Below are 144,179 nucleotides of genomic sequence, written 5' to 3' on the forward strand. Positions count from 1 at the left end.
CCCACCTATGAGTGAGAACATGCGGTGTTTGGTTTTTTGTCCTTGCTATAGTTTACTGAGAATGATGATTTCCAATTTCATCCATGTCCCTATAAAGGACATGAACTCATACTTTTTTATGGCTGCATAGTATTCCGTGGTGTATATGTGGCACGTTTTCTTAAACCAGTCTATCATTGTTGGACATTTGGGTTGGTTCCAAGTCTTCGCTATTGTGAATAGTGCCTCAATAAACATACGTGTGCATGTGTCTTTATAGCAGCATGATTTATAGCCCTTTGGGTATATACCCAGTAATGGGATGGCTGGGTCAAATGGTATTTCTAGTTCTAGATCCCTGAGGAATCTCCAAAATGACTTCCACAATGGTTGAACTAGTTGACAGTCCCACCAACAGTGTAAAAGTGTTCCTATTTCTCCACATCCTCTCCAGCACCTGTTGTTTCCTGACTTTTTAATGATTGCCATTCTAACTGGTGTGAGATGCTATCTCATTGTGGTTTTCATTTGCATTTCTCTGATGGCCAGTGATGGTGAGCATTTTTTCATGTGTTTTTTGGCTGCATAAATGTCTTCTTTTGAGAAGTGTCTGTTCATGTCCTTTGCCCACTTTTTGATGGGGTTTTTGTTTTTTTCTTGTAAATTTGTTTGAGTTCATTGTAGATTCTGGATATTAGCCCTTTGTCAGATGAGTAGGTTGCGAAAATTTTCTCCCATTTTGTAGGTTGCCTGTTCACTCTCATGGTAGTTTCTTTTGCTGTGCAGAAGCTCTTTAGTTTAATTAGATCCTATTTGACAATTTTGGCTTTTGTTGCCATTGCTTTTGGTGTTATAGACATGAAGTCCTTGCCCATGCCTATATCCTGAATGGTAATGCCTAGGTTTTCTTCTAGGGTTTTTATGGTTTTAGGTCTAATGTTTAAGTCTTTAATCCATCTTGAATTAATTTTTGTATAAGGTGTAAGGAAGGGATCCAGTTTCAGCTTTCTACATATGGCTAGCCAGTTTTCCCAGCACCATTTATTAAATAGGGGATCCTTTCCCCGTTGCTTGTTTTTCTCAGGTTTGTCAAAGATCAGATAGTTTTAGATATGCGGCATTATTTCTGAGGCTCTGTTCTGTTCCATTGATCTATATCTCTGTTTTGGTACCAGTACCATGCTGTTTTGGTTACTGTAGGCTTGTAGTATAGTTTGAAGTCAGGTAGTGTGATGCCTCCAACTTTGTTCTTTTGGCTTAGGATTGACTTGGCGATGTGGGCTCTTTTTTGGTTCCTTATGAACTTTAAAGTAGTTTTTTCCAATTCTGTGAAGAAAGTCATTGGTAACTTGATGGGGATGGCATTGAATCTATAAATTACCTTGGGCAGTATGGCCATTTTCACGATATTGATTCTTCCTACCCATGAGCATGGAATGTTCTTCCATTTCTTTGTATCCTCTTTTATTTCCTTGAGCAGTGTTTTGTAGTTCTCCTTGAAGAGGTCCTTCACGTCCCTTGTAAGTTGGATTCCTAGGTATTTTATTCTCTTTGAAGCAATTGTGAATGGGAGTTCACTCATGATTTGGCTCTCTGTTTGTCTGTTATTGGTGTATAAGAATGCTTGTGATTTTTGTACATTTATTTTGTATCCTGAGACTTTGCTGAAGTTGCTTATCAACATAAGGAGATTTTGGGCTGAGACACTGGGGTTTTCTAGATATAAAATCATGTCATCTGCAAACAGGGACAATTTGACTTCCTCTTTTCCTAATTGAATACCCTTTATTTCCTTCTCCTGCCTGATTGATTGCTCTGGCCAGAACTTCCAACACTCTGTTAAATCGGAGTGGTGAGAGAGGGCATCTTGTAATCCAGCATATAAACAGAACCAAAGACAAGAACCACATGATTATCTCAATAGATGCAGAAAAGGCCTTTGACAAAATTCAACAACCCTTCATGCTAAAAACTCTCAATAAATTAGGTATTGATGGGATGTATCTCAAAATAATAAGAGCTAACTATGACAAACCCACAGCCAATATCATACTGAATAGGCAAAAACTGGAAGCATTCCCTTTGAATACAATTATTCTTTTACAAAATGATTTTCTCCATAATTCCCACTAATAATGCAGTTATTAAATGTTGATTTAGAGAAGCTTAACTGTTTACAAAATGATTATTGAAGATTCCTGCCTTTAAATCTTAATAGTCACATACAACAAAATAGAGAACTACAAAAAGAAATATTCAATATGAAGTTATTAACAGCAAACCATTTTTTGTAAAAATTAATTTTGAAACTAACTTTTTTGGTATATAAAACTCTTATAAATCTTAATAATTTCTTTAATACGAATGCAAGCTTTTGAAAATATTTTAATAAATGTCTCCAATATTCTGGTCTAATGTATTTCCATAATGCTACAATTTTAATAACATTGAAAATAGAGAAAATTTAAATGTATTTGAAGGTAATATACACGTAATTCAAAAATCTGTATATTATTGTATCAGCCCATTCTCAAACTGCTAATAAAAACATACCAAAGACTGGATAATTTATAAAGGAAATAGGTTTAATGGGCTCAGAGTTCCAAGAGCTGAGTAGGCCTCACAATCATGTTGGAAGATGAAGGAAGAGCTAAGTGACCTCTTAAATGGTGGCAGGAAAGAGAACATGTTCTGGGGAACTCCCCTTTATAAAACCATCAGATTTTGTGAGACTTATTCACTATCACAAAAGCAGCACCCACCCCCATGATTCAATTTCCTCCTGCTGGGTCCCTCCCAAACACATGGGAATTATGGGAGATATAATTCAAGATAAGATTTGGATAGGGACACAGTCATACCATTCTGCCCCCATCCCCTCCCAAATGTGTTGTCCTCACATTTCAAAACCAATCATGCCTTCCCAACAGTCTCCCAAAGTCTTAACTCATTAAGCATTAACTCAAAAGACCACAGTCTAAAGTCTCATCTGAGACAAGGCAAGTCCCTTCTGCCTACGAGCTGTAAAATCAAAAGCAAGTTAGTTACTTCTTAGATACAATGGAGGTACAGGCATTGGGAAAACACACTCATTCAAAATGGGAGAATTTGTCCAAAACAAAAGGGCTACATGCCCCATGCAAATCTGAAATCTAATAGGGCAGTTATTAAAGTTCCAAAATAATCTCTTTGAACTCCGTGTCTAACATCCACATCACGCTGATGCAAGAAGTGGGCTCCCACAGCCTTAGGCAGCTCCTCCCCTGTGGCTTTGTAGCATACAGCCCCCTCCTGGCTGCTTTCATAGGTTGGCATTGAGTGTTTGTGGTTTTTCCAGAAGCACAGTATAAGCTGTCGGTGGATCTCTCATTTTGGGGTCTGGAGGATGATTGCCCTCTACTCACAGCTCCACTAGGCAGTGACCCAGTGGGAACCCCGTGTGGGGTCTCCAACCCCACTTTTTGCTTCCCCATTGCCCTACTAGAGGTTCTCCATGAGGGTCCTGCCCCTGTAGTCAATATTTGCCTGGACATCCAGGCATTTCTCTACATCTTCTGAAATCTACGCGGAGGTTTCCAAACTTCAATTCTTGACTTCTGTGCATCAACAGACTCAACACCATGTAGAAGCTGCCAAGACAGCAGCGGGGCCCTGGGCCCAGCTCACAAAACCAATTTTTCTCCTAGGCTTCTGGGCCAGCAATGGATGGGCTGCCATGAAGTTCTTTGACATGCCCTTGAGACATTTTCCCAATTGTCTTGGCAATTAACATTTGGCTCCTTGTTACTTACGCAAATTTTTGCAGCAGGCTTGAATTTCTCCCCAGAAAATGGGTTTTTCTTTCCTATCGCATCATCTGGCTTCGAATGTTCCAAACTTTTATGCTCTGTCACCTCTTAGACTCTTTGCTGCTCAGAAATTCCTTCCACCAGATACCTCAAATCATCTCTCTCAAGTTCAAAGTTCCACAGATCTCTAGGGCAGGGCCAAAATGCCACTAGTCTCTTTGCATAGCAAGAGTGACCTTTAAACAAGCTCTTCTTTGCCATCTGAGACTACCATAGCCTGGACTTTATTGTCCATATCACTATCAGCATTTTGGTCAAAGCCATTCAACAAGTCTCTAGGAAGTTCCAAGCTTTCCCAGATTTTCCTATCTTCTTCTGAGCCCTCCAACCTGTTCTAACCTCTGCCTGTTACCCAGTTCTAAAGTTGCTTCCACATTTTCGGGTATTTTTATAGTAGCACCCCACTCTACTGACACCAATAGTCTGTTCTCATGCTGCTAATAAAAAATACCCAAGACTGGGCAATTTATGTAGGAAAGAGGTTTAACGGACTCACAGTTCCACATGGCTGGGGAGGCCTCATAATCATGGCAGAAGATGAAAGAACAAAGGGATGTCTTACATGGTGTCAGGCAAGAGAGCTTGTGCAAGGGAACTGCCCTTTATCAAACCAACAGATCTCGTGAGACTTATTCACTATCACGAGAACAGCACTGAAAAGACCTGTCCCCATGATTCAATTACCTCCCACCGAGTTCCTCTGATAACACATGGAGATTTTTACAATTCAAGATAAGATTTGGGTGGGAACACAGCCAAACCATATCAACTACCGAAGCTAGCCTTTCTTAGATTAATATAGCAAAAGAGCATGTCTTTTATAGCAATTCAGAGCAAAGCTTATTTTATGATTCTGGCACTTGGCTGCCTATGTTAACTATACCTGTTAGGGCCTCAGGATCCTTGGTTGGGAAAGCGGGACAATAATACTCACCTCTGATTTGTTTTCTTTTTTGTTTAAATAAGAAATTGCAGATGATGAAGTATTTGGCCCATTTCTATTTCTACCTTTGCTTTTTGGTTACAATTCCAATTATATGTGCCCGTAGTATTTTAATATCTCACATATAGTATCTTTGCTTTTGATCTCCTTCCTTTTCTTCTAATTAATTTTGTAAACTAGTATCTAATTATTATCTCACAGACACAAGTTAGACTAAGTTACATTTTTTATCAAATATTGATGCCTGAAGGCCCTCCAAAATATATAAAACATTCTTATCCTAAGAGTTAAGGTTCTTTACAATCTAAAGTTACTTTACAGTTAGTTTCCTTTGATCACTAGAGGTGCAATAAAATTCAACAATGGTTGTTGTGAAAATGGGACAAAGACTAGTCTTCAGTCTTTGTTCGCATCATTACTTCAAATAATTTCTGCCAAGTTTTTATGTCATATTCATTAATGCTTGCTTCAAAAATGGCATATTTTGGTATAAAGCCTTCCCACTTAAAATAATTAGTGAGTAACCTATTACCTTAGAATATTTTTTGCACTCAATTACAAAATATCACTTTTTATCTTTAATCACAATTATTTATTAAGAAACCTTAACATTTATACCAGATTGAAAGACAGAAAATGCTTAATTCAATTTCATACTTTCTTCTTTTTTTATGACACAATACTATAAAAATATACTTGTCTTAAATCTTGCATGACTTTAATACCAAAACGAAAATAGTGTGTAGAAAATGTGTAAAATATAATGCACCAAAAAACCTTTTTCACGGTGGAAACTCTTTATAAATTTATTTTAGTGAAACAGTGATTTTTCAAATATAAGGTATGTGATAATACCCAAAAGCCCCTTTGACCAATAAGAATACTTTAAAGAAAATAATTTTAAATATTAAGTATTTATATTATTGGTAATCTTCCCAATAGAGGACTCAAATACTTAGCTATACCTTCACTTTCATTTTCTCTGAGAAAAAAGTTTATAATGAAATTGTTAAAAAGCCTTACCAGAGTATAAAATTTGCATGCACAAGATGTTTGGCTCTTCACTCTGAGAAGTGTACGATCAAGTACATTTTCTAACATAACTGTTCATTTGTTATCCATTCAAATTCTTAGGTCTTGTATACAGAGGAAATTACACGACATAAAGTGTCCTTGAAAATTGCTCCTTCCTTCCTGTAAGTTTCTGTATATTAGTTACTTGACTCTGGGCTTTCGTTCTAACATGCTGAGAATATCAATAGCGCCCAATAAAGATTACATTTGAAAACAAGGAGAGGAAAACTCTATATGAGAGAAATGCAAGAAGAATAAAAGAAAACTTAGAATGAGTAAAATTGCATGTCTGAGAAATGATGTTGAACTGAATTAGGATTATAAGTGTGAGTAAAAATCTGTGGTCTTAACACTCAGAAGAGCAATGGTCCAAAGCAATAATGATAACAGAAATAAACATTCTGAAATATCTGCCTGCAAATGAATGGTGACATTATTCAACACAAGTTCACAACCAAAACCCCTTTATTGGGGCTACAAACATGAGAAATAACACTCGACTATATCTGAGCTTGGGGTTCTTTACCAAAGATACATGACAGCAATAGTGGCCCACCATGGGAGACGGGAGGGTGGGAACCAATTCTGGGGCAATATTTATTCACCATAAAAAATAATGACTGAAATCTTGGAAATCCACCACGAAGTATCCCTTAAAAAATTAACTAACAATTGAGAATTACAAGTATGTGAAAAAAACCCGCACAGTGAAATACCAAAAATAAAATCATAGAATAATTTACTCATAAGTAGAGTTAATAGAGTAATATGAAAGCTATTTTACATAAGTAAATTTGACATATTCAAGGAATTGAACGAGGCTAGCAATTACAAAATAAAATTTTAAAAATTATCAAATGCAAAAATTAGAAGAAGAAAAGTAATTATATCTCAAATGGAAAAAATACATTCATTGAGATAAATATTAATAAAAGGAAAAACCATATACTAAATAGAGATGAGCTGTGAACTGAAAAATTATACAAAGAAACCTAGTGGAGAACATTTATCATATAATAGCAAATAAGCATACAATAGGAAATAATATTTTAAAATGAGTATAATAAATGAAAAGACAAATATTATTTTAATCTTCTTTTCAGAAAAATGACAAAGATGAAGTTGGATAGTCAATATTTAAAGAGCTAATATCTGAGAAAATTTCAGAACATCAGGAACAAAGTAAAAAATAAGAATGCTAAAGTGTGCCAACAAGAATAGACAGATTAAGGCGGGGCGTGGTGGTTCACGTCTGTAATCCCAGCACTTTGGGAGGCCAAGGTGGGCAGATCACGAGGTCAGGAGATCGAGACCATCCTGGCTAACACGGTGAAACCCCGTCTCTACTAAAAATACGAAAAATTAGCCGGCACGGTGGCGGGTGCCTGTAGAGGCTGAGGCAGGAGAATGGCGTTAACCCGGGAGGCGGAGCTTGCAGTGAGCCAAGATCGCGCCACTGCACTCCAGCCTGAGCAACAGAGCCAGACTCCGTCTCAAAAAAAAAAAAAAAAAAAAAAAAAAAAAAAAAAAAAAAAAAAAAAAAAAAAACAGAATACACAGATTAAACACCATGGAATGGGAATCATATTGACATTAGATTTTTGACATTATAATAGAACCTGGATTACAATGGAGTACTATCTTAAAATAATGAAACAAATAGTTTATAGCCTAGAATTCTATATTCAGCCAAACTATAATAATGAGTTTGAAATATTTTTAAGACATACAAGATATCAGAAAACTAATTTGCTGTATAACTTTGCAGCAAAAACTCCTTTAGCAAGGAAAAAATTAGGAAGGAAAAAATTTAGCAAGGAAAAAATTGGCATAAAAACTCAGACGGTATTCTGGTTTCACCAAAATGCTGAATTCATGCATGATTCTTATCCACCTTCTTCAAGATTAACCCAGAAGAACAAAGAAACAACATGCCAAGGAAAGAAAATACACCTCCCCCCACCCATACACACACACAGGAGGTAGTGAGGGATATTTTCAACTTAAATATCTGGGTAAGTGGGGTTGGCTTGAGATAAGAGGAATCTTTGGAAGATAAAGCATGCTCAGATTTCTCCTCACATTGCTTGCCTCCCCACCAGTAATAATTTGGGACTGTGTTAAAATTTCTTCATAATAAAATCTGGGCACACAGAAACCCAGTGACTATGTAAAGATTTAAGAAAAATACCTGAAGATTGTTCACTTTAAATAATTTCCCGCTCCTTCCTTTCCAATTTCAAAGAAGTGGGGAATTACCATTTACGGATTATCTTCTAATTATTTGGCTGAAACTCACTATTAAGTGTCTTGATCTCACACACATTTCTTGCATTTCCATCTATTGTCTCATGCCCTTAACCCAAGAGAAAACTAGTTGGGGGAGCCCAGGTAAAGTATATTATAAAAATTAAATTATTTAAGAAGAAAAACCAAATTTTTGATGGCAATTCTACCAGAAGCAAAATCATTATAATAGAAAAAACAATAATTAAAAACGAGGCCAATGTATGTACTAAAAAGAGAAAATATTAGAAATACGCAACAAGAAAACTCAGCAGAAATATTAAGTATGAAGAGATAATAGTTGAAGTAAAAAAACATTAGATGAAATATAAAGGTGAATAGATACATTTGAGGAAGTACATAATTGGAAGTCGATATTACACAAAACTCTGAAGGAAGAGAAAGAGAAAACATAAAAGCAAAGACACGTAGTGAAGATAAAAGTAGGGGTGCTAACAGCTATGAAATAGGAGTCAGAGAAAAATAACTGATTATGGAAATAAATATTTAAGAACAAATGAAGATAGTTTCTCAATTAAAAATTGATCAATTGTATATTGACAAATTCTGCAGTGTGAACGCCACATATAAAAAAGAAAAAAAAGTAGATACTCTACATTATAGCTTTGAACTATACTTTTAATTTTTTACCTTAATTTCCAGGATACATATGCAGAATGTGCAGATTTGTTACATAGGTATACATGTGCCATGGTGGTTTGCTGCACCTATCAACCTGTCACCTAAGTTTTAAGCCCCACATGCATTAGCTGTTTATCCTGATGCTCCTCCTCCACTCTCCCCTCCCATGACAGGCCCCAGTGTTTGTTGTTCTCCTCCCAGTGTTCATGTGAACAATATAATTTCTTTAAAATAGGAAACTACAAAACTATACATTATAGAAAAATATACAAAGCATATGCATTTAAAAAGAAACAAAGATGATATTGGGATCTAATTTTTCAATTGTAATATTGGATGTAAATCAATCAGATAATGTATTTCATCAAATAAAGAACAAGTACATATAAAATACAATCTGGTTACAGTAATTCAAATATAGAAGAATTATCAAAGTATTTTTGGCATACTAAATCTCATAATATTTCACTCTCAAAAAATCATATTTTGAAGCAGGCCTTGATCACATGTTTGAAGTGGAAGAGAGGTGACATTCAAGCTGTGACATGAGATAGAATACTTTCCCATTATCCACAGGGGATACATTCTGAGACCCCCACTGGATGTCTGAAACCATGGGTAGTAATGAACCCTATATATTATTAAGATTTTTTCCTATATATACATAAAGTTTAATTTATAAATTCTGCAGAATAAAGTTTATTAATTCAGCAGAATAAGAGATTAACAATAACAAATTAGAAAATAAAATAATAATAAGAATATACTATACTAAAAGTTATGTAAATTTGATACTTCTTTCTCTGTCTTCTAAATTATCTTTTTGTACCTATTTTTAGGTGGCTGTTGACCAAGGGTAACTGAAACAAGGAAAGTTAAACCACGAATAAGGGAAGACTGCTCTATGTAAAATAGTGATATATGATACTACAATTTTGTTGCTTATGAAACAACTAGAATAAAAGGGGAGGGAGAGAGAGAGAGAAAGAGAGACAGAGTGCAACCCCAAATTTAAAAGCAAGATATTATCATATAAGGTTTGGAGAGTGAGGGACCAAGTAATAAAAAAAGTGGACTAAAGTTATTTCCTTATTATGGAAGACAAGATGATAGCATTCAATTTTAATAACATATGAGAACAATTTTAAAAACTACTTAAAAAGTGGAACAACCTGAAAATTAGAGTAGAAATGACCAAACATACCACAAACTAAACTTAATTGGCAAAACACTGGATAAAAGATAAAATCCAAGTATGTGCTGTTTAAAATAGAAATATATAAAGTATAAGGACTCCTAAAGATTGAAAGTAAAACTAAGAGAAAAAAATTACACACAAGATAGTAACTAACAGTAGTGCAATAGCGTAGCTATATTAGTAAGGATAAAATCTATTGAAAGAAAAATATTAACATTATAAATTGTGTTATTAAATAGTATTAAATATTGAAAGTTTTAATTTGTCACAAAGATGTAGCTCTTTCAGATGTATGTGCACCAGATGAAAGTTAACAATATTAAAATATTAAATATCAGACTCATATAAATGTAGATTTTTATAAAATATAAAATCCAAAAAAAAGAAAATTAATATAACCATAGAGAAAATAGTCTATAACATAAGAATTTTCTATGTACATCTCTTGATTGTTGATAGGATAAAATTAAATATTAGCAATGCTGTGGGAGAAGTAACCAACACAATTTGCAAGTTTGCCTTTTAGATAAAAAGAGAGTTCTCACTCATGATTTAGATAAAACATGTTTTTCTAATGTACATAGAAATAATATAAAATAGTCATTAACTAGGCTAAAAAGAAAGCCTCAGCAAATTTTGACAATGTTCATCTCATATATCTGATATAAAATTAAATAAACTTAATATATATCTTGTGATTTAAAGGGAAATAATATAAATTTTTTTAAATGACTTGTTCAGAATGCTTTAAGAAAAAAATACGAAAATGTCAGAAAGGAAATACGAGATATGAAAAAGAATTAATGTATATGCAAAATTGAAAATGCAATAACCTAAATAAATATTTTCATTGAATGAACTCAATCAATAGTGGAGTAAAAACGACAGAAGAGAAAATAGATAAACTTCCCAAATTTGGTAAAAGATCTAAACTAGGTTAAATAATTCTAGCAAACCCCAAATAGGATGGAACCAAAGAAATCTACTTCAAAACACATAATTAAATTCCTGAAAACTAATGACAAAAAGAAGACTTAAAAGGTGCCCGAGAGAAATGAAGCACTATTTTCTAGGGAAAGACCAATGTGAATAATTGTGAATTTTTCATCTGAAACCATAGAAGCGGGAAGGAGCAGCATAACATTTTTGTAGTAGTTAGTGAAAGTATTTGCAAATCATGAATTTTATATCCAGCAAAAGTATTCTTCAGAAGTGAAAACCACATAAAGATAATCTCAAATGAAAGAAAGCTGAGAGAATTTGTTGTTAGCAAATTCCCTTAACAAATGGCCGGCGGGGCGCAGTGTCTCACGCCTGTAATGCCAGCACTTTGGGAGGCCGAGATGGGCGGATCACAAGGTCGGGATTTTGAGACCAAGCCAGCCCAACATGGCGAAACCCGTCTCTACTAAAAATACAAAAAATTAGTCGGGCCTGATGCCAGGCACCTGTAATCCTAGCTACTCGGGAGGCTGAAGCAGGAGAATTGCTTGAACTCGGGAGGCAGAGGTTGCAGGGAGCCGAGATCCCGCCACTGCACTCCAGCCTGGGACAAAAGAGTGAAACTCCGTCTCAAAAACAAACAAACAAAAAAAAAAACCCAAAACAGATTACTTAAAAAGTAAAAATATAATAACAGAAAAAAAATTGGACTTCACAAAGGAAAGGAGAACATAAGGATGGGAGGAAATGGAGAACATGTAACAGACTATCTTACTTTTTATGAGCATTGTATATTATATTTGACAGTTGAAACAAACATACCACCATCTGAAATGACACTCAATGTATATAGAGAAAATATTTAAGGGAATTGTATTTTAAAAGAGTAAAATAGTGTAGGCCATTATGGATTTTCATCATATAGTCAGTCATGCCAGCGTATCTCGTAAAGAGGACATTTGTCTCAATAAATTGAACTGCATTGTTAAAGATTAGCTTCTCCTATGCATGAGGATTTACTCTGGCTTCTTTACTCTATGACTTTGATCAACAAAAAAAATTATATTTACGGTATTTGATTCTGAACTGATATAAGGAAGTCTTTCATTATTGCTGTTTTCCAGTTATCTTCTTAAGTATTTTTTCTTCATTTGAACTTTAAAAATCACTGCATCCAAATTACAAAAAAAAAAAAAAAAAGTCCTCATATTAGCATGCTCATATTAGCATGGGGAGAATCAAATGTTTATTATATTGTTTATTAAATCTCCCCATCTAGAAGATTTATGCATTTCAACTCACTCAGCTCCTCTATCAAATGACTTGAAGTGGGTAATATCCATATAACCAGATCGTGCTTTTACAATATTGCGTGGAATTAGACAATTGTATGAATTGCGGTGCCATTAACTAAACTGGTAATATGGAGAGAATGGAAAATTTATCTTCAGACATAACACTTATCTAATATAATAGAAATGGCAGATGACACAAGTAGAATTGATGGCTCATTTTCCAAATAGTTTGAATCATAAAATGGAATTTTGGTAATTTAAATTATTTAACACAAGCTAATGTAAAGTCTTTGCATATAAATTAAAAACGTAATTAAATGGGATAGAGTACATTTTGTTTGACAGCAGTTTATATAAAAGATGTGGATTCTAATTGACCCCTAGTTTCTTATGAGATAGAGTTTGCTATGCTATTGTCTGCTGATGTTATCATCAGAGCATATTAATACAGAGTATCCTAGTAAAGACAGAATGAGCCTGTGAAGGGTTGGTGATATTTGGAGAATTGCTTCCAGTTATGGGAATTTTAGAGGGTCTCAGTCATATTAGAATGGAATACTTCCTTTCACAAGGGGAGAAAAGGATCAAGAGGGATGTGAAAGTCCTAGCATATAGAGGGAGTCTCAGGAAACAGAGATGTTAAATAGGAGAAGGAAAGCTACATTGGAGCAGTTGGAGTGTGAAAAACGTGAAAGTTAGTTTTATATATTTGAAAACATTATGAGACAGGAAATGTATTGACTTTTCCCATATATTTAGATTTTAAAGGGAACATTTTAGCTGAATAAAAAACAAAAAAGAAATCACCACCGTTTCCAGTCTCGGAGTAGAACTGATTATTATTTTTTAAAGAAAGCTAGTAGCAAATGCAATTTAAAACATTTCTTTTTTTTTTTTTTTTTTTTTTTTGAGATGGTGTCTTGCTCTGTCGCCCAGGCTGGAGTGCAGCGGCGCCATCTCGGCTCACTGCAAACTCTGCCTCCCAGGTTCACGTCATTCTCCTGCCTCAGCCTCCCGAGTAGCTGCGACTACAGGCGCCCGCCACCATGCCCGGCTAATTTTTTGTATTTTCAGTAGAGACAGAGTTTCACCATGAAAACATTTCTTTATTATATTGGTGGAAAACCATTAAAAGTAGTTCAATTCATTTTTCTCAGTAACAGTTCAAATACCCTTTTCTTTAATTTCCAATTACACCTAGCAGCTGCTCTGGAGAGATTCTCTTTATTCTCCCATCATTCTGTTAGGCAATGCTAGCTGTACCTTCCCCCTCTTGTCTCAGCTCTTCATTAGGTCAATGAACTTATTTACTTTCCTCTTAGTTATTCTCGAAGGAATAGGGCAGCCCACGAGTTGATCATGTGAACAAAAAACTTTCTCCATGTTTGCATTGGGAGGTTATTGCAGGAAATGGGATATGTTTAATAACATTCATACACCATTGTCCATGGTACATGAAAAATATAGCTCTTTATAAAAGATACAGGATCTTTATGATAAATTGTACCCTGTGTTATTCCACGTTTTAAGAAAAGTTCTAGAATAACATTTAGTGGCAATATTACAGAAATGACTATTTCTATGCACAGTAAATGACACATTTTCTTCAAACTTTTTCCCCTACAGGAAATAGCATAATTACCATATATATACACATACACACACCTTAAAAATTGAATGAACGCATTTTACTACATACTTCAAAACAGAGCTAGTGCCATGAAGATGTTATGTTTTTTATGGTTTTCAAAGTGTTAATAAAGGGCATCCATATTGTTCCATTTGTTTGTTTCTGAAACATTAGGATTGCATTTTGAATTTTTTTAATGGCATGGTAAACTTAGTTTCTTCTAACATACATTTCAACAGAAATATAAGATATAAATTATGATAGTGTTTATTTGGTAACTAGCATAAGCATAGCAAACAAGTTTTTGCTTTGTTTTGTTTTTACATTTTAAATAAGACATTTTGTTGCTTTATGACTTTGGTAAAGACAAGTTACAATTCTAAATTTTTCTGGATAATTCCTTTAACTGTGTGGCATATATTTGCCAGAAATCCAAGCATATATACCTGTATGCATGTATAATGAGGTATTCATTAATTCCATATTGATACTAGCAACTAAAATGGAGCATCTCATTGCCCATCTAGTTAGTTGCAACGTCTTGTCCACTGTATCTGATAGTGATAGCCTCCACCACATGGCAATTTATACAAATATTAGTCACAGTGAGTGAAATATATACATGTTCTACAATGGCAATTTTACATTTAAAGATCAGAGACTAGATTATAGATAGGAAGCAAGGAATATATTGCAGGATGTTCAAATTAATATTTAGTATATTTGATCCACATGAAATAGTTAAGATAATTTGAAATCTTAAAATATTTTACTTTATTTGGAGAGACATTTTTAAATTAAATATTTATTAATATTTCTCTTTTATTTTTCTCACTTCAGCTAATTAAGTCAGAAACTTAAAAATATATTACATATTTCAAAATACTCTTGAAATCACTTTAGGCATTTTGGAAATTGTGTTCAACAGACTATTTGAGATGTCTAGTAAAATTTAGAATTTCATTTATTTTTTTTAAATTTATAGTGTATAGCATTCCATACAGTAACTTAGATAGTAAGGTAAATCCTTTACTCATAGTTTTGAAATACTAAATATATGAAACCACATGAAGTTTTGAAATAATGTTACAATTTCTATCTTTAGGTCTTTTTAATTTAACTTACACTTTTACACAATTTTCTTAGGAAAAGCAAAAATCAAAAGCTGACATGAAGAAAATATTTCAATGTCTCACAAAAATAAAGCATAGTTGGCACTAGTGGGAGGATATATCCCTATTTATACATCTGCTACAATCATTTAACAAGGAAAATAGATGATAAGCATTGCCCGATGAAATTTTCCAAAAAGAAAATAGTTTTCCTTAGTGATTAAGCTTATTCTGTCAAATTATGATATCGATGTAATGCAATCTGCTTTAAAAATGTATATCCCATTCCTCCTACTCTTCTCTAATTTTAAGCAGGTGATTTTCCAACTTTCTAAAATAGCAGATTATTTGATGCATAGCTAATATGCACATACAACATTTCATAAGAATTTAACATGTAAATAAAAGTGATTTCTTCATCCAGAATTTACAATTTTAGAGGAAAATTCCAGCTGGTAGTTGGAGAGGAGAGGAAGCTTGTCTAATAAGAACAAACTAAATTCTGAAATATGCAGCATTGCCTTTTCTTGTTCTGTCCTCCGTAAGTGTTCTAACATAGCCACAGGCAGGACTCAGTGCCTGGCTCAGGGATCAAAGAAAAATGCAGTGACTGCCTTTCCAAAGTTGCTGCTGCTCAAATTAGTCTGCCTCATGGGGAACCTAAGTACCTTTTCCAGGGGATCTGCTTGAATTCTAAATTTTTTGGTACTTCAGGCATAACTTCAATGTAACCAGAGAGAAAAAAAGTAAAGATATTTGAGATAATTTTTATGTAATAATTTTTTGTAATAATTTTCATAATTAAAATGTACTTGTAAGATTTCTTAAAATATATAATAATCCCTACCATATTTAAAGATATTATCATTAAAGACAATAAATTGTCTATAAAACAAAGAAAGAAATATACTTCATGGGAGACATAAAATTAGAATATTAGGATTTTACACACCTCCTCTGGGGACAAATAATTTATCTTTTACTTTAAATTTCTCACCAAGCAGAGCAACTTATTGTAAGATAATAGGAAAATACATGTGTAACTATTACATACATGTATCTCAGTTATGTGCACGTGTTCAGGCTGACCCTACTGTTGTCCATAACGCAGAAACTTCTCTTATAGTATTCTTACTTAATTCAAAGAGCCAGACACCAACACAGGATACTTTAAGAAAATGTATGTGTAGGGGCTGGGCTAGTCCAAAAGCAATTCAATAGGTGACAAGAAGCAGAAGTTAAAATCATATTGTGACCTATCTCAGGGCCATGAAAGTTGAATGCTACACATCTGAGGAATATCAATGAAAGCTGTTTTTGAATGTTTATAATACTGTTCCTTCATTATTGAGATACGATCATCAATTTTGGTTTCCTGCTTCTGGTCATTCTTCCATCTTTGAAATCTTTTTCCCTTGCTGGTATTCTATACAGCTTATCCATTTCATAACATTTTCTAAATCATTGATTCTGTCATTTTACACTTTGATTTACTCATAGCCCATGACTAAACTATGTTCTCAATCTATCCATCCATTATTGGTAACTGCATGGTTTTTTTATTTTTATTTATTTTTATTTTCTAATACAGTGTTCCCAAAAGTGAGAATTAAGCCGAGTTAGGAATAGAGGTGACGCCTGGAAAGCTTATTGAATGATATTCTCACCTCAGATGTGTACCACTGGTCCAGTTACCTCTAGCTGGGCTTTAGGAGTGGGAAATTTACAGGCAAATTTGGCTTCTAGAGTTACACATCACCAGGCAATACAGTCACATACTCATTGCGAGAGACTGAAGTACGGCAGGCTCACTGGTTACCCTGTTTCTCCTTTCTGAAAGTAGAAGCTTAAAGCTTTTATTCTCTCACTGGACAAAACAAAAAGACGGTATCTGCCTTGGCTTTTTTTTTAGAAGTTGTACAATTTTGAAAATAAATTTGCCAAGAGTTAAGCCATTTGCTAAGACTTATCAAAGAAGAGTCTTGGTCCACTCTGCTAATATTAGTAGGAAGAAGTTAAAGAGAGGTTGCTGTGTTCCAAGTTAGAGAATGAGCTGCTCTGAACTATGGGGAAAAGGAGCATTGAAAATAGTGATTCTGATGATTCTGAGCAATAACAACAAAAATAAAAATGTATGCAGAGCTAGTATTGAAAACTTACCTGGCACTCGTGATTCACCTTTGTAAGATCCCAATTATTATTAAGCAGAAAAAGAAAGAATAGCTACAAAGTAGGATATTTCATTAGAGTTAGGAAACCGCCAGAAAAAAAATGTACACTTCATATTTAATAAAAAATAAACACATTATATAAGCTAATTGTGTTATTTAATGGGATTTAGCCCGATGGAAAGTTTATTAAAAAAAAAAAAAGTGGCCCGGTGCGGTGGCTCACGCCTGTAATTCCAGCACTTTGGGAGGCGGAGGCGGGCGAATCACGAGGCCAGGAGATCGAGACCATCCTGGCTAACACGGTGAAACCCGTCTCTACTAAAAATACAAAAAATTAGCCGGGCGTGGTGGCGGGCCCATGTGGTCCCAGCTACTCCGGAGGCTGACGCAGGAGAATGGCGTGAACCTGGGAGGCGGAGCTTGCAGTGAGCCGAGATCGCACCACTGCACCCCAGCCTGGGCGACAGAGCGAGACTCCGTCTCAAAAAATAATAATAATAATAAATAAATAACAATAAAAAGTAACTACAGACTTGCAGCCCACAGGGGCAGATAAACGATCAAAGAGCCCGATTCAGTTTAGTGGCGTAAGACTCCTGTGAGTGCAGAGGGAAAGTGCATTGTAAAATTCAGGGCTTCAGATTAAAGACTGCGTTCTGGACAGTAACACCTCCAGTCTCCTACCCCTGTGATTTTCAGAACTCGGGGAGCCAAACACTTACCTTCTTAGCAGGATACGAGGGAATCCTCTGAGGACATGGACTTGCTTAAAATAAAATACATACTGATAATGACATTTGTGGGACAGGTAAATCTAGTTCTATGACCCAGGCATGGAAGAATAAGAAAGGTGGTAGGAGAAAGAATTGAAGCTTGAAAATGAAAGAGCCACAACATGAAAATTAAAGATAAAGTAGAAGATTAAATGTAAGTGAAGGGAATAATGCTGCTGCTATTAACAGCAAAGTCCTGATACTACACAGGGATAAAGAGGCAAGTAGCAAATCAGAAGCAAGTTTACTAGTATTTCAGGTTCATTTTATTTGAAAATATTTTATTTGTGTACAAAATAGTCTAGGACCGCCCCAGAATCATGTTTGAAATCTTAAAATAATAGAAAATATTGTGAAGTACCTACACAGAGATTGAGAGATTAGCATTTCTATAACTGAAAATAATTTTATTTTATTTATTTTATTATTTTTTGAGACAGAGTCTCGCTCTGTCGCCCAGGCTGGAGTGCAGTGGCGCGATCTCGGCTCACTGCAAGCTACGCCTCCCGGGTTCACGCTATTCTCTTGCCTCAGCCTTTCGAGTAGCTGGGACTACAGGCGCCCGCCACCACCTTCGGCTAATTTTTTTTTTTTTTTTTTTTTTTTTTTTTTTTAGTAGAGACAGAGTTTCACCGTGTTAGCCAGGATGGTCTCGATCTCCTGACCTCGTGATCCACCTGTCTTGGCCTTCCAAAGTGCTGGGATTACAGGCGTGAGCCAGCGTCCCCAACCTGAAAATAATTTTAAAAGTCTTAATTGACCATTCTGTACTATATTTCTTTTTCTTTTACTTTAATTGAATTTTAAGTTCTCGGATACATGTGCAGGACATGCGGGTTTGTTACACAGGTAAACTTGTGCCATGGTGATTCATCACCTAGGTATTAAGCCCTTCATACATTAGCTATTTATCCTGATGCTCTCCCTCCTCCCGCACCCCCTAACAGGCCCCCGTGTGTATCGCTCCCCTCCCTGTGTCCACGTGTTCTCATTGTTCAGCTCCCAGTTATAAATGAGGACATGTGGTGTTTGGTTTTCTGTTCCTGCGTTAGTTTGCTGAGGATAATGGCTTCCAGCTCCATCCATCTCCCTGCCAAGGACATGACTTTGTTCCTTTTTATGGCTGCATAGTATTCCATGGCATATATATACCACATTTTTTATGTAGTCTATCATTGATGGGCATTTGGGTTGATTCCATGTCTTTGCTATTGTAAAAGTGCTGCAAGTGAACATATGTATATGTGCATGTTTATAATAGAATGATTTACATTCCTTTGGGTGTGTACCCAGTAATAGGCTTGCTGGGTCAAATGGTATTTCTGGTTCTAGGCATTTGAGGAATTACTACACTGTCTTCCACAATGGTTGAACTAATTTACATTCCAACCAACAGTGTAAAAGAGTCCTGTTTCTCTGCAGCCTTGATAAAATTTGTTGTTTCTTGACTTTTTAGTAACTGCCATTCTGACTTCTGTGAGATGGTATATCATTGTGGTTTTGATTTGTATTTCTCTAATGATCAGTGATGTTGAGTTTTTTTCATATGTTTGTGAGCATAAACGTCGTCTTTTGAGAAGTGTCTGTTTATGCCCTTTGACCACTTTGTAATGGAGTTGTTTTTTCTTGTAAATTTGTTTATATTCCTTATAGGTTCTGAATATTAGACCTTTGTCAGATGGACAGATTGCAAAATTTTTCTTCTATTATGTAGGTTGTCTGTTCACTCTGATGACAATTTCTTTTGCTGTGCAGAAACTTTTTAGTTTAATTAGATCCCATTTGTTTTGGGATCTAATTAGATCCCATTCTTTTGCTGTGCAGAAATTTTTTAGTTTAATTAGATCCCAATTTTTGCTTTGTTGCAATTGCTTTTTACAGTTTTATCATGAAATCTTTGCCCTTGCTATGTCCTGAATGGTATTGCGTAGATTTTCTTCTAGGCTTTTTATAGTTTTGGGTTTTACATCTATGTCTTTAATCCATCTTGAGTTAATTTTTGTATAAGGTGTAAGGAAGGGATCTAGTTTCAATTTTTGGCTTATGCTAGCCAGTTCTCCCATCAACATTTATTAAATAGGGAATCCTTTCCCTATTGCTTATTTTGTTAGGTGTGTAGAAGATCAGATGGTTGTAGATGTGAGGTCTTACTTCTGAAATTTTTGTTCTGTTCCATTGGTCTATGTGTTGGTTTTTGTACCACTTCTATGCTATGTTGGTTACTGTAGTCTTGTAGTGTAGTTTGAAGGTAGCGTGATGCTTCTAGCTTTGTTCTTTTTGCTTAGGAATGTCTTGGCTGTATGGGCTCTTTTTTGGTTCCTCTGTACTATATTTCTAAGATACCACTAAATTTATATTAATATACCTGTACTCTTGGTCCTTCTATGTTTTCTGTTCAATTAGCCCTAATAAAGAAATACAAATTTTTAATAGATATTGAGTCTATTACGTTTAATCTTGAAATCTCCTCCCCCAGCTTCCATCTATGCAGTGTAAACTGTGTTTTAAGTGTGTCAAGAACCACAACAAGTTTAAGAAGGTAGAGAGAAGGATGAGAAAGAATTTAAGTTGCAAATGCATACTTCACCTGTAAGTAATTATGTGTATCATTAATCCCTTATTATATGTCAATACATATGATCAAATATACATTAAAAGAAAATATAAAATAGGGTTTAAGACACCACTTGGTCTGGTGTCTGCTTTCAAATCCTGACTGTCTTTCTATCTTGAGTGAGATACTTGTCCTTCTAGCATGCTTTGTCTTTAAATGGTGATAATAATGGGGACTATTTCAGTGTTTTATGAGGATTAAGTAAATAATGTTTGTAATGCTCTTAGAATGATGTTTATGACAAAGCACTGTGTGTTTTTTCAAGAAATAAGTACTTTAAAATTAAACGTTATATGCAAATTAAAACATAAAATATGTATTAAAATGGACAGAATAATTTTCACATACAATACCAAGAAGCCATATGTGCATATAAATTTTCTTCTATATATAAAATATGGCCTTTCTTTGTTAATAACAATCAGATAATAAAGTTTAAATAGCCCAGATAGTTTTGCTGATTTTTATGTTCATAATTATTTGAAATTATTCTACACTAAAATGTATGATAAAAAAGGAAAGTTAATTTTTATAGTTTGTTAATATTTATTATGAGTTATAGGGTATTTACATGTACTTTGCAGTATGTCAGAAATCTATAACTTGTAGGACTTAGAAGTCAAACTTTGTGCTTTATAATTGTAAATGCTATATAATACAATAAATATACAATAACAACTTTCCTTCTTTAATTGTCATTTATGATATTTATAACTGAGACTGAAACTTAATTTGGGTCGTTACTTTTCCTAAAACTTGTATATTAGCTAAAAGTCATTATAATATTCCAATTACTTTCCCTTTATCTTGTTTTGATTTAAATAATTTTCAAATTATGTATTTTGGTGTAATTAGAGTCTCCACATACATTTTAATCATTCTAGTCATGCATAAAAATTTTAAAAATTATGTAGACTTGTAATGATCTGTGAATTCTCATATTCCAAAACTCTATCTTACATGTTCCTCATTATTATTTACGATAAACAATAATTAGGAAGAAAAATGTCTTTATTGTATATCCATAAATGCAAAGCACATATGAGACAAAATACAAAAGAATATATATTAGTAAAATTGTTACCTATCTGAATACTTTCAGATATTCATAAAAGGACATTATTTTGTGCATGGCAATAATTAAATACCTGTATTAGTATAAAACTTCCAAGAATATACATTTTTTTAATCAGGAAAGGCTATTTCACATTGTTTTTACCTCCATTTGTAAGGAGCGCATTTTGAAATCTTAAGTATAGTAATATTCACACTGTTAAATTTATATATTTAACTCATAAAAATGATTGAAATCATCCTCTGCCAAATATTTAAGGTCTCTACGCTCACTTCAATCACATAGCAGGAAAGAATATTTACTGAAAGAAATAAAGTTCAGAATATGCTCATATAGTTTTGAAAATCATTGCAGCATTCATTTCTTATCCTCCTCTCCTTTCATCATCAGGTACCGGAGGTAACTGGCAAATACAGGGCTGAATACACAACTCAAACTTAACTATGTCGCTTAATGTTAGAGTCATAATAGATTCAAACTGTCACCAAAAATCATGTTAAGTCTTCCAATCATATTATCTGTGACTCTGCCACTCTTTGGAATGCTTAGCCAGCACCCCCTCTTTATTTGGGTCAAGACTTATAGTACTCTCTCTGCTTTGCCTAAAATCAACAGAAAGTCAGCTTTCCTATCTTTGGAACTCCCAGAACGCTTGATTCAAATCTCTATTATGTGGTATTATGTACAGTCACACTCCTTATAATGATCTGTAAGTCAATAATGCATAGCGTATATGATAGGGGTCTTAGAACATTATAATGAAGCTGAAAATCTTCTTTCACTTGGTAAGATTGTAGCCATTGTAATGCTGTAAAGCAAGGCATTACTCCCTTGTTTCTGGTGACGCTGGTGTAAGCAAACCTACAGCACTGCAAGTTGTAAGAAAGTAACACACAGACGATTATATATGCTATATAGTACCAGATAATAATAATAAATGAGTATATTACTGGTAGATGTATTTACTGTGATATACTAAAAACTACCATTATTTTATGGTGCATTCCTTCTACTTTTGAGGAAAAAAATAACTGTAAAATAGCCTCAGGTAGACCCTTTAGGAGGTATTCCAGAAGAAGGCATTGTTTTCACAGAAGATGACAGTTCCATGCATGTTATTGGCCTGAAGATCTTTCACTGGGGCAAGATGTGGAGGTGTAAAACAGTGATATTGATGATGGTGACCCTGTGCAGGCCCAGGCTAACACGTAGGTTTGTCCCTTAGTTTGAAACAAAAAAGTGTAAAAAGTAAAAAGAAACAAGTTAATAGAATAGGATATAGAAAAATAAAATATTTTTGTACAGCTGTCCAATTGTTTGTGTTTTAAGCTAAGCATTATTATGAAAGAGGTAAAAAGTTTAAAAAGAAGTCTACAAGGTAAAAATGTTACAGTAAACTAAGGTTAATTTAGCAATAAAAAATTAATACATTTAGTCTAGCCAAAGGTTACAGTGTTTATAAAATCAACAATAGGGTAATGTCCTAGGTCTTCACATTCACTTGCCACTTACTGACTCACCCAGAACAACTTCCAGTCCTGAAAGTTTCTTTGGGGTAAGGGCTCCATGCAGATGTACAATTTTTCATCTTTTATACTGTAGTTTTACTGTACCTTTCTGTGTTTAGAGATGTTTAGATATATTAATACCATTGTGTTATAATTGCTTACAGTATCCAGTACAGTAACATGCTGTACAGGTTTGTATCCTAGGAGCAATAGGTTATACCACATAGCCTAAGTGTGTGGTAGGTTTTGCCATGTTTGCAAAAGGACAAAATCACCTAACCACACATTTCTCAAAATACCTTCCTATCAGTGACACATGACTGTATTTTGGCCACCTTCACTAGATTGCAAGCTCTTAGTTGAGCATAGACCCATGAATTATTTATCTTTATGGTTATAGCAGTTATCACAGCTCCTGTTATGTAACAAGTGCTTGATAATTTTAGTTAAATAAATACGCTAACCAAGACAATTTACATCAGTGCCACCTTTTACATTGACATATGTAATTGGCTATGAGACTGCTTTAATGTACACAAGGAAAATCTAAGTATTTGAGCAATGGAATCTAAATTAATTTATTTAGAAAGGTTTAATATCTATATTACAATATGAATCAAAATCTTATATGGTGACAAAGCATAAAGGAATTTTCTGTAGAAGTTGGCTTAAAGATAATGACGATTATTTTCAAGAGGGAAGCCAAAATATGCTTAATATAGTCTGTCCTAAAAGAAACCGTGTAAAAATAAACAAACAAGTATAAAGCCCCAACCACTTACAATCCCTCTTAAAATATTTACTTAAATTCTTATCAATGATTAAAAATCAACAACAAAAGGGAGATCACTGTAGTATACCTTTTGCCAATAGCATTATCCAACATAATTACATAAAAATGTGAACTATCAAAGATAACACTTTTAATTTCCTGCATAAAGTGTCTATACATGGCTAGTTACATAAATTATCTTTTGCCTTTAGGCTAAAATGATAATGGATTGTTGTGAGATAAAGTACAGTATTATTGAGATACCAGATTCATGCTTCAGGAAGATTTCTGTTATGTCATTTATAAATCTTGAATACAAAGATACCTTCACTTAATTCATCAACCTTGTTATAGGTAACCATGGCCTAAGGAGAAAGTAAGCTGTACTGTTATGAAAGAATCCTGAATCCACCATTTACTAGGTGTGTAACTTTAGGCAATACATTAAACCTCTTTGTCTCATTTTAGCTCTCCCCTTTAAAAGGAAAATGCTGATAAATACAGCGTCATTATGAAGAGCAAATGAAATAGGATAAAACTAGCACATGTGTCTCTATGGCACATTGCCCAACTAAAGTATCAGTAAACAAAATCCAAATTTAAACAATTTTGTGTTAAAATCATATCTTATTACAACCTCCACTATTTGCATCGTTGTTCATTTGCAGAGAACATAGTTATATGGGTTTATACTTGCTTGTTGAGGAGTCAGTAATGATTTGGACAATGTATTGAGGGAGTCCCAAAATGTTATTAGTCACATTCCCATCATCATGTACACCCCCAAAGCTCCCCAAATATCTTTATAATCCATATTTTTCTTTAAATATTCATCTATCTATAATGCTGTTATATCACCTTTGGAATCCTCTAGCCTACTGATGTTATGACATAGTTCCTCAAAGATGGCACTAAGCATACAATGCAACAGTTGGGACTAGAGCATTTCTAATTCCTAGGACAGTTGCTTTGTCATCTGGTCTTCTGGTATCTGTAAGAGTTTTGAAAATTTGAAACCACAACCTTTATATCAAGCCTCAAATGTTTTTCTCAGATAGTTTCTTGATGTTGAGCCTTATGCAAGTTTATTTTTAGCCTTAAAACGGGGAACAAATAAAGTTCATCTTTCTGTCACCTAAGAAAGCAACTGTTGCTATGTAAATTGATAGCATGAGCATCATTGAAAACATGTAACAAAATACATAGGATGGCATTGATTTTTATATTAAGAAAGCAAAGTACAAATTTTAATTATTTATTCATTGTTGCACATCTGATAGACTCATCTGTTATTTATTTGTCAAAACTTCCAACTATTTCTCAGGTATTTGTTTCTCGACAATAGATCACAAACTTTCTTTCCATCCCCTGCCTTCCCAAAATGGATGATTCTATGTTAATGTGTCCCATCCAACACCATGACTTTGATTTCCAAACCTCTTGCCCTCTCCACCGTTAATGAACTTTCCCAATTCATGTCTAACACTAGCCATCAGATTTATACTCTGAGATACTGTAACTGCTTAATCTCCAAAATGACTAACTCAAGAATCCCTTCTCTTATCACAGTCTTCTCTATGAAAATTTTTCTATTGGCTCTAGGAAAAGGAAGCTAATTTCATTTCAGTTTCATTTCAATAGCCTGGTAATCTGATAAATATTATGGAAACTATGTTTTGCTACTTATGGGGTTTATTTTTTAATTTATTTAAAAAACCATGCCTGACAGTATACATGCAAACCTTATACTTAATTAAATAATGGAGTTAACAAAATATTCCTAATTATAATCACAAGTTTTTCATCAAAAATAAAAGAAAACTATGCATATATAACCAAAGTTTTGAAAATGGCCACATGCCAGTAATTAATCAGTCTTTATAGTTACTTTTTGAATTTAAGATATGTTTTATGCTATAAACCATGATACTAACTTTGTGAATTATCCATCAAAAATCTTTAAATAAAAAATGTATAACCATATGGCAAAAACCAATCTAATCTTATCGTGTGAATATATAATATTTTCCCTCTGTTACATTTTCATGTATAATAAATATGCATTCTTTTATGCTATAGTGTATCTCATTCATGAGAATTTGTTTGACAAATATGATTCAATCTGCATTACGAACAATTCGATGCTTCCTTTATTATGACTGAATGTTTTAATATATGTTTCTCATAATCCTGCAATCACTTACCAAAGCTGTCCTCTATATGTACAATCTTTGGATGAATATAGTTCAAGTAATAATTCATGGGGCCCAATGTTTAAATCTGATTGGTACAATAAACAGGAATACCATCCATTACAGAGTAACAGAATTTTATCCCAATAATTTCATTTGAAATAATTTGTATTCTACGTTTACTTGTTTTGTTTTTATGTAAAATTTTGTTCTACCCCAAATCTTATTAGATTTTAGTTCACAGCTACGTAAGTTATCCTTATTTCCATAACACTCAGAAATGCATCAGTAGTGTCTTCTGCTTTTTTTGGTTTGTTTGTCTGTTGGCTTCTTTGCCTTTTAGTTTATATTTTTCAACAAAAAAGACATGCAAGTTGCCAAAACTGAATAATTTAATTTGCTTCTAGTAAAGGGGAGCAGACCTCCCCCCAACTCAATGTAAATAACCATTTTAAACTTTTTGGTAAGGAATTTCTGATGATTATATCCACTCATCTATATTTTGGTTATACCACCCATTATTTTTTTAAATTTAGCAGCTATAAACATTATCTATTAACTCTCTCTGCAAAAGGTGGTAATCAGCTATCCCTTTGAACCTCATCCTCTTCTGCCTTTCATTTTTATAAAGTTAGTATTTTATTTTATACGGAAATCTTCCTTGAAAATTTTTGAAACTTAATATGATGCTTAACAATTTATCTGTAAAGTAATCATTTATTTGGATGTTAAGGCATTGACACATTTTTCTGTAGTAATTTCTAAATATTATTTAAGGAAAATTTCAAAGGTTTTAATTTGGCCTCTGAGAGCTTCCAATTCTTAAAATAAACTCGTATAGTGATAGTAGTAAAAACATCATTAGAATTTATATTTCCTACATATTGAATGTCTATAAGCTATAGATTTGTGCTTAATTCTAATGCTATAAAACTTATAACTATAGATTTTTTAGGTTAGAATCACTTCCTAAAAGCACAATACAACATCTGATGAGCAATTGCTATTTAACATGATTCTACTTTATTGAAAATAACTTTTACATCCCAAAATATTAACTTTGTATTTGCAGTTTAGTAGTTTTTCATTTTATGTGTCAATAAAGCTATCTAAATTATAAACTAGTAAAAGTTTTATAAAGTTGTCTTGCCAAAAAATTCTCTTTACCTAGCTTACCAAATAAAATCTTATTCTCATATTCTCCAAACTTTGTACTAGCTTACCAAATAAATTATTATTCTCGTAGTTCTGAATTTTCTCTATCTTCGTCTCATCTGATTCCTTAAGTTTGGCAAACTGGTAAATGATTGTGGTGGGCGAAGCAGACAGTTTGTAATCCTGTCTTTACTAGTAAAATTCATTTGTCTAAAGTCAGTATTCAGAAATATAATTGATTGTATATCAAATATTTCATTTCTCCCTCTTTCTCTATATCCCCTCTCTGCCTCTTTCTCCCTCAGTCTCACTCTATATTTTTTCTTTGTAAATGTTCAGAATACATTTAGTACTATATATCAGCAGTGTTTTGGAGTTTTATTTGTTGGCCCTTGAACCAATAAATTTATACTTTATTCCAAACCGCTATTTGAAACATGGAAACATATTATAAATTACTTATTTACTTATCTTTGCAATAGAAATTAACTCCAAAATAATATAGCTGAAGCCCTACTAGAAGACAGGGTTTTGCCAGCAGATTTATTTTAAAAGTTAGATGGTTTTTTGTTTGGTTTTCTTTTCTTTTCTTTTACACTGCATGACCAGAGCTTTCAAATGCATTTTGCTCCTGACAATGCCAACTTTTACCCATCACTTCTGATTAAAAATCATGTGTCCCTTGTGTGTGTGTGTGTGTGTTTGTGTTTATGCACACTTTACTGGAAAAGTAGAGAAAGATGTTTCCTACTTATATTTTGTTTAATCATTTCTCTTTTCTGAATATTTTTTTCTGGAAATTCCAAGACTTTGAAACTTAGATAAATAAACTTTTCATTTATTTTATCTATTTCAGTAAATGTATTTCAGATGTGCATTATTCTTTTCTGGTTTTAATAATTAAATGAGTGCATGCTTCATAATAAATGCCTTTACTCACTAATAGCAATATGTGAATTTGTGCTTTAGAATACATTTTGTTTTATAGAAAATTATGACTTTTCTTACCATTGTACTAATGAAAAGCTAACACCCATTAAACAAGGGAAAGGTTATTCTATTGCATATTTTTTACTTTAAATTATTTCTGAATGCATTTCTAATTTTAAATATCTCCCACTGTTTGAGAACATTGCAAACCATTTTAAGCAGGAGAAATGTTAGTAAAATCAATGATATGTTATTTCATCAAACTTAAATATTTTGCTTAAACAAAATATTTAAAACCTTGGTAAATGTAATCATGGATAAACATAAATTTCAATGGAAGATGGCCCACAGGAACTAATTTTAAGGAGAAGTAAAATGTAAATCTTTAATTCCTTTATTGCAATTCAAAAGACTTTCATTCTGCTTATAATTAAGCTTCATTTTACTGTAAACACTTTTATTATCTCAGTGCTCCAGGTAGTCAACAGGGTTTAGAATCTCTGTTTACTGCCAGGCAAAATAAAAATTATAAGCTTTCAGCATTATCCATTAAAGAAACACATGAAGTTTATCTGTTGAGATGGCTGATATCACCAATTGACATTCTCTGATAAATGTCATAGTATAGAAACTAATTATTTTAATTTTTAAAATTTTTACATATGTCTCTTTAGGTGTCATTTTGGATCTGTTTGGAAAACGGAAGAGAAGAAACCTCGATTAAACACATCCTCATTTCCTGTTCACTGATTTACTATATCATCCATCAGATTTTGTCATCAAGCATCTAAAACAACATGCAAAAAAACCAAAGCATACGCTTTTTAAGTTAAAAAAATAGCAATCTATTACTATTTTTTAAAATCAGTAGCAGAAAGTTGAGTTAGGTAAGGACACATTTGATGAAGAAAGTTCTCTTAAAGCAAGCAGCACTGTTTCCATTCCCCATTACGAAGATTTGAAATGTATGTCAGACCCACTCTTTTTTGCTCTGATTTATGTGACTTACTTGATAGACAGCTCCCAGTCAAATTGAGATATATCAGTCAGAATGATTTTTGACAAATTAGTACCAATATAAAATTGATTTCTTATATATAACATAGAATTGTATAAAAGATGAATTTTTAAAACAATCATATAATTTTTATGATAATACATCAATGTTACTAGAAATGACAACGTTCATTTCACATGGTCAGTTTTGTTAAAAGAAGAAAATAGAGTATAAATTGATTTTGTCTGTTTGCAAAATCACATTCTTTAAAATGGTTAAATCTAAATTCTTTTGAGGTAAAGGACTGACAGTACTCTTAATATGGACTATTGTCTTTAGAAAATTACCCCTTACCTATCCTACTCTGAAAAATGTGGTGGAATTTACATTCAAAAATGCAAAATAAAATTTATATGATACTTTATGCTATAGATTGAATGTTTGTGACCCCCCAAATTTATATGTTGAAATTTATCCCCAATATGATAGTATTTGGAGGTAGGGTCTTGGGAGATTATTTGGTTCTCAGAATGAAGTGCTTGTGAATGCTATTAGCACCCTTACAAAAGAGACCCCAGAGAGAACCTCACCCATTCTACCATGTGAGGACACAGCAAAAAATGTGCCATTAAAAACCAGAAAGCGAGCCCTCACCAGATAACAAATCTGACAGTGCCTTGATTTCGAACTTTCCGCCTCCAGAACTGTGAGAAATAAATTTCTGCTGTTTATAAGCCACACATTCTACTGTGTTTTGGTTATAGCACCTCAGACTAGACACAGAACATGCTAAATTCACCAGAAAAAAAGCATCTCTGGGATTAATTCTTCCCCAGGCTGTTAGAAAATAGAATCCATATGTGCCAAGAAAATTGTCTCTTGATCTAAGCAAAGCTCTTCACTGTTTTTCTTCACAAGAATATTAGTCTATCAAATCTAAGATATCATCCAATAAAAATGCATGATGAATCCATATATTAAAATGTGAATGAACATGCATCTAAGGAATAATGAAATATAATAGAAAGGGAGCTAATAAAAGACTACACCCTTAGGACAAACAAACAGCAGTATTAACAACAAAAGAATTTGGTTTACTTAATGTGGTCAAATAACCACAAAAAAACAAGTCAGTGGCAGCTTGTATTCAAGCAGTGCATTTCTCATAAATAAATTGTACTCTTCCCTCAACACTTATACTGTCCACGTAACTGTGTTTTTAAAAAGGGTGTGACAGTTTTAGATGCAAAGTGAAAAATATATCTCCTGAATATCTTTTTTTTTTTTTTTTTTGAGATGGAATTTCACTCTTTTTGCACAGGCTGGAGTGCAATGGCGTGATCTCAGCTCACTGCAACCTCTGCCTCCCTGATTCAAGCGATTATCCTGCCTCAGGCTCCCAAGTAGCTGAAACTACAGGCACCTGCCACCATGCCCAGCTAATCCTTTTTTTTTTTTTTTTTTATTAAAGATGGGGTTTCACCATGTTGGTCAGGCTGGTCCTGATATCTTGACCTCAGGTGATCCACCTGCTTTGGCCTCCCAAAGTGCTGGGATTACAGGCATGAGCCACGGCGCCCAGCCTTTCCTGAATATTTTTGACAATGAAATGTTTAAAAACATATTTTAATGAGCAAACCCGTAGTATTACTATTAATAACAAACAGAACAATGTCAAAAATACACATCACATAATTCCATTTCCAAAGTAAGAAAATCCATAGAAACGAAAAGCAGATTAATGATTTCCCAGGGTTTGGTGGAGGAGAGAATGAGGAATGATTGGCTTCTTAACAGGAATGTTTCCTTTTGGAGTAATGAAGTTTTCTGGAACTAGAAAATGGTGATGGTTGAATAACAATTGCAAATGTGCTACATGATACTGATAAAAAATTATGTTATGTGTATTTTACCATTAAATGCATTAAATTAAAAAGGGGGTGGGAGGATTTTTCCTTTAAACTATTTTTTTCTCATGGTGTATGTGGGATTCAACTTACGTATTATATTTTCGTTGTTTCTTGCTAAAAGAGATTACATGATCAAATAATATTAGAATAATCTTAATTAAATAAATTGAATGAGATTTTAGCTTTAAAATAATAATGACAAAAAACTTGGGTGTGTCATCACCTTCCCATAGTTTCAGACTTACTTAATTTCCCAAAAAAAATGATTTATTGCTTGATAATAAATTGTAGCATATAAAATGTATCATAACTTTTTAGATTGCTACCAAAATGTAACTCTTTCACCTATACAAGTACTAATTTTGATTTCTATGTTATGATATTTGTGTTAAGGACTGAAAGATCAAATTATCATTAATAGACTACTTTTGGGATAACCATATGCATATGGTATACATCTTTTTGGCTGAGTCTTCTACAATACCAAAAGGAATAGAATTTTATTCTGGAATTCAATACTGGCATTATCCCTTTGAGTTATCTGCAAAATAATTGTTTAGTTTCTTTTGTTTTCTTTTTAGTTGTGTCACCAGTTCTGTGACAATCTCAACACAATCACAGGAGAAGCACAGTGGATGGCTGCCATTTATGTCAACCTTCAGCTAAACCTCGGCTTTAAGTTTTATTTAAGATTCGCAACAAAAGTTGACCCAGCATACTATGAAAACAGACTTTTCTCTCATGTTCTTCAGGGTATACTGTACACCTTCTTCCTGAAAACCCCTGCACAGATGCTCCAAAAAGCATATGTTCTGTTTCTTCTATCAATATTTTTGGATCATCCTTCAATCTTTATAAATGTATTTTAATCTTACCTCCAGTGGCATCCTTCACTTAATTTTTTCATTTTTATGGGTTAAGATATTTCTGGATTTTCAAAAACAGTTTTTACTTATGAAAATTTTATGAATACCAAAATGTATAATCTTCCTATAGTATTAGTCCCCCAGTTTTTTGCCATAATATAATTATGTTTTTTAATGTTTATAAGACTGAGATTATGTGATCATGGTCCAAAATAAAGATTGTCTTATGTAAAGGTCATTATCACACATATTACAAGAAAGAAAGTCAGTTTAGATAGAGAATTGTATATATTAAGCTGCTCTGTAGATTGTAACCAATATGATACGACTGTATCAGAGTTCTAGAAAACACCAATTAAGAAAAATTTGCCATGATTTGGCATAAATATTTTATGTGAAATCACCATCTAATCATTTATAAATAAATGACAACCTCTCTTTCCTGTTCAATTTTTATATTTTACTGTAGAAATTGCTAGAGATTTCTCAAGAGGGCCTGTATAATAGCAGTCAAGTCCCAGATGGCCTGGAGGTCTACTTAAAACAGAGTGTTTCTGAATATTTCTCAGGAGTAAATCTAACTTATTTACTGATTCTATTATTCAGTGACAAATATTTAGTATTTATTAAGAACACTTACGATACTAGCATACACATAACTGGTAGCTGGTTCTCTCTGGTCCACAATTGATAGTGCCTTAATTGTTCTGTTTTAAAGCCTCCCATTTTCTGTAGAAATTCCAGAAGGAAGATAAATGGTTGAGGAAGACTTGGTTCATCACCTGTGAAATCATTTCATAACAGACAGTTGTAATTAGGAAAATAAATGCAAACCTATAATTTCTTGTTCACATATCATTTTGAAAGTGTGGATTTAGGCCAAATCATGGCAAATTTTTCTTAATTGGTGTTTCTAGAACTCTGATACAGTCGTATCATACTGGTTACCATCTACAGAGCAGCTTAATATATACAATTATCTATCTAAACTGACTTTCTTTCTTGTAATATGTGTGATAATGACCTTTACATAAGACAATTTTTATTTTGGACCATGATCACATAATCTCAGTCTTCTAAAGTTACCATTAAAAAACATAATTATATTATAGCAAAAAACTGGGAGACTAATATTATAGGAAGAATATACATTTTTGATATTCATAAATTTTTCAAATGTAAAAACTGTTTTTGAAAATCCAGAAATATCTTAACCCATAAAAATGAAAAAATTAGGTGAAAGATGCCACTGGAGGTAAGATTAAAATACATTTATGAAGATTGAAGGATGATACAGAAATATTGATAGAAGAAACAGAACATATGATTTTTTAAGCATCTGTGGAGGGGTTTTCAGGAAGAAGGAATAAAGTATACCCTGAAGAACATGAGAGAAAAATCTGTTTACATAGTATTTTGGGGCAACTTTTGTTGCGAATCTTAAATAAAATTTAAAGCCGAGGTTTAGCTGGAGGTTGACATAAATGGCAGCCATCCATTGTGCTTCTCCTGTGGTTGTGTTCAGAGTATCACAGAACCAGTAACACAACTAAAAAGAAAACAAAAGAAACTAAACAATTATTTTGCAGATAATTTAAAGGGATAATGCCCATATTGAATTCCAGAATAAAATTCTATTCCTTTTAGTATTTGTAGAAGCCTCGCCAAAAAGACATATACATATGGTTATCCCAAAAGTAGTCTATTAATGATAAGACTTTCAAGGAAACAGCTTTCCTGTTGCTTGCCTGATATTTGAAGAAAACAATAGCATGGAAGATAAAGGCCAGTTATACAAACAGAAAAAAAAAGAAAGAACAAGCAGGCAAGCAAGCAAACAAACAAAAGCAACAACAAAACCCAACCAAACAAGCAAAATACAAGAAGAAAGAGATAACTTGAGGAACAGAGAAAACAAGAAATTTGAAGCAAAAATTACAGAAATCATTGAGGGGATAACATTTCAATTAATCAAAGAGAAGAGGCTAATTCAAATGTGAAAATTAATAGAATTAAGGAAAAGAAATTTGAAGAACATAACTGCTAGATGACAGTGATAGGTAAAATAGCAGTGCTAAAAGATGTAGTTCATAATTCCATTAGCTCTCAGACTGCACTAGACATCCAAAAAGAAAATATAGAGATAGGAAAAGAGAAAGAGAATATTTTCAGTCCAAATGGTCTACCATGGATGGAGTAGAATAAATAAAATTTTAGTGACCCTGAGCACATCATTATGAAATTTAAAAAATATATACAACATCTTTATTGAGATAAAATTAACATGCCATACAATTCACCCATTTAATTGTTTTTAGTATATTTACAGACCTAGCCAATCACCCTACAATCAATTTTAGAACGTTCTATCACCTTAAAAGGAAGCCTCATAACCATAACAGTTACTCTCTGCTTTACCCAATTCCACAGCCCTAAGCATGCACTATTCTTCCTTTCTTCTTTCTTTCCTTCCTTCTTTCTTTCTTTTTCTTTCTTTCCTTCTTTCTTTCTTTTTTCTTTCTTTCTATCTTTCCTTCCTTTTCTTTTCCATCCTTCCTTCTTTTCTTTTCTTTCCTTTCTTTCTTTCCTTCTTTCTTTCTTTTTCCTTTCTTTCTTCCCTTGCTCCCTCCATCCCCTCCCCTGCCCTTCCCTCCCCTGCCCTCCCCACTCACTCCCTTCCTTCCTTCTTTCCTTCTCTTTTCTTTTCTTTCTTTCTTTCTTTCTTTCTTTCTTTCTTTCTTTCTTTCTTTCTTTCTTTCTTTTTCTTTCTTTCTTTTCTTCTCACACCACATTTCTGTATACTCTCCTATTGTCTCTATATATTCCAAATAAAGGAAGTCATACACTGTGTGGTCTTTTGTGACTGGCTTTCTCCAGTTAACATATTTTTAAAGTTTATTCATGCGATTACATGTCGATACATGTTACTTCATTCCTTTTCTGTCTAATTAATATTACATGTATGTTTACACCACATTTTATTTATTGATTTGTCAGCTTGATGAATGTTTGTGTGATTTCCACTTTCCAACTACTATGCGTTACACAGCTATAAAGATTAATGTATAAGAGTTTGTGTGTGTGTGTGTGTGTTTTTGTGTGTGGCTGTGTGTTTTCATTTTTCTTGAATGTGTCCATGGTGTAATCGCCCAAAGGTTTCACCTTGCCAGCTTCATAGACAGAGCCGATTTATCAGGACAGGGGAATTGTAGTAGATAAAGAGTTTAAATTCACACAGAACTAACTGTACAGGAAACTGGAGTTTTATTATTACTCAAATCAGTCTCCCAAAGAATTTGGGGACTGGAGTTTTTAAAGATAATTTGGTGGGTAGGGGGCCAGTGAACTGGGAATTTTGATTGGTCAGGTTGGAGATGAATTATAGGGAGTTGAAGCTGTCCTCTTGTCCTGAGTCAGTTCCTGGGTGCAGGCCACAAGACCACATGAGCCAGTTTATAGATCGGGGTGGTACCAGCTTATCCACTGAGAGCATGGTCTATAAAATATGTCACACAGTGATCGTAGGTTTTATAGTAGTGATATTATCCCTGGGAGCAATCTGGAGAGGTTTAGAATCTTGTAGCCTCCAGCTGCATGATTCCTCAACCATAATTTCTCACTCTGTGACTAATTTGTTAGTCTTGGAAAGGCAGTCTAGTCCCCGGCAAGAAGGGGGTTTGTTTTGGGAAAGGACTGTTAAGTCTTTGCGTCAAACTATAGACTATAAACTAAGTCCCTCCTAAAGCCACTTTGGCCTGTGCACAGGAATGAACAATGACAGCTTGGAAGTTAGAAGCAACATGGAATTGGTTAGTTCAGATCTTTTTTACTGTCTCAATTAAAATTTGTACAATGATGGTTTCAATACCAATACAATTTCTGTCACTTAGTTCCTCTATGTGTACCATTTTGAGAAGCTGCTAGACTATTTTCCAAGGTGATTGCATAATGCTACATTTTGATCAAAAATGGTTCCCATTTCTCCACATCCTTATCAACATTTGATACTCAGTTTCTTTTTTTTTTGCTGTAGTTGTTATACTTTAAATTCTGTGATACATGTGCAGAACGTGCAGGTTTGTTGACATAAGTATACCCATGCCATGGTGGTTTGCTGCACCTATGAACCCATAATCTACATTAGGTATTTATCCTAATGCTATCCCCCTCCATATCCCCACCCCCTGACAGGCCCCAGTGTGTGATGTTCCCCTCCCTGTGTCCGTGTGTTCTCACTGTTCACCTCCCACTTATGAGTGAGAACATCTGGTGTTTGGTTTTCTGTTCCTGTGTTAGTTTGCTGAGAATGATAGTTTCCAGATTCATGCATGTCCCTGCAAAGGACATGAACTCAGCCTTTTTTATGGCTGCATAGTATTCCATGGTGTGTATGTGCCACATTTTCGTTTTCCAGTCTATCATTGATGGGCAAGTGGGTTAGTTCCAAGTCTTTGCTATTGTGAACTGTGCTGCAATAAACATACATGTGCATCTGTCTTTATATTAGAATGATTTATAATCATTTGAGTATATACTCAGTAATGGAATTGCTGGGTCAAATGGTATTTCTGTTTCTAGATTATTGAGGAATCACCACACTGTCTTCCACAATGGTTGAACTAGTTTACACTCCCACCAACAGTGTAAAAGTGTTCATATTTCTCCACATCCTCTCCAGCATCTGTTGTTTCGTGGCTTTTTAGTGGTCTCCATTCTAACTGGTGTGAGATGGTATCCCATCATGTTTTTGATTTGCATTTCTCTAACGACAGTGAGGATGAGCTTTTTTTCATATGTTTCTTGGCCTCATAAATGTCTTCTTTTGAGAAGTGACTGTTTATATCTTTCACCCACTTTTTGATGTGGTTGTTTGTTTGTTTGTTTTCTTGGAAATTTGTTTAAGTTCTTTGTAGATTCTGGATATTAGCCCTTTGTAAGATGGATAGATTGCAAAAATTTTCTTCCATTCTGTAGGTTGCCTGTTCACTCCGATGATAATTCTTTTGCTGTGCAGAAGCTTTTTAGTTTAATTAGATCCCATTTATCAGGTTTAGCTTTTGTTGCCATTGCTTTTGGTGTTTTAGTCATGAAGTCTTTGCCCATGCCTATGCCCTGAATTATATTGCCTAGGTTTTCTTCTAGGGTTTTTATGGTTTTAGGTCTTAGTTTAAGTGTTTAATCGATCTTGAGTCTATTTTTTCAGTTTCTTTTTGATTTTAGCTATCCCAGTGGATGTGAAGCGTTATCTCATTGTGGTTCTGATTTGCTTTTGCCTGATGGCCAACAATCTTGAGAGTATTTTTTGTGTGTTTAATGGCTACTTTTATATCTTCTTTGGGAAAAACATGTCTACTCAGATGCATTGCCAATTTTTACTTTGGTTAGTTGTCGTACTATTATTGAGTTGTAATAGTTCTTACATGTTTTAGATATAAGTCCTTTATTTTATATATATGATTTGCAAGTATTTTCTTTCATTTTGGATGTTTTCTTTTTACTCTTGATGGTATTCCTTAAAACGCAAAACAAATTTTGATATCAAATTTATCTATTATTTGTTATTTGTGATTTTGTTGTGATATATAAGAAAGCTTTGCTTAATCCAAAGTCATGAAGGTTTAATCCCTTATTTTTTACTAAAATTTGTTTATTTTTAGACTTACATTTAAGTCTATGATCTACTTTATGGTAATTTTTGTGTATGTTGTATATAAGGAGCCCAGTTTCATTCAAAAACTGGCTCGTTATCAGGAGGAAAGCACTGAGCCATTCATGGGGATTCTGCTCTCATGACCCAAACACTTCCCACCACTTCCCATTACATTTGAAATGTAATCCCCGATGTTGGCAGTGGGAATGTAATGCGATTTTGTTTATCTGGAGAGTTCTTTATTTTTTTCTTCAGTTTTGAAAGTTAGATTTGATGGACATGAGATTATTGATTGACTTTGTTGGTTTTTTGTGTCAGCATTTTGAATATATTATCCCACTGCATTCTGGCCTCCTTTCTTTTTCATGAGAAGTCAGCTATTAGTCTTATTGTGGCTCTCCTGTGCACAATGAGTCACTTTACTCTTATTTCTTGCAAGGTTTTCTTTGTCTTTGGCATACAACAATTTTACTGTGATATTCTGAGCATTAATCTTTGAGTTTATTCTACCTTAAATTCATTGAGCTTTTTGATCATTTTTATTAATATTTCTCAGCAAACTTGGGAAATTTTCAAGCATTATTTCTTTGATTTTTTTTCTCCATGTTTCTTTCTTTCCTTTTTTTCTTGGTAATCCTTTTATATGTATGTTAAGGTATTTAATGTTACCCCCCCCCCCATTTCTTTGAGACTCTGTGTATTTATTTCTTATTCATTTTATGCTGTTTTTTAGATTGCATAATTTTGTTGATCCATATTCAAGTTTGCTGGTCTTTTAACTTTCTACATCAAATCTATCATTGAATTTCTCTACTATGGTTTTTCTTTCAGTCATTATATTTTGCAACTCCAGAATCTCCATTTGGCTCCTTTTTCTAATTTCTATCATTTTATATATAGGCTTTATTTGATGAGAAATTGTCATCATACATTCCTGTATTTCTTTAAGCATGCTTTCTTTTAGTTCTTTGAACGTATTTTTACTAGCTGTATTGAAGACCTTGTGTTTTAAATTCTACATCTGGACTCTTTCACAGGTTATTTCTCTTGTCTGCTTTTTATTGCATAGGTCAGTTATCTATTCCTTTGTATATCTTACATTTTTTTTATTGAAACTACATTTTAAATACTATATTACAGCAATTCCTGATACCTATTGCACCAGAACTTTTTGCTGTTGTTTGCTTGTTTATTTCTTTACTGACTTAACTGAACAATTTTAGTTGTCTTTTTTTCTGAAAGTGATGCCTCAGATATTGTGTTTCAGTGAACACTGCTTCAACTATATACACAATTACCCCAGAATGACAGTGGTTTTAGCAGGGATCTATTTGTCTTTTCTGTGATTTATCTGGTTAGCTATCTGCCTTCATTGGTATCATACTCAAGAGTAAGTCTTCACCACTTCCAGCTCTTTGCTTTATTATTATTATTTTATTGACAATGCTCTGGGACATAAAATGTTCCAAATTTTACTCAATTACGTTACTCCACAATTAAATCCTGGCTCATGTTCAGAGACAGTTTTGAGGTCAATAACTGGGTTTTGTTTTGTCTATGATGTTATTTTTAGCTTTTTCCTTAGTTGTCTCTGGTAAACTAGCTGCCCTATGGCTTAGCTTATTGCTTTTATAAGGTTATCAGCCTCTTCTTGCTACCCTGTAAATCACCTTCTTTTCTAATGTACCCTTTGTCTTGACCTTTCCCATCATCTGTTCCAAATAAAGTTTCTTTAAAGAGAGTCTTAGAGTCCTCATTCTTTATGTCTGCTTCTCTACCTAGGAAAATTCCTCTGAGCCATTGCACAAAGGCTAGGAACACGGACAGTGACCTACTTACGTTAGAGTGATACATATGCCTTATGATTATGTTGTTGGGTCAGAGTGGTAGGTATGAGTCTCCTTACCTTGCTTCTGCTGGTGTGGAAACTTTACTTTATGAGTGAGCTGGAAAGGTGATCCAGGACACAGGACACAGTTTTTTGGCATAACACACCTTTGATAGAGCCTCAACTCTATGAGTGGAGCTAGTCGAAAGGGAGCCCCTGACCTCTCATCCACATTTAACCACAATTTAATTTTGAATGGAAAATTATTCCATCAAGTGTATTTCTTATGAAATGCCATGGACACGAAAATTCTTTACATTTTTTTAGGAAAACCTATTTTGAGCCTTGAACTTTTCGAACCAATTATTAATCAAGCATAAAAACAAAGTGAAATCATTTTCAGACATGCAAGGACACACATGTTCCCCTCCTACTCAACATTTTGAGAAGGTGACTCAACCAGGAATAAGTAGAAATTAACAAATAGAAACATGTGGTATACAAAAAGGTGTGAGGACATACCCACCAAAATACTAGATGAGCAGTTGACTCAGAAAGTATTTGGTCCAAAGGCCATCAAACAGTTTCAAAATATTTAAAAGTAAGTTGAGTGGGTGTTATTCAGTAGACAAAGTGGGGAAATAATGGAAAACCGGCTTGATGCTTCTCTCTGCAATTAAATAAACAAAAGTATTCAGAATCTTCAGAAAAATATGAAATTTTAACCTGCTTCTTATAATTTATTAGAAATTCCATATACTAGGGACAATATTTTTCAGTAAAACAAATGTAACAGCTAAGTATTGAGCTCTTAATATATTTGCAGTATTATAATAAAAGCTTTATTCTCCTTGTTATTATTTTCAATTTTGAGCATTAATTTTTACTCAAAGCATTATGGATTTATGCTTATGGAACAGAATGTAAATATTAAAAAATTAAAATAAAGGTAAGGTTTGTTGAAATCAGGAGCAAGTACAGAGAGGATCAAAAAGGCAATTTTGTTTATGTAAAATTTTGATCATATTAAATATAACATTAGAGAAGGAATTAAATAATATAATAAAATTATTTTCATTTATGCTAACAACTACGTAAAGTATATCCACCATGCTATAGTAAATCTACCCTGGATATCTACTGGATATTGAGATCATTTTTTTAAGAGCAAAAACACATATGCTTTTTAGAAAAATATGTGAAGAGAAATCTTTTATAGAAATCTTCCAGTTATGACAGCACTCAGAAGATATAATGTGTCCCCACTGCTCACTTAAGGAACATGAAGTCTTGAAGCCTAGGGCTGCCAGTGGATTATTGGTTACCTGTAGGGCAATAGAGAAAGAAATAATGGTTAGAATCACTGGGGAATGTGGAGTTACACAGATTTGCTACCCCGAAATAATAATGGTCTTTCAAAAAACTCCTTAGTGGTACCTTATTTAAGCAAAATGTTGTTTTGAGGAGAGAATGAGATAATTGTCATAAAGAATTTTGCAGATGCCAAATCAAAATAAGCATTATGCATACTAATAATTATTCGCATATTTCTAATAAAGTGATTGAATGTTGCCTTCAAGAACCGTGATGTTGCCAGAAATATAACTTCTAGAAGTTCAGAGAGTTGTAATTGAATGACATTTGAAAAGACCTATAAGTGCCAACAAAATAATAGTTGATTGTCACCACGACCAGAGATCACTGTAATACTTGATTAACTTTGCTGATTAGATGGATGTATCCCTGGTAGGAGAAGATGCCAGAATACAAAAGAAAGGTCAAATGAAAACTCTTTAAGAACATGTCATTTCATAATAATGAAAAGCTGACTGTTGTGGCTATTGCAAAGGAAAGACATCATTAGTAGTAGCAGAAAAACTATAATTAAAATAAATTTGACTAATGAGAGAATTTCATTGTCATACAGTATTAAGGGAAAAGAAGAAAGAGGAGGAGGAGGAAAAAGCAGAGGAACAGTTAGGAAGAGAGAAAAAAGAAAAGGAAGAAAACAGGATCCATATTAATAGAATTGTGTTAAAAAGAAAAGTCTGTCAGGGAAGGTCATAGCTAGTGACAATGGGTAAATATCAGGACAGGAGACTAAAGAATAATAAAAAATAAATAAATAATTTTAAAACCCACAAACCGTAATTGAAATTGTAAGGGAGTAGAGCCATTATCGGGATTGGCACAAGCACTTGAAGAAGAAACAAAGAATGCATAGAGGAATTTTAAATGGGTTGCACCTAATTATTTTCATTTTCTTTTCAAGCTCCAAATTTGGTACTTTCCCATATAGTGAGATGCACATTATAGGAATCATTTCAGAGATAAAATTATTCTTTCCATCATGATTCCAATGTGAGTTATTTTGACAAAACTGGGTACCACCGCCAACATTGGAGATCTTGGCATGGAATGAACAAATATTAGGCGCTGCTACTTTAACCCATTTCCTACTATGATATGAGAATTAGTGGTAATCGTGTAAGTATTATTCAACCTTGAGAAAACATATTCTTTTTTTTTTCTGGAGAAATAAAATTCTTCTTTGCTAAAGATCTCATTTTTCAATTTCGAGTTACTATGGTAATTTTATATCTTCCTACAGTTTTCAAACTAATTTTAGTTTAAAATTGACATGAAGTAATTTAAAGAAGACTTTTTAAACTAATTACATGAGAAAGACTGTTTTGAATTTCACACCCTTTTAAGGTTCATGTAAAGTGTATAAGAGAAAACTGGATATTTTTAGTATTCAAATGAATGACTTTTTATTATTTTTATATACATTCATGAATCGTTTTTAATGTTTTTTTCTATTTTTTACTTCTACTTTATAGAGGTTATCTAAGGATACCAGTATCATATGAAGATAAAAGTATATAACATTTATTAAAACAAACATATACAGAAAGTATTATTTTGTCAAATTAACTATAGTATTCTCCCTTTTAGATGGCAATTCAACCACTATATTGCAATTTTCTTCCTTTATATGTGAGGTAGGTGCAAAGATTCACCTACTGACATTTCAATTTGTCTGCAATTCTACTTAGATGATTAATTATGTATTAGAAATATTAGGCAATTCACCCTTTTAGATCCTTATATACCTGCACAACACCTCCAGATAAACATTTACAAAAACAGAGCTTAAAAGTTTGTGAGTCTTTGTCATAAAACTTTCTGTGAGATTCAGAAAATTTTTATATTTAAATGTACAAATAAACATGCCCATGAATGGACATAGAGTGTATCTGTGCATTTAAAGATTTAAAAGTTGTTTCATTAGAGGCAATTTGGCTAAGAAATCACAAAATGGAAGTGGGGCAGGAACTCAGGATTTTCAACCCGTAATCTAATATTTACTCTTTATTCCATCAGTGGTTTTCAGAAATATTTTAGCCATATCATATCATTATTTTTTATTCTAGAAAGAATACTAACTTGGAAGCCTACAAAATAGAACCATTCTAGTTGAAACTGGAATAACCTATAATATTCTACCTAATCTTTCTACATACCTGCAACGCTCTGTTTTGTAGGGATCACTAGGGTTCCTTGGAGAGTTTTGAAAACATTTTCTTGCACCAACTTGACAATTCAAGTAGGATGGGGTTGCAATTTATGTTTATTACAAAAATAAGGTGTTCAAAATTGGTAATACATATTTATCACAGTGAATGCATATATATATATTTATACACATATATACCTACATATATACCACATATTTATCTGTATACATATATATATATATATAACTAGACCCAGAAACCAGAAATATTTCAGCAGTAAATAATAGAAAACCAGACTAACACTTTTTTTAATAAAGGATTATTACTCTTATATACTAGGGAAACTGAAGTGAGGTAGCAACTAATGTTAGCTCAAAAGGTCAGTATTTCAGGTGATCCAGTTATCTCTCATGGTCACAAAAAGATTTTAACAGGTATTATGTCCTCATTTAAAACAGGAAGAATCTTTCTTTTACCAGAAAGTTCATGTTATAACATAACAGGAGTTACGTGGCAATTTCTAGCTAAACATGGTGATTGGCAATATGCAGACTTAGCTTTTCCATTTCTCATAGCGGAGGTAAGGAAGAGATGAGAGAGCTGACTTTTTGAAATAACCATTCAGTACTATCTAACATGGTGACATTCAAAATATTTAAAGTGAGTGGATGTTATTAGGCAATATCATCTTTTGCACTTTGGAAGTAATTCATTTTTTTTCTTCTAGTCATATAGTGGTGAGAATGTTATTCATGGTGTCATTTCTGTATTTATTTAAATACTAGGATTTCCCAAAATAAACTTTAAAACATCACTGTCTTCATTTTCTGTTATATTTGCTTTTTTTATTTTAGGAAATCCAGAATATTATTCCTGAAAAATAAATATAACCCTCATTTTTGTATTGAGTATACTTCTATAGTCTATCTACATTTGGAAATGTCCTTATACATTGTTTACAAATTCTCTAGAGGCGATTTTTCATACCCTGAAGGTTCCAAGTCTCTACAAATCTATTTTTCTTTAGAGTTATTTTCCCCTTAGGTTGTTATTCAGCTTTCAAATCTGATAAGTGATAATGTCTCATAGGATATGTATATCTGAACCATATATACAAATCTGAACTATTTTGCTGAGGTAAATGATTAATCAACAGACAACTCCAGATGTCAGCCTAGTTCAGTATTTTAAAATTGCATTACTTCTTCAGCATAAGACGTCCTATAATTTCTTTTCTTGGTCTTTCTTTGCCTGATTAATATCGATTAAATGATGTAACTACAACACGCACTTCTGCACAGAACACATCAACCACATCTGAAATGCAGCAGACTCTAAGCAATAATTTGAATAAAATCTTATCAGTTTAATTTTGGTAGATTTTTTAAAAAGTAATCTTCCGATAATTTTATAGGTTGATAATTGTTTTTAAAATGATAGAAAGCCATGTTTACATTATCAGACATGGTAACTGGAAGGGTTAGCATGCTAAACAAACACCCAGTGGTCAACCTCAACATGGCATGAAATCCTTGAGAGCCACAATGTGTGGTCCAAAGGTATTGCTCTTGTTGCCCTTTGTGATTGCCTTGAATGAGCTAGCTGACAAGGATTCATTACTGAGAACTCAATTGTTAGGACAGTGTGTGTGTGTGCGTGCATGTGTGTGTGTGAGTGTGTGTGTATGTAAAGGGGTGGGAGTGAAACTGGCCAACTGGCTTTCATAAGCCTATGAGTTCTCTTATGTTAACACCATATAGTAATGGAGTGTTGGTACTAAATCAGGGAATAAAGGCTGCTTAGAAAGCTATTTTAGTTGGAAATTTTAAGTTCTAATTTGAATAATCAGAATTATTTTACACAATGTGATTGCCATTAAGATTTCATTCCTGTGTTTTGTGGCATAATTGTATGGTGGTAAGATTTGTGTACACTTAAAATCGTATTTACTTAGACTTAAAATACCTAAACTTACACAGACAGATCAATTAGAAACTGATTACCAGTTCCACAATTGATTCATCACTGAGTTCTTGGTCTAGTATACATATGTCTTTTAAGTTTTACATAAACAACTAACAAAAGTTTAATGGCCTGTAACTTGCAGGATTGTAGTGACTAAGAGAATTTGCCAAAAATATCGGACTAGAAAAAAAGGTACCTTCCTCTTTTCTGTCTTGATATTTGTTAACTACCCACCAGGTATACAGGATTTCATGTTTAGTATATAATAAAATCCTCACAGCAATTCTGGGTATTTTGGAATTGCTATAATTACTTAATAAAGGAGTAAATTAAGGGCCAGATATTTTAAGGGACTTGCCAAATGGCACACAGCTTGTAAGTAGCAGAACTGGGATTGGAGCCTGTGTTCATCGGCTGCCAGAACCTGCAACTATTTTCACTAGATGCCAGGGAAGGGAGAAGCAGAAGCCAAATAAGCATTGACCTTTTGCAAAAAAAAAAAAAAAAAAAAAAAATTAGAGAGAACCAGGTAAGATTAGACGAGCAAAGTTATGTTATCTTTTCCTCTCCCCCAGTCACAGACAGGCTATTCAGCAAAGGTAGAGCAAATTTCACTGGTAAGCAAACCAGAAGTTTCACATTAAACCAAAAGATAGTATAGAACATGGAAGAGTATGCAGCTTAGCTACAAAAGCAGATCCTTAATATAAAAGCATCTTAGCACAATGGGTACATTTTGCTCTTCTTACCCCTTTAAGAACAGCACCAGCATATCTTGGTATAGTGGCTTATTGCTAATGATGCTTGCAAATAAGTGGATGTGAGTGTGCGGATGAGGAGCAGATAGAGGAATGTTCATAATGCTAAGAAAACCATGAAATAGTAACAAGGGTATCATTGCATATTTTTAAAATTATTAATAAAATATTTCTTACAAAAGGTAACAGAAAGTCAATATTTTTAAAATTTAAAAAAGCAAAGAAAGGTATATTTCTGCCTAAAATGTTTATTTTGGTTTTGGATAAAATCATACATAATGAATAAAACTCAGAAGGTATATATTTCATTATTTCATTGCTCTTACTTTTTATATAAGAACATGAGGATCTTGAGAAGTTATGCTATATGTTCAGTATTAGTGAGCTTAACAGGAAGAGTTTACTTGATAATTAAATATTTATCATTCAGCAACCATTTTTAATTATGACTTGATGTCATTAAGTTAACAAGAGTAGTCCAATGATAATTTATCAAACACTGACGTGTCCACGATATCTTTTAACCCTTGCTCAGGATTTCGGAAATATGAATAAATATTAAGCCATATATTCCTGCTGTCCAAAGCATATATCTCGCATATATTTCACACGAAAATATCAAAAGCTTGAATTATCACTCACTGTGATATACTTATCTAGACTTTAGGATATACTTATAAGCATTTTAAAGTAGAAGTAAAACAAGGGTGCGGAAGAATCTGAGAAAATTTCAATTTTTATCTCTACATTCCTTGGAGAGCTTTCTTAGAGCCCAAGGGATCAAGAACAAATTACACTGCCTTCTCCTTTGCTCCTGAAGATTTTCATGAGAAAAGATTACTCTCAAAAGAATACTGAAGGCAACTCTGAAGGGAAAAAGTACAAAATGCACTGCCTAACAAATGCATAAGCCATTCTGTCTATATTCTTGTATGATAATGATAATAATACAATAAAACCATATATCTATGTGGAAGTTTATAATACAATACCTCTTTTATATTGTGTGGTCTGATTGTAAAACCATTCCATAAGCAAGTATAGAAAATGTTGTTTCAAATATTCAGTTTGCACATATGCATTTACAGACAAATTATATTGTTTAAATAATTAAGAAAAAAATGTATTACTACTACTACTAATAATGAGTAGCTCATATTTTGGGGGTTTTAGTTTGTGACGGGTACTGTTCTGAGGTTCCTAACATTATCTTATCTAATTCATACAACACTATTATATACCATAATTATGTCTTTTACACAGATAGGGAAATTGAGGCCTAAATATGTTATAGAGCCAGTAAATGAGGAGCCTGATTTTGAAAAGGCAGGAAGTCCAACTCCTCAGTTGGTACTGCAGAACCAGAAAATTTATTCTGTTTCTCAGTTCAAATGTTAGAGATTTCCTCAAAAAAAAGATAGAGAAGAGCAAAATGCTGTTCTATTTTTAGATTATGCCTTAAATCTTAAGTTTGTTGCTTCTCATCTAAGACTTAGTGTTGCTTACCAATACTAAATCCATATAAGAATTCAAGATAAAGTTCTAATTAATTAATATACATATGTGTGTATACATGTGTGTGTATATATATATGTACATATGTATATATGTATATATACATATGTACATATGTATATATACAGAGAGAGAGAGGGTGGGGGGAGTATGTAAAGGAAGGAAAATTGAGCTGTATGATCTGAGGAGTAGAAAATAAGCAATGTATTCACTTAAGAGGAAAGTAGCAATTAGAAGAAAAGGTTTGAGCATTTTAACAAAGATGACTCAATGTGATAGAACCAAACAAATATAGCAGAACAGATACAGCACTTTACAGATGAGGATTGAGGTTTGAGGTAGGAAAGCTATTAAGGATGGCTTGAATGAATACATTTTAGAGTATTTTAAACACTTGTTTGTGAACACCCTCTCCCCATACAACTGCTGCCTGACTCATTGTTTAACTAATACTTGTATGGTCCACCACCTACCCCTTGCAAATGCAGGGTTTTGTTTGCCAACTTTTAGATTAGCACTGATTTGAGAAATTTTATTTTCTAACTTAAAAAAAAAAAACATTGCTGCTTTGCTACTCCTTGGTATTTTAGAGGGATTGGAGGACAATTTAGGACTTGGTATCTTATACTTCACTGATATCTAAGCTAACAATGTGAAATTGATAGTTAAGGAAAATAAAACCATTTATAATAAAATTGTGTAAATGAGTATAGGGAGTCTGGAAGAAATTTCATTAAAACATCCACTAGAAACCCTAAATAAGATTCCTGGATTTTAAAACAGCAGCATAATATGTAATGAAAATGACCCTTTAAAAATTAGATCTAAAAATAAATAAAACATATTTGCATATCCTGGGATATTATGCACCCATTAAAAGGAAGGAAACCCTGTTACATGCAACAACATGGTTAAATCTCCAGGAGATTAGACTAATTAAAATAAGCCTATCACAAAATGATACATACTATATAATTCCACTCATATAAAGCATCTAAGTAGACAAAATCATGGAAGCAAAAAAATAGAAGGATGGAAGCCAACAGCTGGAGGAAGGGGAAGAGGGTAGGCGAGTGAGTGTTTAATGGGTATAACACAGTTTTAGCTTTGTAAAATGAAAAATAAGTGCTTGAAATCTGTTGAACAGCAATATAAATATACCAAACAGTATTGAACTGTAAACCTAAAGATATTTCAGCTGGTAAATTTAATGCTATTTATTTGTTACCACAATTAAAAATAAAATTTAAAAGTTGGATTTATAGTAGAAAATGTTAGACAAAAGAATATTTTTAAATGTTCTCAAAATTTATACAATCAATATAGCCTAATAGGAACAAACATACATGGGGTAGGAAAACGGTACAAATTCAATTTATTTTTTTAATGGCTAGAACAAATTTAATTAATTATCAAAAATTGGGGTGACATCTAATACTGCAAAATGAAAGTTATCATTTGCCACTTCAAATTCCATGCTTAATATACTATGTTAGCAAGAAATACACATCTAAATTAGCTAACTCATTTTGATTAACATAAATGTACCTGCATCATAAGATTAAAATAATGGGATTTACAAGACATCAGCAGATAAAGGGTCTGTGGCTTATCTACAGTTGGACTATAAACAAACAAAACCCCTAAACAACCAGAAAAATGACAAAAACAACCTGCATAAACGATACTTTATTAAAAGTTGTTAATTATTATAAACTTTCAATGTATATTAAAAATACCTGGCTTGGCGTGGTGGCTCCTGCCTGTAATCCCAGCACTTTGGGAGGCCGAGGCAGGTGGATCACGAGGTCAGGAGTTCAAGACCAGCATGGCCAACATGGTGAAACCCCATTTCTACTAAAAATATAAAAATTAGCTGGGCATGGTGGTGCGTGCCTATAATCCCAGCTACTCGGGAGGCTGAGGCAGGAGAATTGCTTGAACCTTGAACCGGGACCAGGGAGGCGGAGGTAGCAGTGAGAGAGATCACGCCAGTGCACTCCAGCCTGGTCTACCGAAAGAGACTTTGTCTCAAAAAATAAAAAAAAAAAATCTTATTAATTTGTGTTGTCTGTAACATCAATTAGCCTGTCATTATTTGCTTCACTACATACATGTTACATAGGAAGTGTATTAGTCCGTTCTCACGCTGCTATGAAGAGATACCGAAGACTGGGTAATTTATAAAGGAAAGGGGTTTAATTGACTCACAGTTCCACATGGCTGGGGAGGCCTCAAGGAATTTATAATCGTGGTGGAGGGTGAAGCAAACATATCCTTCACAGGGCAGCAGAGAGAGGTGCCAGCAGGGGAAATGCCAGATGCTTATAAAACCACCAGACCTCCTGAGAAGTCACTCACTATCAGTGGAACAGCATGGGGGGAACCGCACCCATGATTCAATTACCTCCCACCGGGTCCCTCACACAACACATGGGGATTATGGGAACTACAATTCAAGATGAGGTTTGGGTAGGGACACAGCCAAACAATATCAGGAAGTCTGGTTTTTAATTTCATCAGTTCTTTCCTCAATTTAATTATTACATTTTCTGGACTTGCAGTGAAAGTGTGGATCATATTACCAATGGTACTATAGGGGAAAAAATTGAACATCCCTGTTATCTTCCTGTTTTTCAATAATGAATGATGTGTATTTGAACACTCAAACAATTAGAAACTGTCTACAAGCTTACATATTAAGCAGTTTAAAGCACATAAAGACATGTAAACTATTTTATAATACAAGTATATGCATAATAGTCCATGATATAATGCATTAGGGTTGTAGTTCCTTAAGGCTGCCATAAGAAAAAAAAGTAGCAAAAACTTAGTGACTTAAAACAACAGAATTTATTGCTTCATTGTTCTGGAGACTAAAAGTCTGAAATCAAAGTGTCCGCAGAAGCAGGCTCTTTCTAATGCATGGCTCTGGAGAAGGATCCTTCCTTGCGTCTCTGGCTTCTGGTGCTTGCCAGCAATCTTTAGCAATCTTTGACTTGTGTCCTGTTTTTCTTTATGTTTTTTTTTTTTCTTTCTTTAATCAGGCACCAGAGAGAGCAATTAAACGGAGTTAAGATAGGACCACCACTTCTGTATCTTTTAAGTATTTGATATCATCTCCCAAGATGACATATTTCTTCTGATTTACCATCTTGGATGGAGAAGTGGGCATACTCAAGAGTTTCCCCTAATCCTTAACATAATGGGTTTTTTTATGAGTTATTTCAATTCCTATTGCTATGCGTACTAATTATGCACTAGAGGCTACATAAATGGTTATGCGTTGGGTCCACATGCGTTGGGTTCACAGTGAATACTGTGAACTGGCTGTGAGATAAATTGAGACAGAACTGTATTTAACATTTAGACTCTTCTCTCCCACTCTAAGATGAGAACTATGGTAGCCTTATATATCCTCTGATACAGTCTATGCCTGAGATATGTCCGAATATGTTCCTTTCCCCAAAGTAAAATTTGTCAATTGGCCACGGGTTTCAGTACAAAATATTAATAAAATATTTATTATATACTTATGTAGCCATTCTACAGTCATTGTTCAAAGAGACTTATCTTCACATTAATCAATGAACTGTTGTCCTAAAAACTCACTCATGGGCCGGGAGCGCTAGCTCAAGCCTGTAATCCGAGCACTTTGGGAGGCCGAGGCGGGCGGACCACGAGGTCAGGAGATCGAGAACATCCTGGCTAACTCGGTGAAACCCCGTCTCTACTAAAAATACAAAAAATTAGCCGGGTGTGGTGGCGGGCGCCTGTAGTCCCAGCTACTCGGGAGGCTGAGGCAGGAGAATGGCGTGAACCCCGGAGGCGGAGCTTGCAGTGAGCCGAGATCGCACCACTGCACTCCAGCCTGGGTGACAGAGCAAGACTCTGTCTCAAAAAAGAAATAAGTAAATTAATTAATTAATTAATTAATTTAAAAATATAGATAGAAAATAAAACTCAGGCGTATCTGAAAACTTGATGAATAATTTTAATTTTCTACTATATCAAAAGACATCATCTCTTAACTCTCCAACTCTAGACATTTTCTGGTAATACAAGTCAAGTAATTCTACTCCTTCCATAATTGACTGCAAAGGCAATTCTGGTATCTCTTTTATTTACCACAAGCCATCATCACATGGCAGCTTTAACTGGACATTCTTGTACTAAGACCAGCTCCTAGTTCATGCCAGTACATAAAATCTTGAGTCATAAACAATCAATAAACTTTTCTCTATCCAGCTTTATATTCTACATTTTCTTCTCCCATACCTTCGGGATCAATTCCCATCTATGGTGCTACCCGGGACATATTGGGCAAGTGTTATAACTCACTGGGTATACATACTATTTTCTCCCACAAATTGAATGGCATTATTCCTCAGGCTGTGTTATGACATGACCCTAGTTATTGGTCTGGAGGCAATGAATAGAAGCAGAGGACAATCTTGAGGGAAGGAAGCATCAACCTGTGAGCCCTTTCAGCACCTCTAGACAAGGTAAGTGTATGTGATGGGAGTGGCTCCTCCTCTCTCCATGGGATGGAATCTGTATCAGCTCAGATTCAAGGCAAAACATCAGTTCTGAATCTCAGGGTTATAACTCAAATATCCTCTTGCTAGACAGGTCTGAGTCCTAATCTTTTCCTGTCAGGAACCTGAATTAAACACAGAGGCTTGTAAATGCTATGCATGCAGTAGCCTCTGTAACTTCACTACCCTTACAATTAATTCCTAGGTTTAATTTTCAGCCTAGTTAACCCTGTAGAATATAATGTCTTTAAACACTGCTGTGGAGGCCTTTTGACTTTTACAGTATGCCTTGAATTTTAAGTTCTATAATCTAAATGGGTTCTTTTCTTCTTTCAAGGTTTTTAAGCTATTAAGGAAAAAAAAAATCATCTAAATCCCCAACAGTATAATTACTTTGACCCCTATTCCTTTCAAACGTCCCAATACCACATAAACCTGTACTTCAACTTATACATGCCTTTAAGACTAAATCACTTCCAAGTACAATATTAATAATTGTGATTCTACTGCATTCCAGGGTGATCATCTCCCTAATTTCCATAGTAGTCTGGGCCTTTGTATCATTTTCTAGTGGAAGAATGATTCAGTTCTAGTATACCAACACAGAATGGGATTCTCAGTGCCTCTTCTGATTCTAAATCTCTCAAATTTTGTTATACAAAGAAAGCAGAGCTAGAAACAATAGCATTTATGAAAGTGGATTATATTGGAAAGTAATTCCAGGGAAGAGAAATAGGGATCTGGAAAAAGTATAAAGAAAAAAGAAAACAAATGCAAGGGTACATTACTGAACAGATACTCACTATTGCCAATAGAGGCTGTTTTGTAATGACTATCTGAAGAATTATGAAAAATGCACTGGTGAATTGTACCATTAAGGTACTAAAGAGGGGAACAGTTATCTACTGCTTTACTGTTCCTCATTGTTCAAAAGCTGTCCCATGAGTTATTAACTTCCTTGTACTTCCAGGTTTGTGGATGAGAGAGCAAGCATCCCACATAGAGGCAGAAAGGTCCTAAGCAGAAAGTTAAAAGTTTCAGATGCAGCCAATCTAAGGAGTTGTCAAGTTATACCTATACACAGATGGTGGCCATGAAAACTTCTAGCACAGAATTAGATTTAGAGCATTATTTCCCAAAGTTTATTGCACATGAGAAACACTAGAAAGACTTACTTGTTAAAGCAGATATTTCTAGTCTCCACCCCCCAGAATCTCTGAGTAGGTCTGAGGTATGGCATGAGAATTCGAATTTTTTACATGTTCCCTGGTGATGTTGATACTGATGCTCCTGGGGCTACATTTTGACCACTATCTGGAGTTTGTAAGGTGGACAACAGGAATTGATTTATTCTCAAGTGTATAACTTATTCAAGCAAGATCATCAATGTACACAAAATAATTGGGTGAAAGATATTAGGACATAGAATAGTACATAATTTCAAATCACCACCTCACAAATTTCTTAAGTGAAAGAAGTTATACATACTTGACAGGCTTGTTGGATAGCATTTAGCCAAATGATCAGAATTTGCTAAATGATGATGAAAATACTAAGATTGTATGTCTGCTAGTGTAATAAATTAGCTAGAAGTTTTATTACTAAATGTCTAACTAAGTCTAACTTGAATCTTATGAGTAAAATAACCTAGATTCCTATATATATGAATATATATATGAATATATATATGAATATAATATATATAGAGAGACATACACATATACATGCACATATTATGTATGTGTATCTTAGATAAGGCAAAAATTTGAGGGTACCATTGCAGAAAAATGGAACCAAAGAAACATAACAATAAATTCATTGTATAAATCTTAATTATATCCTGAGGGCAGCAGATGCAGATATAAATGACACTATTGGTACAAATAGACGAATATATATAAAGACCCTATTATAGTTAATATTATTTTACCAATGCTAAATGTTGGAGATATGATAATGATATTGTGATTATATATGAGAATAATCTGGTTCCAGGCAATGCATGCAGAAGTATTTATGGGAAAAATGCCATGACACCTTTTATTTCCTTTTAGATATTCAGCACAAAATAATAGAAAGTGTCTATGGAAACAGATAGAGCAAACTTACTAACAATTAATGAATCTAGGTGAAGCGTATAAAGGTATTGATTATACCATTCTTCCAATTTTCTGTAGATTTCAAATCTTTAGAAATATAATAAATTTAGCAAAATATAAGATACAATATGATTTGCACTATCAAATGAACCTTAGAAACTTTCTAAAACTATTCAAAGGAATAAGAGATAAATTCTAGAATGAGACATTGGAGGAAGTTTCAACAAGACTGACACATTTGTACTGGGTCTCGAAAATTGGAGATTTTTTGACAGGTGGGCATAGAAGAGAAAGACACTCTAGCTATGATAATGATATAAACCAAACATAAAATGTTAATGCACAGTATTATTATTGTTGCTATTAAAAGTAATAGTTACACCTTGCAATTAATATATTCAAGACAGTGAAGGATTCAAAGAAAATTTAGATAAATTGTCCAGTGTCTTAAAATAATTAGTAATAGCTTTGTTCAGTTGCACTAGGTGGGAGCAATATATTATTTATACCAGAGGAATAATTTAAACTTTATCTAGGTAGACTATAACCAGCCCTCAAAGAAATCACAAATATATCATATATTAAGCATACAGAGCTAGAAGTAGTATTGAAGAGGTTAATTAGTGTTATCCAAAATTTACTATACTTATACCAAGCACAGAATCTTTTCTCCAGTGTATATCCATCATATAAACATGATAGGTTACAGGTGCCCTTAGGGCATAATTTAGTATAAATGAATATTAGATTAATTTGCTTGAGGAGCTCAAGTAGTGCATTAAATATATTCATTAGCCCAACATGCCATTGGTAATTTTGTGACCATCTATGAAAGAGGATTAATCTATTTATTTTTAAAGCAAAAACACTCCAATAAAGATGTAGACAGTCTAATATCTTTAAAGTTATTAGTGATACAATCTTGAAGATCTTGAATCTTAGTTATGAGGGCAAATAAGTATAGTTCAGCTGGTTTCTGAGGATGAAAAATCATAGTGTGTAAAAATCTAGGTTCTAGAGTCAGATAATCTGAGTTCAAATTCTAGCTCTGCAAATTTTTGCTATGTATTTTATAACACTTTTCCATCTCTAAGATAAGAATAATGACACTAAACTCATAAAGCTGTTTAAAGGTTATATGAAGTAAAACATAGTTTCAGGCACAGATTAAGTATCCAATAGGCATTTGTAGTTATGTTTTATGAGCTAGCAATTGCAACTGAATATTAAGAATTATAGTAAATTTTATGACTTAAGAAATAATTATTTATTATTATATCTCATGAGTGAGGAGGGTCGGAATAGGCTAATCTCAACTGTGTTTGGCTGATATTAAATGGGCTCACCTGGGGAAACGAGCAAGTTGGCTCTGTGAACAAGACTTCTCTGAAAAGGAATTTGCAGGAAAGAGACTTTATTCTAGTTAATAATTTGCAAACTGACTTTTTAGTGTAAAAATAAGTTGTGCTCCAGAGAACAAAGACTGGATTTGGGTTTTATAACAAAAATTTCTGCCCAGGTTCCCAATAAGTTCCACTGATGCAGATGAAATACCGAAGCTCACTTAACTCTGATTAGTGAAGGCATAAAGTTTCTGATTGGTCAATACAGCTGAGCACTCATACAGCTTAGCCCTTACAGGCCAGGGCAGATGAGTTCTGATTGGCTGGTTCCAAGCCACCAGAAGTCTTTTTTTAGATGTTTCTTTCAAACGGAGAGGTGGAGGGCATGTGGGGGATATTCTAGCTACAGTTCGGTTTGGCACTGACAACAGAACTAATCTGGCTTGACTGTAGAAAGAGAGGTCCCGTGATACTTTTACAATATCTTCCTGAGAACACAGACTGCGTGACTGCTCCCTCACATAGATATGGCCACCTGCTTCTGTTTTAACGTTGAGTACCTCAGTCAGCCATGGTGAGGTCATTGTGTCTTTTGGCTGGGGGCATATTTTAGCAGCTCTAATACTCAATTCTTATTCTTCCCCTGTGACCAGTGAGAGAACTCAGCATTTTTTTTTTCCATGGCGATAGAAAAGCACAGAAGTCCAATTGCACAGGCGTTTTTTAAGCCTCCATCTGAATCATGCTTACTAGCATCCCATTGACCAACACAGATCACATAATTGAGCCTATAGTCTAAGCTACACAGTAAAGGTTATGAAGACTGGGAAAGATTGGAAATTGGAGCATTTTTACAGTCTACCTAAGGAAATAGAGACCTATTTACACTGAGAAAGCAGACCCTTTTATAATATGTTTGGTATTTTCAAGCAGCTCACCCTCTCATAAGATTCCCAAGAGAGTTAAGCGTAAATGTCGATAACCACGGAAAGGTGATATGTCAGTAAATTCTTAGCTAGTTTTCCACACTTCTACCAATATAATGTGCACTCAGAACTCCTTTGAAAAGTATCCGTGGGTACAGAAAGAATGATCTAATGCACAATGAAACCAACTTTTTAATGCATGGCTTCTGACTCTCTGAGTGGAGTACACAGAGACCTTCTCCACTCCACCACAGGTACCGTTACGATGGTGAGATTGATCAGCTTCTAACTTTTCCAAATATATTAAAATTAATTGCAGTGGAAAGTGATCAAAAAAAGTTAACTAAATTGAAAGTTGATGTAGTACTAAACATTTCTCAGAAACACAAAAGCAGATGGATCTACATAGGAGTTAGCAAACTAAATCTGACCCTTAGCCTGTTTTTGCATGGCTTCCATTCTAAGGATGGTTTTTACATTTTAAAATGTTTTTAAAAATTCCACAAAATATAATGTTTGATGACATGTGAAAATTATATACAATTCAAATTTCAATGTCTATAAATAAAGTTTTATGGTAACACAATATATTCATTTGTTTACATATCTTCCATGGCTGCTTTGCCACTATATCCGTGTTGAGTTGTTGCAACAGAGAACATCTGTTCCTCTTGTCAATTCCCACTACTGTTCAGCTCACTATAAATTGCAGTGATACAATTATAAATTAACAGTTTCCAGCACTATGGGTATCATCATAATACATTTTATGTTATTTTTTTTAACAGTGCATGACCAACGTGTCAAAAAGAGGTAAGAAGAAAAAGTGAAGTTTGAATGTCAAACTTTAAAGACAGAGTGGAGTAATGCATCGTATATTATATATTATTATATATTATATATTACATATTTTTGTAATCAAATTGGAGGTCAAAGCATTATGTTTTTTCAATATGGAAACTATGGTTGTGCTAAAGTCAACATTACTGGAATAAACATTCATCATGACATTTTCAATGAGAAAGCAATGGTCAGATAAATTAGAAAATTTTAAATGGAGTAGCTTAACACTGTAGAATTCCTTTACAAAAAGGTAAGAGCAATATAAAAAGAAAGAAAAGAAAAAGAAGATGAAAAGTAACTTTCCAAGTGGTGCTCATGAACAGGTTTGAGCCAGCTCCAACACACCATTGCCTATCCCGTTAAAAGTTATCATTATCAAAATCCTGAGAGTTGTAAGTTGTCTTTCACTCAGTAGGAATGGATTATGACTGATTATTTCTATTTTTAAGTTTGACTAGATGCATCTATTTCTTTATAGCCTGAAAAAAAAATGCTAAAATAGTGCTAAACATTCCTCACTTAAAAAGAGTAGCAAATAGCAAATAAGTGATCAAGTACCAGGTGTCTTAGGTTCAAGGCATGTACCAGTAAATCTCATATCAAAGTAAAGTTGTTGTAATTCCTTTTATATGTACTGTACCTAGAATAATTTCTAAAATAATATATTCAGTCATAGTTCCCCAGAAATGAATAAATTATATATTGAATTAATATTAAAAAATAATTGTGTTAATAATTGACTGGCTATTGCTGTGCAAAGTTTAAAGCATTCCATAGATACATTTGTTTTTGTGAACACGTGTTTTATTCCATTGCTAAGTGTGTTGTTTACAGAAGTGCTTTTTATTCATGCATAGAGAAATTGTTACATTCAGTCACTAGCTATTATAAGGTGCTTTCAAATATGATTCTAGGGTATTTGATTTGGACTACAATGGGTGAAGTAAAGGCAAGTACCAATTTTGGCAGGCTGATTCAATTATCTATCATAAATCTAGATGGTAGGACAAGGGTAAATTAACAGACTCCAGCTTTTAGGTCTGAATCAACATCTTCTCCCTTAAGTAGACTAAATTACTCAGTTTAATCTAAGATTGCAGTTGGACAGAAGATTTGTAAAGTCTGAGTCTATGACTTTATAAGGATTTCTAATGAAGATAAAAGTTAGTCTTAGGTGGTCAGAAAGCAATTATAACTAGTCAAAAGTTCTCTTAAGTTTCAGTGTTTGTTATGTATGGATAACGTAATTGAAGATAGAGATGTGCAAACTAGAATCTCTACAGGATCCAAACACGGGGCTAGACACGGGGAAACTCAAGCAACTTCCCTTACAACAGATAATAAAAATTGAAGATATTCTTGTTTATTGTTCTGACCCTTTAAACTTGTGTTCCCAAAGTTTTTTTGTTCATTATGACTATCATCCCAGACTATTTACTATTAATATCTCCTTGACTTAATTTTACACTTTGTGAGTATAATTTTATTAACATCGATGTTCCGCATCCTAGCATGGTGCCTAACACAAAATAGCACCTAATAAATATTCTCAATCCATCTATGCTTTTAACAAATACTTGATAGCCTACTACATTTCAGGTGTTATGCTAGATAATGCAGATAGAGCAGTGAACAAGGAGACAAGGTCTATGAAACTCACCGTCTACTGGGAAAAAAATAATCAAACATGCTAATATACAGCATCTCTACATTCTGTAATAAGCAATATGAGGGTAATATTGTAACCCACTGTATTGCCTACATGACATTGCTGAATTTCTGCACTGCCCTAACTCTGCTTCTCTTTAAGAAACAGGACACTGGCAATATAAAATTTCCCTTTGTAATCACACCAGCTGGGACTGGTTAGAACCAAGATGGCTGACTGAACAACTTAAAAAAAAAACCCTCAGACATCATTATAATCTCATTTCCATGCTACATGGCACTCCCACCAGTGCCATGACAGTTTACAATCGCCATGACAGTGATCAGAAGAGGTCATTAGAGGACAAAAAAGAAGGTGACACTCTGGTTCTGAGAATCTCACTGTCCTTTTCTGGAAAAATACATGAATATTCCTCCCCTTGCCTTAAATGCCCAACCTCTTTGTTAGAGAAAACTGTATGTTAACCCCCTCAACCCTCACTAGTCAAAAAGTTTATATGTGAGCCAAGTTCTTGCTTCTCAGTTCTGCAGCCATCAAGTAAAGGCTGCACTGCTTGACATCCACCTTCAGTATTGCATATTGGCTTTAAAGACACCATTTGTTGGGCAACCAACTTTATCAGTAAGAATATAATAGGATGTAGTCTTTGAGTTGATTTCTGAAGGAGTAGAATAATCCATACAAATAGGTACGTATTATTAAGCCTCTTACCTTGTTTTTCCTGAGGAAATTGTCCTAAATGTCCAATGGTAAATAAATCTGTAAGTTATGAGCTGTAGATCACACTCAGATGATTCTCTCTTTTATCTACTACAGAGCGTATTTTCTACTTACTATAGGTATACCCAAAGATACTACTGGGCTTAGGGAAGATACAGGTTTTCCATTGCCAGAAGCTTGGGTAATTTGAAAGCTTCTCTTTGGATCACTTCTCTCAGTGATCCAAAATTGCAAATATAAGATTAATAGACACTCCTCCCAGGGTTTTGCAAGAATCTTTTGAAATCGGGGGCACTAAAACATATTTTTCATTTGTTTCATGGAGAATCATTGAGATTGCCAGATTTAGAAAATAAAATACAGAAAGACTAGTTAAATTTAAATTTCAAATGAGCAAAGAATAATTTTTAGCATTAGTATGTCCCAAATAGTGTATGGAACATGCTTATATGTGAAAAAAAGTGTTGTTTATCTGAAATTCAAGTTTATCTGGCTGTCTGGTATTTACTGTCAATTTGATGGGGAGTTAGGAAATCCCCATATTGCCAAGGTGGCAGAGGTGGGGAACTGAACGTAGAAACAACACCTAAACTGCATTAGTGGGAATAGGAGAGATTAGAGAAGAACCTTGTTTTGAATGACTTTTCTGCATAGGTCTTTCATATTTCTGTACATCTAAGGATAAATACTTAGTTTGCTCCAGACTGTTTTTTTTTCAAAGATTTTCATATAAACAAATATCCTTGAAAGATAGAGATGCTTCCCTCCCTAGAGCTGATTTTCTTATATTCTAGGCTAATAATGTCTCTCTCCAGAGAAGAATGATGGATAAGTTTTGACAGGATCCTCTTCTATAATAGTGGTGCTTGCTAATATTGGTGCTCTTCTCCTGTATCATGGCCTCACTCACTAACCATCTGTTGCTAGAGTATTAAATGAATATTGCTTGGCATACCACAAAAAATCTTTCCCAAACTCAATCCTTTAAAATTCCCCTAATACACTAATTTGTGCTGTAATAAAGCCAAACTTTGTGTATAACACACACACACACTCACGCACACATACACTTGCACACACTGCCACTGCTGCTAAGAAATATCTTGACTTTGCTGCAGTCATTTTTATTTCCCTTTATTGAGCAGTCTAGAACAATAAAATACACATACCTCATAGCAACAAAAATTCAGATGCCTTGATTTCAGAAACTGACAGCTTGGCAGATGGTGTAGGTTATTTTGGATTTTTATAGGCTTTTTGTGTATAAGTCGTGTGTCACATACTAGATAAATAGCACAAGGTCAGATGCGTATTATAAATTTTTGAAGTCCCAGTACTAGCACTGTAAATTATATTTGATAAATGTTTATTGCTCAGACATTTGAGTGTGCCCTTCTTCTGTACTGTAATATTTGGCAACTTGCTCCAATGTTAAAAACTTGTTTAATTTCTCCCTAAAATGGCTTGTCTCAAGCACTCCAACACAAAAAGCATATGCCTAAGAGGAGAAACTCGTTTATTTGCTTGGTCGTCTTTTGAATTTCTTGCAACTTTCCATGTACAGGGTACTTTCAGCACACTTCTTTTAAGAGAGGGTTGCTCTTGGAAGAGACACTGAAAGGCTTTCCTTTACCTGCTCTTCCCTAAGTCTCTCCCAACAGACAGGCTCTTAAACTCTGAAGAGTATACCAAGTGTCCTGTTCCAAGAAGTTCACCTGGGGTAAGGTAGATCATACATTTTCCAGGCATCTAAAAGGTAAACAACCCAAAGACCAAATCACCTTCTCTCACTCTCTTCCATTTGTTTACCAATGACTCTTTCATATGTGGTCTGTTAACTTTCTACTCCAAGAAAAAAAGCACAATGAGGCAATCACACTGAACATATCAGCACCAGAGAACACAACTACCTTACTTGTGCTCCCCAAGACCCTGTGTTTTTTGCTTTACTAAGATACTATGGTTTTTCTTTTTTTTAAATCAATCAATCAATTTGCCTGTCACTGAAGTCATTAGTTTTAAATTTGTCATCATGGAATATCATCTTTTACAAAGCAAATATCATCACCCTTTGATGGTCAGTCACTGTATCTGACAGTGAAAAAATAGGAAGATATTGTTTATTCCAGCTCTTTGTAATTTAGCCTTAAGACTGGCTCTCATTTAAAGATTTAGCATTGCTCAGCAAATGGATCTTTCAGAAAAATCACAATATTTTATAACACAGTTGAATGTATTAAGCCAAGTTTAATGATCATAAGTCATATATTTTTTTCCATAACCTTTTGGTTTACACTTGCAATTGAACCCAACCTCAATTTCATTATCAGCAGCTTTCCTATACTGTATTCAGCTCTTTCATTTATTTTGCAATTGTTGAAATAAAAAAAATTAAGATGTTTGACTTAACAAAAAGCATAGCTGAAATGTAAACAGAGAAAAAATCAGTTTGACACGTGGTGGTATACAGCCTTTTTTACTGTAGTAAATGTTGTTCTTTATATTACCCAAAGTATTTATTCTGTAGCATTATTGCCCAAGGATTTATGCACTGTGCCATAAGACAAACAAATCAAGCAGGATGGCTCAGGGACCATATTCCATCCATGCCAAAAGATTTAAATAAGTAAATAAAGAATAAATAGTTCCACTTACCATTCCAAATCTGGCTGGAAGTACACAGGGAGTATTCATTAGCTCACAGAGCTGAGGTAGGAAGTAGAATACCAGAAGGTCAAAAACAGATTTCACATAGAGTGGAATTTGCCAAAGGTCAGTGTTTCTTATGCTTAGTAGAAATGGACCTAACATAATTTATATAAAAAAACAAATTCTGCAAACAAACTATGTATTTTTTCTTCTTTGCTTTACTTTGAAAGAAGAACAATAATACACGAGTTCTAAAAAATGAACATATGGGTCTTTAGTTTCACCCCATGCTTATCTAAAGTAGAATTTATTCCTTAATTTTAAATCATACATTTTCCTTCAGAATTTTATGGTTATGGTACATGAAACTGAGAGTGGCATGTGTTACCTCTAGTACAAATGTTCACTTATGATTTTTTTTATTTTTAAAACCAAATTCCAACTATTTTTAAAAATTATTTTATTATTAGTTTCTGATACAATTAAGCAATCTAATATAACACATTTTTTTCCTGCTTTGAGGAATGTTCTTTCCATCCTTTATGTTTACAACAGATGGAAAGGGTTATATGTGTAGTTACTTTTTAAGTATTTGTATGTGTTCCAATGATTTCAGAAACTTTCCGGTAAAAAAAAGTTTGCTTATTTCAGCATCTTTCTCCTATTTGCCTAGAAAACACAAAAAAGTGATAAAGAATAAGAAAAACAACAACCAAAGAGGAAAAAAAATCCTGAAAAATCAATTCTAAAAAAGTAATAAGGGTACAAATAAAATCTTCAGACTCCACAATAAACAAAAGACTACCAATAATGTGACATGTGACTCAAATCTTGAGGAAGGAGTAAAATACAGAATTAGGAAAGTAAGTGACAGAGTCCAGCTATATCATATCTCACAGAGGACCAGGAATTGAATACTTTCTGAATGGAAGGACCTCATCCATAGTACAAAATACACGTGTCATTTGCAATAATGGGTGCAGAAACCAGAATGGTCAGGGCTGACGGCAGAAGAACTTTTGAACCAGATTTACTTCAGGAAGCAAAATTGGGGGATTTCCCAAAGAAATCACAGACAATGAAAATCTACCTGCAGATGTGAAGAAGTAGCAAGCAAGGCCACTGTGGCCTCAGCACACGCATACAGAGAAATCTCTTGAAAATTGCTACTTCATAAAATTGTTCTTGCTTAATCATGGAAAAGAAAATAAAAGTAACATGGCCATAATCAACAAAAGTGTGATAAGAAAACGTGTGTGAATGTAAATGAGCATCAAATTTTACCAGCAAATGAAGAGCATTGACTAGAAATTGTTGCCAAGCAGCAAGTGACGGTAATCAAACATTTGCAATCAAATAGACAACTGAGCAAAACAAAATATAATTAAGTCCACCCTCGATAAAGAAAAAACAAAATTCAGAAACATAAAATTTGTAGGAGAGCAATAATGACAATAATTACAGAAAAAGATAAAATATTAGAAGTATCCAATAAAGAACAGGAAAATCACTAACATAAAGATTGAATTTGAAGGTGCACAAGAATGAAAAAAAAATGTACAGGAAATTTATGAAAACTGTAGTAATAAGTGATTAAAAAAATAAAGACCAAAAACAATACAAAAAATTATCCAACTCAATAAGATAAAAAAATACGCAAAACAGCAAGCAAATAAAATGAATTAAAGAAAAATTTTAAAATAACAGATATAAACAGCAACTGATCTTTGGGAGAGAGGTAAATATATATATACATATATATATATATATACACACACATACACACACACACATATATACACAAACACATATGAGAGAGATACTTTTGTGTATATATAAAATGATATAATAATTCACTAGCCACCCTAATGAAGACAAACATGGAGTGAGCTCAAAAACACAAATTATTTTGAGGAAATAATCACAAGGAACATTCACAAATCTAATTTTTTGTATGCAAATAGACTTCTTAAATACCTAGGTAAATAGATATCAAGATATATCATATAAGATACATAAGAGACAAACACACTAGCTTTTTGCAGAATGAGACTGTTACCAAAGAACATATACTCCTCAAAAAGCACCTAGCCCAGTCAAATCCATGGGATAACACATCCTTTTCAACTAAAGAATTTTTATGCAACATAAACTGTTAAGAGAATATAAAAAGATGAAACATTTCTAGATGATTTATAAAAACAAACTTTCATAAATCACTGATTTTATACTTCACAAAGATTATACAAAATAGAAAACCACACTGTCACTAATAAATGGTTTTTTAATTCCTAAATAAATTTTAGTATAGAAATTTAATAGCACATTAAAAATAATGCATTAGGTAAGTATGAATTATTCCAGGAATAGAAGCATAGTTTAATATGAGGAAATCTATTAATATAATGTGTCGTTAGATACATGGAGACAAATTGTGCCATCATTTCATAGATGCTGTTATAACACAAAATGTTGCATTGAGAACACGGACTATACAAATCATGCAAAAATATTTCATGTTTCAAAGCATTCAGGGAACTGCTATGCTCAGGAGCTAAAATATATACATTTTGGAGAAATATGAGACTATCAGACTGGGTTCCATAAAATGTCCCTTTTCTTCTAGGAGCATGTATTTTTGTTTCAGCTTGAACAGACAGGATTTTATTGAGTAATGTATGTGGAGACATTAATCACACAAAGGAGTCATTTTCATTTATGAAATTCTCCTTTTCATAATCCCATTAATTGAACAGCTTACATGACTTTCAAAACCACAAGGCTCCATAAATTCATATATCCCAGACTTATTTATTATAAATAATCTGGAAAAATGTGGTGTGTCCTACTAAAAACATTTGATTGAAAAATATCCTTCATAGTCTTTTTGCTAGCAAATAGCATTAGCATTTTCACCAGGAGGACTGTGTAGTGGTCATTAGCTTCTTTGTGAGGGTATTTGATTGGAATAATTTATACCTCTGTGGGGTCCTAGTAGAGAGGGAGGGGCTGTAGGCCTGCTATTTGCAATTATCTCCATAGGCACTAAAATGACACTTACAACATTCACCAACTTTTATCAACAGATAAATTATTAAGAGAAATAATTTTGAAGTAAGGAAATTAGAAAAAATATAAAGGCAAATAAATGACCCATTGGGAAAAAAAAAAGACATATCTCTGGAAAATAAAAAGAGATACAACCATAAAACTAAATAAGAAAAATAATTTTTATACCTAAATTGTAATCTACATGTGTTTCAAAATAGAGCATATGAAAATGCACCTCTTATAGCACTAGCCAAAGATAATATACTTAGAAATAAAATTATCTATAAATATAAGATCTATATTATCTTATTTTTGTAGAAGTAAACTTTAATAGACACATTTAGAAAACAAATACTCCAACACACACACACACACACACAAATATTGAGCAAATAAAAAAATAAATCCAGATAAACTCCATTTAATTAATTCAAGGTAAAATATCCACTGTTATTTTCTCTGTAAATTCATTTAAATATTTAATATCCCTATAAAAATACAAACAGATTTTTTTAGAATTGAATTATTTGAAGTTAATATTTACATACAAAAATAACAAAGTGTAAATCATGGAAAAAATCTCTGAATAAAAAAGTGAATGATAGAGGATTTTTTGTACCAGATATTAAATCATTTTATCAAGACTTAAGTATTAAATCAGCATGCTAATATTTCATGAATAGCTTCATACATTAAAAAACAATATAAAGTTCAAAATAGACCAAATGCAAATTAACCAATAAAACTGGGATGTGAAATCAGTGGAGAAAAAGATGGAACATTCAATGAATCCTACTTGTAATCCCGAGTAGCTATCCACAAAACAAACAAAAACACAAAATAAAAATTGATATATTTCACCTCATATTTGTGGATAAATTACAAATGGATGAGTGAAGTGACGTAAATGAAAATCATTAGCATTAAAATATTAGAAAACATGGAGGAAAATATTTTATAAACCTAGATTAAGCAAAGCTGCTGTAACTATGATAAGAGTTAAAAAAAAGTAATTACTGAATAAGAAAATGAATAAAGTAAGAATGTGAATGACAAACAGGTAAAATTATTAACAATGCCATCCACAAACATAGACAAATCTCCACACTACATATCCTACTATTAATTTAGATAAATATGAATAAAAGAAATGAATAGAACAAAAATGAATGTTTCAAACAAATAAGTTCACTTTGTTCTTAAAATCATGAAAATATGCCTATCTTTATTCTTCTTAAGAGAAATACAAATTAAAATGATATTGAGACACTACTTTTACCTTTCAGTTTGGCAAAAATCCAAGTTTGTAAACACAGTCAGTTGATGAGGTGTTTGGAAATGGACAATTTATAGCTGATCAGAATGTAAATAGTTATACTCCAAATTAAGACAACTTAGAAATACATATTAAATTTAAAATTACTCATACCTTTAACTCTGCAATTTCATAAAGGAATTTGTTTTATAGATACATAGAAACATGAAAGAAATATGATGTGTACCAATTTTACTATTTGAAACAACTGTAATGACAAATTATAAAAAAATCAACTTGATCAAGTTAAAAAGGAGAGTACTTTCATTTAACACAATAGCGTGGAGAAAGATAAATCTTTCCGTGTACTAAAAAGGAGATATCTTAAATATATCACAGAGTATTATATTTTGTGTAAAATAGGGGAAGATACTTTCTTCATATTTGCTTATATAAACATAGATAAACTCATGGAGGACATAAAAATAGCAGTTAAGACTAATTATTTACAGATTGATGATTGGATTGGTACTGGGAGGACAGGGGACTAAAAAGAAAGAAATGATTTTATTACAGATTTTATATAGATACATACTGAAGATTTCTAATTCATACTTATATTACTTCTATATTTGTCCATTAGACAGCACACTTCTATGAAAAAGAGTTATTTCCACATTATTTTCTTAAGTATTAACTCATATTTAGTTTTGTTTTTCAATGTTTTCTTATTTATTGCCAACACTGTATATTTTATACATTGTCTTTGAAATAAATACACGTTTTTCCTACATTTTTTAAAAAGAACTGAAAAGTGAAGGGGGCTGAAATAACTAAGATAATAAGATAATGAATGTAATTAAATAAATTCGCTATTTGCTACATCTATCAAATAAACATAAAATGTTATATTTTATCTAATAGAAAAAAGAAATGTTTTAAAATAATTGCTATACATCTTCTATGTAACCTTGAAGAACTGATTCTCTAGTGACATTTGAGATAATTTTGTTTTGCATCTTACTGTTTTTTCTGACAACTTAATATATGAAAATTTTCCATGCACATTTAAAGCCATACATGCTCAAATATCATATTTGAAATATAAATGTTAAAAATGAGGGAATGATTAATAACAAAGGGAACACCTTTTTGTTTCAGTGGGTATATATCTAGAAGAGACAACTTTCAAGTATACAAACTGTGGAAACTAATTTGATATTAATTAACTAACACTTTAGTTACCATGTAAATATCTTCCAAAAATGACATTCAGGATTTTAAATGTCATAACTTCCTTCTATTTGGCTTTTAATAAATGTACTGTAGAGATTCTATGGTAAAATCTTAGGTGATAACACCGGAGGGAGACCACAGTGCTCTCAAGCCACAGGACCTTGTTCCTTTCATTGGGTTTCACATTAACATTTTACAGTGTCTTATCTAATGCTTGTCATTGGTTTTACGTTTCTTCCTATATTCCTTTTTCTTATTTTGATTTTTTAAAGTTTGCATTTAAAAATGTTTTCTACATTTTTATTTTGAGGAATGCCAAACTTAGTGTTGAAAATGTGCCCAATTGGTGAACTAAGATTCACCAATATTGTTCTGTAATTATATTTTTCTAAATACACATACACATTCTTTTCCTTTGAAATATCTGAAAGAAAATCGAAAACGTGAAGACCTTCATCCCGAGTGCTTTAAAATACATCTCATAGAAAAATCTCTGTCCAGAATCAATACGAGAGCCAGGCAGTAACTTAAAAAATTTTAATAGCCACATTTATAAAAGCAAAAATAAACTCTGAATTAATTTCTATAATATATTTTATCTAACCTATTATAGTCCTCCAATGTCATCATTTCAACATGTAATGAACATGAAAAATATTAATGATATACTTTGTTATTTTTAATTCTAATTCCAATGTGTAGTCTTATACCCTGAGCATGTTTGAATTTGAAGTCACCATGTTTCAAGTGCTCACAGGCATGTGTGGCTAGTGGCTACCAAACTGAACAGTGTAGTTCACAAGCCTTGCTATGGTCCAAGCAGAGAATGGCAAAATGAATGCTTCACAATTTTCGGCCAAACATCTCACCTGTGCAATAAGACAAGGCAACCTTATCTTTACCCAAGTGTCCTAAACTATCTCTTGAAAAGGTGGCTCTCATTAGTCCTACCAAAATTATCATTAAATAAAATAAGTATATCAATTTATGAGCCATCCTGTGACCATCTTGGGAAGGTCAGTTTCGTCTGGAGAGATAGACAGTAACTATGTGTCCTGATTTGTCCTTCGTTGTCCACGTCAGATACTTAACAATTTTCCCCCAAACAACCCAAAGCACCTTTATGCATCATTTACCTTCTTGGTATTCCCTCTCCCTCTCTCTCTGTCTCTCTCTCTGTCTCTCTCTCTCTCTTTTTTCCAAACAGTAAATGTTCTCTTTACTTATGCATAACTAAAAATGCCATTAACGAGGCTGTTTTCTTAGTCTGACTTCCCTAAAATTAGGCTCTAAGGAGAAACACTTGTCTGCAGTAGTTTATTTAGAAATGTTATCCCACAAAGCAGGAATATAGAGCAGGAGATGTACGCAAAAATAGTGACAGACTGTCAGTACAAAAACATGATATTAAGTTGGCATTTCTAATAGCGAATGATTTTCCATTCCGCCAGAGCCTTATGATCAGTTTTATGAAGCTGCTCATCCAAAGAAAGGAGGAAAACGTTTATCCGTAAACGTTTATTCATAAAGGGTGTTAGCACCCCTGCAGGGCCTCACTGATCTTGACTCTCAGGCTGCACACATACACCTGAATGCAGAAGGGATTCCCTTGGCTTCCTATTACATCAGTGAAGCCCAAAAAAGAAAGTGGTCTGCTTGAAGCAAGGCTTTGTCCAACTTTGCTTGCACTAAACTAGGCAAAGCTTATATGAAACTGAGAACCACTCACCTAGCTAAATAGTAAAGCAATAGGATTTTGAAATAATATACAAATGTTTTTGCGTTTCTGTTTTTGTATAAGCTCCTGCCCCCTGCCACAGGAATAAGAAATATTTCCAGTCAATTTAAGTTGCCAGCCCTTACAAAATGAAAGAGATATTAGATTGCTTGTAATAAGTTTTCTGATTTTTGACCTCGTTCTGAATGTCTAAAGATATTTGCACACAATTTGCCCCAAAGTCATAAGAATGTGCCCCCATTCCCCACCCCCATTCTTCGTATTCTGTTTATGTCCCACACTTGAGTATTTGAAAACACCATCACGCCAAGAATGTGAACCTCTGAAACCAGCATAGCCGATCCTTAGTGTGTTTTGGTTCTTGGTATAAAAAATACAAAACAAAATAAAACCCATGAGTTTGATTATACTATACAATTATGTGCAATTAGAGCCTTATCTAATTCAGGAGGCTTGAGGTATTCTTCAATCCTGTTTCCATTTTCAATGTATTTTCTGGAGAACTGATTTAGATGAAATGCTTCTCAATTATTTTCAGCATCTAATTATTACCACTAAGATTTAACTTAGCATTATACTCAATTTGAAATCTATTTGTGCAAAATTTAACTTTCATTAAAGCTGCGTCCACATTGTTGCTTATATCCTAACGGAAGTATCTAGTGTCATACAAATTCAGGATCCTAGAGTTCCACAAATATGATGTATGATTGTTTTCAAATCTTCCTCAGTGCTTATTTATCCTATTCTACTTATTTTTCTTATCATATTAGAATGAGTCTGGACCCCATGCTATTTTGTACTCCTGGTTTATAAGCTTCAATAATTATTAGAAATGGAAGAATCCCAAAATTATGCCTAAGCTATGTATTTCTCATTTGAAAACGATAATTTTGCTTTGGTGTATCCTTGAATTCAAATTTAATACTTGAATAATTAAAAGTGAAGTTTCATTCTAATAGTTCCACCCCATCCTCCTGCCAGCAGATCAACATTAAAACTTTTATTCTACTTCTGTCAAGTTCTATCCTAATTGAAGAGGCAGGTATTGTTCATTTAAGCATAGAGCTTTTGACATTTAAAGTAATTGAAGCAAGTGAATGTGAGTTTTTTCAAATGCTTCATATATATTATCTGTACTTTAAAACTCAAAGTGCTTATGCAATGAAGTGGCTAAATCCTTTATGAATATCAGTGTAAGAATACAGTAGGAATGTTATAACAGATAAAGAAGGAAAATAAAATGGACTGAAAGTTACCTACCTTCAAATTATTCAAAAATATTAAGAAACAAAGTTTAAGCCAAGATAAAACTTTTGTCTATTTTTTCTTCAGTTATTTTATTTTATCAGAGCAATTAATTCAAAACAATGAAAACCTGACCAATTCTGAGTACTGTAACTGTATTTTTGACTCTGTGTGTTGGCATGTGTGTATGTGTGTATGTGTGTGTTGCTGTATGTTCTCAAGGTTAAACCAGGACAACTCACGGGAAAGTGAGCTCGAAGAGAACTAGGATATTAAAAAATACATGAGGACTGGGGTCAGAAAATCCTAGACCATAAATTCTATGTACCAGACCTTCTTAGTCTTACCCACCACAATATCCACAGGACATAGAACAATGCAGTGTGATAGGGACTATGAAAATATTTGTTGTATAAATGAATGGATCATTTCCTTATGTTATCATTGAACCACTAATTTATTGATTCACACACACACACATACATGTTGAGATACTTTAGTGACTTCGATATTGAGACAGACCCTGGAAATACAAATATGAAAACATTCTCTAAGCTCTATTGTTAATAATCACACAGTTTTAAGAAGATATTGGCATATAAATAACTATTATAAATGCAGTGATAGAATTCTGCCTAAGAAGATGTTGTCCAAGCTTCTTGAATAGAGTCAGGTAAAGTATTAATAAGGAGAAAAGCTTGAACTGTGTTATTAAGTTGAATTGTGTTTTAAAGAAATTTATCCCACAAAAGCATTGACCAAAATAAATAGTAAAATAGTAGAACGGGGAAGAGATAGGAGGTTGTGGGGATATTAAAAGACCTCCCAACCACCTGATGTTCTAGACAATACTGCAGAGGCTGTAACAATAAAAATGTAAATCAGGGTATCTAGTTCATCAGCTCATCAACCTTCTTATACTGACATCAGCAAAAGAAGCCTATTGAAGGCCACAATATGATAAGTGTCATGAACTTGAAGCAAATGGTCAATTCTTAGAAATTTTAGTTTTTTACTAATTAAACTTCTCAACATATTCCTCTAATCACGTTTACTACTGTACTCTGATAATAGTGATACTGAAATATTTTTGCTTATTTTCTTAACAATTTATTTGAAATATTTCATTGCTTCCATGCTATATATGTGCAATCATATATAGTATAATAAGTATAATCACTTACAGATTTTATTATAAATCACATTATCCAGTTACATTCATAATGATCAGAGACAAACATAGAAATTTGCTTAATTCCTACATTTTTACTGCTTTCATTTCATATTATTTTTCTCAGTTTGAAAGACACTTGTTTTTATATTCTTTATTCCCTTCTTTTAATAGAATCAAATCTACAAAACCTGTTTATTATAAGTAACATTTAAAAATCCAGTTCCTACTATTGCATTTTCTAATTCTCATTTCTTCGTTGTGAAAGCCCTCATTATTTTACCTTAAGTCTTCGTTAGTTGACTATTGTCTTTTTCTCAAAGAAAAGCATAAGGGAACCCTTTTTCCCCCAATGTCTGAGTTTACAATATAGAGTCTTAGAAACACTCCATGTAGACAATCTACATCTTGCTAAAGGGAAAATGTTTTACACTAATATATGTAAATAATTTAAATTATGAATAAAGTCTTTAACACTATATCACCGTTATATAAATGGCTATTTTTGGTTGCCAAACAATCTGCTACATAATTTATAGTGCATAAAGTTATACAATGTATTAAGGTAAAGATGAAGGACCCATTTTACAGGTGATATCTAACTCGCATACAATTTAATTTGCTCTCAAGGGAGACACAATCCAAAGAAGTGAATGTAGAACTTGAACTCAGACATGATTCCTAAATATTAGAACTTAAATATTAATCACAGTGCTCTGAAAATGCAAAATCAAGTTTAAAAATAAAAACAAATGAAAATTTTACTAAGTAAAAACTCATTTCAGAAATCAATTTTTTTATTACCTGTATCTAAGACATTTTCATCTTATTGGTTTATACTGACCAGGAAGCATGTCTACTGATGTGCCTAACATTTGCTTATTTATGAATTAAAGGAAAATATAAATAATAGTCACATGGTTCAAAATAATTGGAATATAAACATATATATAGGTTTATATATAAATAAAAACATATAGATATAGCTATATTGGCTTATATATATAGGTTTATGTATAGATAACCTATGTATAGATAACATAGTTTATATATGACCTATATATAGATAATATGTAAACCTATATATATATATATTATATAGGTTGAATTATTTTGAACCCATGGGACTATTATTTTGAACCATGGGACTATTATTTAGATTTGCCTTTAATTCATAAATAAGCAAATGTCGGGCACACCAGCAGCCATGCTGTCTGGTGAAGGGCAGAATGACTTTTATGGATGTCAGTGTTGAGTCTTCTGAGGCTAAGAATCAGTAGTCAGAGAAATCCACGGAGACTAGAGGATGGATTTGTGCTAAAGGCCAACATTTACAGCACATGCACAGTCAGTAGGACAAACACAAATGCAAGGGCACGTTGAGAGAGACTAGGAGTCTGAATTTGAGATATATGGGCAGTTACAAAGGTGTCTCCATTACCAAAGTGAGGAAAAGGGATATGTTTAACCAGAAGGAAACACTACAAATTATTAATACAAACTCAATTTCTTACTAGGACTTCCTGTTTTATATAAGAAAATAACTCTCTTATCAGTAGAAGAAAAGTAATTTGTTTCCTTCAAAAATTCCAAATGCATTCTAATGTGCATATCCTTGAGGATTCACCTGGGAGCAGTTTTAAAATGGAATGAAAAATTAAGATTTTAGAATAAAGTTTCAAAAGAAATGGCATAATTAACACAAAATAAATCACCAATTGTAATGCAGAACGTTCAGTGGATACAGCTACTGGATTGTAGGTCAAGGTGATATCACAAGGCTTTTAATTTATTTGCAGGCAGCATGAGAGAAAGCTTGTAAAAAAGCAACGTATTTCTCACTTTTAGGAAATTGATTTGCTGATTTGCTTGATCTTCATTTGTCAGTGGCATTGTGAGGTTTTTTCTTCCCCCCTATAAATCTTTCACATAGATTTTAAAGTGATCTTTTGCAGGTGTGTCTTACAAAATGAAGTGTATATCAACACTGACTGGTACAGAAAACAGATTTACTTAATCTTCTGCATGCATCTGCCAATCAAATAAAAATTGAATAAATGCTCTGCGATGGTTAATATTGTCAATTTGATTGGACTGAAGGACGCAAAGTATTGTTTCTGGGCGTACCTGGGTGTTTCTGGGTGTTATTAGAAGAGATTAACATTTGAGTCAGTGGACTGGGAGAGGAAGACCCACCCTCAGGAAGACCTACCCACAGTGTGGGCGGGCACTATCCAATCCGCCGCCAGCACGGCTAGAAATAGCAGGCAGAAGGAGGTGAGAGAAGCTTACTTGTTGAGTCTTCTGGCCTTCATCTTTCCTTCACTGGATGCTTCAGTTCTCATACATCAGACTCTTAAGTTCTTTGGCTTTTGGACTCTTGGACTTACACCAGTGGTTTGCCAGGGGCTCTCGGTCCTTCGACACAAAATAAAGGCGGTACTGCCGGCTTCCTTACTTTCGAGGTTGAGACTCCGACTGAGCCACTACTGGCTTAATTGCCCCTCAACTTGCAGACGTGGGACTTCACCTTGTGATCCTGTGAGTCAATTCTCCTTAATAAACTCCATTTCATATATACATATGTCTTATTAATTCTGTCCCTTTACTGAACCCTAATACATGCTCCGTAAGGAATGAAATCTACTTGTATTTTTATTTTATTTTATTTCATTTATGTATTTATTTATTTTTATTTTTTTTTATTTTTCCACAAGCATTTTATTCAGGCATATGCTTATTTTCCTTAAAATATGTTAGCTTTTAATGAATGATTTATACTTTTTTTTATTATACTTTAAGTTTTAGGGTACATGTGCACATTGTGCAGGTTAGTTACATATGTATACATGTGTATTTATTTTTTTGAGATGGAGACTGGCTGTGTCCCCAGGCTGGAGTGCAGTACCGCGATCTCCCCTCACTGCAAGCCCCGCCTCCCGGGTTCACGCCATTCTCCTGCCTCAGCCTCCGGAGTAGCTGGGACTACAAGCGCCCGCCACCACTCCCGGCTTATTTATTTATTTATTTATTTATTTATTTATTTAATTTTTAGTAGAGACAGTGTTTCACCTTGTTGGTTAGACTGGGCTGGAACTCCTGACCTCAGGTGATCCACCCGCCTCAGCCTCCTAAAGTGCTGGGATTACAGGCGTGAGCCACCGCGTCTTGCCTTATTTTATTTTATTTATTTTATTATTTTTTGAGACGGAGTTTTGCTCTTGTTGCCCAGTCATCAATGGCCCAGTGGCACAATCTCAGCTCACTGCAACCTCCGTCTCCCGGGTTCAAGTGATTCTCCTGCCTCAGCCTCCGGAGTAGCTGGGATTACAGGCGCCTGCCACTACGCCCAACTAATTTTTATATTTGTAGTAGAGATGGGGTTACACGAGGTTGGCCAGGCTGGTCTCGAACTCCTGACCTCAGGTGGTCCTCCCGCCTAGGCCTCCCAAAGTGCTGGGACTACAGGCATGAGCCACCATGCCTGGCCTACTTGTATTTTAAATAGCTTAGACAATGTGGTCATTCATGAAATAAAAATCTGAGTAAATTATAGACTCTGGGGATTTTCTTTTGAGAAGAATGCAACACAAATTAATAGCTTATAGAAATAAACCCAGAAAATTATGTTTGCAAAAATATTAATTCAATACCACATTGCTGAAATATGTCACTACTGGATATACATGTTGAAAATATAGTAGTTATTTATTTTATCTAAATGGTAAAATTTGTGTTGTATTCCTAAAAAGATCAAAGTAGTGAGAAAGCCATGATATTATTTTTTATTAAAATATTAAGAAAAATGTATTACCACCATAATATCAGATATTATAAAGTCATGTAGTAATGTGTTCAATTGTAAAGTTAAATTTATAAATTCAAGTCTTATATAACTAAATTTACATTAGAATTTCTGTGAGAATTGTATATTTTCACAATCTTTCATATAATATATAATATTGTATTATAATTACAATTTACTGTAATGTAAAATATGTTATCTTTAAACAATATATTTCCAATAATATATGAAGAGTTGAAATTAAAAATACTTCTGGTAGAATACTTTATATTTCATTAAATTATTTTGAAAAGGCCTGGCTGCAGTGGCTCACGCTTGTAGTCTTAGCACTTTGGGAGGCCAAGGCGGGCAGATCACTTGAGGTCAGGAGTTCGAGACCAGCCTGGCCAACATGGTGAAACCCCATCTCTACTAAAAATACAATAATTCGCCAGGCGTGGTGGCAGGCACCTGTAATCACAGCTACTCAGGAGGCTGAGGGATGAGAATCACTTGAACCGGGGAGGCGGAGGTTGCAGTGAGCCAAGATAGTGCCACTGCCCTCCAACTTGGGCAACAGAGTGAGGCTCAGTCTCAAAAAAGAAAAAAAATTTTTTTTGAAAAGCACCCTAAAAATCTTCCCCATATACTTTGTTCTGTCATCTACTCTTTTTTTGAAGTGAAAGAAGATCACATTAAAACATTTAAGTTTAACCATAAAATGATGTAAATATGCCTTACTGGAAAGAGTAAAAGCTCAAGTGAATGACTGTTCTTTAATTGAGAGAGTGTGTTTTAAAAGCTTAAATAACCTTTTAAAAGTGATCCATTGCTTCCTTTTCTCAATGCAGGAATTCAGTAGGGTGCCTATTAAACATTTCCTTTAAAAAATCTTACCATCATTAAATTAAGATTATATTTCATATTCTTTAATTCCATAGAAAAACCAGTTAATGAAGACTAAAAATCAAATGTGGCAGGTTCCAAAAGAAAGTCATGCTGCAATTTCTCAAATGCCACATCTGCCCCAGGAATGTCTTTAAGTGATGATTTAACATATTTGGATCCTATTCAGGTGATATACCTCGGTAAATTTGGGTTCATAACAAGATTACAAATGAAGAATTCTTCAAGTGTCATTTTTACTTATGAGTAATTTCTAATTAGAAGAATGTTTATATGAACCTCTTAATCAGTGAAATAAATTTTATTGACTATTGGCTTATATATTTTTAGGGAACAGACTAGCTCCAATTTGATATAACCATCAATTACATTTTACAAATTAAGAAAGTGATCCTAAAGAATAAATGACTCATCTACTTTATTTTTCTGTATACTACATACTTCATTTAATCCTTGGAGCAGAGGAGGAAACATATTTTACTAACCAGGAGAGTAAGAAAATCTATCTGATGTCACACATTATGCTCTCTTGAGAAATGCGAATTGCAAACAAAAGGATTTACTTTTCTCTAGATATGTCTTCATGTAGATCCAGTCCTTGGTCTTTTTCTCCTTATTTCATTCTTCTTTGAGGAGCTCCAACTGCTCACAGAATTTCAATCTGTATCATAAGGATTCTGAGTCTCTCCTATTCTGCTGTGCATTAACACTATAATTCTCTATCTCCATGTGTCTATAAAATATTGCTGATTCATCGTTTCATTAACTTAGAAACTGAGAGTGATTTTCAGGTAGTTACAATCAATTCTTGATTTCTCTTCTAGGAATTAAAGGCTTTCTAAATAACCAAATCAATTTGAATTCATTGTCTTCTCAATGTTGTGCTCAAGTATTGTAAAGTTGGATTGCCTCAAGTGGCCTTAAAAATATTTTGCTGCTATCAAAACTTATTCAAAAATCAATTGCTGATGTATACATATATTTTATATACAGACATATACAAAATACATGCATATAACAGAAAGTATCACAGTGCTTTATCTTAGCTAGTTTTGTCATCTTTAGACATGTAAACACTGAAATACCTTGAGTTGATAGCAAAATACACTATATCAATTTATGTAAGTAATGTGTTTAATACTTCTTGTTAATATTTGTTAAATCTTTATTTTAGAAACATCCACTACAATGAAATTTAAGCTTTCTCTAGCTCATGGCAAGATTCGATTACATATTTGTTGAATAAAGAAATTACAATACCAGAGAATGTGATTTTTACATTTACATTCTTTAAAAAGAAAACAGTGTTTCATTACTTCCAGTATCAATTGTAAAATCTTTACAGATGCCAGTTTTAGGATCTTATGTGGGATAACTATTCATTAAAATAGAAAAACAAGAATGTGAAGCATAACATTTCACTCAAAAGCATACTAGGCATTTGGTCCTAGGAAACTTTTATACTGAAATAACATTTTAGACAAAATAGTGTCTTACATGGTGCTTTTATTGTTTAGTGGCTATTTCCACATAGATCCTATTCAGATGATATTTTATTGACTACCACTACTGATAAAGCAAATACATATATAGTGTATTTTGCCTGTTCCAAAATTTAATTTTTGTACATTTGCCATTACTTAATTTTCAAGTTCAGTTTTAAGTCTTGAAATCTAGGGCAAGGAATAGCCAGTCTTTAAACAGAATCTCCAGGGCACAACCTTTCTTAACTGCATGCTTTTATTCTTGTAATCAGGGATACAACTGAATCAGCACATGCTGACAATCGTGCTTTCACGTGCTTCATAGACACCATCTAGAACTAGATTGGGAGAGTAATTCTGACATAAGACATGTAGGCTTTTCCTTTAACTAGTTTTCTCCCTGTTTGTCCATTTTGCCTTTCTTATTTGATCATTAGTCTTCGTTCAAGGATGCTAGATAATCAATGAAAGCAGAAGAGCCAGGAGCTCATAGTTAGTCAAGAAAAAATACTGTATCACAGACCACAGGCATAAATCGACGTTTTTAAATCACCCCTCTGAAATTGTTCATTGGAAAAATAACCATCGTCAGTGCTAGAACTGGGCTTTATACACAGTAGGTACTTGATAATTGTGTGTATATAGTAAAGATGGAAAGTCAATGTGAAATGTCCCGATAAATGAAATGCTTTTTGTAAGTTGAACTAAACACTAAAACAATAATTAAATTTGTAAATCTATACGAGTTCTGTGGCTAAAGAAAGTTTATATAATTATAAAGCAGTTCACAATTAAACATAGATGAATAGATAAACATGTCAAAAATGTTCAGCTCTTGAATCCTCTTTTCTCAAAAGAAACATTATTCTGACTTGTAATGCCATACATTCCCTTGTCCTGTTTTTGAATTTTATATAAATATAAACATTCATATTTTACTTTTTGTGTTTTTCTTTTGTGCAATAGTTCATATGTAAGATTCACCTTTATTATTGAAGCAGTGGCTCATTTATTACTTTATCGTTCTGTTGATGTACATTTAAACCGTTTGCAGCTTGAAACTATAACAAATAACATCACTTTGAAATGTTGTGTACATGTCTTTTTGTGCACTTATATACATATATCTGTTTAAGCCTTCCTACAAGTGAAATACTGGCTTATGGGGCATGTGTACTTTAACATTTAGTAAATACTCTTAAATAATTTCCTGATGTAGTTGCAGCTGTTTATACTTCTCAGGCAGTTAAGAAAATTTGAGTGTTTTATGTCCTCCGTAACACTTGGGATGGTTAAGTCTTTAGCATTTTTTTCCCTTTTAGATGGGTAAGAAGTAGTAGTATTAATACATAGGCTATTAATTTGCATTTATCATATACCAATGAGGCTAAGAACCTTTCATGTGCTTATTGGTCATTTAATGCCCTCAGTTTTATAGTTCCTGCTCAAGTATTCTACTCATTTTAAAAAATGAGTGTTGTGTCTTTTCCTTGCTGCTGCTTATATAAATCACTTAAAGTGGTGCAGAGAAATGTTCCATTGCCATGGTGGATTTGTTTCATTTTCCTTTTAATTCTGTCATTTTGTTATTTATATATTTTGGTGTTATTAGTAGCTTGGCAGTTTAGGATTGCTATATTTCTCTGGTAGAGCCACTATTTTATCATCAGGAAATGTCCCTCTTTTCTATAGAAAATCAGTTATACTCTTGAAATCTACTTCATCTGTTATTAATATATTGCATTATCTCTCAGTTGATTAATGTTTTGTAGTGTAAGTTTTTCCATCAGTTCACTTATTTTTTTGTTGGTGGTGGTTGTTTTGTTTTGTTTTGTTTTTATAAAGTCGGCTAGTCCTTGAGTTAGTTGTAATTCATCACTACTTTGAAATTAAGCTAGCTTTTATTTTGAAGTTTTATTTTTACAGAATGTGTTTTTTTTTAAAAAAAACCTCACATATATCATTGATTATAATTTAAAAAATAATGTTAGGACTGTATTGTAAGGTGATGTGTTTCCTTTTGTTTTATTCTATGCTTTCACAGGCATTGTTATCAGAAGAGGGTCAACACTTCACCAACTGCTCCCTGTTCACCCCTCTCCCTCCCCAAAAACAAAAAGTCCTCATGGTGGTTTCAAATGCTCAGATTATCTTGCTGGGTTTCCTTTCCCTGAACATAAGTCCATTATTCCTCATTATCTTGCTAGTTCTGTGCTGTCTTCCATCATATATGTCCTATTTTTTTCAAGCTTTAATAGTTGTTCTCAGGATTAGTCTGTCTTAACCTTGTCCATTATTACTAGAAGTTTAACCACTCCTTTTTATTTTCATTTTAGACACTGATCATACATAGTGATTTCATTACTTTTGAACTTGACCTATATTCCTAAATTCTGTTACTATCTTCAAACATTTTCAGCGATACAATTATACAATTTCTAAACAATTATGTTTTCTACCCATCCCACTTATATACTACTTACTATTTTCTTGTACATAATTGATTTGGCTAGCATTTTTTTTAACAATATTTTAAAACATTGGTAAAAATGGGGATCATTGTATTGTTCCTGACTACAATGTGTTTCTTACATCAATTACTATAAAGCTAACTTTTGTTTTAATAGTAATAAAACGCCAATCTATTCTTATTCTTATCTCATTATTTCTGATCACAAATGGGTGCTGAAATTCATTACGTACATTTTTTTCTTTTGTGAAAACTACTTTATATTCACGTAATTGGTTAGTATGTAACTAATTTTCTAATATTCGATAACCTTTGCATTTCTGCATTGAGATATTTTGGCAATATTTTATCATTTTGAAATGTGGTGGTTAGTTCCTATTAGTATTTCATAAATTTTTTTCTGTCTTCATTTATGAGTGAGATCATTTAGTAGATTTTTTAATATCTTGGTTCGATAACAATCTAAGTGCTTATATTTTTGTTAATAAAGTAAGAAAACACATAACAAAACCATTGTATTTTTCTACATTGACATTATTTTCAAATATTAGCTTAATTCAACATAAATTGGCCCTAAAAAAGAAAACTTTAAGACTAAGTAATAGTATATTGTAAGAATATTCATACCTAAGTAAGCTAAAATAACATAAAATTGTAAAAACAATTCAAACAGAATATTGAAATTTACATGTGAATTATCTAATTATCTGGAAGATCACCTATACTAAGTGTGGTATAGAATGTTTTACTTTTATATATTTGTGTCCATAATAGGTCACCAAAACTTATATACGTGTGTGTGCGTGTGTGTGTGTGTGTGTGTGTGTGTGTGAATAAGTTTGTATTGTTATTTTAAAATTTTATTTCAGTTTTTGGGCTGAAATCACACATCAGGCTAGGATTACAAATTGAAGAACTAAGAAACTCGAACAGACTTTTTATTAGCAACCAATTTAGCCCTCTACATATAAGAAAATATATCTATGATTTTTATACTGAAATATTTTATGAGATATACACATTATAGTGAAAAAATTGCAATAGATTGCCCAAACCATTGTTTACTATTTTTATAGCTACTTACACGCAAGAAAGAAAGATATGAATTTTTCCCAACCAGTTAACCACTTAATAATTTTTCACTGTATATGCTAGAGAAGCAGCCAAAGATTATGGGTCACAAAACTAAAAATGTGTTCCTTATATCCTGATATCTTATAGAAAGATTTATGGCATGCAGAAAAATAATAAGCCAAAATTCAGATAACCAGTAAGACATACATAGTCACCTATCCATGTTACGTATGTAAGAAGTCTTGAGATAGCTACCCCGCCATAAGTAATGTGTAATCATTCCTCGAAGCTATATTTTTGCATCATCTCAAAGATATGCTCCTTCAGAGAATTTTATTATCATTATCAAGGCATATCTACAATTTGCCCAAAGGAGTAAAATATACAGTTTCAGACATGGATTTCTTAATTTCGTTTATGAATTATATATTCTCCCTTCGTTCCAAATCCTTTCTGCCATGAAGGAGTATTTGAGATTTTATTTCTAAACCTACTCACATTAACTTAGGTTAGAAAAGCAAAATTAAAAAAAATTTAGAATTATTTAATTCAAGGTATAATATACTGTGTGTAAATTGAAGGTTTATTTTGTGCTTACATATCTGAAAAAAACTGGAAGTGAAAGTATGCAACTTTCTTTTTATTGACTCTTCCTTACTATATTGGCTTACATTTTTCTTGATTTAACCTGTTACCAAAGAATTCTTGCTTAATAGTGCAATTTTATTTAAGTGTCCTTGGTGGTCATTATTGAGCCATAGTTAAAAATCTTAATTTTTAAAAAACAAAGCCGCATTTATTTTCATTTATCTTAAATTATTTTGCATATCTAACTTGGTTTTCTTTTATAGATTTTGTTATATCAAACAGTGAGTTTGAACATGTTTCATTTTCACCTTCCTAAGTTTTATAGTGTACTCAGAATTGCTACCACTCTCAATATTAAACAGGAAATTAGATTAAATGTCCTACTCACTCACACATAATTGTCACTATTAGCCTAATTAGGTGATTCTTTCACTTTAAAATTCTTGCTTCTGGGTAGATTTTACCTTTGGGTGTTTAGACTAATTCTTCTACAACCTGGCTGGAGAGAATATCTAATCCCACTGCGTGCTATTAGGTATAATTTATGTTGGTAACAAACATATGTCACTAAATTTCACTGTTTATTTCATCACATTTTTCAGCTGAACAAAGATTACAAATTAATGAAGTGAAAGCTAGCATATTCAGCAAAGCACAGTTCCAAATAAAGTTTCTTTCTTCACATTACACTAACACATTATTTATTTTCCCATCACATTGCAGTAACACATTATTTATTTACCTAAAATAAGTTCTTCAACTGATTTTAGAATTCTACCTGTCTATTCATTATTTAAATTTTATTACTGGACTTATGGAAGAATGCCAACTGCATGATGAAATAGATATTAATGATAGCAATTTGACACTGTGGTATTGGTTTTTTAAGTATTCACTAGATTATTCTATACAACAAGAAAAAGTTGATGTTTTTTATGGTTTTTAGCTAAATGTTATAAATAGCTCAATAATTACTATTTGAAAAACTTAATGATTGACTAGATATAAAAAGACAAAAATGTAGTTTGCTCTACATACATTATTCAACTGAGCACATTCTTGTGAAACCTAGATAACCTCAATGCCTTGGAATTCTAAATAAAATAGTAGAAATAGATCCCAAACTACATTCATGCCTGAAATACTTCATAATATAAAACATTCAGAGAATTAATCTGTATTTATGCAATTTAATTTGTGTACAAATAACTCCCAATTACCTATATAATAAAGTAAAACTCCTAAACTTAAAAAAAAAAAAAAAAAAAACGTTCTCTACAGCTTGGACCAATAAACCATGTCATTCATTGCTTCTTATGTCCTTTACTCCTGCTGTGCACATATATAAAAACGCAAAACACATACACAGACACACTAATTTTTCTAGGATACAGATAATATTGAGTACAATCTCTAGATTTGGATGCTTTTGTATTTGGTCATGCCATTCTCTGATCATGCTTTCTTATTTGACTCAGAGAAAATCCTACCTGCTCTTATAAAATTCATCTCATGTAACATTATTTTCAAATATTCAATAAGGAATTGATTTTATTATTTTGCATGTTTCTGTAAGGTTACGTGATGTCTGGAATCTTCCTGATTTCTAATACTGTATTTTTTTAAGACTGAATTAACAAATACATGCATGCTCACACACACACAATCTCTCACAATATATCAGTCCAGATCAGCAGTTCTCATGTATATTAGAATTAATTATGTTGGGAGTTCTTTAGGAATACTAATGCTTGTCTCTAAATCCCAGAGATTCTTATTTAATTTCAGGGGCAGGACCAAGATGCAAGAAGTTTTAAAAGTCAACTGGGTGTTTCTAATGTATAGTCAGGGCATGATCCACTACAGTAGATATGCTGTTGTGAGAATTAAAGTACTTGAATAATTAAGAAAAGCTATTCTCTTTTTATCCTTTGTATAGACTTTCATAGAGACTTGCACAATGTATTAGCTCTACTAATATGTGTATTAATGCAAGTGTTGGAGCTACCTAAAAGGTGAATACTTGAAGACAGCGTGGTCTCTTCTTTAGTTCCTCTGACTGTCAAGACTCTCAGATCAACACATCATACCAAAACCTATAGTAGGTGAAAGAAATAGAAAAAAAAAATAATAGAATAACACAAAAATACAGACAAAAATATAGAGACTTCTAGGCAAGATGGAGTAACAGGAATTTCATTTTCTGCTGGAAACAACACATGTGAGTTAGTAATCATCAGAACTTCTTAATGAGAGAAAGTCTGGGGACCATGGCTAATAGAGGTAAAATCAAGGCCAAATGCAGAGGTCTTTCCTAGTTGTAGAGATGGAGCATTTAGCAGAAGGGTCACAGGGTGTTATATGTCAAAGAAGAGGGTGCTGGAAAAGAAAGAAACACACAGAGGGTTAGTTCTGGGCATCTGCAGTGGTCCTCAAGTATGAATAGTGAATTATTGCATGAATTATGAAAGTATCTGAAGCCAGCAGAAAATAAAACTACCCAAAAAGAATAAAAAGAAACAATTACAGGAGGTCTCATGTGGTCAAGAATAGTTCTTCTTCTCATCAGCCAGAAAAATAGTTTCTCTACTCATCAGCCAGAAAAGTAAACCTCATAATTTATGGGGAATTAGATAGAGTACGCAGAAGTATTTTACCTCTGTAGTGAGGCAAAAGGAACTCTAAATGTTTTCTCCATTCCTAACAACACTTAAAATTAAGATCTAACTCTTCAGCCCTGGTGATGAAAATATAAAATGGTATAACAAATTTAGAGGAAAAGTTTGACATTTTCTTAATAACAACGCAACTTTTCCACTCCTCAGTCTTTACACAAGAGAAATTATATTTTATATCCATAAAAAGTCCTGGACAATAATGTTCATAGTTTTGTTTCTGTGGCTAAAGACTGTAGAGAACCCCAATGTCTATGAAGAAGTTAATGAATAAAACAAATTAAAACTTAACTCTACAGTGAAACACTACTCATCAATAAAAGGTAATAAATTATTTATCCATGAAGCAACATGAATCTTAAACTAATTACGCTATGTGAATGAAACAAGAGAGAAATGATTATATAGTTGTATTTGTCAAGATTTTCCAGAGAAACAGAACCTATAGAAGATGTGTGTCTGTGTCTGTGTGTGGTGCGTGTGTGTGTTGTGTGTGCTGTGTGTGTGTGGTGTGTGTGTGTGGTGTATGTGGTGTGTGTGTGTGTGTGTGGTGTGTGTTTAGAGGTATAGATAGATGATAGATAAATAGTTTAGATAACCATCATTCTCAGCAAACTATCTCAAGGACAAAAAACCAAACACAGCATGTTCTCACTCATAGGTGGGAACTGAACAATGAGAACACATGGACACAGGAAGGGGAACATCACACACTGGGGCCTGTTGTGGGGTGGGAGGAGCGGGGAGGGATAGCATTAGGAGATACACCTAATGTTAAATGACAAGTTAATGGGTGCAGCACACGAACATGGCACATGTATACATATGTAACTAACCTGCACGTTGTGCACAGGTACCCTAAAACTTAAAGTATAATAAGAAAAGAAAGATAGGTCAATTATAAAGTATTGATTGCTTTCATGATTCTAGAGGCTGAGAAGTTCCATCATCTTTCCTTTGCAAGCTGAACCTGGAAAAACTGCTGATATGGTTCAAAATCCTGAGAGCTGGAGAGCCTAGGCTATAGACACCAGTCCAAGTTGGAGGTCCTGAGAATCAGGAGCCCTGAGGGCAGAAGATTTATGTTTCAGGTCAAGCAGTCAGTCAGAGAAAAAGAGTGAATGTTCTCTTCCTCCAACTTTTTGTTCTATGGATTGGTTGGTGCGCACACAAATTGGAAGGCAATTTATTTTACTGAGTCTACCCGTTCCAATGCTAATCACTTCTGGAAACATTCAACAACACACCCAGAAAAAATATTTACCCAGATGTCTAGTATCATGTAATCCAGTTGTTACACAAAAATAACTATAACAAGTTCACCCCTTATCAACTTGGCACTAATATGCATCTTAAACCATACTTGATCTCCCAATAAAGATACTAACAAGGTCATAATTCTGCCTAACATGATACAAATATCCTGTGCACAAATAAAAACACACTGACCCCTTTCCCCAAAGAATAGGTAAACTCCTTGAGTGATGTTTACTCTTCTTGATACCACATAACTTAAGTACTATGATGTAAAATTATTGAAACTTAAAAATTATGATATATGACAAGTGAATAAAAAAGAAAACAAACCTATTTGAGAGATATACATATCTCTTTATATGTGTATGTATATATGTGTGTATATATAAACACACAGATACATATATATATACGTGCACAAACATGTTCATAACAAAATAAGAAGGAATACTCGTGAAAATTAGTCCTCATTCCAGTAACTGATCACATGGTTGTAGCTAGTATTTGCAACACCCTCTTCCACTACCTGTTCTGTAGCTCTTTGGATTTCAGCAAACCCCTCAGCTGGTTGTGCTTCTTTACGTGGAGGATGACCCACGCCTTCATTTCTGAAGGAATCCAAAGTGGCCAGGTGGCAGTCTTAACTTCCAGTTATTTGAAATCACTGTTGAGTCTCATACTGGAAGTATCCCTCCCTTTGGAAATAAAATCTCTAGACCAGTAGAGTGTAAGGTCTTGGAGACAGTAGGCACACATTGTAATCATGGGTCACTAAGGGTAATAGTAGCTGCTTCCACTCTCCTTTCTGCCACCTGATTCCTGAACTCATGAATTTCGGCTATCAGAGGAACAGTAAAATACACTGAATGCTGATTCAGAGCATACACAGCTTCTTGGAAAACCTTGCTCCAGCCTTGCATGATATTGCCGCCTAACTGGTGCTGTGAATGAGTGTTCAAAGGCCATTTTATTATTCTATCAAGACAGCTGCTTCAGGATGATGGAGAGCATTTTAAGATCAGTGGATTTTATAAGCATGAGCCTATTGTCACACCTTGGCTGTGAAATGAGCTTCTTGATCAGCAGCAATGCTGTTTGGAATAGTATAATGGCACGTAAGTCATTATGTAAGTTCACAGATGGTAGTTTTGATATTAGCATTGTGTGCAGAGAGGGCAAATCCCTATCTACAGTGTCTATTCCAGTGAAGAAAAAACGTTGTCTTTTCCATGATTTCAGCTGTTTAATGTAATCAACCTGCCACCAGGTAGCTGGTTGATTATGCTGTGGAAAGATGACATATCTGGACTCACTGTTGGTATCTGCTGCTGGCAGATTAAGCAACCAGCAGTGCTGATAGCCAGGTGGGCCTTGGTGAGGGGAAGCCCGTGTTGCTGAGCCCAAGCCTAACCTTCATCCTTGCCACCACTGCTAGGACTTTGTTCATGAGTCCATTGGGTGACGAGAGGGATGGCTAGAGAAAGAGGCTGCTGGTATCAAAGGAACAGGTAATTCTATCCTCTTGGTTGTTAAAATCCACCTCTGTAGAGGCGACCCTTTAGGAAGCACTTGCATGGGAATCAAATATCTTCATAGTTTTTGCCTACTTAAAGAGGGCTATTCACATACCTCTTCCCAACATTCTCTCGCCACCAATTTTCCAATCATATTCCTTCCAAGTCTCTTAACATGCAGCCAAACCATTGTCCACAGTTCATGAGTCAGTATATCATCTCATGCCTGGCCATTTTTCTTTCAAAACAATGAGGTGCACTGCTTAATATTCTACCCACTAGAGAGTTTTGTTTTCTATACTGTTCTTCAGGGATGTCCCAGAAAAGGGCTGTAATGCTGCAGCCATCCACTTTCTGATGGTGCTCCATATTGTATAGAACCAACTGCAAACCCAGCTGGAGTCTTCTTTCCCTGTCATAAAGGCAATGTAGTAAGAGTGGAAACCATGGGCACTTGGACCACTTTTTAATGTATCTTACTTGTGTTCTTAGTGCCTGCTGTGGGCTGATCACATAAATACACCACTTCCATTTGGTGATGCAGTGTTGCTGTGTGTACCCAACTTTATGGCTTGATGAGTCAGATAACAAACAGTTCAACATGGGAAGCTCAGATTGTATGGTAACTTGGTGGCATATAACTAAGCATTTGGTATTTACGAATAGCCTAGTAGCAGGCCTAAACTATTTCTCAACAGGAGAGCCGTTATCTGTGAATATGTCAGGGCTTTGCACCAAAATCCTAAGGGCCTGTGCTGTGACTCCCTCTAGGGGGCTGCCAAAGGCTCCAAACAGCATCCCTATTTGCCACTGACACCTCAAGTTTGATTTAACTTTTACAACAGTTTGTAATTCCATTTATATAAAATTGTAGAAGATTGAAGTTAATCTGCAGTGACAGAAAACATGTTAGTATTGTCTGTACTTGGAGGAGGGAGACAGGGCAGGATGGGAGGCAGGGTTATTATAAAAGAGCAAAGAAATCTTTGAGAATAAAAAGTACCAGACTAAATCTAATTCATCCTAAAACTGGCATATGTGGAAAAAAAAAGTCTTTTCTGGATTTAAATATAGTCTACTGCTTCAATGGAAATTACTCTTTTGCACCATTTTAAAATCACCTTTCACCGATTGTTTTTAAATTATACTGGTTTGAATCCTAAACCAAAAATATGTCTCATGTATTAAGTGAGATTTTTATTTTCTAAAGCATTCATTACTTGTTCATTTCTTATAAATAATGAAGGCTCTGTTATTTTTTGTTCCTACCTGGTAACATTAAAAAAATAAACATATAACACAACAAAGTTTTCGTTCTTCTTCTGAAAAAATTCAAAAGCATCTTTAAATCCTCAGGCTTCTCTTTTGCACTTTGCCTCTCCTTTGTTTGAAAGTTTTTCATCATTACTAGGTCAGGTTATCTTTCAATACCCAGTAGAGCTTTTATTCCACACAAAACCTCACCTTCAAATGACATGCCATTGGTTTCATTACCCATAATTGCTGCTACCTCTCAAAATAAAATTAAGAGATTTAATAAATCTTTAATGATTGTATAAAATACAAACAACCAGACTGCTCATGATTTTTTCTTTGACCCTCTGTTGAGTCCTTTCACTTGAGGATGGGTTTAAATTTCTATTTACTTTGATATTTATTGGAGACAGAAATTGATTTCAAGAAAAAAAAAAAGATAAACTAGTGGAGAAATAAATGTCTTCCCAGTCAGTATTTATACTGATACCCATATTTATTAAGGTGAGTTAAAAGGAAGATATAATAATTTCTAATAATGGCAGGAATCCTTTCTAAAATTAAAAAACTATTTTATAAATTAAGAAAAATAAATAAGATAAAATATAAAAGAGGACTCAGAAGATTCTGTATTCTTCATATTTCAAAGCATGATTTTACTTTTCAGTACAAATTTTAAAATTTCTTCAAATAATTGTAAAAAACTTAGTAGCCATTAAAAAGAAAACATCTTTCTCTAACAATTTATTTTTTTCTCCACAATGTCATATAATTTGTTTTCCATAAATAAAATAATTGAGATAGCTAATCACTATATAACACTGTGCATATGGTATGTGTTTTTATTTAGATTTTTATAAATATAGTACCTTATTCTTCTCATTGCCTTTTAGCTAATGAAAATAAAGCTCAGAAACATAAAATAAATAGCTCAGTATCACAAAGCTGATAAGATTAACACCAAATTTCAAGCCCAGGTCTTATATTTCCGAATCACAGGAGGAATAGGCAAGGACAAATTGGGGAATGTTGTTGTAGACCACAGGAGGGAAGCAAATACAGGAGATTGACTAATATGTTAGGCACTGTTTTGGCACATTGATTTCTGTTGTGATGTTATCATTGATCGAGCCTAGATAACATTCTTCTCAGTACTTGTTAAGGGGTTTCAATTTAATATTTAACGGAGAGAGAAAGAGACAGAATTCTGACTGAATTGTCCCTGAAATGTTGTGTGAAGTAAGGAGAGATCAGTAAAATGTTCACATATTATTAGATGGTAGGTATCAATTTTTTTTTTAAATCAGAAGAAAGTGGATTTCAGTAGAAAGCATTGCTTATTAAAACCATATACTTGTGTACATGTTTAGTTGTATTAAAATACAACTGCTTCAAATTTGTCTACCACAGTTGGGAGGCAGAAAATCACATTTATAATCTTACACTTTTTACTTAGATGGAAAACTATGATGTGTAAAGTTATTTTCAAATTACTGTAAAATTACAGTATTATTTTTCTTTCATTTCCTGATGATTCTATGAAACTGAAAATGCAGTTATGTTTTCCTGCATTGCTTTCCAAATCCAGTTTGGTAAGCTTCATATGTCACTGAAGTCATAAGATCAGAACTAATTTTTGGCATATAGCATCACTGTATTCAGGAAGGATGCAGAAGTTGACTGTGGGAAGACAAACTAATTGGGAATATTTAGTACAATGCTGAAGGCTGGGTGGGTATATTGACCAACAAGGGATACTGAGGCATATAAGCAATAACAATCGTAAAAAGTCATTAGCTCCTGAAGGTAGGAGCAAGGGGAAGAAGTGGTGTTACTAGAGCCCAGTGAGAGGAGGTGTATTAAAGAGATCACTTAATAGGAGCCATAGTCAAAGAGCATCTTGGACACTGATAAAACCCAGAAATGAGTGAGTAAATAAATAATCTGTTCTGCTTTCCTCCAGTGCTCTAGTCAGCTGTCATTATTGTTCTTTGTTCAAATCCATCTGCAAGGCAGAAGGCAGGATGTAGTTCATAATAGTCAGTCATCCAAGATCAGGGAATAGAAGGTCAAGAAAGTTAACCATCCACCACCATTATGTACTATGATGCAAAATCATCCAGAGAAGGCCAATAGGAAAAAGGAGTGGGTTGATGTAGTGTTGACATGCTTGTGTACAGGAGTATATGAGTTCAGTAAGTATATGTTCCCATTAAGTCATTTATTTTTAGTATATTTCAGAAAGAGGAGACCTGACATAAGGAAGCAAATGACAAAAAACACCTCGTACTTGGTCTAAAATTTTGAAGTAAGGCTTTTTAGAGAAGAGTGTATGTGTTCCTAGTTAACCTGTAACTATCTTTCACCAAATGCTCATATTGTACTTTTCCCTGACTTCTGAGGGGGAACCAACTCCTGTTCTTTGGAGTATCGTGCTATTTCACTGTATTTTAAGACTTCCAAAATATTATGAATCATTGTTCCTGTAAGATATTGATGGTTGTACCTGGAGACAGCTTTAACTCTTTCCATTACCCCAATAGTTCATGGCTATAAGATCATATTGTTTTTCACTCAATACTTCACTCCAGAAGCAACCTGCTTTATGCCAATAATTTTACCCCTCTAGATTTATCATAAAATAACTAAATTATTTCTAATATTGCTCAGAACTAAAACAATTACTAAATTAGATGTCAGATTCACCACTTAAAAGTAAATCATTTCATGTCATCTCATTTATCCATTTATTGAGAGAGGGGGGGACAGAGGTAGAGGGGAGACAGTGCTAAAAGCCTCCACAAGTCTTCCAAATTTTAAGCAAAATACAGTGAGTGATGGTGAGTTTGTATTTATCTATTATATAGTATTTTTAGGCAAGAAATACTTGTTATTTATTCTGCAGCTTCAGTCTTTCCAGTTAAGGTATTGTTCCCAAATCTGTTCTTTCTTTCACACCACCAAGGTGATTTCTTATTTGATTCTCTTCTAAAATTTCACCCATTTAAATTTCCTGTCTCTATTCTATTTTTCTTGCTTTTTTTGCAGAATATTTTGTTATTTTATTCCTTCCTTGCTTCTTTCCTTTTTTTTTCTTCATCTGTACCTTCTTTTGTTCACATTTGTCATATTAGTATCTTATCTTCCTTTTTAACCTTTTTTTCTCCTTCCTTTTCTGGTTTTTAAATAATGTTTTAAGCAGCATTCAAAATTTAAAAAAGGCACATTAAGTATTTGCAGGAATTAAGACATAAAGAAAACTAATGACATCATGATGTTCAAAATACATTTAACTTTTGCTCTATGTTTATGGAATGTAGAACAAGTATTTGATCTTAAGCCTCTAGTAGTAATACAAAGAAGAGGTCATATCATAAGATCCATAGCGTCTATAATATGAACTAAAAAGTCAATTAAAATCCAAGAAGATTCACTGACACATTCATTCCTACAAATGTATATTGACCACACATGTGCCAGAAATTGATCGAGTTTCCAGGACATGAAATTTGACAGAGTAAACAAAATCCTGTCTTCATGAGGCTTACATTTTCAGAAGTAGAAAACAATAAATGAAAATGTAAGCCTCATGAAGACATTCATGAAGACATTATTATATTTATAAATATAAATGAAATATTCTAGACTGGTACATGATATAGATAAAAATATAAAGAATGATAATTTGCCTTAACTAAGAATAAAAGGCAGTTTCTTTAGGGAATTCATAGACAGCGTGACCTCAAGCATTTTTGCAAAATATATTCTTAAAAGTTTACTGATAAAAAATGAGCATCAATATTATTTGTTGTCAGTTAGGAAAAAAAAACCCCAGCTTTTCCTAACAGCAATTCTGGAAATGCAGTTTGGCTCTTCTTAGGGAAACTTAAAACTTTAACCAAGATCTAGGCCTTTTTTAATGGCCACTCAAGTATTCAAGAACATAGATGGCTTTCTTTGTTTTCTGATTTGTCTGAATTTTACTAATTGCAAAAATCAATAGACTTAAACACTTTCTTGTTTAGCAAATATGTAATGTACTTTTATGACATACACCATTTTACAAATACCAGAAAGCAACAATATCAAATACAGTTAAAGGAAAATGCAACTAGTTCTCTTCGAAGCATTCAATGAAACATAATTTTTTATAGGTTTCAAGTACAGTGACATTTTTAGACAATAAAGCTAATGCTTGCTTATTTTGTTTTTTATTTTAAAAATATAGGTTTATCTGCATTAATAAAAGCTCTGATAATATATATGTGTATGCATGTACGTATATTGCATACTATGGCACATATTGCATAACATGTGCGACACACACAAACACAATTTCTGGCATTTAAAAGGCAGAGTTAGAACAAATAAATACAAAAAGGGTCTTTGTGCCACACCCTTGTGATTTCTGAAAAGAAATCATGAATCAGGAAACAGATAACCTCTTGTCTTACACTTTTAAATTTCTGTGGTGGTGTTGGTCATATTTTTTATTCTACTCTAATTTGGGATTGGAATTTTCAGTGTGTTATCACTTTATCAAACTTTGAAAATCAGATACATACTTAATAATAAATAATACATTCTGTATTAACATACTTCAAGGAGGAATATTAGTGAGTGCATGTGCCTGGAAGAAAAACGCCTCTTTAACTTCTTCCCTGGCTCTCTTCCAATTTAAATCCCGTATACAGCTCTATTACGCTGTCGTTTCCACCTACATACCCTCAGAGTTCTAGTGAAAACTACATCAAAAATACAGGCATTAATGTACAGAAAAGTTCCCTTCTATTGCCATTAGTCTTATTATATTCTGAACTGCCTAATTTTATATATATGACAATATAGACACATTGACTGTGCTAGAAAACCTCACTAGAAGAAGCCACTTGACACTGGGAGTTTAAGGGAAAAGGCAGTAAGAATTATAAGATGTGAGACAAAGGCAGAGAACAGCATTAGCCACACTCGCTGTTCTTACAGTGGAAATTACCCACCCTGGGTACTGAGTTTAATTGCTGCAAACAGCTCCAGAAGGCTGCACTTTCATCCCCATTGTAGGTCAATGAGCATATTTGCATGGTAGAAATTATTAGCAACTAGGCCTGTCCCCAGGAGAGTATCCATGATGCTATTCACAGACCATTAACAGCAGAGTTCACCCATGACTAGCAGAGGCTGTGAAGAAATGCTCTCTCCTTGGGAGCAACCATTAGTGGACGAATGCCATTCTCTTCAGACATATATATATTTTTTAATATACTTGTGCGACTCTTAAGGATTTTTAATAAAACTTTGTAATAAACCTAAACTAGGCATGTTACTGGAGCACTTCTTAGTTTTTTTAGATAAGCCGTTTCATAAACCCTTACTTGTCCTTTCAGGTAGAAGTAAGAGCGAGATTTTTGTTGTTATTGTTGATTTTCTAGAAAACTTTTGATGGACCAGCATAGATGAATGGAATCACTTCACCAAATCAATCCTACCCGATGGAGGAAAAAGTAAAAACAAAAAGGGAAAGCAAAGAGAAGGCTACATTGTTTTATATAAAAATGTAACAATAGCTTGCTGGGACAGAAAGGGAAAACAAAGAGAAGGCTACATTGTTTTATGTAAAATTGTAACAATAGCTTGGCTGGGCCCGGTGGCTCGTGCCTCTAATCCAAGCACTTTGGGAGGCCAAGGTGGGTGGATTACCGGAGGTCAGGACTTTCTGACCAGCCTGGCCAGCATGATGAAACCCCGTCTTGACTAAAAACACAAAAAATTAGCCGGGGGTGGTGGCAGGCACCTGTAATCCCAGCTACTCGGGAGGCTGAGGCAGGAGAATCGCTTGAACCTGGGAGGCATAGGTGCATTGAGCCGAGATTGTGCCATTGCACTCCAGTCTGGGCAACAAGAGCACACTCTGACTAAAAAAATTAAAAAAATAAAAAGTACAGTAGCCATACTTAGGAACATATATGTTTATCACAATAGGTGAGGATTCAGGTACGTTATTCTTAGAGAGAGTTTCTGTTAGATGAAGAAGAATCAAAAGAAGACACACACACACACACACACACACAGACACACACACATTTCCCCTGAACATGAAGAAAGAGAAACAATAGAAGACCGTGGCCAATGAAGAGGGTTACTAAAACCAGATTCTTAGGCATCAGAGAAGCAAGTGGCTAAATGGACTAGTTCAGGGCAAATTTTAGTTCCTTATCTCTATTTTCTCACCCCAAAGACTCTTCAGAAATAGGAAAATGATACAGGCAACTGCAAAGATTTTATATAATAAAGATTTCTGATATTATGTCTGAAAATAGAGGGAATTCTTTTTTAACTGAAAATTTGGTGACGTGTCTGGCTATGCACATGTATACATGTTGTGTGTGTATTTGTATAAATGTGTATTTTACACAATCATGGCCATTTATGATTGCTTTAACTATCTAACTCTTTGATTAGAGTTCATACTATTTGTATTAAAGATGTTCTGTTGGAATTTTTGAGGGGCAAAATAGTGGTAGAAAACTCGAAAAATTCTTAAGTGCTGAATCATGATATGTATTTTCTTCAGTTCTCATACAAATCTACACTTTATACTCTTCTGCAAAACTTAGACCATAATTCAGTACCATGTGTACTATACAATGTATAATGTACAATTACTTTTACAATGATGTAATAGTAATGTTTTCTATAAAAAAGTTAACCTCAGTAGCATCAATAAATCTAAGATAGTTGGATATCTATGTCTGCTCGAATTAACTGGATTTGTTCACACATCTGTAGTTCAATTAGCTATTGGTTAGTCTAATAGGGCACCAGCCTCACATGAGTAAAATATGACTGCTGTGTGTGCATCTTGCTTTTAACAGTCTAGGTGGTGTACGTCCTTCTCATGGTGGTGGCAGAGAAACTAGCACAAACAGAAATATGCAAACATTTTATTAAGCCTCTGCTTGTAGCATACCTTCTAGAATTTCAGTAGCCAAAACCAATCATGCAACCAAGACCGGAGACAAAATGAGAGCTTTGCAAAGCTATGTGACATAAGGCATGGATTGAAGAAGTGAAAAAGAAGAGCCTTTAATCTCACTTTATGCAACAATTTTATTTCTTTTCTTTCAATATATACCCAGCCTTAAAAAGTCAAATATGTTGCAGAGTATATATCATCTATGCCTTTTGAAACATTCTGTCCTTCACAATGTAAACTATGAAAATGGAAACATAGTAGGTATATAGTAAATATTACTGATCATTTGAAATTCTGAACTTTTTATGAAATTTACTTCAGTTTTAGAAAGTGGAGACAGATGTAGCCAGGCTTCTGAACATTTTTGATTGCAGTGGTTCAGATGTGACTTCTTCTGGTTCTCACTGTCAGCCATTCTGAGGGAAAGAATTAAAAAAAAAAAAGTTGAATATCACCAAATCGATCTCTTGCTACATCAGTTTCAAAGGAACTGCAAAAAATGTCGAAATTTAGAAAACCTAGTTCAGCAAGTGACTTCTCAACTCTTTCACCTTCAGGTCACGTTATTATTCATTCTACTAAGAACCAGACCATTAAAAATGGGATGATGCTCTTTAGAAATCTACCTATATGTGGATTTTAATCTAGGGTATCTTATAAACTTTAATGTGTTCTTTTGATAAATTGAGGCAAATCAGAAGGCCTATTTTAGGGTTCTACCTCCCACCTTACAATAGTAAATTATGTTTTTTTAGGTCACTCATCTTTAAAAAAGAATATGGTAAAAAACATATATTTTTAAAATTTCTACTGATACTGCATTGGTGATTAAAACAGAAAATTAAGACAGAAATGGTCAACACAAATGATGCTTTCAATATTTATTTACGTACCTCATTTTTTCATTTTAGAGTATTAAAATATCAAAATTATACAATCTTTTTAAATATAAAATTTAACGTAATAATGTTTTGATGACAATTGTAACTGAATTAAACCTTTAGTGTTTATATTTGCCTAATAGGCACCATGGGATAATAGAGAAAGGAAAAGTAAAGGAAAATTAAAGCAAGTAGGAGTATTTCAAATCTAAATATGAGATAACTAATATGGGAAATAAAGTCAGTATTGATCAATACAAAAGAGTTAGCTGTTAAAGCTTGTAAAATTATGAATATAAGGTCGTTCTAGAATAATTGTGAAAGATTCCATGAAAAACAAAATAGTGCAAAATTGAGCACACTCTTCAAAGTAATGTGGAGATCTAGCAACATTGTTAGGAAGGGAGGATTAAGCTATGTCTTGAGAAGAAAAATTTAGGATGCATAAATTTGACTAAAGAGAAACAAATATTTTGGAAAGAATAACATATTTCTAGTATTGGAATATCGTATGTAGGAAGTTTAGAAGTTTACCATGCTATACTTTTTTATTTGATGCCCCTAACGTTTCTGAATGCTGCATGCCACCCCTACTAAACTTTCAGTACCAACGTCAATTACACCTCTTTTGAGATATCATTTCTCAGACAGGAAGAATAACTGTTATCCACTGACTATTTTGCACTATAGTGCTTGTAAACATCCTTGCCACTAAAATTAATGAGAAAATCCCGGGGGAAAAAAAGGAAAACTGAATCCTCTACTACATTCTACTTAATGATTTTTTTCCCCTCAGTTATTTGATGCTGTTTATTGAATTACCCAACCTGCAGAACTATTATAATTCACCAGTAATCCAATATCCTGAGCTAGTCTGTTTAAAAGCAAAAAGTATATCATAGATTTATTGACACCCACAAGACTTAGAACTCAATACTATATGTGCTGTTTGACATTCTGTCTAATAATCTGATATGCCACAAACACGTGTAGGTTTTCACACATATCATATTTTCCTGCCAACCTAAGGACAAATTGCCTTACTATTTCGCTTCACTATGACCAGTCCACTTCCCCATTCTATGCCATTTTATTCCATTTTTACCTCATAAATGAAACATTGTTCTAAATTCTAGACACAGGGTACAACATTGGCATCCTAGAAAACTCCCTTGTCTTGGGTGGATCTTGCCCTAGTATCAATATAGAACCTGAAATGTGTAGAAAGTCCTCTTAGGATTATTTTTCAATAGTTTTCATTGATATGCTTTGTACAGTGATTTGGACCTTTACTGGTTATCATGAGGATCAAGACCAAAGGGGACATGAAAAACAAATTGAAGAGCAAACCTCAAAGGCATAATACAAAACTGAAGTTCCTGAGATTAGATGTCAATGCAGGTACCATCCCTTAGATTGGTCCTAGAAGTTCTAAGGAAAGGCAAAAGAATTAAAAAATGATCAGGAGATCACCTGAAAGAACATCAACCTACATTGAGCTGTAATGATAAATTGAAATATAAAAGCTAAATTGAGAATGTCAGAGCCAAATTATCTAAGACATGATAATAACCCAGACCATTGACTCTAAAGCAAGGAATTATAAATGGAATATAGAAGTAGCAAATTTAAGAAAATGAAAATGGCAACATTAGCATGTGTTATTGTAATTTAGTGCATTAAAAGATTAATATAATTATCAGGTTTGGATTACTTTTTAGTAGCAAATGATGGAATGACAAATGACAAAGATGTATTACAGGTCTTGCTCGACCTCCAAGTCTGAACAGTTGTTCCACTACAACAGTCATCAGGATAAATCAGCGTGGACCATACGAGGCTGGGATCTCTGTGGCAAAATTTAGTTCAGATAATTTCGAAGTTTTGATTAAAAATAAGATGTTGAAACAATGGATACGACATCACATATGAGTTAAAAATCTATGGAGATGGAGAGTACAACCTTAATTTCTGCACAGTTTTCAGTGCAATAAGACCTTTGGCAAAAAGAAAAGTATTTCTAGAAGTTGTTACTATTGCACACTTCGGGAGCTGAAAATTGTTCATTCCTATCTGAATCCTGGATTACTAGGATCCACCAAAGCCAAATATACCTGAAACATTATCATGGAGACAATTCTATAAGATGCTCTTCAAAAATATATCCTTCAAATAGTCTACCACTTTTAATATAAAATGTTATGCTCAAAACATGTACAATGAGTTGGAATGTAGAAGAATTGTTCTGAAATATGGACACTGATCTAAGACCCAACTACCTTGAGGCAGCCCAGAACCACAGGAGGATCTAGTTAGCCACTGGGACAAAACTCCAAATGTTGTACATATTAGTGAAATAATACACCTTCTACAGATGTTTTTCCAACTAGAAAACTAAGAGCACACACTGTCACTTAAGTCATACTCCCACGAGGTAGAGGAGGCTTGCCAAACCTAATTAATCTACGGTTCAAAAAGAAATGTGTGCACACCCAGCCTAAATAACAGCTAAACAAGATAACAGAGCTGACAGCAATACTTGGACAAGATTAAGAGCCACTCAGAAGAAATACCAAGACCTAAAGTCTACAGAAGAGGGCTAGTGTAGCAGAATTAGCTAAGAATGAGTTCTAATGGGGGAAGTTACTGTACAAGTACTGCCTCTAATATGGCAGAGTTATGATGGGCCAAAGATGATAATTCACACCAATAAACTCACCTCAGGGACTCTGATGTCCCAATCTCAGTCTTTTACTGTTCCAAAAGTGATGCACTTCTCAATTCTTAATAAAGAATATAATATTTTATTAAATCCCAAATTACTATAAAAACATCATTCTATTTATGCTGGAATCTTACAAATTTCACATACTATTCCATCATATTTCTTCTAATTCTGCTTCCACTCTTTTCTCTTTCTTTGCTTCCCTTATATTCTCTGCCTGAATTCATCCTCTCTCACTCTTTCATTTTCTTTCCTCCTATTGTTTATTGACAATATTTATTTAGTGTATGCTGGAGTTGATCTTATAGGCTAATCAACTGTGTCATATCTGTAAACATATGTTTCTAACTCTTAGCTATTGCCATCATTGCTCAAACAACTGATTTTTAATCAAATGTGTATGGATATATATATTTTTTTTTTAAATAAATATTTACTGTGTATTTACTGTAGGGTGGGTCTGCCTCTCCCAGTCCACTGACTCAAATGTTAGTTTGAGTCCTTTGGCAACACACCCAGGAACAATACTTTGGATCCTTCAATCCAGTCAAGGTGACACTCAGTATTAACTGTCACACAATAACACAGTTGAGTAGCTGGCCCTCTAAAGCCAAAATATTTATTATGTGTTTTTTTTTTTTTCATTAAAATCTTGCCTACTCCTGGTGTAGCTATTTTTGGGAGAAGGAACATTTTCATATATAGTACTCTCTTTGTTTGTGGATTTACTAATTTATTGCAAAAAAATAAGTATAAACTAGATTCCACTTGGCATTATAAAAGTAAAGTCAAATTGACAATAGCCCTTGCCATCAAGTAGTATATATTAGCTAGAATATAGTTAGAATACAGAGAATCTAGAGACAGGCTGAAAACTGCACACAGTGTAACCTGCCAAGAAACTCCCTAAGTTGAATTAGCCAATGAAACATTCTACTTTAGCATTGGTTCTAATATGTGTATTTCCATTACATATGTGCATATATAATGTATATACAAATATACATATTAATACACGCATATAAAATGGAAATAGAGGTATTAGAAATGGGTGTGTGTATATATGTATACATAAATATGTATATATTTTGTTTTCAATTTATTTTCAAATAGTTCAAGAATACTGTGCTTTTATTTTTATGTGGGCAACTTGTAAGCCTTGTGCACCAGGGCTCTTTAAATCTACCTGGTCACTTGGGAAGGCATCATTTTTAGACTCAAAATGGAAAGGGAATTCAAAACTTATTTGATCAATTATCTTTATAAATGCAAAATAATTATTTTCTTCCTTTATATGACTCAAAGATAAAATATACTCTAAAATCTCATTTGAGTCTACAGAGGGTAAGGTACAGATTTTAATGCAATGAGCCAAGGCACGAAAATCAGAATCCACTTATTTTAGAATGCAAGAAAGATGGCTATTGCTTTTTTTAATTTAATCAGGAACAGCCCAATATTTAGCTTCCACTGGTATTAAGGCAGTAATAATTTCAGTAATTTAGATTCTCCACAAAGCTTGTTCTCTAGATTTCTATACATAGAAGTAGTTGTAGGAGAAATCTCATAACTTTACTAGAATTCACCTTTATATGGAAGCTGAGGCAACTGTCAGTAATCTTTGTAAGTGTCCTTGGTGACTGCCAGTAACTTTCCTCCAACTTCTGTTCATTGATCTATAGTCTTAGCTAACCATAAGTGTATTTCTGAATTTTCTCTCTGTGTCAAGCATTTTATAAATCTAGTGAAAAGAGTGTGATTGCAACAATATCCATTGCCTCAAAATAGGTGACCAGGACATTCCAGAAATTATTACCTTCTTGGCAAATTGTATGAATGCCCTCTTGTCATCTGTTAGGGGGCAGAGAATAAGGAGTGTGAAATAGGATTTCAATTTGATAAAAATTTAGGTTTTATGTATGATCACTCAGTAAAGGGTTTTTTTTTCCTATTGAAACAAATTGTGATTGATCACAGTTGCAGAGCTATAAAATTTATTTCTTAATTTATGTAATAATTGCTGAATTTCATGTTATTTTGATTATTCTATTGTTTCCCCTCTTTGGCATATCAAATTTTTGCACCAAGACTTGGCGAGTGAGTGGGCGATTTCAGTGAAATTTTATTTGGGATGTACGTAAACTCATTCTGTTATGAAACTAAGTACAAAGGAGTTAAGAGATAATAAGGGGTGCAGTTATTAGCCCAAGGCAGTTGCCTCGAATCACTAATTTCCACCAGATTTGATATGACTTTATGACTCATTCAGGGATCATTTTTTATTCATAGACCTGTAGTTGAGCAAATAAGACCTTCTACATTTGCCTGACAGTTCAGTGTTTTTGAGATACCTACATCTCTTGCTTTCATGTCTCTCTTCACTTTCTATCCCCAATCTTTCACAATTATCACATCGCATGGTACTTGGTACATAGCAGGTGTTTTGGAATAATTGATTATATCTGTTCTAAATGGCAAAAACACTTTAAAAATTTTTAATTTCATGGGTATATAGTAAGTATATATATTTATGGAATATGAGATATTTTGATACAAACATACAGTGTGTAATACTTACACCAGGGTAAATGGGCTATCCATCATCTAACACATGTATCATTCATTTTTGTTATAAACATTCCAATTATTCTCTTTTAGTTATGTTTAAATCTGTGATATATTGTCGACTGCAGTCACCCAATTGTGCTATCAAATACTGGATCTTATTTATTCTATGTAACTGTATTTTTGTACCCATTAATCATCTGAACCCTCCCGACCCCCACCCCACTACATTTCCCAGCCTCTCTTAGCCATCCTTCTACTCTCCCTGAACAAGAGTCCAGTTTTTAAAATTTTTAGTTATAAAATGACATCACAAAATGAGAATATATGAAGTTTGTTTTTCTGTGCCTGGCTTATTTCACTTAAAATAATGACCTCCAATTTCATCCATGTTGTTTCAGATGAAAGAATCTCATTCTTTTTCATGACTGAATAGTACTCTATTGTGTATAGGTACCACAATTTTTTATCCATTCATCTGTTGATGGACGCTTAGGTTGCTTCCAAATCTTGTCTATTGTGAATAGTGCTGCAAGAACTATGGGAGTGCAGATATCTCTTCAGTATACTAATTTCCCTTATTTTGTGTATTTTCCTAGTATTGGGATTGCTGGATAATTTGGTTGTTTTATTTTTAGTTTTTTAAGGAACCTGCACACTGTTCGCCATAGTGGTTATACTAATTTGAATTTTCACCAACAACGTATAATAGTTCCTTTATCTCCACATCCTTGCCAACATTCATTATAGCCTGACTTTTAAATAAAATACATTTTTAATTAGGTGAGATGATAACTCATTATAATTTTGATTTGGATTCATCTGATGCTCTATGATGTTTAGCACCTTTTTATAAACCTGTTTTGTCTTTTTAAAGTTATGATTACATTTTAACTTCTGAGATACATGTTCAGAACGTGCAGGTTTGTTACATAGGCATACACGTATCATGGTGGTTTGCTGTACCCATGAACCCATCATCTACATTAGGTATTTATCCTAATACTATTCCTCCCCTACCCCCAACCCTCCAATAGGCCCTGGTGTGTGATGTTCCCCTCCCTGGGTCCATGTGTTCTCATTGTTCAGCTCCTACATATGAGTGAGAACATGCAGTGTTTGGTTTTCTGCTCCTGTGTTAGTTTGCTGAGAACGATGGTTTCCAGCTTTATCCATGTCCCTGCAAAGGACATGATCTCACCCTTTTCATGGCTGCATAGTATTCCATGGTGTATAGGTGCCACATTTTCTTTATCTATTCTATCATTGATGGGCATTTGAGTTGGTTCCAAGTCTTTGCTATTGTGAATAGTGCTGCAATAAACATATGTGTGCATGTGTCTTTATAGTAGAATGATTCATAATCCTTTGGGTATATACCCAGTAATGGGATTGCTGGGTCAAATGGTATTTCTGGTTCAGATCTTTGAGGAATCACCACACTGTCTTCCACAATGGTTGAACTAATTTACACTCCCATCAGCAGTGTAAAAGCGTTCCTATTTCTCCACATTCTCTCCAGCATCTTTTGTTTCCTGACTTTTTAATGTTTGCCATTCTAACTGGCATGAGATGATATCTCATTGTGGTTTTGATTTGCATTTCTCTAATGACCAGTCATGAGGAGCTTTTTTCATGTTTCTTGGCCACATAAATGTCTTCTTTTGAGAAGTGTCTGCTCATATCATTTGCCCACTTCTTGATGGAGTTAAAATACTTCTTCACAAGAAAGAGAACCATCAGTAAAGTGAGGAGACAACCTACAGAATGGTAGAAAATATTTGTAAATTATCCATCTGATAAGGGATTAATAAGCAGAATAAATAAGGAGCTTAGATAACTTGATAGGAAAAAAACAATTTAATGATCCTATCAGAAAGTAGACAAAAGATCTGAATAGGCATTTCTGAAAAGAAGACATAAAAAAGGCAAACAGGAGCATGTTCTAACCATGTTCAGGTTAATTCTACTTTCTAGTAGAATCACTAGATTTTTTTTTCCCTATTCAGTTGTCTGAGCCCCTTTTTTATTCTGGTTATTAGTCCTTTATCATATGGATAATTTATAAATATTTTCTCCCATTCTGTGGGTTGTTTCCTCACTTTATTGATCGTTCTCTTTCTTGTGAAGAAGCTTATTAACTTCATGAGATTTCATTTGTCCATTTTTGCTTTGGTTGCCTGTGTTTGTGGGGTATTACTCAAGAAACCTTTGCCCAGACCAATGTCCTGGAGAGATTACCCAATGTTTATTTTTAGAAGTTGTATAGTCTGAAGTCTTAGACTTAAGTATTTAATCAATTTGGATTTGATATTTGTATATTGCAAAGATAGGGATCTAGTTTCATTCTTCAGCATATGGATATCCAGCACCATTTATTGAAAAGACTGAATGTATATTCTTGGCACCTTTGTCAAAAATGAGTTCACTGTAGATGTATACATTTATTTCCAGGTTCTCTATTTTGTTTCATTGCTCTGTGTGTCTGTTTTTATGGCAGTACCATGCTATTTTGGTTATTATTGCTCCATAGTATAATTTGAAGTCAGGTAATGTGATTCCCCTAGTATGGTTCTTTTTGCTTAGGATGACTTTGGTTATTCTGGATATTTTTGCAGTTCCATATAAATTTAAGGATTATTTCTTCTGTTACTCTAAAAAATATCGTTGGTATTTTGATAGGAATGGCATTGAATCTATACATTCATTTGGATAGTATAAACATTTTAAACATATTGATTCTTCCAATCCATGAACATGGGCTAACTTTGCATTTGCTTGTGTCCTTTTTAATTTCTTATATCAATATTTTATAGTTTTTATTGTAAAGATCTTTTAGTTCATTGGTTAATTTAATTTCAAGGTATTTTATTTTATTTGTAGCTGTTGTAAAAGGGGTTACTCTCTTGATATCTATTTCAGATTGTTCACTGCCATCATGCTATTTCAGATTGTTCAGTGATTTTTCTATGTTGAATTTGTAGCTTGAAACTCTACTGAATTTGTACATGAGTTCTAATAGCTTTTTGATGGAATCTTTAGGCTTTTCCATGTATAAGATCATATCATCTTCAAAGAAGGATAATTTGACTTCCTCCTTTCCAATTTGGATGTCCTTTATTTCTTCCTCTTGTTTGATCACCCTAGCTAGACAGCCAGTAAAATGCTAAATAACAGCGGTGAAAGTGGGCATCCTTCTATTGTTCCAGATCTTACAGGAAAGGCTTTTGACTTTTCTCTGTTTTATATGATACTGAGGGTCCATTGTATGTGGCTCTTATTGTGTTGAGGTATGTTCCTTCTATACCCTGTTTTTTGAGAGTATTTAAAGATTATAAATGGATGTTGAATTTCATCAAATAATTTTCAAGATAAATTGAAATGATCGTATAATTTTGTCCTTCATTCTGTTAATATAATGTATCAGAATTATTGATTTGCATATGTTGAACCATTGTTGCATCCTTGGGATAAATTTCAGTTGGTCATGATAAATGATCTTTTTAATGTGTCGGTGATTTTGATTTGCTAGTATTTCTTTGAGAATTTTTGCATCAATGTTTATCATTAATATTGGCTTCTAGTTTTCATTTTAAATGTGTCTTTGTCTGGTTTTGGTATCAGAGAAATATTGGCCTCATAGAATGAGGTTGGAAGTATTGCCTCCTCATCTATTTTTCAGAATAGTTTGTGTAGGACTGATATTAGTTTTTCCTTAAATGTTTGGTAAAATTCAGTAGTGATGTCCTTGAGTTCTTTTCTTTGCTGGGAGACATCTTATTATGCCTTCTATCTCTTCACTTGTTATCAGTCGCTTCAGGTTTTGCATTTCTTCATTGTTTAATCTTGGTAGGTTATATGTGTCTAGTAATTTATCTATTTCTTCTAGGTTTTCTAATTTCTTGGCAGAAGTTGTTATAGTGATTTCTAATAATCTCTAGGATATCTGCGGTATCAGCTTTAATGTCTCCTTTTTCACTACTGATTTTATTTATTTGCATCTTCTTTTTTTTCTTAGTCTAGCTAAAGGTTTGTCAATTTTGTTTGTGTTTCAAAAAAATAAACTTTTTATTTCAATGATTTTTTTCTTTCTTGTTTCAATTTTATTTTTGCTCTGATGTTTATTTTGTTTTTCTTCTACTAATCTGGGGTTTGGTTTGCTCTTGCTTTTCTAGTTTTTAAGATGCATCATTAGGTTGTTAGAAATTTTTCTACTTTTTGATGTAGGCCCTTATTAACTTTCCTTTAACTACTACTTTTATTGTTACCCCATAGGTTTTGGTATATTATGTTTCCATTTTTATTTACTTAAAGAAAATTATTAATTTTCTTTTTAATTTCTTCATTGTCCCTCTGGTCATTCAGGAGTATACTGTTTAAATGTCCGTGTGTTTGTATAGTTTCCAAAATTCCTCTTGTTATTGACTTCTAGTTTGTTCCATTTTGGTCACAGAAGATTCTTGATATGATTTCAATTTTTTTCATTTTTTAAGACTTTTTTAACTTATTTATGATCTATCCTTGAGCATGATCTATGTGGTGGGTAGATAAATGTGTATTTTACAGCCATTGGATGAAATGTTCTGTAAATATCTATTAAGTCCATTTAATCTACAGTGTAGATTCAATCTGATGTTCATTGATTTTCTGCCTGTATGAGTTCTCCAATGCTGAAAGTGGGATTTTGTAGTCTCCAGCTATTATTGTGTTGGGGTCTATCTCTCTCCTTAGCTCTAATAATATTTGCCTTATATATCTGGGTTTCCCAATGTTAGGTACATGTATATTTAAAATTGTTATATCCTCTTGCTAAACTGACCTTTTTATCGGTATAGAATGATCTTTGCCTCATTTTATAGCTTTTGTCTTGAAATCTCCTTTTCTGATAAAAGCATAGTTACTCCTGCTTTTTTTGTTCTTATTTGCTTAGAATATCTTTTTCATCCCTTTATTTTCAGCCTATGTGTGCCTTCATAGATGAAGTGTGTTTACTGTAGGCAACAATCATTGGGTCTTGTTTTTGTGTTATTCACTTATCCACTCTGTACCTTTTGATTCAAGAGTTTAGTTCATTTACATCCAATGTTATTATTGGATATAACATTATTATTGTTAATAATAATATTAACATTATTGTTAATAGTATTAATATTATTACTATTAATAATATCATTACTACTAATAATAGTATTAATATCATTAATATTAATAATAGTATTAATATTAATAGTGATGATATTAATAATAACAATACTAGTATTAGTAGTAATGATTATTGAACTATTAATAGTATTAATATTATTATTAACAATATTACCACTATTAATATTATTAATATTTTGATGTATCATTAATATTATTAATATTAATTATTTTAATTCATCACCAATATTAATTTTAATAATGTTATTGATATTATCATAATATTAATATTAATGTTAAATCCAATGTTAGTATTGGATATATATGAGTAAGTAGGGACTTACTCTTGTCATTTTGCTATTTGTTTTCTGGTTGTTGTGCGGTCTTCTCTTCCTTCCTTTTTTTCTTTTTGTTAAGATAATTTCCTCTGTTGCTATGTTTTAATTTCTTGCTTTTTATTTTTTGTGGATTGGTTGTAGGTTTTTTTTAGATTTGAAGTTATAATGAGGATTGCAAATAACGTTTTACTACCCATTATTTTAAACTGAAGACAACTTCGCACTGATTGCAAAAACAAAGAGAAAACTAATAAAAACTCTACACTTTAAGTGTATCTGCCTACTTTTTAACTCTTTGTTCTTTCTATTTATATTTTATTACACTATGTCTTGCAAAAGTTGTAGTTATTACTTTTTTTAGCTTCATCTTTTAATCTTTAACTCAAGGTATGTGTGGTTTACACACCAACATTACAGTGTTATAATCTGTGTTTGTAAAGTTACTACTATCAGTGAGTTTTATACTTTCTGATGATTTATTACTGCTAATTAATGTTCTTTTCTTTCAGACTGAAGAACTCTCTTTAGCATTTCTTGTAGGACAAGTCTGGTGTTGATGAAACTTCTCAGGTTTGTTTGTTTAGTAAAGTCTTTATTTCTCCATGTTTTAAGGGCCTTTTTGTTGGATATACTATTCTAGGATAAATGTTTGTTTTTCTTCAGCACTTTGATGTGTCTTGTCACTCTCTCCTGTCCAATAAGGTTTCCACCAAGAACTCTGTTGCCAGACATACCGGAGCTCTTTTGCATGTCATTTGTTTCTTTTCTCTTGCCGCTTTTAGGACCCTTTTTGTACTTGATTTTGGGGGTTTGAGTATTAAATGTTTTAAGGTAGCCTTATTAGGGTTAAATTTGCTTGGTGTCAATAGCCTTCTTTTACTTGGATATTGATATTTCTCTAGATTTGGAAAGTTCTCTGTTATTATCTCTTTGAATAAATGTTTTACTCATAATTCCCTCTCTCTCTACTTCCTGTTTAAGGCCAATAACTTTTAGATATATCCTTTTGAGTTTATTTTCTCAATCTTATAGTCATTCATTATCCTTTCTTTATACTTTTATCTGTTATCTTCTCGAAGTGTTGTCTCAAATTGCCTGTCTTTACGCTTACCAATCTTTTTTTTTTTTTTTTTTTTTTTTTTTTTTGAGGCCGAGTCTCACTCTGTCACCCAGGCTGGAGTGCAGTGGCATGATCTTGGCTCACTACAACCTCCATTTCCCAGGTTCAAGCGATTCTTGTGCCTCAGGCTCCTGATTAGCTGGGATTACAGGCGCCCACCACCAAGCCCAGCTATTTTTTGTATTTTTAGTAGAAATGGGGTTTCACCATATTGCCTGAGCTGGTCTTGAACTCCTGACCTCAAGTGATTTGTCTGGCTTCGGCCTCCCAAAGTGCTGAGATTACAGGCATGAGCCATCGTGCCCAGCCAATTTTCTTTTTTTGCTTCATCATTTCAGATGTGGAAAGACTCTAATGCTTTCTTCAGTACATCAATCAAATTTTTCAGCTCCAGAATTTCAGCTTGACTTTAAAAATCATGTCAATCTCTTTGTTAAATTTATGTGATAGAATTCTGAAATTCTTCTCTGCTTTATATTGACTTTTGTTGAGCTTCCTCAAGACAGCTATTCTGATTTCTCTATCTGAAAGGTCACATAGCTCTGTCACTCTGGGGTTGGTTATTGGGGCCTTATTTAGTTCATTTGGTGAGGCAATATTTTCCTAGATGGTCTTCATGCTTGTGGATGTTTGTCAATATATGGACCTCAAAGAGGCAGGCATTTATTCTAGTCTTTGCAGTCCAGGCTTGAGTGATTCAATTCTTCTTGGGACGTCTTTCAAAGTATTCAAACGGTATTGAGTGTGAGCTAAGTCTTTGGTCCCTGCAGCCCCATCTGGATTGAGGGACACTCGAAGCCGAGTAATGCTATGAATCTTATAGACTTATAGATATACTCCCTTAGTGGTCTTGGATATGATATGCAAGATTTCTCTGAATTTTCAGGCAGAGAGTCTTCTCTTCCCTTCTTTCCCCCAAACAAATGGAGTCTCTTGTTCTCAGTGCTGAGCTGCCTGGACTAGGGGTAGAGATGACACAAGCACTCCTGTGGCCACCATCACCAGGACTGTGCTGGGTTAGATCTGAATCCAGTATACTACTGGGTCAAACCCAAAGCCTGTGGTGAGTATTGCCTGGCTACTAGCTGATGTTTGTTAGAGGCCTACAGGCTCTTTAGTCATCAGGTGGTGAATTCAGCCAGGCTCGTGTCATTTTCTTTAGGCTGGCAAGTTACTTTATGGCCCAGGGTGGGTCTAGAAATGCTGTCCAGGCGCTAGGATGTGGAACTTTAGTAAGCTATGTGGTGCTTTATTTTACCACAGCTGAGCTAATACCTAAGTTGCAAGACTAAGTCCTTTTTACTTGTTTCTCTCCTTTCCTCAAGCAGGAGTCTCCCCCATAGCCACTGCAACTTCAAATGTGCTGGAGCCAGCACAGTACTAGACCTCACCCAAGGTCCATGGTGAGTACGACCTGGCTACTGCTGATGTTTATTCAAGGTTCAAGGGCTCTTTAGTGAGAAGATAATGAGTACTGCCCAAACTAGTTACTTCTTTTCAAGACAATGTATTCCCTTTAGGCCAAGGGTATGCCTAGAAATGTCACCCAGTAGTTAGGGACTGGACTGGGAGCTTCAGGACTCTGCTTGGTGCTTCATTTCACTGTGGCTGAGCTGATTTTTGGTTCTTATGAAGGTGCGTTTTTGTGTTTGGATAGTTGTTCAATTTGGTGTTCCTGCAAGGGGTACAATCACTGCAGGGTTCTATTCGGCCTTCTTGCTTTGCCTCTATCCCGTGTTTTAGGTAAGAGATACACAGCCTATTCAAATACAGATATCAAATGTCAAAGGCTGTTCTTCCAAGAATGTGGTTGGGGCCAGCAGCTAGGAATGTGGTTGGAGCCAAAAATAGCAGGACCAGAGAAAGATACCAAAACCCACCTCTGGCCACAAATGGGTGAGCAGCTACTTAGGAGGGCTTCTGAGACTCTTGTACCCCACGGGAAGGCTGATGTTTTAAAGGCCTCGGGTAAACTAAGTGAAAATCTCCATTACTGCTGTTGAAGCAAAGATTCAGTGACTATTGCTTGGATTTATATATTGAAAGAAAGTAGACTGCAAGGATTCTATCTATGGACCTTTATGGTAGTAAATTCTTTAATTTCAATTAAATACTATTGTTTTACTTTACCTCGGCAAATATAGTTCTAAGTACACTCATACTTACGTAACTAGTGTAATAAGCATTTTGTATGATTACATAATTTATAAAATATTTTCATTTGTTTTATCTTCATTTGTGTCAGTCACTCATGCTGGAATTTGTGTAGAGAATATGTTATTACTCTTCTGTTATGCTGGTGAAGAAACAAAGGTTCATACATGTTAAATACCCTAATCAAGGCTATACAATAACAGTGAACATAAAATAATATAAAGTCTCCTAAAACTATTTTGCAAACTATATATGCTACTGAGATAGAGCTAGAACTCTAATTCAGCTTCTGCATATAGCTATCTCGATTACAAAGTTTTAAATAAATTATTCCATATAATCATATATTCTACAGATACGATGCTTTCCTGATAAACATTTTGCTGTTTACTAAGTTTCTTTTTTGAGTTTTAAATATGTGCGCTGATATGACGTTAAAAGTATGACATGGTTTGTGTGGCTTATCTTGAAAGCATACACATTCGAGTATTTTTTATTATAGTTTCACTAATTTCACCCTTTTCTGAATTCTCTACTGGCTTCCTACTAGCTTCCTTATTTCCCTAAAATAATTAGAGTTTAAACATCTCAATTTCCAGGAGGACTGTTGCTCCCATTTTAAAAGATGGCTTGTCAATAGAGCCAGAAAGAATTTTCTAATTATGATACTTCATAACATCTTCACTATATCTTTCATTATATAAAAAAATGACACCACTGACAGTGATTACACATCTCCATTCCACCTCAAACTTCACAGTAGTCATCTTTGAAAGAATACCTAGTGCAACAATGTTTGCACTTTCCTAAATTATCAGGCATTGGCAAATACTTCACATCTCATCAAATATTTTACTGAGTAATGTGTATCTTTGAAAATGGACATCAGTCACCAAATTACACTAAAATTATAAAAACTATAGAGAAGCAACAGGCTGCCAGCTACCGGACATGCACAGAAATGGAGATTTGAGAAAACATATATTATCTTTGATCAGCAAAAATTATGATAATCAAAACTTAGCATTTAGTGATAGACATAAAATAAATATATTGGGGAAACTGGCTACAGATGGTATGAGGTATCTATGTCTATGCAGATAGTGCATCAAAGAAGTAGCTTTAGAGCAGAACACTAGTTCACAATTATCTAAGACAATAAAGAAAAATTTGTTTACAGGTAATTAAGCATTATTATTAATTTGAAGAATGCAAAAACAATACTGCCAAATAATGCTAGTGTCAGTGGAAAGACATTTTACAAATACTACAAAACCTTTATGATGACATGCAAATTCAAAGATCACAATACAATTTGCAATAAGAGTAGTACAAATTCATTCACAAATTCAAAAACTATATTGAATTGGTATGTATATATAAAAGGGGACATTTGGCAAGACATGGTGGCTCATGTTGTAATCCAGCCCCTTGAGAGGCTGAAGTGGGAGGATTGCCTGAGCCCAGGAATTTGAGACAAGTTTGGGTAACATAGTAAATCCACATCTCTTAAAAAAAAGTTAGCCTGGCATGGCTTGACACACTTGTAGTTCCAGCTACTCAGGAGGCTGAAGCAGGAGAAAGGCTTGAGTCCCAGAAGTTGAGGCTTCGGTGAGCCATGATCATGCCACTGCACTAAAGCCTGCGCAACAGAGTTGAGACCTGGTCTCAATACAAATAAAAATAAAAGGAACAATTTAGAAGTTTTTAATGAAAAATTCTACAAAATATCTGACCACTTATCTGTAAATTATATATTTTCATCTAAGTAATGATAAAAACAAAAATTTTGAATTTTGGAAAGTTATATATCTCTCAGAAGACATCAATTCAACTATTTCCAAATTAACATAAGAAATAGGCTGTCTTCTTCGCTGAGACTCAACTCTCCAATATACACAGGCTATATGACTTTGGGCACATTGATAACTATTCAACATATGAATTGTCGCAAATTTCACATACTAATTTAAATGACTATTACTTAAGATAATACACACAAAAATTTACATAGTTGTAAGCTACAGTACATATTTGTGCTAATTTAATTTTTTTAGTTCTCTTTCATAGTTTACTTTTAGAAATGTTGATATTGATAATTTATTTTTGTCATTATGGAAGTTTTTTTTGTCCTGTTTTTGTGGATAAGGGCCATTGATAGCTTTCAATATTAAGTTGAAGTGATTTTCTTTAAATGTTTGCTGTTACTAAATCTAGATATCTAGTTGTTCTGAGAGAAAGGAAAAACAGTACTCATAAATGTTAAGTAAAACTTTCGATGACAATGATTCTATGTGATACATCTTTGTGGTAAAATTAGTACATATATAGTCAATAGCATTTTTTTCCATTTCCTTCAGTTTATTCCCCATTTAGAGGTATTGTTATACAAAAACGTTCTAAACCAGAAAATAATTTTGCTGTCATTTAGTCTATTCTATGGCATACAGATGGCAAAAGTATGAGAAATTTTGCTCCAAAGGAAAAAGATAAGATTAATTATGAATAGAGAAACTATAGCTGTTTTCATATATATTTCAAAATATAAATATAACGTATGAATCTGTACTTTATTTCATATAGTTTAAATATAGTTTTCATATAATTAATGATTATTAAATTTTAATTACAAGTTTAGCTATTTTTATTTTTGAAAATGCTCCTAAGATTATTTTGCACAAGGTTTTCAATTAACACTTGTTTCTACTGAGTCTCTAAAAATGCCCATTAATTTTAATTTTGTTGTGATTTTATTTTTTCTTCTTCTAACATTATTCCTATCCTTAGCTTATCAATAATTTTCAGTAATGACACATCACAATAATATAGTGTTGTGATTTTTTACATTATCTATTTAGTAGGGATATGCTTCAGCTTAAGTCTCTTTTTTCTTGATATATTATTGTATTGGATTTCATATTTTAGAGTAAGTTCTTTCCACACACCAAACTCATTAATAATTTATTAGTTATCTTATGGATGTAGAATAGAAGTATATTACTCCTTTTGTTAGAATTCCATTTCAAAAAACATTAAGGGACAGGATACATTTAATAAACTTTTATCGTAAAAGTTCCAGAAAAGGAAATTCTTATTTATACAAATATGTTATTAATGTTTTTCATGTGTAGTGCCAAATACGATACTGATAGATTGAAACAAGACAATTATGTTATCAAGTTTAACCTTCTGTGTAATATCTCCTTTGGCATCTGAAATAATGCAACTTAACAGAACAAATTTGTTAGTATCTTTACTGGGCATAAGCTGGCATAGGATTTCATAGGGCTGAATATTTTGAGAGATGTCAAAAAAATGAATTCAGATTCTCTGATCTTAGGTCTGAAAATTTTAGTTATGAGGGGTTGGCAACTTACACATTGCAAGTTAAGTAACAGTGAATGTGACAAATAAAACAATGTAATTATCAAATAATTGCCGCTACACCTAAAGCAGAATGACAACCATGAACTGGAAAATCCAAGAAAGCATGGAGTTATCCTATGTTAAAAGGCTGATTTCAAGACATTAGGAATGGAGATCAAGAGTGAATAAATTGTGAATGTGTTGTCTTCCTTTGTTGGCTCTTGGCTTGGCTATTGTTGATGTATAGGAATGCTGGTAATTTTTGTACAGTGATTACGTATGCTGAAACTTTGCTGAAGTTGTTTGTCAGCTGAAGGTGCTTTTGGGCTGAAATTATTGGTTTTCTAGATGTAGGATCATGTCATCTTCAAGCTGGGACTTGACTTCCTCTTTCCCTATTTGGATGACCTTTATTTATTCTCCTGCCTGATTGCTCTGGCTAAGACTTCCAACACTATGTTAAATTGAAGTGGGTGAGAGAGAGCATCCCTGTCTTTTACCAGTTTTCAAGGGGAATGCTTCCAGATTTTGCCCATTTAGTATGAATTTGGCTGTGGGTTTGTCATAGATGGCTTTTACTATTTTGAGGTATGTTCCTTCAATACCTAGTTTATTGACAGTTTTTAACATGAAGTGGTGTTGAATTTTATTGCCTTTTCTGCATCTATTGAGATAATGTGGTTTTTTTGTCTTCATTCTGTTTATGTCATAAATCACAGTTATTGATTTGCATATGTTGGACCAACTTTTCATCCTGGGAATGAAGGCTACTTGATCATGGTGAATTAACTTTTTGTTGGGCTTGTAGATTCGGTTTGCAAGTATTGTGTTGAGAATTTTTGCATCTATGTTTATCAAGGATATTGGCTTGATCTGTCTAATACTGTCAGTGGAGTGTTGAAGTCTCCAACTTTTATTTTGTGGGAGACTCTCTCTCCTTGTGGGTCCCTAAGAACTTGCTTTGTGAAATTTGGGTGCTTCTGTGTTGGGTGCTTATATATTTAGGACAGTTAGTTCTTCTGGTTGAATTGAACTCTTTACCATTATTTAATTCCTTTCTTTGTCTTTTTTGATCTTTCTTGGTTTAATGTCTGTTTTGTCTGAAATTAGAATTGAAACACATGTTCTTTTCTGTTTTCCAATTGCTTGGTAGATTTTCCTTCATTCATTTATTTTGAGCCTATGGGTGTCATTATGTGTGAGATGGGTCTCTTGAAGGCAGCATACCAAAGGATCTTGTTTTTCTATTTACCTAATGAGGGAAGTGAAAGGTCTCCACGATGAGAATTACAAAACACTGCTCAAATAAATCAGAGATGACACACACAAATGAAACAACGTCCCATGCTCATGGATCAAAAGAATCAATATTAAAATGTCCATATTGCCCAAAGCAGTTTATGATTCAGTGCTATTCATATCAAACTACCAATAACAATCTTCCAAAAATTAAAAAAAAAAAAACAATTTTAAAATTAATATGGAATCACGAAAGAGCCCAAACAGCCAAGGAAATGCTAAGCAAAAAAAACAAAGTGGAGGCATCATGTTACCCAACTTCAAACTATATTACAGGGCTACAGTAACCAAAACAGCATGGTACTGGTACAAAAACAGGCACACAGACCAACGAAATAGAATAGACAGCCTAGAAATAAGGCTTCACGCCTATGACCATCTGATCTTCAATAAAGCTGACCAAAACAAGCAATAGGGAAAAACTTCTTATTCAATAAATGATGCTGGGATAACTGGCTAGACATCTGCAAAGACTGAAACAGGACCCCTTCCTTATACTATATACAAAATTCAACTCAAGATAAAGACTTACATGTAAAACCTAAAACCATAAAGAAACCCTTCAAGACAACCTAGGCAATACCATCCTGGACATAGGGATGAGCAAAAACTTCATGGCAAAGATACCAAAAACAATTAGAGCAAAAGCAAAAATTGGCAAATGAGATCTAATTAAACTTAGTTCCAGCACAGCAAAATAAACTATCAGCAGAGTAAACAGACAACCTACACAATGGGAGAATATATTTGTGAACCATGCATCTGACAAAGATCTAATATACAACACTGTATCAGTTTGTTCTTACACTGCTATAAAGACATACCTGAAATTGGGTAATATATAAATGAAAGAGGTTTAATTGACTCATAGTTCTGGTGCTATACAGGCTTCCGCTTCTGGGGAGGCTGCAGGAAACTTACAATAGTGGCAGAAGGCAAAGGGGAAGCAGGCACATCTTTATATGGTCAGCAAGAGGGAATGAGATAGAGATAGAGATAAAGAGGAGGTGCTACAAACTTTTAAACAAATAGATCTCAGGAGAACTTATCGCAAGATCAGTAAGGAGGAAGTCCACTGCCATGATTCAATCACCTCCCACCAGGTCCTCCTCCAATACTGGAAATTACAATTTGACATGAGATTTGGATAGCTACACAGAGGCAAACTATATCGTTCTGTCCCTGGCCCTTACCAAATCTCGTGTCTTTCTCACATGGCAAAATACAATTATCTCTTCTCAAAAGTCCCCCACAGTCCTAACTCATTTCAGCATTAACTCAGAAGTCTACAGTACAAAGTATCATCAGAGACAAGGCAAGTCCCTTCCATCTATAAGCCTACAAAATCAAAAAGAAGTTAATTACTTCCAAGATACAGTGTGGATATAGGCATTGGGTAAATATTTCCTTTCCCAAAGGAAGAAAATGGCCAAAACAAAGTGCTACAGATCCCGCGTAAGTCTAAAACCCAGCAGGGGAGTCAGTAATTCTAAAACTCCAAAATAATATCCTTTTGTTTCATGTCTCATATCCAGGCCACAGTGATGCAAGGGGTAGTCTCCCAAGGCCTTGGACAGCTCTACCCCTGTGACTCTGCAGGGTACAGCCTCTGCAGCTGCTTTCATGGGCTAGCATTTGGTGCCAAGTGCACAGTACAAGTGGTTGGTAGATCTACCATTTTCAGGTATGGAAGATGGTGGCCTTCTCGTAGCTCCACTAGGCAGTATTCCAGTGGAGACTCTGTGGAAGCTCCAACCGTACATTTCCCATCTGCACTTCCCTAGTTGAGGTTCCGCATGAAAGCTCTACCCCTGCAGCAAACTTGTGTCTAGACATCCAGGTGTTTCTATACATCCTCTGAAATCTAGGCAGAAGCTTCCAAGCTTCAACTCTTGCCCTCTGTGCATATGGAGGCTTAATGCCATGTTGAATTCACCAAGGCTTGCAGGTTGCACCCTCTGGAGCCGTGGCCTGATATTTGGGGCCACTGAGACAGCTGGAGCTGGAATGACTAGGATACAGGGAGCAGTGGTCCCAAGGTTTTGCAGAGCAGCAGGGCCCTAAGCCCAGCCATTAAAATCTTTCTTCCCTTCTAGACCTCTGGGCCTGTGATAGGAGAGGCTGCCATGAAGGTCTCAGAAATGTCTTGGAGGCATTTTCCCCTTTATTTTGGCTACTAACCAAAATAAAGCTCCTCTTTACTTATGCAAATTTCTGCTGCCTGCTTGAATTTTTTTTTTCTTTTCTACCACATGGTCAGGCTGCAAATCTTCCAAACTTGTATACTTTTCTTTCCTTTTAAATACAAATTCCAATTTCAGGTCATTTCTTTGCATATGCAGATGAGCATAGACTTTCAGAAGCACCCAAGCTTCCTCTTGAACACTTTGCTGTTTAAAAATTTCTTCCACCACGTACCTTAAATCATCTCTCTCAAGTTCAAAGTTCCACAGATCTCTAGGGCAGAGCCACAAGGCTGCCACCCTCTTTGTTAAAGCATAGCAACAGTGACTTTTACTCCACTTCCAAATAAGTTCCTCATATCCATCTGAGACCACCTCAACCTGAATTTAATTGTACATATCACTATCAGTAATGTTTACAGCCATTCAACAAGTCCCTAGGAAGTTCTAAACTTTCTCTCATCTTCCTGTCTTCTTCCAAGCTCTCCAAACTGTTTCAACCTCTGCTTGTTACCCAGTTTCAAAGTAGCTTGCATATTTTAGGAATGGCCCTACTTCTCTGGTACCAATTTTCTGTATTATTCTGTTCTTACACTGCTATAAAGACATACCTGAAACTGGGTAATTTGTAAAGAAAAGAGGTTTAATTGGCTCACGGTACTGTGAGCTGTACAGACTTCTGCTTCTGAGTAGGCCTCAGGAAACATATACTCAGAGCAGAAAGTGAAGGGGAAGCAGGCACACCTTAAAATGTCTGGCAGGAGAAGATGGGGGAAGGTGCTACACACTTTTAAACAAGCAGATCTTAGGAGAGCTCTGTCACAAGAACAGCAAGGGGGAAGTCCACCCCCATGATTCAAACACCTCCAACCAGGTCCCTCCTCCTCCAATACTGGGAATTACAATTTGGTTTGAGATTTAGATGGGGACACAGAGCAAAACTATATCAAGCAACTATAAGGAACATAAATAAACTTTAAAAAATAAAAGCAACCACATTAAAAAGTGGGCATAGGACATGAACAGATACTTTTCAAAAGAAAACATACATGTGGCCATCAGGCATATGAAAGAGAAGCTCAATATCACTGATCATTAGAGAAATACAAAGCAAAACCACAGTGAGATACGATCTCACACCAGTCAGAACGACTATTACTAAAAAATCCAAAAATAACAGATGCTGGCAAGTTTTCAGAGAAGAGAAAAGCTTATACACAGTTAGTTGGTAAGAGTGTAAACTAGATAAACTGTTTTGGAAAGCAGTATGGTGATTCCTCAAAGAGCTAAAAGCAGAACTCCTGTTCAAGCCAGCAATCTCATTACTGGGTATATACTCAGAGGAATATAAATCATTCTGCTATAAAGGCACATGCACACAAATGTTAATTACAGCACTATTCACAATAGCAAAGACATGGAATCAACCTAAAAGCCCATCAATGACAGATTGGATTAAAAACATTTTTCAACATATACACCATGAAATACTATGGATTCGTAAAAAAGAACTAGATCATGTATTTTGCAGGAACATGGATGCAGCTGGAGGCTATTATCCTTAACAAACAAATGCAGGAACAGAAATCCAAATACCACACGTTCTTATAAATGGGAGCTAAATGATGAGAACTTATGAACACAAAGAAGGGAACAACAGACACTGGGGTCTACTTGAGGGTGGAGGGTGGGAGGAGGGGCAGGAGCAGAAAAGCTAATTGTTGGGTACTGAGCTTAATACCTGGGTGATGAAATAATCTGTACAACAAACTTCCATAACACAAGTACACCTATATTAAAAACCTTCATATGCACCCCCAAACCTAAAATAAAGTTTTTTTTAAATGAAAATACATGTGTAATTCTCAAGAGACAGTGATAAAATAACACTGGGAGTAATAGAATAGGGTTACTGTAGGAAATAATGCCTACCTACTGTTTGATGGCCGGCATCCTTTCTTGCTAAAAGTATTTTCTTTAGGAAATTTCTTCTCCCCAAATTCTCAGCCACATGGTTCATATGGAATCCATGTCTTTCCTCATGACAGTAGTCAACCAAAATTTACTTAAGGCAATAAAAATAGTTTCTCTTTGGTCATGGTGGTGATTGGCTTAGGAGTGGATATATGACATAAGTTAATTCAATAAAGTAAATGTCTTAATTTTTTCTGGGAATGCTTGGATATAATTCTATTATTTTCTGAAAAACACCAATACCAAAGTATATTTTGATAATTACCACTGGCAGTAGTCTTGGAATTGATGAAATTATTTTTATAACCAAAACATTAATCAGCCAAAAGGTTATGTTAACCCAGCAGAAATGGGGTAAGAGATAAATTTAGATGGTGGTGATTGAGTGCTGCATCAAACTATACCTGAGCTTAATATGCCTCTGTGTTTTTCAGTTATATTAGCAAATTAACTTTCTTCTTTAAATTAAGCTATTTCGAGTTGAATCACTGGCATGAAAATAATCTTACTATATAAGACTAGCATTTATTTGGCAAAGGTTTGAGGCCAGACTGTTCTAAACTTGGAATGCTTAGATACATCATTCTAAAATAAACAATGAGAAAATATTGAGAAATTATGAATTAAATACTCATAAAATTAAAATATGTTGTAATTTCTTTAACAGAATTTTGTAAAATGCATTAAATAGAATGTATATTAACAAAATGAAAATTACTCATGTCTAAAATGCATCAGATATTAAAATAAAGTGATTATTGATAAGGAAGGAATGTGAGATATGATTTGAAAATATGATAGAAAACATACATTGAGGTTATATGAAATATATTGAATATATTAAATATGTATTGAATATATCAAAATATTTTTTGTTTTGGTTTTGAAATTTATGTAGACATTTGTCATATTTTTATTTTTGCTAACTTGAAAATGTGTATTGCTTGTCTTTAAAGTACATATGTGTAATCCTAAAACCATGCAGAACACATGCCCTTGTCAAAAACAGCTTATCAATTAGATACCTTTGCTATTTCCATATCTGCTATGGCCGAAGGGTCCTATTGTCTCATTTTTAATAACTAATCCTTATTTGTCTAGCTCAATATATCATTGGAAGTTGTACATAGAAGAAAAGAGGCATTTCCAATGGCATACATAATTCTCCTGAAATTTGTGTTTATGTGATGTAAGCTACACAGGAAAATACAGTAAATAAAGAGCAATCACAAGTACTATATTGCAAAGAGTAGATAATTTCATAATCATATACTTTGAGTGATTCTTTATATCATAGGGCATGAGAATAAAACTTCATCTACAAGACTTCTATTCTTTTTTTAATTTTTGTTTGTTGTTTCAGGTGCAGGTGGTTTTTGCCTTTCCACTTACGTTAGGTAATGAAAAGACGAAGGATAGCTCTGTTGTGGTTCTGTTTGATAACACAAGAAACTAGTCAGATGGAAATGAAAAAAAGAACAGAGATGAGAACAGAAAGAGTACATCTTTTAAAATGCCTTGGGACAAGGAAAAAAAACTTTCTGTTTACTCTAAACTAAAAATAAGAAATTGTAGCCACATATAATTGGAATAGTGGGGTTATAAATGTTTATGAATAATATTTTATAATATTAATGTATGTTATATAGCACAAATTATAATGTGTGCTTATGACAATGTAGATTATCCTTATGAAAAGGAAGACAAAACCTAGGCATACCTATTTTTAATATGGTCATATTTAAGAGATAATTTTTTCTCTAAATAAATAATAGATACTTCAATGATTAATAGAGTACACTTAAGCAATGACTCAATGTTCTATGAAATAGATTATCAAAATATCCAAAAATACACTATACAGTGGATACTGAAAATATTATGTTAATTAAAGCTGAGAAACAATACAAATACTTCACCAAAATAATAAAGTGATTTTGTCAGCATAAATCCAATAGATGTATTTTGTGGAAGAAAGACTTGGTTTGGGTGTTTGAAAGCTTGGATCATTGGGCTTCTGCCAATCACTGGCCATGTGGCTGTGGATGAATAACGTAAGATTAGAGAACTGTTTCCTCATCTCTAGCATGAAGTGATTAAATAGTATAATTAATGAGATCAGTTTAACAATGATGAGCTATCTATCCATCTATCCATCCATCGATCTATTTATCTAGACATATACCCGTAATCCTGGTCTCCGTCATCCCTATTTATTCAGAGTCTGTATTACAGGTTGGCTTCCTCAGAAAGCTGAAGCTAAAAAGGAGTTTAGCACTCCTGGGATCGATATTCCTGGGGAGAGGAGAGCGTAACAAGATTGAGCAGAGAATTGGACTTGTAGCACAGATACAATAAGACTTCAGGTGACACCACAGAGAGAGATGAACTGAGTTTGCTCTTCAAAGAGTTTCTAACTTTGAGCCAAGGGGTCTGGATTCTATACCCTGTATCTAGAAGTCAATGAACACAGGTTGTCAGTGCACAAGATATGTCATTGCACAAAGTAATTTTGAGCTGAGGCAAATCCTAAAGAGGACGGATATCTGAGGACAGTTAGATGAGAAACTTTTTGACGGTTTGGATAAATTCTTTAGTTGTGAGGGAGGGACCTGCATGACGCAACACATAGATATGATGTAGACAATGTCTGAAGTATCTCAGTTTCTCAAAAAATCCACTCGTCTTCTTGAATATTGAGATTGTGAGCAGGAATAAGTGGAGTGTTCAAAGCCCTTTGAAAAGCTAACCTACTCCATTAGTGGAGTATGATGTAATAAGTTAATTTTCATTTTAAGATTGGTCATAGTATAAATTACTCACAATTTATAAAGCCTATGAGTCAAAACCCTCCCTGTTCATTCTAGAAATATGCCTCTATTCCTACGAGGAAGTATTTTTCACAGACCCAACACATCTTTTCATTAAAAATAATATTTTAATGCCTTTTTTATTACCCTAAAATGAAAGTCATAGATAATATAGCCTATCTGTAAATGTAATTTCAAAAGATCAATATAACACCATAACTATAATAGAAAGGAAAAATAAGAGAAAAGTCATTTATAATAAAATAACATATGTTTCAATATGTAAATATTCAGGCATGACAGCATTAGAAGATATGGTTAAGCAGTCAGGTGCATGACCTATAAATCAACATATATAAGTATCTGATTGAATATTTAGTAGTAATTAAATACCACTGGAGGATATACTATCAATGAAATGGTAACCCAAATTGAAGGCACGCTAAGTAAATTCCTGAACAAAACAAATTAAAATCTTCTTTCCACATTGCTAGTATTTGCATATTCTGGAGACTTACTGTATATTAAAATTATTAAAAAAGAGTTCATATGTAAATAAAATTAACTTTTAAGTTTAGCTCATTATGAATATATTTTGTATCTTTATGAATATCTGGTGATGTATTAAAACATATATGAGACAAGGGACAGTTCTTTGTGTTGGAATTGTTGAAGACTGCATTCTTTGCCAACTTGTAAAATTCAAATATCCCATAATCACTAGGATAAACAAAAACGCTCCTCATACATGCTTATTGTCTCCAAGGGCCAATACTACCTGGTTGATCATTACTCCAGATTGTCTGTTCAGTCCTACAGTGTATGGAGAAGCTGCTAAGCAAAGGTTCTATTTCTGGCTTCTATATATGAAATTTCAGCAAAGTCACTGTATCATCACTCTCTCTTAAAAGGCTGGGCACACTAATTCTCAACTACACCTTGTTTGTTAAAGAGTCTACAAAGAATCCCATTTTCTTACTTTATTCTCATTAGGCATAAGATGGCAGCGAAATTGCTTGAGATATTGTGATGAAATGGGTGCTACTCAGACTGGGGACCTGTTTAAACTCCTACTTTCCCACTTAAGAGCTCTACAATCAGTAGGTCAATTAAATATCCAGAGTGTCCATTCCCTGATCTTTTCATCAAAAACACTACCAACATCCATGTTTATTGTGAGAATTAAAAGAAAGAATGTGTTGCAACCCCAGCAGTTAGTATAGAGTTTGAGCAGCACATAGTTACTGATGCTAGAATTGGAAACTACAAGATAAAAGAGAGAATAACAAATAATAAGTATAGATAGAGAAGTACCTAAATAGACAGGGTTGTTACAGGATCTGTCTATAGATATATCCCTACATTTATGGGATCTGTAGATAAGTATTGATTGGAAAATATTGGGGTGGGGGAAGAGAGAGAATTGGACTCAAACATTTCTGTGTGACAAAGTCTAATTATCTCTCCTCTTTCTAGCTCTGGCATATTACTAGGATGTCTCATAGGTAAGGACACGATATGATTTATCAGCCAACATAAGATTCTCTGGAAATGGGACACTCCTAAACTCTTAATAATTATACTAGAAAAACAGGCACAAGGCCAGGAGGGCACCATGCAAGTTAGGACCCATTGTCACCTCAATTATAAGTCATATTATCCTGCCTAGGTTGGTGGGTATGGTTGAAATAACCTTGACATATTTGACATTCTGCTATTGTATTATTTCTTGTTGCTTACCTCATCAGATTTATTTTCTTTATATTTATTTCTTTTTTATTTTAATTTTGATTAGTGTCATTCTTGTATTTTATTTTGTTATATTATTTTGACCCCAAATTTGATAACATTAAAAATTGTGGTGCATGGTATTTTACTGGTTTTAGTAAATGTTGGCATATTTTATTATTAACTTTTGTATATATAACATGTAAGCAATTACTTTAAAAATTATAATCTGTATTTAAATCTTTTGGACTCAAGCATTAGGTAAAAATTTATTTTATTTATTCATTATTTTTCCAAATATTACATTATTTTTAAATAGTATTATTTTAATAGAGATTAAATTCATTAATTTTATAATCAAAACACTATAAGCTTTAGAGTCATATTGACTTAAGTTAAAATCTCTGTCCCTCTACTTTTTTTACTAGTGCACAACCTTGGTCAAATTGTTTATTCTCAACTAATTTGAATTTCTCGTCTGGAAAATGTGGATTATAACATCTACCTTGTAAAATTGTTTAAAATAAGAATATACAAATTTTGTTTATAGATGATTCCTTTAAACATGCAATGGCTTAATTTTTTATGCTTTAAACTATTAAGGGTAAATTAGGTTTGTAAAATCATTGTGATATATTTGATATCTTTCCACACTACACATGCTTATAAAATCATTACATCTTCTCCTGTGAATTCAGCCACCATTTCTTTGCCAATAGCTCTAAAATGTTTACTTTCATCAAGCTTTTCCTGTTACCAAATTCCAGCACAATATACACAACTCCATACTTCAGAGTTCTTTAGTGTCCTCGCGGCACTACCCTCTGCCTACTTTCCAAAGCTCAGTTAATGGCACCATTACCTCCTCTGTTGTCCGAACAAGAAAACTGGAAGAGATTTTTTATTGTTTTCTCCTCACACTTATTGCTCTATATCTATTTGGTAAATGAAGCCAGCTAATTTATATTTCTATAATGAATAAAAGCATGATCCCTTATTTCTATACATCTTTAAAATCATCTCTCATCATTTTTGCACATGATGATTTATTTTTTGTTTTCTGTGTTCCAAACTTCTAAGTGGCCACTCTATTTTGAGCAATACCCTTTTAATTCCTCTGCCCTCACTGTGGCCAGAATGAGCTAAATTCCAGCACGTCTCTCCTTTGATTTTTTAACTGTATGTATTCAACAAAATGTTCAGATTTTTTTCCATGACATACAGAATCTATACCTGATTTGGGTCTCTCCTATTATAATTCTCTCTCCTCCAATTCTACATTTGCTTTCTACTCTAAATAAGTTATATGGTAAAATTTTTACATTTTACTGTCACTATGAAATATGCAGCCTCCTCATCTCTGGCCCATTTAATTCAACTGTTCTTCCACGCTCAACTGCTTACTTCCTCAGCAGGAAGACAAAAAATTTAGGATGTCAAGTGAAATTAAGATTTCATATAAACAAAAAGTAATATTTTAGCGTGAGTATGCCATGTGCAATAATTGGAACATAATTATAGTAAAAAGTATTAATATTTTACTTTTATTTGTTACATCTGGCACCTCTTCTCTTTGAGAAAGTCTCTGCTGAGAACCCTTCAAGAATACTTGCCATGTCCATATATTAAAAGCATACACATCCTATCATATGTTTGACTGTGTTGAATGTGTTTAAATGTGTTTGCCTGCCAGTAACGTGTCTAGATGAAACAACTAAAATTGAAAAATTCCCGTGGATCTCTTTTTAAGCTTTCTAAATGAAGAGTATACTTTCATCGGGAGAAGCTGGATTGAATTGTAAATACGACTTTATTATTCAATATTGATACTTATTTTCCTATGATTAATATTTTAAGAAATTTGATTTTATATAGTGCTTATTTTTCCTTATAAAAGTATAGAAACTATCGGCATTAAGAGTAATTTATTTTGTATAAGTTATCTTTAAGGTTTGTAAGACATTATAAATAAATGATTTTTCTGGAATCTATTCTAATGTGTGCATGTCACAAATACAAATGTCAAAAATGTAGTCAATTTATGTACAAAGGAGTACTCTTTAAAGGAGAATACACAGAAAATGAAAATGCAAAGAAAGAGTTTTGAGTAAAATATGCCCAAATTTACATAAACATATAATTTATTATTTTAGTAGGGGTGTATTTGAGTGGAAGGAGAACAAATACTATTAATCATTACACCAGAACACCAGATATTATCAGGGAACCATCCCAAGCAAACAAGGGTGTTTGGTCAACATAGCAAGAATCCTCTGCATCTATATATACAGCATCAAAATAACTTAAATGTGTATTATTTGATTTGAATATATCATCTGACTATTACTAGCTTAGGTTTGGTCTGGATCTGAAATACAGACAATCAGAGGTTTTGAATTCAACCTCAAAACTGTGGATGTATAACACAAAGGCCTCCTTCCATTGTGCTATTATTAATTAATAACTCTAGTGGTCTGGAGGAAATAAATATCTAAGCACTTAAGCGATGTAAATTTATACCAAAAACATATCAGAAGATGTTATGATGTAGTACTTTATTTCAAAATGGATGGAGAGTTTATGACAGAGCTAGGGTAAGGAGACTGAATAAAGCAGAACAAATATAAATCACTGATTTAAAAACATATATTTTTGACATAGTATGGAATGAATGGTATAGCTGCATCATAAATACAGACTTGATTTCTCCTACTTGGAGGTTTTCTAATATCTTTGAACAAATTTAATAATCCACTCCTCAAAATCATATATTTTATAATTTTGGCTGTTTTAAACATATTGGTAATTTTAATATATTTAAAATATTATAGTTAATACAAGAGCATGTTTTCCATATTTTTATGTTAAAAACCATTTTATTTAAATAGGAATAAAATGTAAAAGATATAACACTGACAATCTAGTTAGTATTCTTTTAATAGTGAAGATATTAGGAAGTCATCTTGTATAAATGAAATAATATATGCAGTTATTTCACTTATATATTTACCATCCTAAGAAGTGAAGAGCAAAAAAAACATGCCGCCTAATTTATATAAATTGACTGACATTTGTTAATATATTCATATCTATGTATAAATTAATTTTATATTAATTCAAAATACATTACTTTATCTTCACTGCACCTTTAAGGGTTATGAATACTCTGTGAGAAAAATAAGTATCACCAAGTCTAAATATTTACAAAATAATGTAATACAAAATGAAAAAACAATTATCAGGCCTCTCATATTATAGCAATTAGATGAGAATAACATGCATTAATCTATGTATCAATTTTTATATTTCCTTATAGTTTAGATTTCATTCTTTTTATATTCTCAATATGTAAAATATCTCTTAGTTAGGAATTCTATTATATTTTAACTCTACTTCCACTTAACTAATATGATGTAGCTGACTAGTTTCTTAGCAGTCACTATGTACCTAGCAAGGAAGGTTGGATTAAGGCAAGTGGTAGGACAAAAAGCAAGCTGTCTCTCTTACTCATGTGTGAACATATGTATTATAGGTAATAAAGGATGAATAAAAGAGTATATTTCCTGTTTATTACATTGAGATTAATTTTGGGAAAAGGAAAATATTAACCTGAAAATATACTAAAGTATGATATCAGGTTATTAATAAGTAATATACAAGATAAAATAATAGTCTAATTAGTATATATATATTCACAGTTAAAGAGATCAAAACGCATCCATAAATTTATATTTTAGCCCTTATGAATACAATATTTGCCTTCAAATTACATTTAAAACCATTGTTATATTTCTCACAAATTTTTGACAAAATGTAAAAATATGAAATAAAATAAAAATAAATCTTAGTCAAAGAGAATAATTTATTTGTCTGGCCTAGGACTTTCAGTACTACACTGAATGAGAGTGGTGAAAGTGGTCATCCTTTTCTTGCTCTAATTCTTAGGGGGAAAGTTTTCAGCTTTTCCCCATTCAGTATGATGTTGACTGTGGATTTGTTGTATAGCTTTTATTATTTGGAGGTGTGTTGCTCCAATTCCTAGATTGTTGAGAATTTTTATCATTACAAGATGTTGAATTCCATCAAATGATTTTTCTGCATCTATTGAGATAATCATATGGTTTATGCTTTTAATTCTGTTTATGTGATGAGTCACATTTATTGATTTGCATATGTTTACCATACTTGTATCCCTGGAATAAAACTCACATTATCGTTTTCATGTTCTGTTGGACTCAGTCTGCTTGTATTTTGTTGAAGATGTTTGTTTTCCATGTTCATCAGGGACACTGATCTGTAGTTTTCTGTTATTGTTTTATCTTTGCCTGGCTTTGGTATCAGGGTGATACTGGCTTCAGAAAATGAAATAGGAAATAGTCCTCTCTTCTTTGATTTTTTGAAGTTTCAGTAGGATTCGTACCGTTACTTCTTTGTGCGTGTTATAGAACTCAGCTCTGAATCTGTCCGGTCGTGGGCATACAGTAAAAGTCCAGACTTCATCATTAAGTAATGTATCCATGTAACAAAACTGCACTGTACCTCCGAAGTGTATAAAAATTTTTTAAAAAGTAAAAAACAGGGAAATTATTGTGAAAATTGTGGTATGTCTTTATAATAACATTCTGCCATTGGAAAATTACACATTCAAAAATATTTAATTTAACTCATTACAATACTCACAATAAAATACAATATTAAAAAGTCATGATGTTAAACTATACATGTAATACAAGTTTTATAACTAAAATCTATTATATATGATTTTTTAAAAGAACAATTTTATACTTAGATTAAGCAAGTACTATATAGTTGATTCAGAAATACATAGAGACAGATTATTTGCAACAAATAGCCAATTATGTATTCTTCACAATTTTTTAATAGCTAATTTTTCATAAAAGGTGATAGTTATGAGAAATTAAAGCAATAACTACTATATTAATGTATTTCTGAACTCTCCATTCTGGAGAATATCAGGAAATATGAGAAAAAGACAAGCAAAAGCAAATAATCAACAGAAGAACATAAAATTCTTTGGTCTTGTCATTTCTGTTGCAATTCCTGTGTTGAATTAAAATATTAAGGTGCTCTCATGAGAAGACAGTATGATTCAATGCGATTATGTTTTACTAAAATATAAACTTTTTTGTTTTGTTTTGTTTTCGAGGAGGAGTCTCACTCTTTCGCCCAGGCTAGAGTGCAGTGCAGCGACCTCGGCTCACTGAAGCCTACCCCTCCGGGTTTAAGTGATTCTCCTGCTTTAAAAATCATCATATGGGAATCAAACAAACAGAAGAATAAGAGGAATAACATATACCCTTTCTTAAAAAAACATGGGATATTAAACGATATGAGGTAAATTATCCCTTCGAGTCATATATTTTGGCATCTAATTTATGTAACATCTCTTCCATTAAAAGAAGTACTTTTTAAAAGGGTAGGCTTCAGTGGTCTTGTCATTGAACAAAAATTTTGTATTCACTATAAAATAAAATATTATCATTCTTTAAATTTTGTAATTAAGGCTCTTTAACTTATTTTGGTAAAGCAATTTGAAGTGATCTTTATAAAATTCTTTTTTAAAAAATTAACTTTAAGTTCTGGGATACATGTGCAGAACATGCAGATTTGTTACATAGGTATACACATTCAATGGTGGTTTGCTGCACCCATCAACCCATCATTAGGTATTTATCTTAATGCTAACCTTTACCTTGCCCCCCAACCCACCGACAGACCCTGGTGTGTGATGTTCCCCTCATTGTGCCCATGTGTTCTCATTGTTCAACTCCCACTTATGAGTGAGAATATCTGGTGTTTGGTTTTCTCTTCCTGTGTTAGTTTGCTGAGAATGATGGTTTCCAGGTTCATCCATGTCCCTGCAAAGGACATGAACTCATCCCATTTTATGGCTCCATAGTATTCAATGGTGTATGTGTGCCAAATTTTCTTTATCCAGTTTATCACTGGTGGGCATTTGGGTTGGTTCCAAGTCTTTGCTATTGTGAATAGTGCTGCAATAAACATACATGTGCATGTGTCTTTATATTAGAATGATTTAGAATCCTTTAGGTATATACCCAGTAATGGGATTGCTGGGTCAAATGGCATTTCTGGTTCTAGATCCTTGAGGAATTTCCACACTATCTTCCACAATGGTTGAACTAACTTACATTCCCATCAACAGTGTAAAAACATTCCTATTTCTTCACATACTCTCCAGCATCTGTGGTTTCCTGACTTTTTATGATCACCATTCTAACTGGCGTGAGATGATATCTTATTACAGTTTTGATTTGCATTTCTCTAATGACCAGTGATGATGAGCTTTTTTTCATATGTTTCTTGGCTGAATAAATGTCTTCTTTTGAGAAGTGTGTGTTCATATCCTTCGCCCACTTGTTGATGGGGTTGTTTTTTGTTGTAAATTTGTTTAAATTCCTTGTAGATTCTGGATATTAGCCCTTTGTCAGATGAGTAGATTGCAAAAATTTTCTCCCATTCTGTAAGTTGCCTGTTCACTGTGATGATAGTTTATTTTGCTGTGCAGAAGCTCTTTAGTTTAATTAGATCCCATTTATCAATTTTGGCTTTTGTTGCCATTGCTTTTGGTATTTTAGTCATGAAGTCTTTGCCCATGCCTATGTCCTGAATAATAATGCCTAGGTTTTCTTCTAGGGTTTTTATGGTTTTAGGTCTCACATTTAAGTCTTTAATCCATTGTGAGTTAATTTTTGTATAAGGTGTAAGGAAGGGATCCACTTTCAGTTTTCTGCATATGGCTAGCCAGTTTTCCCAACACTGTCTATTAAATAGGGAATCCTTTCTGCATCGCTTGTTTTTTTTGTCAGATTTGTCAAAGAGCAGATGGTTGTAGATGTGTGGTGTTATTTCTGAGGACTCTGTTCTGTTCCATTGGTCTATATATCTGTTTTGGTACCAGTACCATGCTGTTTGGTTACTGTAGCCTTGTAGTATAGTTTAAAGTCAGGTAGTGTGATGCCTCCATCTTTGTTCTTCTTGTTTAGGAGTGTCTTCACTATATGGGCTTTTTTTTGGTTCCATGTGAAATTTAAAGTAGTTTTTTCTAATTATGTGAAGAAAGTAAATGGTAGCTTGATGGGGATAACATTGAATCTAAAAATTACTTTAGGCAGTATGGCCATTTTCACGATATTGATTCTTCCTATCCATGAGCATGGAATGCTTTTCCATTTGTTTGTATCCTCTCTTATTTCCGTGAGCAGTGGTTTGTAGTTCTCCTTGAAGAGGTCCTTCACATCCCTTGTAAGTTGTATTCCTAGGTATTTTATTCTCTTTGTAGCAATTTTGAATGGGAATTTACTCATGATTTGGCACTCTGTTTGTCTGTTATTGGTGTATAGAAATTCTTGTGATTTTTGCACATTGATTTTGTATCCTGAGACTTTGCTGAAGTTGCTTATCAGCTTAAGGAGTTTTTGGGCTGAGATGATGAGGTTTTCTAAATATACAATCATGTCATCTGCAAACAGAGACAATTTGACTTCTCTCTTCCTATTTGAATGCCCTTTATTTCTTTCTCTTGCCTGATTGTCCTGGCCAGAACTTACAATAGTATGTTGAATAGGAGTGTTGAGAGAGGGCATCCTTGTCTTGTGTCAGTTTTCAAAGGGAATGCTTCCAGGTTTTGCCCATTCAGTATGATATTGTCTGTGGGTCTGTCATAAGTAGCTCTTATTATTTTGAGATATGTTCAATCAATATCTAGTTTATTGAGTGTTTTTAGTATGAAGGGCTGTTGAATTTTATTGAAGGCCTTTTCTGCATCTATTGAGATAATTATGTGGTTTTGTCATTGGTTCTGTTTATGTGATGAATTACATTTATGATTTGCATATGCTGAGCCAGCCTTTCATCCCAGAGATAAAGTCAACTCGATGATGGTGTATAAGTTTTTGATGTGCTGCTAGATTCGGTTTTCCAGTATTTTATTGACGATTTTTGCATCGATGTTCATCAGGGATATTGGCCTGAAATTTTCATTTTTTGTTGTGTCTCTTCCAGGTTTTTGTATTAGGATGATGTTGGCCTCATAAAATGAGTTGGGAGGAGTCCCTCTTTTTCTATGTTTGGAATAGTTTCAGAAGGAATGGTACCAGCTCCTCCTTGTACCCCTGGTAGAATTTGGTTGTGAATCCACCTGGTCCTGGTGGTTTTTTTTTTTTTTTTTTTTTTTTTGGTTGGTAGGCTATTAATTACTGCCTCAATTTCAGAACTTGTTATTGGTATATTCAGGGATTTGTCTTTTTCTTTTTCTTTTTTTTTTTTTTTTTTTTTTGAGACGGAGTCTCACTGTCGCCCAGGCTGGAGTGCAGTGGTGCGATTTCAGCTCACTGCAGGCTCCGCCTCCTGGGGTTCACGCCATTCTCCTGCCTTGGCCTCCCAAGTAGCTGGGACTACAGGTGCCCGCCACCTCGCCCGGCTAATTTTTTGTATTTTTAGTAGAGACGGGGTTTCACTGTGTTAGCCAGGACGGTCTCGATCTCCTGACCTCGTGATCCGCCCGCCTCGGCCTCCCAAAGTGCTGGGATTACAGGCGTGAGCCACCGTGCCCGGCCAATTTGTCTTTTTCTTGGTTTAATTTGGGAGAGTGTTTGTGTCCAGAAATTTATCCATTTCTTCTAGACTTTCTAGTTTATTTGGATAGGTGTGTTTACAGTATTCTCTGATGTTAGTTTGTATCTCTGTGGGATCAGTGGTGATCATTTTTTATTGTGTCTATTTATCATTTTTATTGTGTCTATTTGATTCTTTTCTCTTTTCTTCTTTATTAGTCTAGCTAGTGGTCTATGTATTTTGTTAATCTTTTCAAAAAACCAGCTCCTGGATTCATTAATTTTTAAAGGGTTATTTGAGTCTCTATCTCCTTCAGTTCTGCTCTGATCTTAGCTGTTTCTTGTCTTCTGCTAGCTTTTGAATTTGTTTGCTCTTGCTTCTCTAGTTCTTTTAATTGTGATATTAGGGTGTTGATTTTAGATCTTTTCCACTTTCTCCTGTGGGCATTTAGTGCTATAAATTTCCCTCTAAACACTACTTTAGCTGTGTTTCAGAGATTTTGGTATGTGTGTCTTTGTTCTCTTTGGTTTCAAAGAACTTAGTTTTTTCTCCCTAATTTCATTATTTACTCAGTAGTCATTCAGGAGCAGGTTGTTCAATTTCCATGTGGTTGTGTGGTTTTGAGTGTGTTTCTTAATCCTGAGTTCTAATTTGATTGCACTGTGGTCTGAGAGACTGTTTGTTATGATTTCTATTACTTTGCATTTGCTGAGGAGTGTTTTACTTGCAATTATGTGGTTGATTTTAGAATAAGTGCTGTGTGGTGCTGAGAAAAATGTATATTCTATTGATATGGGGTGGAGAGTTGTGTAGATTTCTATTAGGTCTGTTTGGTCTAGAGATGAGTTCAAGTCCTGAATATCCTTGTTAATTTTCTGTCTTATTGATCTGTCTAATATTGACAGTGGGATGTTAAATATCCCCCTATTATTGTGTGGGAATCTAAGTCTCTTTCTAAGTCTATAAGAACTTGCTTTATGAATCTGGGTGCTCCTGTATTGGGTGTATATATATTTAGGACAGTTAACTCTTCTCATTGCATTGATCCATTTACCATTATGTAATGCCCTTCTTTGTCTTTTTTAATATTTGTTGGTTTAATGTCTGTTTTATCAGAGACTAGGATTGCAACCCCTGCTTTTTTTTTCTTTCCATTTGATTGATAAATCTTCCTCCATCCCTTTATTTTGAGCCTATGTGTGTCTTTGCACATGAGATGGGTCTCCTGAATACAGCACGCCAATGGGTCTTGACTCCTTATTCCAATGTGCCTGTCTGTGCCTTTTAATTGGGACATTTAATCTGTTTACATTTATGGTTAATATTTGCATGTGTTAATTTGATCCTGTCATTATGATGCTGGCTAGTTATTTTCCCCATTAGTTGATGCAGTTTCTGCATAGCTTCAGTGGTCTTTAAATTTTGGGTTGTTTTTCAGTAGCGGGTACCAGTTTTTCCTTTCCATATTTAGTGCTTCCTTCAGGAGTTCTTGTAAAGCTGGTCTGGTGGTGACAAAATCCCTCAGCATTTGCTTGCTGTAAAGGATTTTATTTCTCATTCAATTATGAAGCTTATTTGGCTGGATATGAAATTCTGGGTTGAAAATTACTTTCTTTACAAATGTTGAATATTGGCCCCCACTGTCTTCTGGCTTGTAGGGTTTCTGCAGAGAGATCTGCTCCTAGTCTGATGGGTTTCCCTTTGTGGGTAACCCGACCTTTCTCTCTGGCTGCTCTTAACATTTTTTCCTTCATTTCAACCTTGGTGAATCTGACAATTATGTGTCTTGGGGTTGCTCTTCTCAGGGTGTATCTTTGTGGTGTTCTTTGTATTTCCTGAATTTGAACGTTGGCCTGTCTTGTTAGGTTGGGGAAGTTCTCCTAGATAATATCCTGAAGTGTGTTTTCCAACTTGGTTCCATTCTCCCCTTCACTTTCACGTACACCAATCAAATGTAGATTTGGTCTTTTCAAATAGTCCCATATTTCTTGGAGGCTTTGTTTATTCCTTTTCATTGTTTTTTCTCTAATCTTGTCTTCACATTTTATTTCATTAAGTTGATCTTCAATCTCTAATATCCTTTCCTCCGCTTGACTGATTTAGATATTGATACTTGTGCATGCTTCACAAAGTTCTCGTGCTGTGTTTTTCAGCTCTGTCGGTCTTTTATATTCTTCTCTAAACTGGTTATTCTAGTTAGCAATTCATTTAACCTTTTATCAAGGTTCTTAGCTTCCTTGCCTTGGGTTAGAACATGCTACTTTAGCTTGGAGGATTTTATTACTCACTTTCGGAAGCCCACTTCTGTCAATTCGTCAAACTCATTCTCTGTCCAGTTTTGTTCCCTTGCTGGTGAGGAGTTGTGAATCTTTGGAGAAGAGGCATTCTTGTTTTTGGAATTTTCAGCCTTTTGGCACTGTTTTTTTCTCATCTTCATGGATTTGTCTACCTTTGGTCTTTGCTGTTGGTGACCTTTGGATGGAGTTTTTGCATGGTTGTCCTCTCTGTTGATGCTATCGCTTTCTGTTTGCTAGTTTTCCTTCTAACAGTCAGGCCCCTCTTCTGCAGGTCTGCTGGAGTTTGCTGTGGGTCCACTCCAGATCCTGTTTCCCTGGGTATCACCAGCAAAGGCTTCAGAACAGCAAATATTGCTGCTTGCTCCTTCCTCTGGAAGCTTTGTCTCAGAGGGTCACCCACCTAATGCCAGCCGTAGCTCTCCTGTGTGAGGTGTCTGTTGACCCCTGCTGGGAGGTGTCTCCCCATCAGGAGGCACGGGGGTCAGGGACCCACTTGAGGAGGCAGTCTGTCCCTTAGCAGAGCTCCAGCGCTGTGCTGGGAGATCTGCTGCTCTCTTCAAAGCTTGCAGACAGGAACATTTAAGTCTGCTGAAGCGGCTCCCACAGACACCCCTTCCCCCGGGTGCTCTGTCCCAGGGAGATGGGAGTTTTATCTATTAGCCCCTGACTGTGGCTGCTGTCTTTCTTTCAGTGATGCCCTGCCAAGAGAGGAGGAATCTAGAGAGGCAGTCTGACTACAGTGGCTTTGTGGTGCTGCAGTGCACTCTGCCTAGTCCTAACTTCCCAGTGGTGTTGTTTACACTGTGAGGGGAAAACCACCTACTCAAGCCTCAGTAACGGCGGATGCCCCTACCCCCACCAAGCTTGAGTGTTCCAGGCCGACTTCCCACTGCTGTGCTGGCAGCAAGAATTTCAAGCCAGTGGATTTTAGCTTTTTTGGGCTCCATGGCGGTAGGATCTGCTGAGCAAGACCACTTGGATCCCTGGCTTCAGCCTCTTTTCCAGGTGAGTGAAGGGTTTTCTCTCACTGGTGTTCCACTGGAGTACGAAAAAAAAAAAAAAAAAAAAACAAAACAAAACAAAAAAAAACCTCCTGCAGCTAGCGCTAGCTCGGTGTCTGCCCAAACAGCTGCCCAGTTGTACGCTTGAAACCCAGGGCCCTGGTGGTATAGGCACTTGAGGGAATCTCTTCGTCTGCTCGTTGCGAAGATCGTAGGAAAAGCATAGTATCTGGGCTGGATAGCACTGTCCGTCACGGCACAGTCCCTCATGGCTTTCCTTGACTAGGGGAGGGGGTTCCCTGACCCCTTGCACTTTCTGGGTGAGGCAATGCCCCACCCTGCTTCTGCTGGCCCTCCATGGGCTGCACCTACTGTCTAGCCAGTCCCAGTGAGATAAACTGGGTACCTCAGTTGGATGCAGAAATCACCTGCCTTCTACATTGGTGTCGCTGGGCACTGCAGACCAGAGCTGTTCCTATTCGGCCATCTTGCCTGGGAAAATTTTTACAAAATTAAAATGTTAAAATTATTTTGCACATCACCAGAAAGCTTGTGTTATCTGATGGAAGCATTTGTGTTATGTAATTAAACTGAAGTGTCAATATCATTTTAATTGTATTCATTCTTCCCACACGGTGAACTTTAGCATTGACTATCTAGCAAGAACCTCCGGAGTGAGTTTTATACTAGAATCAAATTAACTTTAATTATTTTGTCAAAGTCTCTTATAATTGTAATTTCCTTGATGCATCAAATTTGAAGATAACGATTTAGATGCCACTGAAGGAAAACTGTTGAAATAGAAAATTTTTATTTTATATTGTTTATTATTTTTAATATTAAGTGTTCCTAATCTTATAATATTAAAGTGTTAAAAATGTTATTAGTGGTGTAATTTTAGTCCCACCCATTTCACTTTGTTCCATCTCAGACGTTAATGATAGGCTGCCCTCATATAGGCTGACAACTTCTGTGACTCTCTCTCAGAGCGTTTGGAATGCTCTGCCTGGACTCCAAGCAGCTCAGAAGTACCAGAGAATTAAAGCACCAGAGAAAAATTTCAAAATTATGCAATAAGGATTGGTGGATAAATACCCTTTCACCCTTCAGTATGATTCTGAGACATGCTTAACAAAGTTTCCACGTTCCCAGTGGGGTTGAACCCCAGTTGCCCACATCACTAAATCACTCATACATGTACTTTCTTGCTTTTCCTCCCTTTCTTGTTGTCTCTATCCTCCTTTCCTTCACAGTTTTTTCTGGTATTACTTTTGAAACAGTTACTTAGTCCCACCCCCTTTCTTAGGGTCTACACTTGAAGAATGGATAATACTATCCTTGAAATATTGTTGGTCAATTTTTGAATCATTCAAAGACTAAGTTAAACTCACTCTATATAATATGTAACACATTTGTACCACAAAGACCATGCAAAATGGCATTAAAACTATCTGAGTCAAACATCAAACTCTACCATTTAGATTTAACATTTAGAAGTTTTATAGTAGTGCATCTCTTGAAATAAAATATTCTGCATACAAGCATTAAAATTAATAAATTGAAGATTCTGAGTTACTCTTTATTATATATAGTGAGCCACAATGAATTTGAATAATAAGTATGTGTATTAGTTTGTTCTTGCATTGCTGTAAAGTAACAGCTGATACTCATTAATTTATAAAGTAAAAAGGTTTAACTAGCTCATGGTTCTGCAGGATGTACCATGAAGTATATTTGGGAAGACTTCAGGAAGATTCCAGTCATGGCTGAAGGCAAAGCAGGAGCAGGCGTCTCACATGGCAGGAGCCTGAGCAAGAGAGAGTGAGAGGGTGGTGCTACACACTTTTAAAGAACCAAATCTCACAAGAACTCAGGATTATGAGAAGAGCACCAAGAAGATGGTGCTAAACCATTCATGAGAAACCCACCCCCATGATTTAATTATCTCCCCCCAAGCCCCACCTTCAATATTAGGAACAACAATCTGATATACAGCTTGGGCAGGGACACAGATCCAAACCATATCAGTATGTTAGAAAAACTTAAGAAATAATAAGAAACCAGCAATATTTAGGGAGTATCAAATCTAATATGTTCTCTGTTTACATTAGCAACTTTGAAAAGTAAAGAGAAAGAGTGACATGGTGAGAATGGTAAAGTAAGAAAGGCTAAAAAATAAATCTGTCCTTCCATAGAAGCAACAACAATATCTGTCAAAATTCTCAGAATCAACTATTTCAGAATACTGGACATTAACACAAAAACTGCAGCAATTAGGTCAATGCTTATTCAAGGAGAAACCAGTTATCTCTAAGTAAGAAGAGTGAGCTTTTGGCATTTCAATCTACTTTGGTCTATCTTCCATATTGCAAGTCAGTGAATGGTCTTGAAGAAAACAGCCGCCATTTCCAGTACAGGTATTGATTATAGACAGCAGAACAGATTTCATTCACCATACGTTTTTTAAAAAGGGTAGTTGTTTGGGCTTGCCTGGTGGTTGCATGGAGGAAAGAATCAATTACTTTTATATTGCCTAACCCTGATCTCTCCTTGTGCTAAGGTGGATACCCAGGGAGAATGTAATGAAAACAAAGTTCTACTTTTAGCTGTAATGTAAGCTCTGTGTAGGCAGGCAGTGAAGGGTAAGGTAGAGTTATAAACCACTTGAATAAAGCTAAAGGAATGCCCCAACACACACACACACACACACACACACACACACACACGATTTGCAAAAAAGGGCTACGTGGGGGGTGGTTAATTTTGGTTCTAAGAATTAAAATAAAAAAATCTGTTCAATCACTAGCTGAACCTTAAGCTAATGAATCAGGTATTTCATAGTTCACACATGACGAAACATAAAGAATTTTCAAATCTTGTCAGAAAAGTCACTAAACATGCAATTACAATCAGCAACAACAAACCCTGAGAAAAGAAAAAAATTACTTCCAGAGTTTGAGTACATAATGTTTAGTTTTCAACAAGTAAATTATAAAGCATGCAAAGAAACAAGAAAATACAACCCAAACTATATATTTAAGAGAAATTAACTAATTGCTATAAAATAAGATGCTAATTGTAATCCCTAGGATAACCACCAATAAAATAACTGAAATACAGTGAAAGAAACAAAGAAGTAAATTAAATGATGTACTAGAAAATTATTTAACACAAAAGAAAGCAGCAATGGAGGAACTGAGAAACCAAAGGACATGAGACATATAACAAACAAATTGCCATTTGACAGAGTATTTCCTTATCTATTTGTGTTAAATGTAAATTGACTAAATTTTCCAATAAAAAGGCAGACATGAGCTAAATGAGAAAATATTTCTCAATTATATGCTTATAAGATATTGATTTTAAATTTAAAAACATAATAGGTTAAAAATAGAATGACAAAAAGCCATTCCATGCAAACTGCAACCAAAAATGAGATGTAGCAGCCATATTAATATCAAAATTAATATATGTTATGATAAAAAAGTGGAACAAGAAATAAAGAAGAATATTATATTAACATAATAGAATCAATATATCTGGGAAATATAATAAACATATAAGCTGTTAACAACAAAGCTCCAAAATAAATAAAGCAAATATTGACCGAATTGCAAGAAAAAATAGGCAGCTTAAAAATGATGGCATAAGACTTAAATACCTCACTTTCAATAATGGATAGGGCAACTGGATAGAAAATAAGAAATGAAATAAAAGACTTAACACTATAAACCAACTGGTCCTAACTGACAGTATTCTCTGCAGTGTTCCGTAGGGAACACTCCATTCAGTAACAGACCAACGTATATTCTTCTCAACTGCACATGAAATATTCTCCAGGAGAGACCAGTTGTTAGGCCACAAAAATCTCGATAAACTTTAAAATACTGAAATCATACAAACTATATTTACTAGCTGTCATAAAAATATAGTAGAAATCAATAACAGAAAGTAAGTTAGAATATTCAAAATTATGTGAAAATTTAAAACACATTCTTTAATAACCAATGGATCAAAGAAGAAATCACAAGGGAAATTAGAAAATATTGTTATATTAAGGAATATGGAAACAAAACATGACAAAACTTATGGGATACATAGAGTACAGGGTCCAGTGTCAATACTTGCACTAAAAACCTAGAACAGTCTCAGATTAATAACCTAATATAAAAGATGAGAAAACTAAGTCCAAAATTAGCAGAAGGAGGGAAATAATAAAGATCAGAAAATAATTACGTGTAATAAAGAGTAGTAAAACAAAAGAACTTCTAAAATGCCAAGATTGCTTATTTTAAAAGATCAACAAAATTGACATCTTCACCCAAATTGGTCAACAAATAAGATTGAATACTCAAATTAATATGCTCAAGAATGAAAGTATAGAGCTTACTACTAACATTACAGAAATAATAAAAAAAATCACAGAGAATACTGTAAAAATTGTATGCCAAAACATCAGATAATCTAAATTAAATACACAAATTGCTGGAAATTCACCAGCTAATAAAACTCAAGAAAAAATAGAAAATCTTAATAGAACTATAGCAAGTAAGAAGATTTCATTAGAAATCAAAACACTTTCAAAAAATATCAGGAGCAGTTGTTTTAACTGGCGATTTTTATCAAATGTTCAAAGATCAATTAACACCATTCCTTCTCAAAATTTTCCAGACAACAAAGGAGGTGAAAACCCTTCCTAATTCTTTCTGTGAGGCCAGTATTATTCTGTATCAAAGAAAGATAAATACAACACAAGGGAAAAAACGGAGCAATATATTCTATGAATATAGATGCCAAAATTCTCAAGAAAATACTAGTAAACCAAATGTAGAAACCTTTTAAAATAATTACATATTATGATCATATGTGATTTATTCCAGGAATGCAAAAGTTATTTTCTGTATAAAAGTCAATGTAGTACACTGTATTAACAGATTTAAAGAAAATAACTATTATCTCAATAGACGCAAAAAAGGAATTTAACAGGATCTGTATTATTTCATGTTAAAAACTCCACAAGTCAAGAATAAAAAATAAATTGTTCACCTGGATAAAGACACTGAATAACCCACAGATAAAATACCATACTTTATTGTGCAATGCTGAAAGCTTTTCCCCAAATAACTGAAGCAAGAAAAGGATGTCTGCTTTTACCATTTCCATTCATTGTTGTATTGAAAGTTTTAGTCAGGTCAAAAAGGTTGAAAAAGAAAATAAAACGTATTCAAATTGTATAGAAAGAAAGTCAAAAATGGACTCCTTCCTTACACCTTATACAAATATTAAATCAAGATGGATTAAAGACTTAAATGTAAAACCTAAAACTATAAAAAGCCTAGAAGAAAATCTAGGCAATATCATTCAGGACATAATACACTGGCAAAGATTTCATGAAAAAAATGCGAAAAGCAATTGCAACAAAAGCAAAAACGGACAAGCGGGATCTATTTAAGCTAAAGAGCTTTTGCATGGCAAAAGAAACTATCATCAGAGTTAATTGACAACCTACAGAATGGGAGAAAAATTTTGCAATGTATCCATCTGACAAAAGTCTAATATCCAGATTCTACAAGAAACTTAAACTAATTTATAAAACAAACAAAAAAGCCATCGAAAGTGGGTAAAGGACATGAACAGACACTTCTCAAAGGAAGGCATTCATGTAGCCAAAAAACATATGCCAAAAAGCTCAAAATCACTGATCGTTAGGAAAAGGCAAATCAAAACCACAATGAGATATTGTCTCATGCCAGTCAGAATGGTGATAATTAAAAAGTCAAGAAACAACAGATGCTGGCGAGGCTGCCAAGAAATAGGAACACTTTTACACTGTTGGTGGGAATGTAAATTAGTTCAAACACTGTGGAAGACAGTGTGGCAATTTCTCAAAGATCTGGAAGAAGAAATGCCATCTGATCCAGCAATTTCATTACTAGGTAATATACTAGGTATATTACCAAAGAATACAAGTTATTCTAGTATAAAGATACATGCATGCATATGTTCACTGCAGCACTGTTGACAATAGCAAAGACATGGAACCAACCTAAATGTCCATCAACAGTAGACTGGATAAATAAAAATGTGTAACATATATAGCACGAAATACTATGCAGCCATAAAAAAGGAACAAGACCATGTCTTTTGCAGGGGCATGGATGGAGCTGGAAGCCATTATCCTCAGCAAACTAACGCAAGAACAGAAAGCCAAACGCTGCATGTTCTCACTTATAAGTGGGAGATGAATGATGAGAACACATGGACACGTGGGGGACCAACACACACTGGGGCCTGTTGAGGATAGGGGAAGGGAAAGCATCAGGAAGAACAGCTAATGGTTACTGGGATTAATACCTGAGTGATGGGTCTATCTGTGCAGCAAACTACCATGGCACATGTTTACCTGTGTAACAAACCTGCACATCCTGCAAGTGTACCCTGGAACCTAAAATAAAAATTGATAAAATTTTAAAAAAGAAAGACAATTATTTTTTATAGAACCCATGATCTTATACTTAGAAAACCCTAACAAATTAATAAAAAAAGTAAGAGCTAAAAAGTGAATTTAGCAAAGTTGCAGGATACAAGATTAATGTACAAAATCAGTTGCATTTTATACAATTACAATGAATGAAATTGAAATATAATTAAGAAAACACTTTTCCTTACAGTAGCATAAAAAGGATAAAATACTTAGTAATAAATGTAACCAAAAAGTGAAAGACTTTACACTGAACACTATGAAACATTGTCAAAATAAGTTAAATATGACCTAAATAGACATGTTTATTTAGACATATTATATGTTTGTATATTAAAAGTTAATTTTTTTTTCTTTTTTGAGATGAAGTCTGGCTCTGTCACCCAGGCTGGAGTGCAGTGGCACGATCTCGGCTCACTGCAAGCTCTGCCTCCCAGGTTCACGCTATTCTCCTGCCTCAGCCTCCCGAGTAGCTGGAACTACAGGTGCCCACCACCACGCCCAGCTAATTTTTTGTATTTTTTAGTAGAGATGGGGTTTCACCATGTTAGCCAGGATGGTCTTGATCTCCTGACCTCGTGATCCACCTGCCTCGGCCACCAAGTGTTTTCTTAATTATATTTCAGTTTTGTTCATTGTAATTGTATAAAATGCAGCTGATTTTGTATATTGATCTAAGACAATATTGTTTAAATAACATTTTAACAAGTCGACCTCCAGATTAAATACAAATCCATCAAAATTCTTGTTGTCATTTTTTTCTTTCAGAAATGAAAAGCTGATTCTAAAATTCATAGAGAATTGCAAGGAACACAGAAGAATGAAGAGTATCTTTAAAAAGGACAAAACTGGAGGTCTCACACTTCTCAATGCCTGAATTTACTAGTAAACTACACTAATCAAACAGTGTGGTATTATCATAAACATAGACAGACATGGATCAATGAAATAGAACTCAGAGTCCAAAAATAAAACAACATATTTATGGTCAATTGATTTTCAAGAGAATTGGTAAAAACTCTTAATGAGAAAAAAATATTTTCAATAAATGGTACTGAGACAACTAAATATTCACAAGTAAAAGAATAAATTTGGACCTCTACATTATGTCATATATAAAAATTAAATCAAAATGGATCGAAGACTTAAATGTAAGAGCTGAAAATATAAAATTCATAGAAGGAAATATATGTGTAAATCTTCAACACTTTACGTTAGCCAGTGGTTGTTGAAACATAGCACAAAAGACACAATCAACCAAGAAAAAAATAAACTGTACTTCATCAAAATTAAAAACAATTTTTCCATCATTGGACACTACAAAGCAATGGAAAAGATAACTCATGGAATTAAAAAATATATTTCCGTATTATATATCTGATAAAAGTCTAGTATCCAGAATATGTAAAGAATTCTCACAAATAACAACTAAAAGATAAACAGCTAATTTCAAAAATGCGGCTGGGCACAGTGGGTTACAACTGTAATCCCAGAGCTTTGTGAGGTTGAGGTGGGAGGATTGCTTGAGGCTAGGAGTTTGAGACCAATCTGGGCAACATAGCAAGACCCTGTCTCTACAAAAATACCTTTAAAAAAAATTAGCCAGGTGTGGTGGTGGGTGCCTGCAGCCATAGCTGCTCAGAAGGCTGAGGTGGGAAGACTGCTTAAATGCAGGAGTTCAAGGTTGCACTGAACTATAATATGCCACTGCACTCCAGCCTGGCCGACAGGGCAAGACTCTATCTCAAATAATAATTTAAAAAAATGAGCAAAGAACATAGACATTTTTCCATAAATATATAAAGTCAATAAGCATCTGAAACAATGGTTAATATCATTAGGTCATTAAGAATTCAAACAAAGAACTACTCTAAACCCACTAGGATAGCAAGATGAAGAAGAT

Source organism: Homo sapiens, chromosome 3 (genome assembly GCF_000001405.40).
Source record: "Homo sapiens chromosome 3, GRCh38.p14 Primary Assembly".
Classification (NCBI taxonomy): Eukaryota; Metazoa; Chordata; class Mammalia; order Primates; family Hominidae; genus Homo; species Homo sapiens.